Consider the following 144,179-nt stretch of genomic DNA (forward strand, 5'->3'; position numbering starts at 1 on the left):
TATATTTTCTTGGGTCTCTGTGGTGTAGTGGGGACAGTTGGTAAATAAGCGCCCTAGTGTATATCTTTAACTGGTGGTATTGAATTAATTTAAATTAATTAAAGGGGTAAGTCATGCCAGGAGAGCCCAGCCCCGTGTTATGCTCCTCTTGCTCTATGTGGGAATTCAGGGACGCTGCCAGTGTCCCTGACGACCACGTGTGCCAGAAATGCATCCAGCTGCAGCTACTAACGGGCCATATTGAGGCGCTGGAGTTGCGGATGGATGGGTTGTGGAGCATTCATGATGCTGAGAGGGTCGTGGATTACACGTTTGATGAGTTGGTCACGCCGCAGGGTAGGGCTGCACAGGCAGAAGGGAAATGGGTGATCACCAGGCGGAGCAATAGAAGCAGGCAGGTAGTGCAGGGGACCCCTGTGGCCATCCCCCTTTCAAACAGGTATACCAATTTGGATACTGTTGAGGGGGATGACTCACCAGGGGAAGGCAGCAGCAGCCAACTTCCTGGCACCAGGGGTACGTCTGCTGCTCAGGAAGGGAGGAAAATGAGTGGGAGCGCAATAGTGGTAGGGGATTCTATCGTAAGGGGAACAGATGGGCGTTTCTGTGGCAATAGACGTGACTCCAGGATGGTTTGTTGCCTCCCTGGTGCCAGGATCAAGGATGTCACTGAATGGCTGCAGGGCATTCTGAAGGGGGAGGGTGAACAGGCAGAGGTCGTGGTTCACATTGGGACCAACGACATAGGTAGGAAGAGGGATGAGGTCCTGCAGCAAGAATTTAGGGAGCTAGGTAGCAGATTAAAGAGTAGGACCTCAAAGGTTGTAATCTCTGGATTACTCCCGGTGCCACGTGCTAGTGAGTATAGGAATAGGAGGATAGAGCAGATGAATGCGTGGCTAAAGAGTTGGTGCAGGAGGGAGGGCTTTAGTTTCCTGGATCACTGGGCCTGCTTCTGGGGAAGGTGGGACTTGTACAAGTCGGACGGGTTGCACCTGAACCAGAGCGGGACAAATATCCTTGCGGGGAGGTTTGCTAGCACTGTTCGGGGGGGTTAAAACTAAAATGGCAGGGGGTTGGGAACCTGAGCAGGGAGACAGAGGAAAGGAAAACAAGGATAAAAGCAAAAGATAGGAAGGAGAAAAACAAAAGTGGCAGTCAGAGAAATCAATGGTTTAAATCAAACGTGGCCACAATAAATAATAATTCTAATAGGTCTAAGAGCGTTAAAAAAACAAGCCTGAAGGCTTTGGCCTAGAAATTCAGTTGCTTACGCCAGCCGGTAGCGCCTTAGGAGGAGGAGATGTTGGGCGCTAGGCGGCTAGCGGCCGGGCGCAGCGTGATCTGCGCCTCTCCCCAATTTCACTAGAGATTTAGCGTCGGCGCAAAGTCTTTGCGCGCACTCAGCTGCGCGCGCAGATCCTGACGTCATTTCATCATGCAACGCCCTTTGTGCGCCCCAAACCGGAACTTCAGTGGCGCCGCCCTTCTTTGCGCCTGGCGCCCCCAGCGACTGGTAGAGGGGAACGGTTCCCAGTCGCTGCGGGGTGCGGGGGGCGCTATTTAAAGGGGACTCCTCCTGCATTATAAGTGACAGCCATTTTGTGCCAATCCTTCTGTGTGAGAGACAAAGGCAGAGAGCTTTCTGCTTTGACTCAGCGCTCGCACAGGTACTTCTGGCTTCAGGCCAGAGCTTTGCACTTGGATTTCACTTTCAGTGCCATAGCCTTGAGTCGCCACATATACTGTAATGGGGGCTGCAGCGGGTAGTCAAAACTGCCCAACGCATTACCGGCACCCGGCTACCGACCATAGAACATATATATCAGAAACGCTGCCTACGGAGGGCACGGACCATCATCAAAGACCCTACCCACCCCAGCCACAGTCTGTTCGCCCTCCTACCATCTGGAAGACGCTACAGATGCATTCGCACCCGTACGACCAGATTTAGGAACAGCTTCTTTCCCAGGGCTGTCATCCTACTGAACTCCACAAATAAACACTAAAGCCTGCACATCTGCCGATGCACTTTATTATGGTCATATTTATGCTAATATATATGTACAAATGTATGTTGAAATGTTTAAGTGTCCTAATCCAAATTGTACACTCTCGGGAGCCGCAAGCCTACATTTCGTTGTACTGCACTTGTGCACTAACAATGACAATAAAAGTTGATTTGATTTGATTGATTTGATTTGATTTGAATGGGTGGAAACGTTGGCTTTCTGCATTGCATTCAAAGGGATCAGAGACGCCGTGAGAGAGTGCCAGTCATGGCCAGACGGAGAAGGGCCAACAGGTGTCGGCACAGGAGGCCTTACCCACCCAGGGTATACCGCCAGCAGTTCTCATATCTGAACATGTCTGAGGAGCAGTGTGTTCGGAGGCTGCGATTCAGAAGGGAGGTGGTCACTGAGATCTGCCACCTGCTTCGCAGAGATCTGCAGCCACAGCTGAGGAGCAGGACGTCTCTGTCGGTGGCAGTGAAGGTGACGGTGGCTCTCAACTTCTATGCCACCGGCTCCTTCCAATCCGCTACTGGGGACATTGCCAACATCTCCCAGTTCGCGGTACATTGCTGCATCCGACAGGTGAACAATGCCCTTTCAGAAGGAGACGTCAGTACATCTCCTTCCCCATGACCCTGGACAAGCAGCAAGAGCGTACAATGGGATTTGGAAGAATAGCGGGCTTCACCATAGTCCAGGGCGTAGAACTGATGAACCAGCATTGGTCAGGCCTTGCTTCAGGGCTGCAGTGCGCAGGGCATGGCAGCCAGACAAGTCCACCCTCCCCCTTTAAGAGCTGACCGGCGCCAGAGTGTCTGCCGTCAATCAGCAACTCGCCGCACCTGCGCTGCGCCCGCCCTCGGGGGTATCGCCCTGGACCGCCGGCTTAGCGCCTAATGATAGTTGTGCATCACCTGTTTTAGCGCAGCAGCAACCTCTTGGGGCGATGCGACTGAATATCGGCGAAGGTGGCGCGAACTTGCGCCAGGCGCAAACTTTAGCGGCCGCCCGACTTTAGCGCCCCGATCGTGGCTATACTGAATTTCTAGGCCTTTGTGTCTTAATGCGAGGAGCATTTGTAATAAGGTGGATGAATTGGCTGCGCAAATAGAGGTAAACGAATATGATTTGGTTGGGATTACGGAAACGTGGCTCAAGGATGGCCAAGACTGGGAACTCAACATCCAGGGGTATTCGATATTCAGGAAAGATAGGCAAAAAGGAAAGGGAGGTGGGGTAGCATTACTGGTTAAAGAAGGGATTAATACAATTGTAATGAAGGATATTAGCTCTGATGATGTGGAATCTGTATGGGTAGAATTGAGAAATACTAAGGGGAAAAAAACATTAGTAGGAGTGGTATATAGACCTCCAAACAGTAAGGTTGGGGATGGCATTAAAAGGGAAATTAAAGAAGCGTGCAATAAGGGCACAGCAGTCATCATGGGTGACTTTAATCTACATATAGATTGGGCCAACCAAATTAGTAGCAATGCTGTGGAGGAGGAATTCCTGGAGTGTTTATGGGATGGTTTCCTGGACCAATATGTCGAGGAACCAACCAGAGATCATAAGAACATAAGAAATAGGAGCAGGAGTAGGCCATACGGCCCCTCGGGCCTGCTCCGCCATTCAATAGGATCATGGCTGATCTGAACCTAGACTCACGTCCACTTCCCTGCCCTCTCCCCGTAACCCCTAATTCCCTTATCTGCTAGGAAAATGTCTATCTCCATTTTAAATTTATTTAATGTTGCAGCTTCCACAGCTCTCTGGGGTAGCAAATTCCATAGATTTACTACCCTCTGAGTGAAGACGTTTCTCCTCATCTCAGTTTTGAAAGGGCAGCCCCTTATTCTAAGATTTTGCCCCCTAGTTCTAATCTCACCCATCAGTGGAAACATCCTCACCGCATCCACTCGATCAAGCCCCCTCACAATCTTATATGTTTCGATAAGATTGCCTCTCATTCTTCTGACCTCCAATGAGTAGAGTCCCAACCTACTCAACCTTTCCTCATACGTCAACCCCCTCATCTCTGGAATCAACCGAGTGAACCTTCTCTGAACCGCCTCGAGAGCAAGTATATCTTTCCTTAAATATGGAAACCAAAACTGCACGCAGTATTCCAGGTGTGGCCTCACCAATACCCTGTATAACTGCAGCAAGACTTCCCTGTTTTTATACTCCATCCCCCTTGCAATAAAAGCCAAGATTCCATTGGCCTTCCTGATCACCTGCTGCACCTGCATACTAACTTTTTGTGTTTCATGCACCAGGACCCCCAGATCCCTTTGTACTGTAGCACTTTGCAGTTTCTCTCCATTTAGATAATAACTTGCTCTTTGATTTTTTCTGCCAAAGTGCATAACATCACACTTTCCAACATTATATTGCATCTGCCAAATCTCTGCCCACTCACTTAGCCTGTCTATGTCCTTTTGCAGGTTTTTTATGTCCTCCTCACTCACTGCTTTCCCTCCCATCTTTGTATCGTCGGCAAACTTGGATATGTTGCACTCGGTCCTTTCCTCCAAATCGTTAATATAGATTGTAAAGAGTTGGGGTCCCAGCACTGACCCCTGCAGAACACCACTAGTTACTGATTGCCAGCCCGAGAACGAACCATTTATCCCAACTCTTTGTTTTCTGTTAGATAGCCAATCTTCCACCCATGCCAGTATATTACCCCCAATCCCGTGATTTTTTACCTTGATCAGTAATCTTTTGTGTGGAACCTTGTCAAATGCCTTTTGGAAGTCCAAATACACTACATCCACTGGTTCCCCTTTATCCACCCTGTATGTTACATCCTCAAAGAATTCGAGCAAATTTGTCAAACATGACTTCCCCTTCGTAAAACCATGCTGACTCTGTCCTATTAAATTATGTTTATCCAAATGCTCTGTTACTGTATCCTTAATAATGGACTCCAACATTTTGCCAACCACAGATGTTAGGCTAACTGGTCTATAGTTTCCAGCTTTTTGTCTACTTCCCTTCTTAAATAAGGGTGTTACATTAGCAGTTTTCCAATCTGCCGGGACCTTTCCTGAGTCCAGGGAGTTCTGGAAAATGATCACCAATGCATCCACAATCCCTACCGCCACTTCTCTCAAGACCCTAGGATGTAGGCCATCAGGTCCAGGGGATTTATCCGCCTTAAGTCCCATTATTTTACTGAGTACCATCTCCTTCGTGATTTTAATCGTGTTTAGCTCCTCCCCCCCCCCATTGCCCCCTGTTTGTCCACTGTTGGGATATTTTTAGTGTCCTAATTAGGAATAGCATAAGATCCAAGGAGAGGCCATCTTAGACTGGGTATTATGTAACGAGAAAGGATTAATTAGCAATCTTGTTGTACGAGGCCCCTTGGGTCGGAGCGATCATAATATGATCGAATTCTTCATTAAGATGGAGAATGAAGTAGTTGACTCAGAGACAAGGGTCCTCAATTTATATAAAGGAAACTACGATGGTCTGAGGAGCGAGTTGGGTAGGATTGATTGGGGAATGTCACTCAAAGGGTTGACGGTGGATAGGCAATGGCAAACATTCAAAGACCGAACGGATGAACTACAGAATTTGTTCATCCCAGTTTGGCATAAAAATAAAACAAAAAAGGTGACTCAACCGTGGCTAACAAGGGAAATTAGGGATAGCATAAGATCCAAGGAGAGGAAATATAAATTGGCTAGAAAAAGCAATAATCCTGAGGATTGGGAGCAGTTTAGGAGTCAACAAAGGAGGACAAAGGGATTAATTAAGAAAGGGAAAACAGAATATGAGAGTAAGCTATCAGGGAACATAAAAACTGACTGTAAAAGCTTTTATAGATATGTGAAGAGAAAAAGATTGGTGAAGTCAAGCGTAGGTCCCTTACAGTCAGAATCAGGGGAATTTTTAATGGGAAACAAGGAAATGGCAGACCAACTAAATACATACTTTGGTTCTGTCTTCACAAAGGAGGACACAAATAACCTCCCAGAGATGCCAGGGAACATAGGGTCTGATGAAAGGGAGGAACTGAAAGAAATCAGTATTTGTAGGGAAATGGTGTTAGGAAAATTGATGGGACTGAAGGCCGATAAATCCCCAGGGCCTGATGGTCTACATCCCAGGGTACTTAAGGAGGTGGCCCTAGAGATAGTAGGTGCATTGCTGGTCATCTTCCAGAACGCGATAGACTCTGGAACGGTACCCATGGATTGGAGGGTAGCTAATGTTACCCCACTATTCAAAAAAGGTGGTAGAGAAAAAGCATCGGTAGTGGGGAAAATGCTAGAGTCTATGATAAAAGATGTAACAGCAGAGCACTTGGAAAGCAGTAACAGGATCGGACAAAGTCAACATGGATTTACAAAAGGTAAATCATGCTTGACTAATCTACTGGAATTTTTTGAGGATGTAACTGGTAAAATAGATAAAGGAGAACCAGTGGATGTGGTGTATTTGGACTTTCAGAAGGCTTTCGATAAGGTCCCACATAAGAGATTAGCGTGCAAAATTAAGGCACATGGGATTGGGGGCAAGGTATTGACTTGGATAGAGAACTGGTTGGTGGACAGAAAGCAAAGAGTTGGAATAAACGGGTCGTTTTCCGAGTGGCAGGCAGTGACTAGTGGGGTACCGCAAGGATCGGTCCTAGGACCCCAGCTGTTCACAATATATATTAATGATCTGGACGAGGGAATTGGATGTAATATCTCCAAATTTGCAGACGACACAAAGCTGGGTGGGAGGGTATGCTGTGAGGAGGATGTCGTGAAACTCCAGTACGATTTGGACAGGTTGGGTGATTGGGCAGAAACATGGCAAATGCACTATAATGTGGATAAATGTGAGGTTATCCACTTTGGTGGCAAAAACAGGAAGGCAGATTATTATTTGAATGGCAATAGTTTGGGACAAGGGGAAGTGCAAAGAGACCTGGGTGTTATTGTGCACCAGTCGCTGAAGGTAAGCATGCAGGTGCAGCAGGCGGTTAAGAAGGCAAATGGTATGTTGGCCTTCGTAGCAAGAGGGTTCAAGTACAGGAACAAGGATGTCTTGCTACAGTTGTACAGGGCCTTGGTGAGACCGCACCTTGAGTATTGTGTGCAGTTTTGGTCACCTTACCTGAGGAAGGACGTTCTTGCCATGGAGGGAGTGCAGCGAAGATTCACCAGGCTGATACCTGGGATGGCAGGAATGAAGTATGAGGAGAGATTGTGTCGATTGGACTTATACTCACCGGAGTTTAGAAGATTGAGAGGGGATCTCATCGAAACCTATAAAATTCTGTCAGGTCTGGATAGACTGGATGCAGAAAGGATGTTTCTGATGGCCGGGGAGTCCAGAACCAGGGGTCATAGTCTAAGGATAAGGGGTAAGCCATTTAGGACTGAAATGAGGAGGAATTTCTTCACCCAGAGAGTGGTGAACCTGTGGAATTCTCTGCCACAGAGGGCGGTGGAGGCCAGTTCATTAAATATATTCAAGAAAGAATTGGATATATTTCTTGAGGCTAAAGGGATCAAGGGATATGGGGAGAAGGCAGGGACAGGGTACTGAATTTGGATGATCAGCCATGATCTCATTGAATGGCGGAACAGGCTCGAAGGGCCGAATGGCCTACTCCTGCTCCTATCTTCTATGTTTCTATGTTTGCCTCAAGCCGGGAAGATGGTACCGACCAAGTCATGGAGCAGAGGAAGTGGGGTCCACAGGGGTGTCCAATATACAAACTTCCAAGATAAAATGTCATCACCTTTTTCATTTAAATTAACATTATTTAAATTTCTGTGTAATTTCTTGCTAACATTTACTCTATATTACCTTCATTTCTTTATTTTTAACCAACATTCCCTTTATTCCCAACACTCAAAATATACAACAGTAACACAATTATTCATTACACTGTGTAATCCTTATCAAACATATCAATTTCCTGTAGAATTTTTAAAAAGAATCTTTCCTTATAGACACAGGGTTACTCTTCTCTGCACTTCTCCAATGCTTGCACATCCCTGTTGTAACATGCAATTCAAAACTGTGCACAATATTCCCTATGTGGTCTGATCAGTACAGTACACAGCCTCACCATTTTTCTAGCTACATATAGAATCATAGAATTGTACATCACAGAAGGCCATTCAGCCCTTTGGGAAATCAAAGTGAACCTGCACGTTGATCCAAAAGCTAATTAACATAGCCCTCAAACCTAATCATTACCCATTTTAAGAAAGAAAGACTTGCATTTCTATGGCGCTGTTCACGACATCAGGACGTCCCAAAGCGTTTACAGCCAATGAAGTACTTTTGAAGTGTAGTCAGTTTTTCTTCTTCTTAGGCAGTCCCTCGGAACCGAGGATGACTTGCTTCCACATTAAAAATGAGTTTTCAGGTGATTGATGAGTCCAATTCGGGACCTACAGTCTCTGTCACAGGTGGGGCAGACAGTGGTTGAAGGGGCGGGTGGGTGGGGTGCTTGAGTTGATGTGCGTTCCTTGCGCTGCTTGCACTTGGCTTCCGCTTCCTCCCGGTGAAGAGACTCGAGGTGTTCGGCGCCTTCCCGGATGATTCTCCTCCACTTTGTGCGGTCTTGGGCCAGGGATTCCCAGGTGTCAGTGGGGATTTTGCACTTTTTTAAGGAGGCTTTGAGGGTGTCCTTGAAGCGTTTCCTCGGCCCACCTGGGGCTCTCTTGCCGTGTCGGAGCTCCGAGTAGAGTGCTTGTTTTGGGAGTCTCGTATCGGGCATGTGGACGATGTGACCCATCCATTGGAGCTGATCGAGCATGGTCAAAGCTTCGATGCTGGGGATGTTGGCCTGAGTGAGAACACTGACGTTGGTGCGCCTATCCTGCCAATGGATTTGCAGGATCTTGTGGAGGCAACATTGATGGTACCTCTCCAGTGCTTTGAGGTGACTGCTGTACATGGTCCATGTCTCTGAGGCATACAGCAGGGCGAGTATCACTGCTGCTCTGTAGACCATGAGCTTAGTGCCGGGCTTGAGGTCCTGGTCTTCAAACACTCTCTTCCTCAGGCGACCGAAGGCTGCACTGGCACACTGAAGACAGTGTTGGACTTCGTCATCGACGTCTGCCCTTGTTGACAGTAGGCTCCCGAGGTATGGAAAGTGGTCCACATTGTCCAAGGCTTTGTCATAGATTTTGATAATTGGGGGGCAGTACTGTGTGGCGGGGGCAGGTTGGTAGAGGACCTTTGTCTTATGGATGTTTTGTGTAAGGCCCATGCTCTCGTACGCTTCGGTGAAGGTGTTGACGATGGTTTGGAGTTCGACCTCCGAGTGAGCGCAGACGCAAGCATCGTCTGCATACTGTAATTCGACGCCAGAGGATGGAACAACCTTGGATCTGGACTGGAGGCGACGGAGATTGAACAGTTTCCCGTTTGTTCTGTAAATTAGCTCCACTCCAGCGGGGAGCTTACTGAGGGTGAGATGGAGCATTGCAGCAAGGAAGATCGAGAAGAGCGTTGGTGCGATGACACAGCCTTGCTTGACCCCGGTCCATACGTGAATTGGGTCTGTGGTGGAACCGTTGGTCAGGATCACGGCTTGCATGTCGTCGTGAAGCAGGCGGAGGATGGTGACAAACTTTTGAGGGCAGCCGAATTTGAGGAGGACACTCCATAATCCCTCACGAATGACAGTGTCAAAGGCCTTTGTGAGGTCAAAGGCGGCCATGTACAGCGGTTGGTGCTGTTCCCTGCATTTCTTTTGTAATTGACGCGCGGTGAAGATCATGTCCATTGTGTCCCTTAGTGGGCGGAATCCGCATTGCGACTCTGGGAGGAGCTCTTTGGCCACTGGGAGAAGGCGATTGAGGAGGATTCTTGCAATGACTTTCCCTGTGGCAGACAGCAGGGAAACACCTCTGTAATTACCGCAATCGGACTTGTCATCTTTCTTGAAGATGGTCACAATTACGGCATCTCTGAGATCCCCTGGCATGCTCTCCTCCTTCCAGATAAGAGAAATGAGTTCATGAATTCGCACCAGTAGTGCTTCTCCACCATGCGTTAGTGCTCCTGAGGCCTTGTTGTTCTTCAGTTGTCGGATGGCCTTTTCAACCTTATGCTAGGCTGGGGTTGTGCTGAGATGGTGGCGGGTAGCATGCTGCGGAATGGAGTTGAGGACACTCGAGTCGAAGACAGTGTCTCGGTTAAGGAGATCTTCGAAGTGTTCCTTCCAGCGGGCACTGACGCCTCTCTGTCATTGAAGAGTACCTTTCCATTCTTGGCCCGCAATGAGGTAGGACCTTGGGTGCTTGGGCCATAGATGGTCTTGACTGCGCTAAAGAATCGACGCACGTCGTGGTTGTTGGCTAGCTGCTAGATCTCCTGTGCTTTCTCCACCCACCATTTGTTCTTTAGGTCGCGATTTTTTTGTTGGACCTCGGCCTTCAGGCGTCTGTAGAGCTGCTTTCTTGCTCTCGAGTTCTGTTGCTGTTTCCAGATCAGGAATGCCTTGCGCTTACAATAAATGCTGGCCTTGCCAGTGACACCCACATCTTGTTAATGAATAAAGAAAAATTGTGCTTTGTGGTACTACTACCATGCTAAGTGGGATAGATTAAGAAAAATGAGCATTCATGAGGTGCTGTGAGCCATCAGCAACAACAGAATTTTATTCCACCAATCTGTAACCTCATGGCCCAGCATATCTCTCACTTGTGTCAGCTGTGGCTCAGTGGGTAGCACTCTTGCCTCTGAGTCCAAAGGTTGTGGGTTCATAGTCCCACTTCAGGGACTTGAACACAAAAATCTAGGCTGACACTCCAGTGCAGTACTGAGGGAGTGCTGCACTGTCGGAGTGTTGGATGAGACGTTAAACCAAGGCCCCGTCTGCACTCTCAGGTGGACGTAAAAGATTGCATGGGACTATTTCAAAGAAGAGCAGGGGAGTTATCCCCGGTGTCCTGGCCAATGTATTGCCATTCCATCGTTGCTGGGTCAAAATCCTGGAACTCCCTACCTAACAGCACTGTGGGAGTACCTTCACCACACAGACTGCAGCGGTTCAAGAAGGCGGCTCACCACCAGCTTCTCAAGGGCAATTAGGGATGGGCAATAAATGCCGGCCTTGCCAGCGACGCTCACATCCCATGAATGAATAAATTCCCCATAATGGGAAGGCTCGCCTGTTGAGCATAATAATGGCCAGAGGTGGTGAGAGAGACTGGTGAAGGGGGTAATTGCATGTTTCTCAAGAAAACTATTAAACTTATCCATTCAATTGTCTTTTATGCCTTCACTAAAGTTTTTACTTTAAGGCCTCGGCCTCTCCAAAAAGCCTTTGATATTTAAATGTGATATTTTCGCTGTGATGTTAGTTGAATTCAGATGATGTAGTCTGAGTACATGCATGGTACCCAGTTTCTCAGGATACACCAGTGCCCTTCAATAGTTGAACACATTTTTTTTAGCTCCTAGCAGTTTCTGCTTGATTGGTTTTCAAAATTCTTGAAGAAAAACAGAAGGACAAAATTAAAGATTGATTACACACCTGTTGCAACTTTTGGTTTGTATCAAATAAACTTCGTAAAGTGCATTAAGCTGAAACAGAGTGAGTCATTTTTCATCTTAATTTAATTTATTTTTCAAAAAGAAATGATTGAAATTTGAAGAAAACGGCCTCTAGTTATCACCTAATTATCAGGTGTTGACAGGTGGAAAATGTTGACATTCTATTAAGTGATATCTGCGAGAGAGAGGGTTCAGAGACAGTTTTTTCTCATCTTAATGAGGGGTTTTCCCCCTGAACAAAAAGTAATAATTTTGAAAGCTCTAATTATCACCTGTGTTTTATTAATAGTTATTATAATGGTTACATTTTCTTACAGCTGTGTGAGACAAGAGTCACATAAGTCCAGAAACCAATCAAAAACCATTGAGTTCAGTGTTTACCAAGATCCTTCAGAAAATCACAAACCAGTGCTGCGAGACACGGGAATTCTCCTATGCAGTGCAGTCACGTTCATACGCTGCCTCTCCCCTCATTGATGATGGGCACCAGAAATTACCAGTGAACTAAACGTCACATTCCATCCTAGTCAACGTGTTTTTATTGATATCACTATTGTTAAGTGCCTTGGGATGTTTTGTTACGTTAAATGTGCTATATAAATGTAAGTTGTTGTGTCAAACCTCAAGTTCACCTTCCACAGTTTTGCCAATTCCCAAGTTCCCCATAAAAGTGATGGCAGATCAAAGCACCCCCCCCCCCCAACAACTGCCAAACCTCGAGACCATTCCTCAGTGTTAAGGGTATGAAATGGTCCAGCTCTCAGGTGTAATCCTAACTTGAACTCAGAGACGATCAAACCGGATCACAGTATCGCGTAAATACACATTAAAAAAAAATTCATTCTTGCAATATGGGCGTTGCGAGCAAGGCCAACATTTATTGCCCATCCCTAGTTGCCTTTGAGAAGGTGGTGGTGAGCCGCCTTCTTGAACCACTGCAGTCAGTGTGGTGAAGGTACCCCTTGTTGGGCAGGGAGTTCCAGGAATTTGACCCAGTGAAACGGTGATATATTTCCAAGTCAGGATGGTGTGTGACTTGGAGGAGAACTTTAAGGTGATGATGTTCCTATGTGCCTGCTGCCCTTGTTCTTCTCGAGGGTGGAGGTTGTGGGTTTGGAAGGTGACGTCTTGGAAGCCTTGGCGAGGTGTTGCAGTGCATCTTGTAGACGGTACACACTGCATCCACGGTGTGCCAGTGGTGGATGGAGTCAATGTTTAAAGTGGTGGATGGGATGCCCATCAAGCGGGCTGCTTTGTCCTGGATGGTGTCAATATGATACTTACATATCAGTCATAATCACAGTACTTCAGTGCAGCATGGAAAAGAAACTATGTAAAAGTACAAATTATATACTACATGATGACATGAATCTTGTCATTCATGTGGAAATGACTTATGAAATGATACTGGGCGGCCCGCTGGTGGCATTGTCCAGGGAGAGTATAAATACTCGGGCATGGGCCCAGTTTGCTCAGGACATTTAACAGGAACTAGTGAAGGACACAACTAGATCTCCATGTTGAAAAACAGTTGATTTAAGCCTTGTTTAATACTCAGACCAAGTGCCGAGTAGTTTTCTTATGTCACTACATATTACCTTTTTTTACATAAAATGTAATCTTTTTGCCATTAATTTATTTTTAAGGGACATTCTTTTTATCCCCAAGACTCTCAAATTATATAAAATCTTTACATACACATCTGAATCTGTTTTTAAATTAAATTTTTACAATTTCTATATACAATTTAATCAATTTTAAGTTTATTTATTTGTAAGGAAGTCACTTGATTCACAGCAGAAATATACAAGGACAATACAGAAATCCTTCACTTACTGCAAAACAGATGTGAATTGAAATAACAACAGAAAATGCTGGAAATACTCAGCAGGCCAGGCAGCATCCGTGGAGAGAGAAACAGAGTTAACGTTTCAGGTCTGGGACCCTTCATCAGAACTGGAAAAAGCTGGAGATGGAACAGATATTAAGCAGGTGCAGAGACAGGGGAGGGGTTTAGGAGGGGAGGAAGGAATTGAAAGAGCATCCTGTGCTTATGTAAGAGGCAGGAAAGATAAAATGTTGCAAATGGGAATGGCAAAATCATACAGCATGAAAAATGGGGGCAGGGATTATTGTCTGAAATTGTTGAACTCGATGTTAAGTCCAGAAGGCTGTAAAGTGCCTAATCGAAAGATGAGGTGCTGTTCCTCGAGCTTACGTTGAGCTTCATTGGAACAATGTAATAGGCCGAGGACAGAGAGATCAGAGTGGGAGTGAAGCGGTGAATTAAAGTGACAGGCGACCGGAAGCTCAGGGTCACCCTTACGGATTGAACGGAGGTGTTCCGCAAAGCGGTCGCCCAATCTGCATTTGGTCTCCCCAATGTAGAGGAGACCGCATCGTGAGCAGCGAATACAGTATATTAAGTTGCAAGAAGTACAAGTCACTGTTTCACCTGGAAGGAGTGTTTGGGGCCCTGGACAGTGGGAAGGGAGGAGGTAAAAGGGCATGTGTTGCATCTCCTGCACTTGCACGGGAAGGTGCCAGGCGAAGGAGAAGGGCTGTTAGGGGTGATTGAGGAGTGGACCAAGGTGTCGCGGAGGGAGCGGTCCCTTCGGAATACTGAAAGGGGAGGTGAGGGGAAGATGTATTTGGTGGTGGGATCACGTTGGAGGTGGTGGAAATGGCAGAGGATGATCCGTTGACTGTGGAGGCTGGTGGGGTGAAAGGTGAGGACAAGGGGAACCCTATCGTGGTTCTGGGAGGGAGGGGAAGGGGTGAGAGTAGAAGTGCGGGAAATGGAACGGACTCTTACATAAGCACAGTATATTCTTTCAATTCCTTCCTCTGCTCCTAAACCTGTCCCCTGTCTCTGCATCTGCTTAATATGTTACATCTCCAGCTTTTTCCAGTTCTGATGAAGGGTCCCAGACCTGAAACGTTAACTCTGTTTCTCTCTCCACGGATGCTGCCTGGCCTGCTGAGTATTTCCAGCATTTTATGTTATTTTTTCAGATTTCCAGCATCTGCAGTATTTTGCTATTGTTGTAGATGTGAATTGAATGTGTCCAACATTATGAATGTACATATACATGTTGAATTGCAAAAATCCAGATAATGTTTATTTATGGTCCTCAACACCCAGTTATGTGGTTATTGTCATGGCTTCGAGCTAAGTTGTAAACATCACTGGACTTGTTGAGCTGATCACCTTTGTTTGATGGGCCAAATATAAAAAAAATCTTTTGTGTTAGGCAGTTTGGTAATCTTACACGGGGATTTACTAAACTCCACAATCAGATCATAGAACCCTAGTACAGTAATGCATTTTTGGTATCTACTCATATTACTTGCTTCTGTAAAGAACTCCACTCCAATAATATTGTGAAAAGCTTAATGGCTGATACCAGTCTTTTCAATTGGCACAAATTGTATTGAAATCCTACATGCACTCCAGTGTCAAGTTTACAGTAAAATAAAACTAGATTACTTGCCCAGTGGTCTGCTAATTCTCAAACTCTTAATGCAGTAGGGTTAAATTTCGGTTGATAGAAAGCATAGATTTGCCTATGGAATCTGCCTGTTGCAATAAGCATATGGGAAAGAGTCTGAATTGTAACATCCTTCTCTACGGGAGGGATGAGGGACCCCAGTGAAAGGCCATCTATGAATACTTGGTCTGATGGCAGTGGCTATCTTTGTAGTTCTCAATGTCCACCTGTTTATGAGATCACTTCAAATGAACCTGGTCAGCCTACGGTTCACCCAGAGGCCTACCTTTTTGGGTGGTTAAGGATTAACCAGGCATCGTGAGTATGAGTGTCATATAACAGCCTTCTGCTCCAGTTAATGATGGTAAAATATTCCTATCAAAATGACATATAAACTACCTGGGACTGAGAATGGTAAGCTCGGCCCTGGAGCATTTGCAGACCATAGTACCTTGAATTGGTATGCACTGGATGGACAATACTATGGCAGTCAGATATAATAACAAGTGGAAAGGGACACATGATACAATTTAATCTGTCAGGTTGCAATACTCATCCAATGACCCCTACTGTGTGGATGTCAGGTAGGGGTGCATTTGGAATTGCAGTGATGCACTCCACAGTCAAACAGTACAGCAGCACTCACTGACCAGGCTCACATGAAGACTGGGCACCCGGGTACCATTAGAGCTTCTGGGACTTATGGAGTCACACCCTGCATGAAGTTAGCACCTTGAGAGGAAGGGAGAAAACACACAGAGGAGGAGTATAGAAGACCTTTCTAAAGGTCTCCTAGAATAATGAATACCTTGCTTGGATTCAGTTACAACTTAGAATTTAACCAACATTACATGCCTGAACAAATCTCAATAGGCATCACCATAACCTGAACCCAAAGGTACAAGCTCTAAGCCTCTTGTTGGTATTGGTTGTTCTTCATGCTTGAATGATTGTTTTGGGGAGGGAGGGGTGATGGAAAGGCTCAATGGCTGAGAAATTGGATAAGGTCCCGCCTCACCACAACCTGACCCTTGTCCCTTTCTCCTTACAGATAACCAAGAAATCCCACCAGCACAGCCAATCCCCAAAGTCATGGAGTAGGAGAGTGAAGAAGAAGATGCATCGTCACTGCATCTGACACTCACAGGCACCAGGTCAGAAAATGGCAACTTAGAGGGTTGTATAGAGGAGGGATCAGCACATGGTGAGTCACTGGGCACAAGTGGACTTCAGCCAGGCCAGGCGGAAAGGGTAGCTTGGATGCCAGCTCCCCGGGAGAGTTCATGCCGGAGTTCTGCTGCACAGGACTCAGATGGGCATGCAAACAGAAATGCTTGGCACATTGGCAAGCCTGCCAGAGAGCCTCCTGCCAGTGTCAAGGAGCATGGAGGAGTCTGGCTCCAACATTGCACATGGCTTTGCGTGGAGCTTGGAGCCTATGCCTTCTTGGATAGAAATGATGGGCAACTCCACGAGAGACCTTGTAGAGCCAACCATGATGCTGTGTGTGATGGGCGATGTCGCGATCCAGTGTCTCTCTGCTGCAGTGGAAGCTCAGACTGCTGCTATTGTGGCCGGGTTTACGAGTGTGGAAAGGGGCTTGCAGGGTGTCACAGCAGTCCAGCAATCTGTGCTCCAACAGATGGCTAGGATTGCTGAGGCGCCACCCCGGAGGAGTAGCAGTGGAGCAAGAACCCGTTGTCCTCTCAGGGTGACAGCATTCCTACTCCCTCCACTCTCACTCTGCCAGTGCCCTTGCTGCTGCCTGTCAGACAGTCAGCCCAGACTGCTGACGCCCTTGCCAAAGTGGTGCAGTCTACAGTTGGGCCTTCTAGGCCCAGAGCTGCTCGAGGTCGGCCTGCAAGGCTATCAGCAGTCTCCCCCACTGAGAGTCAGCAGCCTTCCACCAGCTATGCAAAAGCCACTGGATTCCAGGTGGGGGCGCTATAGGCTTGCTTTGTGGTAGCTGGATGACTTTCAGGCCACAGGTGCTGGAAGGTAGTTGAGGGAATGACTGCAGATTGGCTTTCAGGTTGTGGATACAGAAAGTGATCTGGCCAGGCAGCAACAGGTTTTAGGTCACGGAAGGGCAAAGCAACATGATGAGGGTGGAGCACGAACTCTCTTGCCCCATGTCTGCTTCCACAGCCCTATATCTATTCCCCTATTGCCCCCTTGAACATATCCTTTAACTAACATTCTCTCTGCACCCTCACTTCCCATCACCCTCTACTGCTTGCTCCCTGATATCTTTGTCCATTAACATTCCCCTTGCCGTCACTCGCTAATGCGTCCTGTTCACCCCACTGACTCTCCTCCCTACATAAGTCAGGGTAATGTGGGGCAAGCAGCAGAGCACCCAATAATGGACTGGGGAGCAACCGATGTTGGTCCGGAGATGGAAGAGGCCCCAAAGTTCTCTGGGCAGGGACAGGCTGTGGGCAGGAGAGTGGCCGATAAAGGGCATGGGAAGGCTGATGGCCAAAGTCACTGAACAGCAAGGTGCAGGTTGGGGGCTGGCCAGTGGGCGACAACACATGATGGGAGGCTGCACTAGCAGACTGTGGACATGAGGTGGCCGGTGGCTACAGGGGGAGGGGATGGAGGCCAAAGATGATGGAAACAAACCACCATGGCAGCCTTAGCAGCAGTGGGAAGGGTGGGAAGCCAATATGTGGAAAAAAACTGGGGGAGCAAAGTTGAAATTGAAGTGGGCTTAGCAGTCTCAATTAAAACATTAAAAATTGTACTTTATTTTACTTACAAGTTTGACCAGCCAGGACAAAGGGTGGAGCCTCTACAGCCCCACCAGTGGCAGCAGAGCCAGGAGACTGAGATGCTACAGCACTACCAGTGGGAGAGCTACAACTGCATCATTACAGGTAACAAAATGTTTACATCCTTAGACAGTGCTTCCCATTATAAATGTTTAAATAGGGATTTTCAATGTTAAACAGTGACATAAAACGTATTTTTTCATTATTCGTTCATGGGATGTGGGCATCGCTGGCAAGGCCAGCATTTATTATCCATCCCTAATTGCCCTGGAGAAGGTGGTGGTGAGCTGCCTTCTTGAACTACTGCAGTCCGTGTGGTGAAGGTACTCCCACAGTGCTTTTAGGGAGTGCCAGGATTTTGACCCAGCGATGATGAAGGAACGGCAATATACTTCCAAGTCAGGATGGTGTGACTTGGAGGGGAACTTGGAGGTGGTGATGTTCCCATGCACCTGCTGCCCTTGTCTTTCTAGGTGGAAGAGGTCGCGGGTTTGGGAGGTGCTGCCAAAGAAGCCTTGGTGAGTTGCTGCAGTGCATCTTGTAGATGGTACACACTGCAATCACGGTACGCCGGTGGCGGAGGGTGTGAAGGTTTAAGGTGGCGGATGGGGTGCCCATCAAGAGGACTGCTTTGTCCTGGATGGTGTCAAGCTTCTTGAGTGTTGTTGGAGCTGCACTCATCCAGGCAAGTGGAGAGTATTCCATCACACTCCTTACTTATGCCGTGTAGATGGTGGAAAGGCTTTGGGAGTCAGGTGAGATACTCGCTGCAGAATACCTAGCCTCTTACCTGCTCTTGTAGCCACAGTATTTATGTGGTTGGTCCAATTAAGTTTCTGGTCAATGGTGACCCCCAGGATGTTGATGGTGGGGGATTTGGGGATGGTAATGCCAAAGGGCGGTGATTAGACTCTCACTTGTTGGAGATGGTCATTGCCTGGCACGAATGTTACCTGACACTAATCAGCCCAAGCCTGAACGTCGTCCAGGTCTTGTTGCATGCGGGCATGGACTGCTTCATTATCTGAGGCGTTGTGAATGGCGCTGAACACCGTGCCGTCATCAGCGAACATCCCCCTTATGATGGAGGGAAGGTCATTGATGAAGCAGCTGAAGATGGTTGGGCCTATGACACTGCCCTGAGGAACTCCTGCAGCGATATCCTGGGGCTGTGATGATTGGCCTCCATCATCACAGCCCCATTGGCCTACCACAACCATCTTCCTTTGTGCTAGGTATGACTCCAGCCAGTGGAGAGTTTTCCCCTTGATTCCCATTGACTTCAGTTTTACTAGGGCTCCTTGATGTCACACTCGGTCAAATGCTGCCTTGATGTCAAGGGCAGTCACTCTCACCTCACCTCTGGAATTCAGCTCCTTTGTCCATGTTTGGACCAAGGCTGTAATGAGGTCGTGAGCAGAGTGATCTTGGCAGAACCCAAACTGGGCATCTGTGAGCAGGTTATTGGTAAGTGCCGCTTGATAGCACTGTCGATGACACCTTTCATCACTTTGCTGATGATTGAGAGTAGACTGATGAGGTGTTAATTGGCCGGATTGGATTTGTCCTGCTTTTTGTGGACAGGACATACCTGGGCAGTTTTCCATATTGTTGGATAGATGCCAGTGTTGTAGCTGTACTGGAACAGCTTGGCTAGAGGCGTGGCTAGTTCTGGAGCACAAGTCTTCAGCACGACAGCCAGGATGTTGTCGGGGCCCATAGCCTTTGCTGTATCCAGTGCGCTTAGCCATTTCTTGATATTACGTGGTGAATTGGCTGAAGACTGGCTTCTGTGATGGTGGGGACCTCAAGAGGAGGCCGATATGGATCATCCACTCGGCACTTATGGCTGAAGGTGGTTGCAAATGCTTCAGCCTTGTCTTTTGCACTCACGTGCTGGGCTCCACCATCATTGAGGATGGGGATATTCATGGAGCCTCCTCCTCCTGTCAGTTGTTTAATGATCCACCACCATTCACGACTGGATGTGGCAGGACTGCAGAGGTTTTGTGTGATCTGTTGATTGTGGGATCTCTTAGCCCAGTCTATAACATGCAGCTTCTGCTTTTTAGCATGCATATAGTCCTGTGTTGCAGCTTCCCCAGGTTGGCACCTCATTTTTAGGTACACCTGGCATACTCTTCTACACTTGTTCTTGAACAAGGATTGGTCCCCTGGCTTGATGGTAATGGCAGAGGGATATGCCAGGCCATGAGGTTACAGATTGTGGTGGAATATAATTCTGCTGCTGCTGATGGCCCACAACGCCTCATAGCTGCCCAGTTTTGAGCTGCTAGATCTGTTCTGAATCTATCCCATTTAGCACGGTGGTAGTGCTAAACGATGGAGGGTGTCTTCCGTGTGAAGATGGGACTTCGTCTCCACAATGACTGTGCGGTGGTCATGGTTACCAATACTGTCATGGACAGATGCACCTGTGACAGGTAGATTGGCGAGGACGAGGTTAAGTAGGTTTTTCCCCTCATATTGGTTCTCTCACCACCTGTCGTAGGCCCAGACTGGCAGCTGTGTCCTTCAGGACTCGGCCAGTAGTGGTGCTACTGAGACACTCTTGGTAATGGACATTGAAGTCTCCCACCCAGAGTACATTCTGTGCCCTTGCTACTCTCAGTGCTTCTTCCAAGTGGTGTTCAACATGGCGGAGTACTGATTCATCAGCTGAGGGAGGGCAGTAGGTGGTAATCAGCAGGAAGTTTCCTTGCCTATGCTTGACCTGAAGCCATGAGACTTCATGGGGTCTGAAGTCAATGTTGAGGAATCCCAGGGCCACTCCTTCCCAACTGTATACCACTGTGCCACCACCCCTGGTGGGACAGGACATACCCAGGGATGGTGATGGAGGAGGAGTTTGGGACATTGGCTGAAAGGTATGATTCTGAGAGTATGACTATGTCAGTGGGACAGCTCTCCCAATTTTGGCACAAGTCCCCAGATGTTGGTGAGGACTTTGCAGGGTCGATTTGGCTGGGTGTGCCTTTGTCGTGTCCGTAGCTGGTGCCGAGTGGTCCGTCCAGTTTTATTCTTCTTGTGTTTTGTAGCAGTTTGTTACAATGGCTTGCTAGGCCATTTCAGAGGGCAGTTAAGAGTCAACCACACTGCTGTGGGTCTGGGGTCACATATAGGCCAGATCAGGTAATTTCCTTTCCTAAAGGACATTAGTGAACCAGATGGGTTTTTACGATAATCCGATAGTTGCATGGTTACTATTACTAGCTTTTTATTCCAGATTTATTTAATTAACTGAATTTAAATGCCCCAGCTGCCGTGGTGGGATTTAAACTCGTGTCTCTGAATCTTTAGTCCAGGCCTCTGGATTACTAGCCCAGCAACATTACCACTATGCTACCGTTCCGTCAACATTGTGACACAAGAAAGGTTTGGTGAACGGCGCTGTATGCCATACTCAAGATTTTAAATTCAACATATATTTACTGCAAGTGTTCCTAACATGCCGAGAACAGCTGCAATAATTATGAACTCTGCCAACCCAGCTTGTAGAAAATCTAAACCTGTGTATAAACCTATCTGTAGCTAAAATCTAGACAGTAGTCCCGGCCTCGACCAGCATGTTTAGTTTTCAGTCTTCTGTGGCAACATGAGAATATGAAAACTGGAGCTAGTTTTTAAAGAGTGGAGCTATACTGACCCCGTTCTTGGCACAAAGAGCCAAGTTTTGGTTCTAAAGAGACTCCTGTCTGCTTCTCTAGTCCGGCCAGGAACACGAGAAAAGTGATTGGGAAAAGCCCCAACAGAAACAGTTGTCGTCACCATCCAATTCGAAATAAGGCTAGTTTTCATACAATGACTATTTCTGGGATTATCAGCGGGAGCCACAGTAGCCTGTCACACGGTGAACTGGTGTTGGGGCCCATTCTGCCAGTAAACTGTCACGCTCTTTTTGTTGCACCGGCATTGCTTCCCCTTTTCTTCTCCCTGCTTTATGCACATGTCCATGCCACAGCTCGTTTCCATGGTTAGCAACTGCTCCTGTAAGTGGACCTTGGTGCCAATGTGATCTGGCAGCTTTTCCCCCTTGCTACGTTCTGCCCTGGCAGCACCATGTACTCCAGAGCTAACAATTACCCACTGGCAGTAATCTGCTTTCTGAACTTAATGTGGTGTCTGTAACACGACCAGGTTTCCTCAGAAACAGTAGATATTACCATGCAGGCTACAGCTTTATAGACTAAAGCAACCAAGAACTTTATTTGTCAATAAACAGCAATGTGAAGCACAATAATCAGCAGAAACTAAAAGTACAACATAGATCTAGATAGATATTTATAATAATACACACACAAAAACTCAGTTATGGTCATTTATCCTTAGTAAGAACAGATTTCAATTTAGTTCAAGAGTCCGATAACCAAAAGAAATTTTGTGTAACTGTGTTGAATTCAGCCTCTCATCATTCTGCTTCTTCGCCCTCAAGTAGGGTCTATTGATGAGAACTCCATAGCTGTTCAGATAACTGGCTTTGAAAGAATCCCTTGCTGTTTTAAAAGCTCCTACTTTTAGCTTCTATCTTCCAAACGCATATGGTAGTTCATGGGTGCAACTTACATTTAAATAAGTTCTCCCCCACCCCCCCAAAAAACACTATTTACATATTTCCAAACAAAAGAGAAGGGATTTCCCAAATTAAAATGATGAATATATGGGATGTCTATCTATCATGAGATATAACCTGTCTGCACATTCCTGAGCATACAGGTTTAGACAGGATTTTGTTAACTGGCTCTGGGCTTTCATAAAGGAACATATGAAATCTTGTTGATCAAAGGAACGATGGTAATTAAATCTATGAACCAATCTGATCTTGAAAACAAGACAACAAATTGATCTTTAGATCAAAAAACCCCACAAATATTTCACTGTTACAGTAGCTGCCTAGCAGTCAGTAAGATTTCAACTTATTTACATGGTAAACCCAAAACTTACGCTGCCAAAATGGCATATCAACCACATAATACAATTTCCTTTGTCCGCCACAGTACAGGAAACTTTGGTTTATCCGGAGGTTAGCTGTCCGGAATGCTCGATCCACCGGCAAAATTCAGGAGTCGGTTCAGTAAGTTTTTTTCTCTTTTCGTTGCTTTTTATTCCACCAGTCAGGCTCTGCAAGGTCTAGCTAAAGCTGTTGCTTAGCTACAGAGACGCTTGCAAGCTACGGCCGGCTGTTTAGAAGCTGTTGCTAAGCAACAGGGTTTGTTGCTAGATACGGAGCTCAAAAGCTCCGTATGTTTTAACATTACCGCTGGTTTGTCTGGCAGTTTTGATGGGACGGCAACAGCTCGGTCCCGTCGGTGCCGGATATCACAAAGTTTCCTGTACATGGAACTTCTGAGTGGACCTGTAACCATTGTTGCTTCGTCGGCAGTAGCACTAGCACTCCGCCTTATCGGGTACTCTTGTGTACAAGCATTGTGATAGTACCAGAATTTCTGCCTTTTGTTTGTATTACTTAGACATTGCTGGGTTACTTCTGCTAATGTAATCAAATCATCTCTAACTTTAATCACACGCTCTGCCACATTTCTTTCCTTGCCAAGGCATTTCCCTGACCAAGCCTCTTTGATCAACAGTAACGGCCCACGTACTCGGCGCCCATATAGTAGCTCAAAGGGCAACTAGCCCATTGATTTCTGTGCCATCTCTCTATATGCAAACATGACCTATGGCAACAGTTCATCCTGGTCAGTGAAGTTCTGCTCTGCGTACGTGTGTAGTACGCGCTTCACTCTCCCATTATACCTTTCCACCAGCCCATTTGTCCGAGGATGGTATGGGGTAGCAGGAGCCATTCGACTTGATTGCTCCCTCAGTTGTGCAACCAACGGGTCACAAAATCTGTACCCTAGTCGAATAGAATTTCTTCTGGAAACTCAACCCGGATAAACATTACTAGCAGGGCACAAGCAACTCTATCTGCTTCAATTGATGGAGTGCTACTACATCTGGAAATCCGGAGGCAGAATCCCTCATAATCAGGACGTACCTTTTCCCAGAGTTAACAGACAGGGGTCCCACTATATCAATGCCCACCCTTTTAAATGGTACATTACTAGTGGGCAGAGATTGTAACCACACTTTGGCCAGATCTCCTGCTTTACCAACTGGTCACAAGTCTTAAAATATTGTGCTACATCCACGAAAACCGACGGCCAGTTAAAATGCTGCAGCACACGACGCTTCGTATGCTCCACTCCTTGGTGTCCTGTGAATGGAATGTGAGCAATTCATAATAGTTCACTACGATATGGTTGGGGGACCACTATCTGCTCAAACATTTCAAGGTTACTTGAAAAAGGTTCGATTTGGACTCTATTGTCGAACCAATATCCCTTCCTTGTACCGGAAAATAGCTGTTATCTCACTCTGTGCAACCCACATGGCCTGACATTGCACAGCCTCTAATGAAGGGTCAGCTTGTTGAACTTCTGCCTGTTCCACTCAGTCCAAACCTCCCAGACAGCCCTGGATGCCTCTACCAAGTGTGACTTGGTGCGAGGCTCCTACTCCTCGATTTCTTTCCAATATTCATCCACCTATGTTGCTTTGCCAAAGACAAAGAAAAAATGCTTCCACCTTCTGCCCAGGGTCATTGTTCCAATCTTGGTGGTGCCTGCAGAGGCCAAAAAAAATTATCCAATAAATAAAGGAGATGTTTAAACTGGAATCTCACACACCTAAAAGGCTGATATTGTTTAAAATTGGTATGCTAATGAAAGTTCAGGTTTATTATGATGATTATGATACAGTAACCTTTTTATTCAGATGTTTCTAAAGTGGTTTACGAAAACAGTAGTTGCTTATTGTCCTGTTCAACCTATTTAAGAACATTTGCTCCTTTTGCCATTGAGTATTTGGCAAGAATATCTACTGCCAAAACGATGTGTTTTTACGGTGGTCAGAACAATTTGGAGTAATTCTTCTGTGGACATCAATATAAAGACAAACGCTAGGGAATGAAAGGTTTCTTTGGACAGTATCTAGGACATCCAAGACAAGTACAGAATAACTCAGAACTGAGAACAATTCCCTCTACTCTGCCCTAATATGCCTGAATCCTAACTTCAGAAGAGCATTCTGTACTGCATTAACGAGGCATTTCCATTTCACCCGGGAGCTGTCCTTAGTGCTGAATTATTGGCAGATGCAACACCACACGGTGCACTTAACCACGAGGCGGTGGTGGTTACATGGTTACCAGCAGGATTAACCAGTTAATTATATAGAAACAAATCCCACTCATGTACATACATTTAACACCAAGTTTCACATGTGGTATGAGCAAATATCCCCTAGTAACTGAGCCGGGACGCTCTAAACTCATGCAGGACGAGACTACTTCCATACCTGGGCTGGATTTGAATCCAGGTCCTAGAAGTATATGGACAGTAAGCTAACTTATTCCACCATGCTGATCCTAGCCATAATAACTCAAATTATGCGATTATTTTTATTCACCTGCTAGCCTTTTACAGCTTAAAATTATCCACAGACATTCTCCCAAAAGTTGTTGGACAAAAGACTATCTGATTTCTGGGTCAAAACCAGTCATTTGGCCACCAGCAACATTTTCCCCAATGTTCTAAAGACTATCCCTTGAGCCAGGAAACCAAGAATACAAATCTCTGGTTTAAGGACTGCAATTGCCACTATTAAAATCACCGAAGATCTCAGTGCCCCACTCAAGAAAAAAATATTGCACAGTGCTACAAGAGGTGAATTAGTGTACTCCAATCCTCCATGTCACCTTTGGGAGATGGTTTGTTTTCATCGCCTGTTAGATCTAGGACACAAAAACATAAGAAATAGGAGCAGGAGTCGGCCATTCGAGCCTGCTCCGCCATTCAATGAGATCATGGCTGATCTTCTGCCTCAACTCCATTCACCGGCCCTATCGCCATATCCCTTGATGCCCTTACTAGTCAGAAATCTATCGACTTCTGTTTTGAATATACCCAATGACTGAGCCTCCACAGCCCTCTGGGGTAGAGCATTCCAAAGATTCACCACCCTCTGTGAAGAAATTTCTTCTCATCTCAGTCCTGAATGTCCGACCCTTTATCCTGAGGCTGTGGCCCCTGGTTCTAGACTCCCCAGCCAAGGGAAACATTCTCCCAGCATCCACCCCATCAAGCCCTGTAATAATTTTGTATGCTTCAATGAGATCCCCTCTCATTCTTCTGAATTCAAGAGAATACAGGCCTAGTTTACGCAACCTCTTCTCGTACGACAGTCCCGCCATCCCAGGAATCAATCTCGTGAACCTTCGTTGCACTCCCTCGATGGTAAGGAGACCAAAATTGTACACAGTACTCCAGGTGTGGTCTCACCAAGGCCCTATATAATTTGAGTGAGACTTCTTTACTCCTGTACTCAAATCCTCTTGTAATGAAGGCCAGCATACCATTTGCCTTCCTAATGGCTTGCTGCACTTGCACATTCACTTTCAGTGACTCATGTACGAGGACACCCAGGTCCCTTTGAGCATCTGCATTCCCCAATCTTTCACCATTTAGGAAATACTCTGCCTTTGTTTTTTCTACCAAAGTGGATAACTTCACATTTATCCACATTATATTCCATCTGCCATGCTCTCGCCCACTCGGAGCCTGTCGCGATCCCCCTGAGGCCTCTTCACAACTGACACTGCCACCTAGCTTTGTATCAGCAGCAAATTTGGAAATGTTACGCCGTGTGTGTGATCTTAATCTGAATAAGATATAATCATTCTTTTAACAGAGGGAAATTTCAGGTCCAGGAGCTCGTTTGGTCCCGAGTGTATTTTTGTTTTGTAGCACGATGATCAGAATTGAACACAATACTCTAAATGTGAGCTGACCAGTGCACAACCTTGTCCTCTATTTCTCTTCCCACCTATTCCAGCATGGTTTGTTTTTTTTAGTTGCCCCACAACATTGAAATTGATAAATCATGCATCACCTCTAGCTTCCTTTTTAAATCTTCCTTTCCATTTATACTTAGGATGTGCATTCTTTTAACCAAAATGCAATTTTGATTAGTGCAACATTTTTGATAAATCCTTAGGTTTCAAGACTGGAATCGCAAGCCCCTGTGACTCCTCCCTCTCTATACCATGTCCAAATAATATGAAAAGATTTGTCATCCCAAATAAAATTTGGGAGCCATTTTCCATAAAATGTCATAAACCACTGTGAAAGGATCAAAGGTATTAGTGAGTATGGCACTGCTACCGGTCCTCATACTTTTGTAGAAGACTGAATTGTTTTTTGTGATCAAGGCTTGTTCACAAAAAATAGGAGCATATGGTTTCTCTCTCACCTCACGTCATCTTTGTGTTTTTGCTTCTCTCTCTTCCACTTCTCTTTGCCTTTCTCGTCTCGCTCTTCTATTTTTCTCTCTTTCGTTTCAGGTGAGAGATAGTGGTGTGGCATGGCTTGGTGACGATAGAGCTGCTGACAGCATTTTCCAGAGGCAGGAGAGGGGCAGGGAAGGAAAATGCAGATGGCCATGGAAAGCCTTTCAGGTGGCGGGTTTGGGCAGCAGTGAGGGCCATATGCCAACAGCTCACAGGAAGAGCCTGGCTATTTGCTTTGGGGTGGTGAATCACAAAGTGATCTTTGGGTCAAAAGCAGAAGGCAAATGAGAGAGATATAACTAGGGTGCTGACAGCTCACAGCTGGTGAATTCCACCAGGGGGGAGGGGGGCGCGAGGAAGGAAAGAGATCGGATTACTGCATACGAGGAAGAAAGGATGGGGTCATGGGAGCCAGAGGGTGAAGAGTGGGAGCCCTGGGAGTCACAGGGAGGAGAATGAGGGTGAACAGCAGTGGTTGCAGGAGGAGAGAGTTAGGGTTGTGGCTAAGGGCATGAGTGGGTTGATCTGATTGGTGAACAGCAGTGGTTGCAGGAGGAGAGTTAGGGTTGTGGCTAAGGGCATGAGTGGGTTGATCTGATTGGTTGGGGGGAGGGGGGGAGATAAGAACAAAGAAAAAGAATGTGGCTGGAGAAAGAGTGCACCAGAATGCAATGTAAATAGAGCTCGAACTCCATTGCTCCACATCTAACCCTATCCTTTCCCACTGTCCGGCACCCATGTTGCACTCTCTTCTGCCCCATCTCCACCTTCGCTTACCCACTTTCATCAACCCCTCACTCCAATTGCCTTCTCTACCTTTCACGCTTTCCCAACACCTTCCCCTCCAATTCCCTACTGCCTCCCCTCACCATTCCCTTCCCTCCCCTCATCTCCTTCACTCTGCATTGCCTCCTGCCTCATCCCCATTCCTTTGCCCCCCCCACCAGCATGACTAGAAAGCCAGTGTCACATATCCATTTGTTGCTTTTAAATCATTTATTACTCTATAAAATTATTTTACCCTTGTAACCCCCTCCCATTACTTTCCCACCCCCTTTCCCCATCCTGCTTATACTGCTATAAATAGACTAAATACTGCTGGGAACCCCCCGAAGAGGATGCATTGGGACGGGGAGGGGAGTACGGGGCCATGGAGTTGGTGGGACGGGAGCTGCCGCGACGAGGCCCAAGAAAAAAATTTCTGGGAGTGGCCAACAAACCAGTTGAGACCCGAGCCCCGAGCCCGGAGGTGGCTGGAAGCAGGCTGGGAAGCGTCCGAGAAGGCGTGGGGAGAGGCAGATGGCGAGCGAGATGGGGCTGTGGAATGCCAATGGTGGCTGAGTGAGAACGGGGGGAGGCCGATGACGGCAGGAACGGAGGGGGGATGTGCTGATGGTGGCGGGAGCGGGACATTGTGGAAGGATCGGGAGAGCTGCAAAACAAAATTTATATTTAATTACATTTTTTAATTAAATAAAGTTAAAATAAGCTTACCTCAAAGGCTTGAAAGGTCTGCAGCAATGTCACCCGAGCTGAAGACTGGGAGGTCACATAGGCAAGTAGGCAATGGTGCTACCTATTTTGGAGACCAAGTAATGCAGAACTTAAGAGGCAAGGGTAAACATCCAGTTGACAATTCACTTAAAAAAAAAGTGAATTTGCAACTTTAAAATGTAAATTTGTGTTTTGTTCACTGGTACTGCTGCTTTCCTGGGAGCGCTTTGTTTAATGTTTGTCAACTTCCCTTAATTTAAATCCATTTAATTTGACCAAAATGATGCTGGCAGGGGTTGGCTGCCTGTGTTCTTTCTGATTAGCTAAAGTCCGTGCAAGATCCTCCCTCAGCATAGGATACAGTTTAATTTATTTTCTTTTATTTTCCCCCAACCATTTCGAGCTACATATAGTGACACCACTATTCCCAGCCAGAATGGAGACAACTGGGTAATTCCTCCATCAGTGACTGGGATTGATTTTACGCACACATGTACGTAACTATCCTCCACTCACTGCATTTTGCTGGAGAAATCACTATTGTTAATAATCAGGAGAAGTTGCTGCAGTTTTGGTCACGAGTTCCATTTGCTGTAGACTCTTTTTAAATAGATTCTGTAAATAGACTTTGTTAGCTGTAAAATACATTGTTTGCCGTAAGTCCCGCCCCGCCTCCAACTCCTTAGCTGACAGTGATGTCAATAGACACTGACAATTTCCAGTCTCAAAGTTCAACCAGGGAGGCATTCCCATGTGACCCTGCACCAAATCCCTCCCATTTCTCATGTTTTAGTGGCCGCGTTCATACTTGTCCCTCCGTTACACTCCTTCAGCAGTTTGTTCTCACTGACTTTCTGCGGTGGCCCTGTACTGCCATTCTACTGGTTCATGATCCTGTCGGGTTTCTGACTTTGTTTCAGCTGCCTGCTTTATTCATACCGCAGTCTCCACGCAGAGTGGAGAGAGAGGGCATGCGAGAGAGACAGAGTGAGCGAGAGAGACAGAGTGAGTGAGAGGGAGGGAGGGGGGCCAGAGTGAGCGGGGAGGGAGGGAGGGGGGCCAGAGTGAGCGGAGAGGGAGGGAGGGGGGCAGAGTGAGCGGGGAGGGAGGGAGGGGGGCCAGAGTGAGCAGGAGGGAGGGGGGCCAGAGTGAGCGGGGAGGGAGGGAGGGGGGCCAGAGTGAGCGGGAGGGAATGTGGAAGTACAGTTTCTCACTTAGACACAAAATGGCTTCCTGGGCATAGAATACAGAACTAAAATGGCCGACAGCAGGATTCACTAATTAATTAGTTTCAAAAGGATGAGGCAATTTAGGGATGCAACATATGTACTCCTTATCTATGATAAGCTTAGCAAGGAGCCTCATTTACCAAATTTATAGCCAAGGACATGATAAAGTAAACATCGGCCCACAGGCTCAGTTGGTACAGTGGGAGAACAAAGGGATCCCATAATAAAGGATTAGTTAATCTTATCCCAAGGTAGTTCCGTTCGTTATTTTTAACGAAGCCTGGAATACGTTGTTTCAATAATTTGCAAGGTCTGTGCCTTTGTAATCAGGTATGATTTAATACTATGTAATGTGGCATAGAAAGCCAGTTTTGTTTCTGTACTGTATAAATATGTTACAAATTCTGTTTTACTTCGAAGAGGTCTGATGTAGCCTTTGACTACACAACCCTTCCCTTGCAAGCAAATAAAGCCTGTCTTTGACGATACTTTGTGTTTAAAGAGTCTTACTCGGGAGTCGAGACTTCGACAGGAGGGAGGGAGGGAGGGGGGCCAGAGTGAGCGGGAGGGAGGGAGGCGGGCCAGAGTGAGGCCAGAGTGAGCGGGAGGGGGGCCCAGAGTGAGCGGGAGGGAGGGGCCAGAGTGAGCGGGAGGGAGGGGGGGGGGCCCCCAGAGTGAGCGGGAGGGAGGGAGGGGGGCCAGAGTGAGCGGGAGGGAGGCCAGAGTGAACGGGAGGGAGGGAGGGGGGCAGAGTGAACGGGAGGGAGGGAGGGGGGCAGAGTGAGCGGGGGGGGGGGGGGGGGGTGAGTGAGAGGTGAGAGGTGAGTGAGAGTGAGATACATGATGCATTTACCCACTGCAGAGCTGCAAAATTATAATTCTGATTGGTAATGGGGAATTTATGACACCTATTAGGCGTGCGTGCATAACTCTGAACAGAGTGAAAACAATTTTTCTTTACCCAGCATCAGAGGGTCCTTTCGGAGCTTGTTCATAGTGCACGTCACAGAATAGCCCTTACCTCTCTCGGTAAAACCGTTCCGATTCTCGTCTTGCCTCCTGTGTGGAAAAAATACAACTGAATAAACAAACATAACCCACAGACCCTGCCGCAGCCTAAACACAATAGGAGTTCCCACTCCTGGAAAATTTCATCAATTTTGCTTCCAATTTCCACCCCTCCCTCACCTTCACATGGACCATCTCGGAGTCTTCCCTACCCCTCCTTGACTTCTCTATCTCCATTCTGGGGATAGGCTGTTTACCACCTACTTCCACAGCTACCCACCCCACTTCCTGTAAGGACTATATTCCATTCTCCCAGTTTCTCCGTCACGTCTGTTCTGGCAATGCCACCTTCCACGCCAGTGCTTCAGATATGTTTTCCTTTTTCCTCAACCAAGTATTCCCCTCCACTGCGGTTGACAGGGCCCTCAATTGTGTCAGTCCCATTTCCCACATTTCTGACCTCACCCCTCCCCAGGACCACGATAGTGCCCCCCCTTATCCTCACCTTCCACCCCACCAGCCTTCACATTCAACAGATCATCCTCCACGATTTCTACCACCTCCAGCGCGATACCACCACCAAACACCACATCTCCGCCCGTCAGCATTCCAAAGGGATTGTTCATTCCGTGACACTCTGGTCCAGTCTTCCATCATCCACTCCCCTTACCCCGGTACCTTCCCATGCAAGCGCAGGAGATGCAACACCTGCCCTTTCATCTCCTTCCTTCCCACTGTCCAGGGCCCCGTACGCACTTTCCAGGTGAAACAGCGATTTACTTGTACTTCTTTCAACTTAGTATACTGTATTCGCTGTTCACGATGCGGTCTCCTCTACATTTGGGAGACCAAATGCAGATTGGGCGACTGCTTTTCTGAACACCTTCATTCAGTCCGCAAGCGTGACCTCAAGCTTCCGGCCGCTTGCAATTTTAATTCTCTATCCCAAACGGGCTCTCTGTCCTCGGCTTCCTACACTGTTCCAATGAAACTCAATGCAAGCTTGAGGTACAGTACCTCATCTTTCGATTAGATACTTTACAACCTTCTGGCCTCAACAATATAAAGGGAGGAAGTTTTTCTACACCTATACAAAGCCCTGGTCATACCACATCTGGAGTACTGTGTACAGTTCTGGGCACCGCACCCTAGAAAGGATATAATGGCCTTGGAAGGAGTGCAGCGCAGATTCACCAGAATATTACCAGGCCGCCAAGGATTAGATTATGAGAGAGATTACATTAACTAGGCTTGTATTCCCTGGAATATAGAAGGTTAAGGGGTGATATGATGGAGGTTTTTAGGATGTTGAAAGGAACTGATAGGGTAGAGAGAATTTTTTCCCGCTAGTGGAGGAGTCTAGGTTAATGGGACATAACCTTAAAATCAGAGCCAGGCCATTCAGGAGAGAAGTTAGGAAACACTTTTTCACACAAAGGGTGGTAGAAGTGTGGAACTCTCCCACAAAACGCAGTAGATGCTAGCTCAATTAATAATTCTAAACCTGAGATCGATAGTTTTTTGCTAGCCAAGGATATGGAGCCAAGGCAGGTGGATGGAGTTAAGATACAGATCAACCATGGTCCCAATGAATGCACAATAGGCTCGAGGGCTGAATGGACTCCTCCTGTTCCAATGTACAGTAGCAACTTCACATCATAAGCACTGCTCCCATTTTCTTGGACAGCAGGTGCTGGTAATGATTCTGCTGTTGCCATTTAGACATCCTCTGGACCCATCTTTTGTTTCTTTATTTTTCCAGTATCACCCCCGTTTTGCCTTGCACCATCGTCCCTTTTGTCATTTAATCTCTCCTGCCCTCCACCCTATCACAGACCTTCCCTTTTGTTCTCTACCCTACCCCCCCACCCCAAATTTTTCCCTGGCTTTGTACTTGCGTAAACTGTTAAATATCTAACTGCTTCCAGTTCTGATGAAAGGTCATCGACCTGAAATGTTAACTGTTTCTCTCTCCACAATGCTACCTGGCCCTCTTTCAGCAGCGTTAAGTACATGAATGAGGGAGAAAGGAATAGAAGGTTATGTTGATAGGATGAGATGAAGTAGGGTGGGTGGAGTTGTGACGAAGGGTCATCGACCTGAAACGCTAACTCTATTTCTCTCTCCACAGATGCTGCCTGACCGGCTGAGTATTTCCAGCATTTTCTGTTTTTATTTCGGATTTCCAGCATCCGCAGTATTTTGCTTTTGTGTAGGGTGGGAGGAGGCTTGGACACGTTGGGCTGAATGGCCAGTTTCTGCGCTGTAAATTTAACGTAATTACTCATAACAGGCGAATTATTCCAGCACCCACGGCTCTGTGAAATTTCCAACTGAAGCCATGGAGAGAAAGCACAGGGGAATATCCTGAGCCATTTCTAACAAATAATTAACTTGTGATTTAGATTTTTAAGCAATTCATAGCTGTATATGCTGACCGGAGTACAACAGACTATGGCAGAGTAAAGAAATATGTGCAATTTGATGAAGTGGCTTTATAACACTTGCTGCTTCGGAATTGATTATGTGGTTTTCTGGTTAGTCATTCTTCAGTGGTACTTTTGCTGCTTTTGATCAGCTCTCATATTTAATTGGCCGAAATAAGAACTTACCTTGTTACTAAGCAGGACTCTTTGCCCCACAGAAATGCACTGGCAGGAACGTGCATTTAAAGCAAGACAAGTTTTCATAGCCAATGTCATAAATGTGGAAATAGACATTTATAATGGAAAAACTTGACAGGAAGTGTGTGTAGACAAAAGATTTTAAACTATATTATGTAGATTTATTTATCTTACTAAACTTTTTTGCTTCTGTCTCAACTAACCAGCATTAACTATTGGAGAAAATCAGGAAATAGTGATTTAACTAGGTTCTGTCATATCTGTAATGTTTCAAACTTTTTACATGACTTTTGGCTGATTCCATAAAGCAGCAAAAGGTAGCTTATTGGCAGCCCAGTCGTTATCACCCCCATCATCTGGTTAGCTGGTCAGCAGTGCTCAGGGTGTCAGCATGAGCTGACCAGGTGAATCTAATGTGTTGCTCCATGGAGCAATAAGATGCGATTTTATCACGATTCATTATTTTTAGTTATTGAGAAAGCCAGCTGAAGACACCACCAAGGCAGAGAAGACAAGACCAAGTAAATCAAGTAGTGGCTATGTAGACATGACAGAATGCTGCACACGATGGTATACCCTTCTCTATAGGAAAGAAGAAAATGTCACACTGCCAAGTGTTTGGATTAAGAGTGTAATTGGCATATGCCTCAAAGCAGGTTAGCTGTATAGCCAGCCAAAATATGAGGCCCAGGATCTGAAGAGAAAAAGGTAACACAAAATATCAAAACACATTAACAGCACTGGGACAACACCATGTGACATCATCACCCCCACAATGACCATGACCGTGCATCCACCTGGGATGGAGAAGAGCTGTCCAGGACCCTTGTCTAACAAGTCAGTATCAGCAAACATCAGAATAAAGACAGTTAAGTCAATTAAACTGGAAACTAGTTCTCACAATCAGCAGGAACACACAGTGACAGTCGCACTGCTGCAGCAAGAAGTTACAACATGACATCATAGGAACTGAACTTTTTTACAGCTCCAGAATCAACACACACTATAAACAAAAAAGTGTCTCCACTCTCTAGTTTTATCAGCAAGTCTTTCCTATGTCCAGAAGGGCACAAATACAGAACAAAAATAAATCTACAAATGAATTCAGATGGTTTCAGACCACCACACACAGGGATAAGGTGACATTTACAGATACATACTTCTGCAGACTTGGCAGCATTTCGAAGAGTAATGAAAAGTCAGCCTGTTCAGGCTGAGAACACGGCAATGGCCGTGGAGCTGGGTACATCAACAAGTATTTATACAGCATAATAAAACGTCCCAGGGCGTTGCACAGGAGTATTAGAAAACACAACATTTCACACTGAGCCACATAAGGAGAAACTAGGGCTAGTGACCAAAAGCTAGGTTTTAAGGAGTGTCTTAAAAGGAGGAAAGAGAAGTGGAGAGGCAGAAAGGTTTAGGCAGGGAATTCCAGAGATTAGGGCCTAGGCAACAGAAGGCACGGCCACCAATGGTGGAGCGATAATAATCAGAGATGCGCAAGAAGGCAGAATTAGAGGAGCGCAGATATCTCGGGGGGGTGGGGTGGGGGGCTGGAGGAGATTACAGAGATAGGGAGGGGCGGGGACTGGAGGAGATTACAGAGATAGGGAGGGGCGGGGGCTGGAGGAGATTACAGAGATAGGGAGGGGCGGGGACTGGAGGAGATTACAGAGATAGGGAGGGGCGGGGGCTGGAGGAGATTACAGAGATAGGGAGGGGCTGGAGGAGATTACAGAGATAGGGAGGGGGCGAGGGGCTGGAGGAGATTACAGAGATAGGGAGGGGGCGAGGAGCTGGAGGAGATTACAGAGATAGGGAGGAGCGGGGGCTGGAGGAGATTACAGAGATAGGGAGGGGCGGGGGGCTGGAGGAGATTACAGAGATAGGGAGGGGCGGGGGGCTGGAGGAGATTACAGAGATAGGGAGGGGCGGGGGCTGGAGGAGATTACAGAGATAGGGAGGGGCGGGGGCTGGAGGAGATTACAGAGATAGGGAGGGGCGGGGGCTGGAGGAGATTACAGAGATAGGGAGGGGGCGAGGGGCTGGAGGAGATTACAGAGATAGGGAGGGGGCGAGGAGCTGGAGGAGATTACAGAGATAGGGAGGGGCGGGGGCTGGAGGAGATTACAGAGATAGGGAGAGGGCGAGGCCATGGAGGGATTTGAAAACAAGGAATGAAAAGGTTTGAAAACATCACCATCATAAGCCAGCAGAGCTGTCAGTTCTGTGGCCCAATAACTGCGCTACAGTTTTTTAATAACAATTGCAACTGTTCTTTCAGATGATAATGATTGTATAAAAGCCAATAATGAACAAGATTTTAATTTGCCACGGAGGTTGGGAAAAATTAATATAAAAGACGAGTCTGATATTCAACAAAAGGCAGAGTTTGGAGTAGATTGTCAGCCTTAAAAGTGGAGACATTTGTATCACATTACAAGGCTGAACAAGGTATTTTCTATTTCTAAATGCTTATGGTAAAGTTTCAGCCAAACCAAGGCCAACACAACCTAAACATGGGGATTCCTCAACACAAAAGGCAAAGTTACAAAATGTGTCTCAGGGCATAAACATTTTACGCCAATCTGCTCTGCAGTTCCCTCTCCTTACCCCTCCGCCGAATAATCTTTTCCTGTCCATTGCATTTCGTTCCAGCCTGTCTTTCTCGTGGTGCAGCCTCTCGAACTCCAGTCGCTCCAGCTCCTTTTTCAATATTTCTCTAACCTCCCGCTCCTCTCGGATTTCTCGTTCATATGCCTCACGATGCCTGTTTTATATCAGGACAATCACTCACAACAGTTCTGCAGACACAGTGCCCCAATCAAACCTTTTTGATTACATCAGGATTAGCAAACTGTTCAGGTTAATCTAAAATTAGCAGATTAAAACCGAGTCACAATATACTTTTCATACTCAGGGGAGGAAGGAGTTTCCACTTTGAAAGATCGCCTCATATAATCTCCCATGATGACTCAACAAATTCATCCAATAGTTGTTGAGCCATACAGGCCCAAAAAGCACCAATTTAATCCACAGTCTATGCTGAGTTATCTGATCTCACCTGGAGCAGCAGCAGGAAAGAGCAATTGGTCCTCAGCATCTGTGGATTAGGCATAGGAAAACCAGCCAGGCTTCCCACTGCTGATCGCTGCGAGAAGCAAGTGAGTGTATCAGGCTCAGTTGTGACACTGTTGAAAAGCCTACCAACACTCACCATCAAGGCTCACAGATAAATCATAGACACCGAGTAAGGTACCAGATATCTCTTGGTGCTTCTGGAGGGAGTCAAACTTGCAGCAGAGGAAGAAGAAAGTTAATTGGAGGGGGAAACAGGCAAGAAAAAAAAGGTTCACTTCCCACACTCCCCTTCCCGCTCACTCCTGGAAGTGGTTAACAAAATTATTTAATCTATCTCCTTCCCCAGGAGCAAAGCTCTTCTTTAACAAATGATATTTTTCTCATTGTTCCTTGGATAACTTTTGGCCTGCAGTAAAAGGGAAAGAAGTCTTGCATGTGCCTGCTCTCTGGTCTTACACTTTTTCTTTTGTAGGCAAAGTATTTCCCATTTTTAGTGCAGTGTGCCAGATTCCTATGACCTAGATTAAGCTGCAAAGCTTAATCCAAGTTTAAAGAAATTTGCCACAGTAAATTGCACAACTCTATTTCAGCACTGACTAAGGATCAAAACCAGGAACCTTTGCAAGGGTCTATACCACAACAGATGACACAGTCATCCATGGAGCTATTAGGGAAACTGCATGATTTCTATTATTATTTAATATTTAATAGATGTTTCTCCATGACTTGGAAAGTAGGGTGAAAACAATTTTCTCTTTACCCAAGATCAGCAAAGGGTCTTGTAGTATCTTCATGCATCTTACGGAGTAGTTTCTGCTCTCGCCTTGTCTCCTGTGTAGAAAAGGACACAATGTCACACGCTGTTGTAAACATGCATGAAAATACACTCCCAAATTAAGGAGATTATATTCCACTCTTATTAAAATCACTACTGGTTCTCAATAATTTTGTATTTGCCTGAAACAATACACGTGGAGCAGCATTTACAGAAGAGCAGCAAATAGATAATCTTTACATCTTAATTCTTACCATACTAACACCTGCATAGAATTCAATATCCTTGCTTTTTTCCCCCCCCCACTTCCTTCCCCTTCTTTCCTGAAGGTGCCACCTCATTCTGGGGCATGGTTCCACAGATACTAGCAGCTAATATGGCTGTTGTTCACATGTAAGCCAAATATACTTTCCAGCAAAGGTCATAGCAGTGCCATCTGGTTTATCTCCCCTACTGCCGAGAACTTAGGCTAATTACATGGCCCTTACTGCTACCCTCGCTGAGATTACTCAACTCAGCAGAGATCAGGGAATGGAACACTCCCTGCAGCATCAAGGTATAACATAACCTGGGCCCATACAAGGAGCTCAATTTTTTATATTGACCCTGTATCAACATGTACTAGTTCCCATCATGGTTAATTTTGCACCAGACCTGTTATATATTCAGAGCGGATACCAATACCAGCCCACAACAATAAAATCTTGTATTTATATAGTGCCTTTAACTTAGAAAAATGTCCCACGGTGCTTCATATCAGACATTATTCTATACAAATGTCACCATGAAAATAAGATTGAACTATATACACAAACTTTTAATGAGAGATATATGTTCCTGCAATGCCACTCAACCTCTCTAGCCCAGAAAGGGAACAATTGAAACTGTGCAGTCTCATTCCTGCAGGTAGTAAATTGTTCTTAGAAATTTTACATTTTAAAATATTTTTCTTACTTTCCCTTTCTGTCTCTTAATCCAACCTTTTATCCCCTCTCTATTTCTCTTTCTATATCTGATTTGACTCTAATTCATCCTCATTTACTTCTCCGTCGTTCCTGTTTCTTTATCATTAAATCTCATTGGTTAAGCAGATAGATTGTTGGCCCCGTCGTTCACTAAGGTCCCAGATGCCTGTTATCAGCTTACACTTATAGCAATTTGCGTGCAAAAATTTTGAGCTGAAGGAAGAGGATAAAAGTCTAACTAATGGGGCACACCGTGAAATACACTGCTCTAGCAAATTCTGGGGCACCATGTGGACATTACAGAGCAAAATACAATGCAAGGGAAAGGAAACATGGGCAAATTTGGCAATCACAAAAGGGCAAAGTTCTAAATTTATCTCAGTCTACAAGTGCTCTACTCCAATCTGTAATAGGGTTTCCTCTCCTTACCCCTTCCATTAGAAATTTCTGCGTCTCCAGTGCCTCTCGTTGCAGCCTCTCTTTCTCGAGGCGCATCCTCTCGAGCTGTAGTTGTTTCAGCTCCCTCTCCAGCATTCTTCTAGCTTCCCGCTCCTGTCGGGTTTCTCGCTCCCACGCCTCACGTTCTCTAGTGGGGAAAAAAATAAAGAAAACTCTTCAGGTTACACATCAGGGCCAGACCCAAGGTAAAAATCAGCAAGCAACACAGGAAAATTCAGCCAGCCCTTGCTGTTTACATCAGAATGAAGGGAGGCTTCAGCTTAACCCTACAATGATCTAGAAATTCAGGTGGTTTGAGTCACCCGTTACCGCCATGAAATGGTGAGAAAACACCGGCCCGCGCTCTTCCGCCAGTTGGTAGCGGGTCCCGAGGCGGCCGCCATTTTTGGCACATTAAAAGAACTCTCGCCAACAGCAGTGCTGCCAATCAGTTGGAGCGGGCAAAACATCCATTTTGAAGTTCTCCGCTTGCATTGCTGCCCGTGCTAAATCTCGCCAGTGAGTGCTGCCACTAAAAGGTCTTTCAGCAGTGTTAACAGCCATGAGGAGTTTGGCAGGACTTATGAGGATGGACGCCGGAACTTCAAACGCCTCCTTTGCCAAGGTTCTTCTTTTAAACTTTAATTTTTTGCCCATCAATGGCGGGGGATCGGGGGAGGGCGGGTGCATTTTCTGGCAGCTTTCCAGGAGGCTTACAGTGTTTGAAGGTCAGTAAATCAATGGGTGAACTCCATTGCAACGATTGAAGATGATCTGTCATAAGATCTCTTATCTGCATTCAGGCTGTTGGAAGAAAATTTTAAATGGCACCGTAGTGCCTGCTGAAATACTTGGCATTTATTGACATTTTGCAGACACTGGCATAACAGACAGCTGACTTGATCTGCTTGCACCAACTTGTGATATCACTTGTACAGACGTAAGACAGGAACGGCTAGTCAACTGTTGGGGTAAAACTAAGAGCGAAAAATTATGTTTAGGAAGAACAAGGGAGGTAAAGGGTGTTTAAGGGCGGGGTTACGCAACTGGCAGGACATAGGTATCACTGTGAGAATAGGGTTGCGAAATACCAACATGTCACATGAAAGAAGCTAGCCAACAGTTGTTTGTGAAAGAAGCTAGCTAACGGTATAATAATATAATTAACTTGTTTTTGACAGAATGTGATTAAGGGTTGCTAAGGTATCGGATTGGCCAAAGTTGAAGGATGCTAAAGTACCAGATTGGCCAAGGAATTAATGCAATAACTGCTGATATGGTACCTTTCCTGTTTTTAAACTGTATAAAAGAAGCTCGGCTACTATTGTAAAACCGAGAAGCTGGCAGCCGAGACCGCGGGGTCTACTGTTCTTCTTCTCCCAGAGCGCTCTGTACATTAAACTGTGCATTTTTACTTCTCTCAAACTATTTGGTTGTGTGAGTTTATTCACATAAGTCTAAGTTGGGTAACGCGTCAACCTCGTATATCACTTGGCCCGCTCAGGCTCCAATTAAACCCTAACAAATTGGCGTAGTCAGGTAGGATCAGCTCGGAGGGCGCTGGAGCACTCAGAGGTGATCTCGGGCGAGTAGTCAAATTTTTGACCGTCCATCAATTAGCGACGCTAGACGGGTGACACCGGAGCACCGACTGATCAAAAGAACAAGAAAGGGGTTTGACGAGAGGTGAGAATTCACAGTTAACCGAAAGTTTGTGGTATTCTTTGTTTGTTTGTATCTTGTAGGGCATTTATAAGGATCATAAGGTAAAACTCGTAGACGTCGCTTACTACCTTCGGGGTTGGACCGGCAGAAGGTCCCGGGGAACCACCGATACATAGGTTGCACGTACGCTCGCTTCTCTTCGTGAGGAGGACGTACCTCTGACAACACAGGGTAAGGAGAGGATTTACAAGATGACAGGTAAGGGTCAAACATGGGGGCCTTCGGGCTCCCTTAGTAATCAGTATATGGCTGATAGGAGAACCCTAATAAAAAAAAATGTGGAGAGATGGATGGGATACGAGTCAGACATTGGTAGCACAAAGAGAATGGTGGGAAAAGGGGGAAAAGGAGAAAAAGGACAAGACTAAAAAGGCAGGAATACGCTTGGTCCACCAATTGGTTGGCTTACAAGAAGCCGTTGAAAAATGTAAGATTGGAATAAAAGAAAGAGATAGTAAGTTAGAAGCCAAAGACGTCAAAATTAGGGAACTAGAGAAGAAACTCGAGTATTTAGAATCAAGTAAAAATACATATGGAATGATGCCAGTATTGGGAGATATGGGAGAACCCTTCCCACCCTATGAAGAAAAAACAACCGCCACGGCCCCAAGTACAGGGGAAGAGGCAGGAATTGAAACATTTGCCATGGCCCCTGTGGCACGGGGAGGCACGATAGCCGCCCCCTCTGCAAAATGGACACCATTCACGCCAGGTGATAGACAACAGATAATGCAATTTTTGGGATCATTAAAACCCCGTAGCAATAATAGAGTTCTGGAAAAACTTAGAACGAACATGGCAAAGTCACCAATTACATACTAGAGATGTACATCAATTAGTGAGAGCAGCCTGTCCCGCGGACAGATGGAGACTTATGGGCAGGGAGCCGCACCACCTACCCAATTTAGGGATGGCCAGTGGGCACTTCAATTGCCTCACACTACTGAAGTAAATGCATTGCAGGCAATTTTTATACCATTTAAGGCAGAAGTACAAAGGGTGTTGGGGGCAGCACAGACAAACTGGAATAAAATCACAGCTTGTAGACAACAAAAAGGAGAAGGGTCTTCTGAATTTGGTGAACGATTGTTTACGATATATGAAGAGAGTTCGGGCCAAATTAACCCCAAATGGAAGACCCTGCCTTTGTACAATTATTTAAAGATGGGTTGACAACCGAACACCAAAGGATCCTAAAAATGGGAGTTGTGGCTGCTAATACCTATGATCCAGTTGTCCAATGGGCATGCTCTGTAGATGCCCTGGAGGCCCAACAATCCCATGCGGTCCGTATCAAGCAAGAAAAGGTAGCAGCCGTACAAGGAAACGGCCAGGAAGCACGACCCAAAATGAAGGGAAATTGTCACAATTGTGGGAAACAAGGACACTTTGCTGAAGAATGTAGAGCCCCGCGACAGGAATGCTCATTTTGTAAGAGAGGTCACACATGGGAAAAATGTTATAGTAGATTAAATCAAGAACAGGGAAAAATGACCAGTGATGAATACCGAGAACTCCAAGCCTTTAGGGATGCTCGGGACGGAGGGCACTGACATGCAGCGGCCCCCGTAATTAAAGATAAGGAAGATAGTAGAATTTGTGTGTCCGCACTAGTAGGGGGCTGACAGTGTAACATGCTAGTGGACACTGGCGCATCTATGTCTATAACCGATTTACCTTTACCCATCACAAAAACTAAAATTTATTTGACCGGATTAGGGGGAACAAAGACCCCCGCCTTTTTAAGTACAGTACAAGTGGTCGAATTAGATGGCCATTTGATCCCGATGAGATTTTGTGTGTGTAAAAATAATGAAGGAACTATAATGGGAAATGACCTTATGAGGGAATATAAAATCCTGATTGACTGTCATAAAGGAAATTTGATCTGGCCTAGACAGGATGGAAGTAAAACGGAAGTAAACCAATATGCTGCAAATTGCACTAAAATAGCAACTGCTAAACCTCTTTTCCGGGATTGGAAATTAGAAACTGGTAATTTTGGAACAATATGTAATGCCGGAGAAGGCGTATGGGCAGAGGATAAATTAGATACCAGAAAAGTAAGAATGGAACCAATTAAAATCCCTGGACCAGAGCATAAACCGCATAGACAATACCCAATAAAACCCGAAGCTAAGAAAGCAATTACGGAAATAATTAAAACATTGGAAGAACAGGGAGTAGTGCGTAAAACGGAAAGCACAACCAATTCCCCTACCTGGCCGGTAGGAAAACCCGACGGAACTTGGAGATTAACTATTGACTATACCGCTTTAAATAAAAGTAATACCAAAGATACATCCTATTGTAGCAAGTCCAGCGACAATATTAAATGGGTTAAGCGCAGAACATAAAGTTTTCACGGTATTAGATATTGCAAATGGATTCTGGTCATTACCTTTGGACCCAGAATCCCAGGAGAAATTTGCGTTCACTATAGGAGATACGCAATACACATGGACCCGCTTGCCACAAGGGTTCCATAACAGTCCGGCTATATTCCATAGAGTCATGCAGTCTCTACTGGAGACAGTTGACCTCCTGAAGGGAAGTACTATTCTACAATATGTGGATGACCTCCTCATTGCTTCAGAGAAGGAGGAAGACCACAATTGTGCACTCTATTTGGTGTTACGAGCACTAAATAGTAAAGGGTTTAAAGTGAACCCCAAAAAAGCGCAAGTTGGGAAATCAGAAGTAACCTATTTGGGCCATAAAATTTCGCAAGGAACTAAAACAATGCCAGAAGATAGAAAAGCGGCTATACGGGCTATGCCCAGACCCAGTACAGTTAGGAGAGTTAGGAAAGTATTAGGACTCTTTAACTATAGTAGGAACTTCATCCCCAACTTTGCTAAAATAGCGGAGCCAATACAAAGATTAGTAAAAGGAGGGAAAGCGGCCCTCGATCAGATAGAATGGGGATCGGAACAAGAAAATGTGTATACCGAACTAAAAACTGCCTTAACATTAGCTCCAGGATTAGGATTACCCAATATAGGTAAGCCATTTCACATCTATTGTGAAAATGAAGGAGGCTTCTATGCTGCGGTAGTCACTCAAGACCACGGGGGTGATAATAGACCGGTAGCCTATTATTCCACACGACGATGTCCGGCAGCAGCCGGACTTTCTCGGTGTGTAGCTGCCCTGGATTGTGCAGCATGGGCGGTAAAGGTTAGTGAGCCCATCGTAATGACAGGAAAAATTATCCTCCATACCAAACACACCTTGGTAGAAATGTTAAATACCGGAAGATTAAGGTCAGTTTCAAATATGAGGAGGGCAAGATGGGAAGCCGTATTAGTACCAGCTGATAAATCAGTACAAATAATTCGGGACACCGGAGTTAACCCAGCCGCAGGAATGTTAAACGAAGGAGAACCACATGTGTGGGGATATAGATGAGGAAGCTGAGGAAAGTTGGATTAAGGAAGAAGCTTTGGAACAGACAGAAGAGGTCTTCTATGTAGATGGATCCCGCAAATATATTAAACGGCTTACCTAGAACAGGCTGGGCAATAGTGGACAATACTCTTAAAACAGTAAAATCCGGGCGATTAGGAGGAGGACTATCCGCACAGGTTGCGGAGATAGTCGCCCTAACCAAAGCCCTTGAATTAGCAGAAGGAAAAACTGTCAATATTTATACAGATAGCCGGTATGCCTTTGGGGTAGTACATGACTATATGACAGCCTGGGGAAGACGTGGATTTGTAACCACTACTGGGGAACCTATTAAACATCAACAACGAATAAGAGCCTTATTAGATGCGGCGGCAAAACCAAGTACGGTAGCCGTTATAAAAATAAAGGCACACCAGAAGGCCCCAGAACAGGGTAACCCTGACTGGCTAAAATCAACAGGGTAATCAGGCGGCCGATTTGGCGGCCAAGGCAGCTCTAGAATTAGAGGAAGACAGTTATCCCGTAGGGAGCGTACAAATAAAAGAAATTGAAATACAGAAATTGCAGAAAGATACCCCGCCAGTAGAAAAGGATGAATGGAAACAGAAAGGGGCAGTACAAGGATCAGATGGAATCTGGAGGAAGGATACTAAAGTATTAGCACCAGAGTGTGTAAGGTTAACGTTACTGGATCTGCATCATGGCCTGACGCATTCAGGACGAGATGCCATGCAGGAAGCTCTCTCAAGAGATTGGTGGTGGCCTGGAATGGGAAGAGATATAGCAAAACACTGTCACCGGTGTGTGACGTGTGCACAATATAATCCAGGCAGGCCTGTAAAAATTAGAATGGCACATCAGCCTCGACCTAGGGGACCTTGGGAACACTTACAAATTGACATTACTGGCCCCCTGCCATCATCACACGGAAAAATATATTGTTTAGTAATAATTGATCAGTTTACAAGGTGGGTAGAGGCTTTTCCTACCCGAAATTGTATCGCATTAACAGTTGCGCGTCTTTTGGCAGAAGAAGTTATCCCAAGGTGGGGAGTACCATTGCAAATAGATTCTGATCAAGGAACGCACTTTACTGGAACAGTGGTAAAAACCATTTGCAAATTGATGGGAATCAAACAGAAATTCCACATACCCTACCACCCCGAAAGCTCCGGGATGGTAGAGAGAATGAACAGAACTTTGAAATTAGCTCTGGCCAAAGCTATAGCCGAAACTGGAAAAACATGGGTGGAGGTGTTACCCATAATATTAATGAAGTTGAGAGCAACTTCCAATCGTACCACTGGACTAACCCCTTATGAACGAATGACAGGACGAGCAATGCAATTACCAGAAGGCATTATAACAGGTGGAGCAGATGTGGGGCCCTTAAAAGACAGGCTAAAACGATATGTGTTGGAACTAAGTAACCAACTAAAAGAAATGAGGGCGGGGGTTAGGAACCGTCAACAGGAAAGGGATGAGAAGCTGAAATTACAAATGCTCCCCGAGGTTCCACCCGCTGGATCTAAGGTAATGTTAAAAAACTTACCTGGAAAACCGGGATTTGCCCCAAAATGGTCTGGACCCTATGAGGTTATAATCAGTGAAGACACCTGTGCCTGTCTGGACATAAGGGGTGTAGGAAAGTGGAAACATTGGACCCAATTAAAAGTCTATAACCCATAAATTGTTCCCGAGAGAAAAAAACCATGTAATTTAAACCTACAGATTGAATACTGCAAGCAAAAGGTGACAGCCCCAAAACAACGAGGCTGTTAAGTGTTTTATGTATAGTTGCGTTAATTGGTATTGTCACGGAAGGTATACTTAACTCTCGCAAGAAAAGGGAGCTGCATGTAAATACGTTTTTATATATGTCATATAAGTATGCCAAACTGAGTGGGATAGATGCCTGTTGGGTATGTAGCCATACTCCCACTCATGCGAAAGGAGGGATACCCTTGCGACCAATACCCTTGAACCTCACAGATAAAATTGACCCTTAGTGCTAGGGGGATTAAATACGTGGGGTTACAGGGATAGGGTGGAATATGTGTTGGTGTAGGGATTACGGGGATCGGGTGGGATATGTGTCGGTGCAGGCTCGATGGGCCGAAATGGCCTCTATCTGCACTGTGGGGTTTCTGTGAATTCTGTGAATATGGCAGAATGGATAATTAATAAAAATCATACGAAACAGAAAAATACCACCTTATCCACCTTCGGAAAAACATGGGAACAGAAATGGACTAGCCTAAGGAATGAGTTCCGGGGGGGAGGATATTTGTTAGAACATGCCACCGTGCTGCACTGTGGGGTTTCTGTGATTCTGTGATTTTAAAGAATGGTATAAGCCAACATATGATTATACGGAAGAACCCCCCTTTTTAGTCCTTACCAATAAGTCAGGAAAGGGCCAGCCGATCGGGGAGATATGTTGGGAGCGCGGTACTGAAGGGATCAGAATTGATGTGGGAAAAAGTCATTGTATACAAAATTTTACCACATATAATGCAGGAAATTCCATGGAAAGCTGGTGGTTCAATACTACCAATTTGATGAATTTGACCAATAATAAACCATGGAATGGGACCAGGCGAACAGATACTGACAATCAGATGGGTTTTACCGTCTTCCGCACAAACATAAACCCCGAACAACCGGGACAGATAATGACAGCCTATAATGGGACATACTTCATATGCGGTCATAGAGCATACCCCTAGCTACCAGAGAATTGGGCAGGATCGTGCTATTTGGGGTATGTAGTACCATACGTACACCACATAAAGGAATTGAAAGACCACCACAAGCATAGTCATACTAAAAGAGAACTTCCCACCTGGCAGGTGGTACTAGGAGCTATGTTCCCCACGGCTGGAATAGTGTTTACTTCTCAAGAAATATGGTTATTGGCAACCATAATTGAGGGAGTAGCCAATGACACGGCTGAATCCCTGAGAGATGAGTGCCGAAATGGTAGCCCTAAGAACTGTTGCCCTACAAAATAGAATGGCACTAGATTACCTACTAGCTGCACAGGGAGGTACATGTGCCATGATCGGAGCAGAATGCTGTACATATATCCCAGACAGTTCTGAAAATATTACCAACCTAGCGGACCATATTCAAAAACAAGTAGCTTTGCTCCATCAATCCAATATTGGAGGCAGATGGTTTGATTGGTTACTGGGAGGATCAGGCTGGGGTGCTTGGCTAATGCAAATGTTATTGATCATAGTTGTGATATGTATACTGCTGTGCTGTGCATTGAGTATCATTAAAATGTGCTGTCAAACTGCTGTGAAAGCTGTGCTGCCAGTAGCTTCTGTCGAAGAATACACCGACCTCCTGCCCAGAAATACGGGTGAAGAAGAAGAAATGTATGATGACGTGGCCGGAACGGCCGGTTCTCACGAGATGAGTCAGTGGTTGTAAACCAACCCTGTGAAGAAACGAAGAACGATGGTCATCTGGGAGCAAGAGGATCGTGCTCCAGGATCAAAAGGAGGGGCTGTTGGAGGAAAATTTAAAATGGCACCGTAGTGCCTGCTGAAATACTTGGCATTTATTGACATTTTGCAGACACTGGCATAACAGACAGCTGACTTGATCTGCTTGCACCAACTTGTGATATCACTTGTACAGACGTAAGACAGGAACGGCTAGTCAACTGTTGGGGTAAAACTAAGAGCGAAAAATTATGTTTAGGAAGAACAAGGGAGGTAAAGGGTGTTTAAGGGCAGGGTTACGCAACTGGCAGGACATAGGTATCACTGTGAGAATAGGGTTGTGAAATACCAACATGTCACATGAAAGAAGCTAGCTAACAGTAATATAATTAAGTTGTTTGTGAAAGAAGCTAGCTAACGGTATAATAATATAATTAACTTGTTTTTGACAGAATGTGATTAAGGGTTGCTAAGGTATCGGATTGGCCAAAGTTGAAGGATGCTAAAGTACCAGATTGGCCAAGGAATTAATGCAATAACTGCTGATATGGTACCTTTCCTGTTTTTAAACTGTATAAAAGAAGCTCGGCTACTATTGTAAAACCGAGAAGCTGGCAGCCGAGACCGCGGGGTCTACTGTTCTTCTTCTCCCAGAGCGCTCTGTACATTAAACTGTGCATTTTTACTTCTCTCAAACTATTTGGTTGTGTGAGTTTATTCACATAAGTCTAAGTTGGGTAACGCGTCAACCTCGTATATCACTTGGCCCGCTCAGGCTCCAATTAAACCCTAACAAGGTCGTAAACAAATTTTAAAAATTGCCATCGGGTGGCCGTAATATTTTTCGAGCACGTACGGCAACTGTTCGGGTTGCTCCTTTTTTACCCGTTCCTCTACACTGCAAATGGGTGACAGAGGCAATCTTTGGCCTCCTTCTGATATTAGCACTGTAAAGAAAATCACCGCCACGCTGATGATAATGAGCAGGCAGTACCAACATGCCGGTACTGCGGCGTAAATACTGTGGCAACAAGGGCAGGTCAAAGGCTGGATATTCTGCGGCGAATGTCTCACCTCCTGACTCCCCAAAGCCTTTTTACCATCTACAAGGCACAAGTCAGAACTGTGATGGAAAACTCTCCACTTGCCTGGATGAGCGCAGCTCCAACAACACTCAAGAAGCTCGACACCATCCAAGACAAAGCAGCCCGCTTGATTGGCACCCCATCCACAATGTTAAACATTTACTCCCTCCACCACCGGCGCACCGTGTCTTCAGTGTGTACCACCCACAAGATGCACTGCAGCAACTCGCCAAGGCTTCTTCGGCAGCATCTCCCAAATCCGCGACCTCTACCACCTAGAAGGACAAGGGCAGCAGGTGCATGGGAACACCATCACCTCCAACTTCCCCTCCAAGTCACACACCATCCTGACTTGGAAATACATCGCTGTTCCTTCATCGTCATTGGGTCAAAATCCTGGAACTCCCTCCCTAACACAGTATGGGAGTACCGTCACCATACGGACTGCAGCGGTTCAAGAAGGTGGCTCACCACCACCACCTTCTCAAGGGCAATAAATGCTGGCCTTGCCAGCAATGCCCACATGCCATTAATGAATAAAAAAATATAGGGGAACAGTTAATTACAATAAAATATTCACTGTTTTCCTATAATAACTGCTTGCTGATCTCCCAGGTGGAGAAAGAATTGTTTGGGTTACATACCTAGAGGGTATGGAAAGCTCGGCTGATAACCAAACCTGAAAGTTGCACTGGGGCATCAGGATTAAATACCATGATCGGAAAGATGCCAATTTCTTTTAATATTTAGCTAGCTGAAGTCACATCTGCCAAACACCTCACCGAAGCCAATCTTATCTTATGACTTCTCTCCCTCAACCCCTTAAGAGTCAAATTTCAAATGCTTGCACCGCTCTCAATGATCAACATGTTGCAAAGAAGCAGTGGAAAGCAAGACAACTGGAGGGTGAATTTATCGTCTTCTGCTAAAGCTGCAGCATCATATTACTACAACACAGGGTGTAATGGCAAATCACACCTTGAAGTTGTAATAGTTTAGAGATTGGGAAGTACTCACAACAGCAGTGTTTAGTGAATGACCCCTGGACAATTGCCCATGTAGAGCGGAGAAGTCTTAAGACATTGATTTTTCCTTTGTGTTAACATTGGTGAGCATTCCTGGTTGAACAAATTATTTGCATGAACTTCCAATATTTTACAGGTTCACCGAAACCTACTTACTTTAGGACCTGTAGATTCTCTCCTCAGCCCTTCTTCAAGCTTATTGTCCATGAGTCCCAAGCCTTAGTCTCTATTGCCACTAAACTGCTCACTACCAAACTTCCCTTCCTGATGCCATGCTAGCTAATATTGTAAATGGTTCTCTCTTCTCAGGTACTGTTCCCCTCCCTTTCAAAACCACCATCACCCTCTCCTCAAAAAATCCACCCTCGACCTATCTCCTTACAAACAACCACCCTTTCTCCAACCTTCCTTTCCTCTCCAAAGTCCCTGAACACGTTGTCGCTTCCCAAATCCGTGCCTGTTTTTCCTGCAACTTCATGTGTGAATCTCTCCAATTAGGTTTCCGCCGTGCCACAGCACTGAAACAGCCTTAACCAAAAATCACAAATGACATCCTGTGTGACTGTGACCATGGTGCATTGTCCCTCTTCGACCTCTCTGCAGCCTTTGACAGTCGTCCACACCATCCTCCTCCAATGTCCAGCTCAGTGGGACCTGCTTGCTTGGTTCCACTCTTACACACCCAATCGTAGCCACTGCTTCTCCATCAACTACTTCTCTTCCTGCCCCTGCACCATTAACTCTGGAGCACCCCCGAGGATTCATTCTTGGCACCCTACTCTTACTCATCTACACGTTGCCATTAGTGACATCATCCGAAGACATGGGGTCAGTTTCCACATGTATGCCGACGACACCCAACTCTACCTTCAACCGTCTCTCGACTCCGCCACTGCCTCTGTTTCATCAGACTGCTTGTCTGACATCCAGTCCTGGATGAGCCACAATGTCCTCCAGTTAAATATTGGGAAGACTGAAGCCATCGTCTTTGGCCCCCACTACAAACTCTACCGTCACAACTGATTCGACCCCCCCTCCTCGGTCAATGTCTCAGCCTGAAACAGGTGGTTTGCAACATCAGTTTTCTATTTGACCCTGAGCTGAGCTTCCGACCTCATATCCTCTTCATCACAAATACTACCCACTTTCACCTTCATAACATCGCCCGTCTCAGTCTATCGGTTGCCGTTGTCACCTTCAGATTCGACTATTCCAACGCTCTCCTGGCTGACTTCCACACTCCATAAACTTCAGCTCATCCAAAACTCTGCTGCCCGTATCCTATTGCACATCAAGTCTCACTCAACGATCACCACTGTGCTCACTGACCTACATTGCCTTCCAGTTCCCCAATGCCTCAAATTTACAATTTGCATCCGTGTGTTTAAACACCCTTCCCTAGCTCTGTAAACTTCTCCAGCCCTACAACTCTGACCTCTTGTTCAGCCCCCATTTCAAATCACTGGTGGCCTGCCTTCAGCCATCTGGTCTGGAAATTCCTCCCTAAACCTCAGCCTCCTTCTCCACCTTTAAGACCCTCCTTAAGACCCTCCTCCTTGACCAAGCTCTTAGTCACACCCCCTAAAGCCTCTTTTTCTGGCTGGTGTCTATTTTTGTCTGATTACGCTTCTGTGAAATGCCGTGGAACTTTTTCTACATTAACGGCATTATATAAATGCGAGTATGCAAGTTGTTTGATTTGTCACCACAGCACATATCTCAGTTTCTCTGTGGTTGGTACAATATTCTCCCTTTCCCACCCTGTATCGAAGTTTAATTGATGTTGAAGGAATCTGGCAGAGAGAATTGCACAACTCTTAACAGCTGATATTACTGGACAAAACAAACCACTGCACATTGCCTTGTCAAAATGTTTGCTTCTGAATTCCCCTCCCCCTCCTCAAAACCAAGGCTAAACTAGTAAATGCAGGACTGAAGTGAGTTAACTTTCATCCCAGGTAGGCAAACCTAACGCACAGTGCAAATCTACACCATTCTCCGAAGTTCCAAACTCACATTTAACAAGAAGCAGGTTAGACTTTCAGTGAAATGTAACCAGGTGCACTGACCTGCGTCTTTCCATTTCCCACATCTCCTTCTTGCGGTCCCAATGTCGCTCTAACTCTCTCAGTTCCATGAACTTCTCAATGGATCTCTCTCTTCTTCTATCTCGGCTGCTGGACCTTCTGCGGCAGCTGCTGGACCTCCTGTGTCGGCTCCTGGATCTTCTGTGTCGGCTCCTGGACCTTGAAGTCTATTTTTAACACAAAAAAATACAATGTTAATAATGCCGTTGCAACAATACAGATTCAACAGAGCAGCACACAAAAGCTCCAATTGTACTGGGTATTTTGTGTCGTTGCAACAAGAACTTTTGCACTGTAGCGATTCAAAATGTGCAATATAATTGTGCCGAACTGATGCCTTTGTATAAGCGGACATTGGTTGGCGCATCGCTTAGATAAGGCTGTTCGGTATAGTTACTGATCCATAGCACAATGATGTGTATGTGTGAATGCTTTTAAAAAAAATATAGACAGCCCACTACACCACCACCTAGTTCTAATGAGACAGAATCCACTGACCATCCAGTTAGCTACTTGCCATTAAAAATATCAGAGGCTGATGAGCAGTACTTTGTATAAACCTTACCCCTTCTCACAATTGGTAACACAAGCAGATGGTATTATTGAATCTGACCACTGCTGCTGAAAGTGTGTTGTTCAGTTCAATGTAACCAGGGCGTTTGAAGCCATTTACAAACAAACAGTCACCCACTAACTCAATAATGCATAATTTTTCAAAAAAGTTAGCATTTCTACCCCTTCCAGAATATATCAAAACAGAAGCATTAACCCCTTTCCATCAAGCCTAAATGGTTGTGCTGCCCATTTCACACTTCTGCTAATTCTCACCTGTTACTTAGACATTTCAGGTGCATACAATCCTCGCGTTAGCTGACAGGCCATTTGACTACAAATGGGCGGAATGCATGGAAAGTTAGGGAAAAGAATTCAGAAATGTTCTATACAACTGAAAGGAGTATCAAGAGAGAACTATAAGGTAACACATTGGGAGGGTTTTAGAAATCAGCAAAGGATAACCAAGAAATTGATAGAGGGAGAAAATTGAAAGAGTAAACTAGTAAGAAATGTAAAAACAGATTGTAAGAGCTTCTATAAGTTTGTGAAAAGGAAGAGAGAGTAGCAAAATTAAACGTGGGTCCCTTAGAGACAGGAGAAATTATAATGGGGAATAAGGAAATGGCAGAGGCGTTAAACAATTATTTTGTACCTGTCTTCACAGCAGAAGACACAAAAACATATTAGAAATAGTGGGGAAACTAAGGGTCTAATGAGTGAGGGGAACTTAAAGTAATTAATATTAAAGAAAAAGTACTGGAGAAATTAACCGGATTAAAAGCTGACAAATCCCCTGGCCTACATCTTAGGGTTTTAAAAGAGGTGTCTGCAGAGACAGAGGATGCATTGATTTTGATCTTCCAGAATTCCCTAGATTTGAGAACGGTCCCCGTAGATTGGAAGGTAGCAAATGTAACCTCGCTATTCAAGAAAGGAGGGAGAAAGCAGGGAACTATAGACCAGTTAGCCTGACATCAGTAACAGGGAAAATTCACTTGGAAAATCATATGATTAGGCAGAGTCAATATGGTTTTATGAAAGGGAAACAGTGTTTGACAAATCTATGAGAGTTTTTGAGGATGTAACTAGCAGGGTAGATAAAGAGGAACCAGTGGATGCAGTATACAGTATTTGGATTTTCAAAAGGCACTCGATAAGGTGCCACACAAGAGGTTGCTGCATAAGATAAGGGCTCATGGGGTTGGGGGTAATATATTAACATGGATCGAGGATTGGCTAAAATGACAGAAGACAGCTTAGGATAAACGGGTCATTTTATGGCTGGCAGGTTATAATTAGTGGGGTGCTGCAAGGATCAGTGCTTGGGCCTCAAATATTTACAATCTATATTAGTGACTTAGATTAGGGGTCTGAGTGGAATGTATCAAGTCTGCTGACAATACAAAGCTAGGCGGGAAAGTAAGCTGTAAAGAGGTCGCAAAGGGATATAAACAGGTTAAGTGATTGGGCAAGAAGGTGGCAGATGGAGTATAATGTGGGGAAATGTGAAATTATACACTTTGGTAGGAAGAATAGAAAAGTAGAATTTTTTTTTTTTTTTAAAAAGGTCTGGTAAATGTTGGTAGAGGGGGATTTGGGCAGCCTTGTACACAAATCACAGAAAGTTAACATGCAGGTCCATCGAGCAATTAGGAAAGCAAATGGTATGTTAGCCTTTATTGCAAGAGGGTTGGAGTATAAGAATAATAAGGAAGTTCTCCTGCAATTATATAGGGCTTTGGTGAGACTACACCTGGAGTACAGTGTACAGTTTTGGTCTCCTTACCTAAGGAAGGATATACCTGCCTTAAAGGGGGTGAAACAAAGGTTCTCATGAGAGTTGCTCTATGAGGAGAGATTGAACAGAATGGGCCTATATTTTCTGGAGTTTCTTAGAGGGCTTGACAGGGTAGATGCTTAGAGGCGGTTTCACCTGGCAAATGTTCAGGATGTGGGCGTCGCTGGCAAGGCCAGCATTTATTGCCCATCCCTAATCGCCCTGGAGAAGGTGGTGGTGAGCCGCTTTCCTGAACCGCTGCAGTCCGTGTGGTGAAGGTACTCCCACAGTGCTGTTACGGAGGGAGTTCCGGGATTTTGACCCAGCGATGATGCAGGAAGGGTGATATACCTCCAAGTCAGGATGGTGTGTAACTTGGAGGGGAACTTGCAAGTGATGGTGTTCCCACGTGCCTGCTGCCCTTGTCCTTCTAGGTGATAGAATTTGCGGGTTTGGGAGGTGCTGCCAAAGAAGCCGTGGAGAGTTGCTGCAGTGCATCTTGTAGATGGTACACACTGCAGCCATGGTGCGCTGGTGGTGGAGGGAGTGCACGTTTAAGGTTGTGGATTGGGTGCCAATCAAGCGGGCGGCTTTGTCCTGGATGGTGTCGAGCTTCGATTGTTGTTGGAGCTGCACTTATCCAGGCAAGTGGAGAGTGTTCCATCACACTCCTGACTTGTGCCTTGTAGATGGTGGAAAGACTTTGGGGAGTCAGGAGGTGAGACACTCGCTGCAGAATACCCAATCTCTGACCTGCTCTTATAACCACAGTATTTATGTGGCTGGTCCAGTTACTGGTCAATGGTGACTCCCAGGATGTTGATGGTGGGGGATTTGGCAATGGTAATGCCGTTGAATGTCAAGGGGCAGTGTTTAGACGCTCTCTTGTTGGAGAACTCATCCTTAAAAGGGAAACTTCGTGTAATATAGATAAAAAAGTGACACAGCAAAGTAGTGTAAAATCTGGTGCTGTCATTTTTTATATCCTCAATGTACCCTTATACTCCAATGCAACTTACAGAATTGATACCAATATGGCAACATTTACCAGTTGTAAAATCTGACCACCATACAGGCTTGTTTGAAAAAGAATGCGCCTACTAATCATGAATAATTTCAATGAGTTCCTCAATGGCTAGGATGATGAATACATCAGCTTGTATGAATTTGTACCATACAGACCAGGAACATAGGAAACTGAATCCCTAGTCTAGTTTCAGTTAACTCATTTCAGTGATTCTGGGTTAAGGAGAAGGAAAAATGGAGTATTCTTACCATAGTCACTATTCAGTGACCCCTGGTACAGTTAGCTCATTCAGATGTCAGACTTGTATAGGTTGAATTCAGCTACGATACATCGGTCAATACAAAGTCTCTAAGGACTAGCCATTGGGTGCAGTACCTGAGGAGTGCTGATGCCAATGGAACTGTATCCCAGCATGAGTCACTATCTTTAGGAGAGGAGAAAAAAACTGCAAAAGCAACTGGTACACTTCCAAAAGGAATAGATGCTTAATTCAGGCTGTTTAAACGCATGCAGAAGAGCTCAGAGTATCCTCATTAAAATACTGACTTCATTCAAAGACCACATATGGGAAATGAAAAGGTCACAGGTGTGGCAATAGACACTCTACTGAGGTTGGGGTATGGCATATTGATGGAGCAGTGGGAGCTAGCTTTATTGTCCCTCAAACCTTGTGAACCTAGGAATGCTTCATATCAACAATGGGCACCTGAAAAATGAAAACGTGTTCCATCTTCCAGTGACAACATCCATCACTTCCACATGAAACTTATTAAAATAAAAATGTTCCCTTTTTTTTGGTAAGTACGAGCTCATGCACTATATTTGGGGTCAGGAGAGGAACAGGACCAACTCTCTAAAGCGATGGGCACACGGAATGGAATTATTCCAGCAGTCAACAGACCCAAGGGAAAACAAGCTTTAAAAAGCAGTCAGCCATCCTATGGCTCTAGCCCCAGAAACATGGTTATAAAATGACACCATATCATGACTAACTTCCAAAGCTGAAATATTCTCAACACCCTTGGAAATGGTAGTAGGGATAAAAATCATCAAAATTCAGCACCATTTATTTCATGCTGGTTTTTTTGCAAACTGGCTCAGCCATCAGTAAGCTGGGAGCTCTTTCAGTGAGCCTCAGTAAACAAGCAACCCTTCCAGCACCCACTAGAAAAACTTACCCTCCTGACACTCACAGGATTGATTCAGTCAACATTTCCAATTCCAGGGAATTGATTTTACTGTAGAAGGTCGTGGGGGGCGCGTGTAAGGAGGTGTTAAATACTTACTGACAAATAATCTTCATTTAGTTATCAGTATCAAATGGCATCATAGCCTCCTTCACTACTAGAACTGCATTCATAGAAACTTGCAGCACAGAAGGAGGCCATTTGACACCATTGTGCTTGTGCCAGCTCTTTGAAAGAGCTATCCAATTAGTCTCACTCCCCCACTCTTTCCCTAGAACCCAAACATTTTCTTCAAGTAGCAAATTATGGAATTTTTCTCATTTCTTAGGACGTGGGCAACACTGGTAAGGCCACATTTACTGCCCAGCCTTAGATGCTCTGACTGGCTTCCTGGGCCGCCTCAGAGGGCATTAGCAATTACACACATGGTGTGGGACTGGAGTTACGTGTAGACCAGACTGAGTAAATCGGCAGGTTGCCTTTCCTGGAGGAAATGAATCAGTTGAGTTTTTACAACAATCCAGCAGCTTTCATGGCCATCTTTCTAGTGCTAGGCCATCATTTACCAGATTAATTGAATTAATTTTCACAACTCGCCAGTGTGGGATTCAAACTCTCAACCTCTGTACCATAACCACTAGACTACATTTCTAAGCTTCACAGTTATTCCCTCTCCAATATGGTTTGGTTCAGACATTACATAAATTAGTTATGCCTATGGAAATGATAAACATCTTCCATCTTGATGTGTGCAAGTCCTTCAGACTTGAGCCTATCCTGTTCTTCAGGACACAGGAATGCTAAACACAGGTCAACATTATGACGACATGTGCCCCTCTCCTCTTTCAGCGTGGGGTCAGGAATTCCAATAGCACGCTCTAAAACAGGAAAACACCACCCACATCCTGTTAAATTCAGCTGCAATAATGGTAACGCCATAATGCTTTCAGACTTAAGAACCTACCCTCTTCCTTTCTCTACTTCTCCTCCTCTCTGAACTTCGACTTCCTGGAAGAATACAGCATAAAAAGAGCAACCGTTAAACAATACTTAACCACTGCTGTGCTTTTTATTCTACACAAAACACAGTAAGAGACTCTTTGTTGTGCAATTTGTAAGCTCTTTTTTCTTTCTTTTAGCAGTGCAAGGTTAAAAGTATTAGCATGAAGAGGCTTTTGTTACTTGTGCTAAACTGTGCATATAGGATAAATCACAGGTTGCAGTGTGTTACGTAGAGTAGGTTCACGTTATAAGCAATGTACATATCAAGAGAAGTTCACATGGTTTCTCAGTATTGTCTGAGTCCCAAAATATGCAGTACCCCTGAAATATAGTCCAGCCCATGGTATAATATACAATACTGTACAGGAAACTCTTTTTTATCCGACACCGACGGGACCGGCGTGGTGCCGGTTTATCAAAAAGTCCGGATTACAGAGAGGTATAGTAAAAGGCACGAGAGCCCCGTACACAACAACAGATCCAGGCTTCCCTGTTGCTTAGCAACAGGTGCAGGAACACCGGCCACAAGATCCAGGCATCCCTGTTGCTTAGCAACAGGTGCAGGAACCCCGTTATACAGCCACAGATCCAGGAACTGCCACTGATATGAAGTAAAACTTACCTGAACCTACTCCTGAATTTTGCTGGTTAACAGAGATTTCCGGTTATTTAGGTGCCGGTAAATCGAGAGCTTCCTGTATATAGTAGATGTTTGGTTTGAAGAGGGAATGTGCTACTCCAGTCAACCGTACACCCACTTCTCATACATGCTTTCCTTACTTGAACGTGATGATTTGTGCCTGCGGTCATCCCTTCCTCTCCTATCACTTCTGGCATGGTCCTGTTTCTTGGAGTCTTCTTGGCTTTTCCCATTGGAAGATGACCTGAAGTAGAGTCAAAATAAACGCAATTAAGATACAGTAGCTGAGATTTTATAGATATATTACTGCAGACTTGGTGTAGTATGTGAAAATAGAGTATTTCGCATGAAACACAGAGCTTATTAAAGAGATATCAATTTATTTTGTTGATCCCCAGTGGTACACAATGTTGGTGGACCTGTAAAGGAAATAGCTATATTCCAAGAGATACACCATCCTATGAACAGAATTCTGATATTAATACATGACATACTGGGTTTAAAAGTCTGGAAAGCCTCAGCGACACAGGCTGTGTCAATACAGGCTTCTGAGATAAAATGAAGTGTTAACACAAGCTGTAAACACCATACAAGCTTTTGAAATGGGAATTGGTTTGTTGATAGAGACAATAGCCCTATTGAAACAGCAAGCTGCAGCTTCCAGAATGTCTGCAGTTTGGAACCAACACAATAGCAATGCCCAAGTAAAGTGTTAAAAACTGACACTTCGAACAGAAACACAGAATATTAAAAAAACATGTGCCTTTGATAAAAGTAACATCAAATGAAAGATAGGAAACATAAGTCAGTAATATAATCAACTAAGATGGCTAGGAAAACAAACACCCTAGTTGAAATAACAACAGAAAATGCTGGAAAAACTCAGCAGGCCAGGCAGCACCCTAGTTGAAGTGTTTTTGATTTACATGTTGTAAAAGGTACAAACAGAACATGACTTCAATAGATGACACCAAGCAATCACATGGTTTTTGTATTGAAAATGGAATAGTTAGTAGACACGACGTCTGCTTTCAAACAGCAGAGGTGATTTAGAAATTGAATGGAAGACCTTCGATAAAAATGACATCAAACAGATAAATCTGTTGTAGCCATTTTGAGATAAGTTTTGAAACACCTAAACAAGACAGAAGTCTGCAAGCTAACAGTTGAATTGACAGTAAGAATAGAAAGAATTCAACAGAAGATGACTAGAAATAATTAGCTTACATCAGTAGAAAACTTCAAAGGATAAACCACTAAAAAAAGGTATAAAAATAGAGCTTTTCAGATGGAAAGTCAGAAGTCGCTGGAAAGGTCAAGTGATTCTCAACTTCAGAGGCATGCTCTAAGTTTTTAATTCTTAGAGTCTCGGGGATCAAAAAAGGTACTTATTATTTCTAATCCAGAATATCCACCAAAATCAAATAAGAAATGTAAAAATGTACGAAGTTAAGATTTGAGAATAAGGATCTCTGAGAATAAGAAATGTAAGCTATTTATATTTTGAACTGTTAAAGTTGTGATTGACTCAACAGCTGTTAACGACATTTCGGTTCTTTAATAAATCTATATTTTTTTTAGAATTGTCTCAGAGTACTTCTGTATCAAACTCGCGAACTCAATTTCTGTACACTTTGCAGATTCTGGGGGAGTATTCCGGACCCTCATAATATCCAGAAGGTTACAGTCTAGTTAAACTTATTAAAAGTGCTATCTGGAGGACGGTAACATCTTTACGTCGTTCCTTTCCTTTAGAGAGAGAGATAGCCTGGACCGTTAGACCCAATTAAGCGTCTTATAGAATTCGGCCATCTCTAACTTTAGTTGAAGGTGAACATCTGGGGAATACGCCTGATCTGGGGTAGCCCGAAAAGGGTTAGGACTAGTAATTATCCCTTCAGGCCAATGTGCTACGCATATTGCAAATTCCTGATCGCCTTCATTCTGTCAGGGATAAGTGCAGAAAGGCAGCAACATTATTCCCCAAGCAAGGATGATTAAAAAAAAGATAGGAGGCAGGAGCATTAAAGCATGCTGCTGTGCCCAGTTGGTATTTACAGGGCTCCAGTGAAATTCCCAATCCTGTGTACCTATAGACCCAGCAAAGGGAGGGTTGGTACCACTGGACCTGCTCACCAATGTTCCCCCTAAAGGGGAATCGCGAGGTCCCGCACAGGCCACTCACCAGCTGCTGCCGCTGGAAGAGATACTGCGCATGCGCAGCAAATTTAAAGGGCTCGCACAGAAAATAAAAATTAGAGGGAACATTGCTCCTCACCCAACAACCTGAATTCACTCCTGTGTTTAATGCATTTCTCAGAATCCTACCTTGCACTTATCATCCTTGCATTGAAGCCCAGACAACTTTGGCAGGTCTTCATGTCATGTCTGTAGGACAGGCACCGACTAGCCCATCACAGATGGGAACATTCTTGGAGCATAAAACCCTGGATCATGGGACAAGACCCAGAGGATTTCTCATCTCCAAAGGAAACTCAATTGGCAAGAGAATTTTCAGTAGATATTTCACATTTTGATGGATTATTGTACAACAATTTTCCAATGGAAGAGTGGAAGAAGCAAAATATGTTTTACTAAACACAAAATCCATGCCAAATCTTCCAAAGTGCCTTTATTTAACCCTTCCAATTCTGGATAGTCCAATCTTTCATTTAAAATGCTAATAGATCAGGTCACTTGAAATATTTAAGGAGCATTTAATTTTCACAGGTGTAATTTTTAATGTAAAGCCCCTGCAGCAAATACAGCTAAGGAGGAAAAAAAAAAGTTTTGAAATTACTTGCCCTGTAGGAGATATTTTACATTTAAGGTCATTTGTTCTTCTGTGTGAAGGCAAATCATTTCAACTTTCCAGAAACAGCAGGGAGAAATTCAGCTCATGACAGTTCCCTGCTCTATCAGCTGGCAGCTCCATAGATCAGCATCCTATCTAGTCCTGAATGCGACTCTGTAGGAACCCTCGCACAAAAAATCTCAATACCGGTCTGGTTCAGCTTTCTACCCAAGTGCACAGCAGTGTGTAGCCAACTGTTGTCCATTGGGAACTGCACCAGTCGCTTACTTGCAACTTTGCAACATCGTCCACCTCCACCCCTGCCGAAACTCATCGAAGTCTTCCTCAGTCTTCAAAGCCATATGTAGAAGGAAGGCAAAGACACTGTTGGTCAATGCCAGTTGCTGGATAAGCCTAATGGGATGAACAGAACTTGAAACTTAGCGTGGCCAAATACTGCAGGATCTTTTGCTTGTTCATTGGAACACTTTTTTAGATCGCAAAATCAATAGTAATTCCAATGTTGAGATGCTGATGTCATTATCTTTCTGTGGTCAAATCAAGTAGATAGCTAATAAAATATGAATACAACTTGAATTGACAACAAATCGAAGTCTTTCTAGTTGGACAGCTAGACACTGCTGCTGGGTGAGAAAGCTGCACAGAAATCAGAATATGCTGAATTTGTACAGCATGGGTCTGGAAAACAATCACATCACTCTTGCACAGCTACATCAAGCAAAAATCTTGTTCATGTTGAACAATGAGACTATCCTAATGTGCTTGGAGGATAAAAGGAGTGAGGAATAATTAGTGATTTATTATAACACTCAGCTTTGCCACCTACTTGTCTCTCGAACTTCGGCTGTCATTCGCAGTATTCCGGCTGGAATGTGATGTTGGGTCCTTTACACTTCCTCCCTTCACCTCTGTACGCTTTTTAATGGTACCTTTCGCCTTAAGGAGACAAACGTATACTTGTTCAACCTTGCACATTTCCAGTTATGTCCATCATCTGGAGAAATGAACAATCTAGTTGAAACACACCAATTCATTTTTCTCCCCATTTGGGCTCAATGTACTGAAGAAGCCAGCTGAGGTGGTAGACGGTGAACCTGCTCACAGGCCTCTGCCCATGTCTGTTCACGGAGGTGCCGTAAACCCCCAAGTGACTCTGTGAATCAATCAATCAGTCTCCATGGGGTAGCACATCAACTGCTGCGAGTACTTTCTCACATGACCACAACCAGTAAAATACCTTGTTGGGAATTACTGGCCTAAACCTAAACATATTTTCAAGTTTACAAATGGTGCCAAGCAGCCACATTTGGGGATGAAACACCAAAAGTACTAGTGTAGAAGAGGCTGGAAAAGGTTGGTGAAAAGATGCCCATTTTTGGAAGAATTCAATCTCTCATGACATCAATCAAACAAAAGAAAAATGCTATCTTTCTTCCTCTAACTGCCTTGTTCACTTTCCCCTCTCCAATTCTCTTCTTCCCCAGCCTGATTTTGTTTTTCACTCCCTCATCTTTGTACAAGTCTCCTTCCCTTTGTCTCCCCTCCTTCTGTGTGCCTCCGATCATTTCTGAACACCTCGCTTTCCTCTTGTATGCCTGCTATTCTACATCTTTCCCTTTGTATGCCCTTCCCTCGTCCCAGTGTGTGTCTCACTCGCTACTGTTTCCTTCTTCTGCCATAGAAACCTTGAGGCACACAAAGGGGCTCTAACCCTCTGTGTTAGCCATAAAGAGAATCTTGTCTTACCCTAGAATTAGGTGGGGGTAAAGAGGGGTGAGGGTACAAGATCATCATCTTGTATTTTTGCAAAATGCCTGGGTGGTCTGTGATTTTAAGCATTTTTGAGTCCAGGCAAAAAAAATTGAACACTGATGGATCAATAAACTGGCTAATGGTCAATGTTAACAAATCCTTTATTTCTCCAAAGCATTAGCTCACTCAACCACATTCTGTTCTATACATAAACACAAACAAACACATTTAACCGTGAGACTTTAGAAATGTGCATAGAACATTCCTGATTGTAAAGTTGATTTAGGAAAATAAAATACGCAACCACAATTTTTTTAAAGTCATATTAATAGTCTACTCTTGATAACTCAAAGCTGCCTTGTGTTCAAACATTTTTAATTATCCTGCAATTTGATTTAAGCAACTGCAAATTAGCAGAATTAAACTCCATAAATAACAGAAATAACAACAGAAAATGCTGGAAAAACTCAGCAAGTCAGGCAACATCCGTGGAGAGAAATTTGAGTTGACGTTTCGGGTTTGACCCTTCTTCAAAACTGGAGAGAAAAGGAACTAGATCGGAGGCAGGGCTGCGATCGGACAAAAGAATAAAAGAACCAAAAGAAGTAAAAGAGATTAGAAGCTAGACGAGATGGTAATAGGCTGTGATTGGGTGTAAAGTGTACTGGCAGGGCAAAAGATAGCTGCCAGGTGTGAGAGAGAAACAAAAGGAAAGGGGGGGGGGGGAAAGGAAAGGAGTGGAAAAATATAAGTGAAAATGAAATAGGGGCCGAGGTTATGATCTGAAATTGTTGAACTCGATATTGAGACCGGAAGGCTGCAGACTGCCTAATCGGAAGATGAGGTGCTGTTCCTCGAGTTTACGTTGAGCTTCCGTGGAACAGTACAAGAGGCCAAGGACGGGGAGGTCCGAGTGGGAATGGAGCGGTGAATTGAAATGACAGGCGACCGGAAGCTCGGGGTCACCCTTACGGACTGAATGGAGGTGTTCCGCAAAGCGGTCACCCAATCTGCGTTTGGTCTCCCCAATGTAGAGGAGACCGCATCGTGAGCAGCGAATACAGTATACTAGATTGCGAGAAGTACAAGTAAATCGCTGTTTCACCTGGAAGGGGTGTTTGGGGCCCTGGACAGTGGGGAGGGGGGAGGTATGGGGCAGGTGTTACATCTCCTCCGCTTGCACGGGAAGGTGCCAGGCGAAGGGGAAGGGCTGTTTGGGGTGATAGAGGAGTGGACTAGGGTGTCTCGGAGAGAGCGGTCCCTGCGGAATGCTGAAAGGGGAGGGGAGGGGAAGATACGTTTGGTGGTGGGATCACTTTGGAGGTAGCGGAAATGCCGGAGGATGATCCGTTGAATGTGGAGGCTGGTGGGGTGAAAGGTGAGGACAAGGGGAACCCTATCGTGGTTCCGGGAGGGAGGGGCAGGGGTGAGGGCAGAGGTGCGGGAGATAGAACTGACACGGTCGAGGGCAGTGTCAACCACGGTAGAGGTAGAGGTAAATAACAGCTTCAGTAAAAGAAAAATGTATCTTGCTCTGTTTGAATGCTGAAATATTCATTCCAACGTCAAATGATATTTCTAAACCAGCCTTTCCAGGAATCTGGTAAACAAGAGGCAATTCCTTTGGGGTATGTAGACAATTACCAACATTTTCAAAAGTCCCCATTCTCCATGCAATTGTATTCAGTACTGAATACTTAACTGAATTTAGCAATAAATTCTGTTGCTCATACCGTACATTCAACACATCAATAACAGGTGCATTTTTCTCCAATATGCCAATAAGTACAGTAAATTAAACTTAACAGCAACTTGCAACAGTTACAATGCAAACAGGCCCCCATCTTTGGTTTTCAGGACAGTCACTCCACAACCTTGTCATCGGAAACTCTTCTCATGTTTAATTAAAATATGGTTGACATGCAAACTTTTAATAACTTTTATTGTAATTGAACATGCCTCAACAACTGGCACCAGCGACTCTCAGCTAATCTAGTCTCATTAAGGGGAACAATTATATGGGGCTGCCCATCAATTAATTCAGCTGTGGAGTCATAAAGACTGCCTTAGAACACAAGAAATAGGAGCAGGAGTGGGCCATATGGTCCCTCAAGCCTGCTCCGCCATTCAATAAGATCATGGCTGATCTTAGACCTCAACTCCACTTTCCCATCTGATCCCCATATCCCTTGACTCCCCTAGAGTCCAAAAATCTGTCGATCTCAGCCTGGTATATACTCAACGACTGAGCATCCACAGCCCTCTGGGGCAGAAAATTCCAAAGATTCCCAACCCTCTGAGTGAAGAAATTTCTCACTTAACCTGTCTATATCACTTTCCAGCATCTGTGTCCTCCTCAGTTTAGTCCCACCTAGCTTTGTATCGTTTGCAAAATTGGATACATTACACTCGGTCCCTTCATCCAAGTCATTAATATAGATTGTAAATAGCTGAGGCCCCAGCACTGATCCCTGCGGCACCCCATTAGTTACAGCCTGCCAACCCGAAAATGCCCCGTTTATTCCTATTCTCTGTTTTCTGTCTTTTAACCAATCCTCTATCCCTGCTAATATATTACCCCCAACTCCATGAGCCCTTATCTTGAACAACAAACTTGCGTGTGGCATTTTATTGAATGTCTTTTGAAAATCCAAATATACTACATTCACTGGTTCCCCTTCATCCACCCTGCCAGTTATATCCTCAAAAAACTCTAATAGATTTGTCAAATACAATTTCCCTCATAATACCATGTTGATTCTACCTAATCATATGATTTTCTAAGTGCCCTGTTACCACTTCCTTATTACAGGAAACTTTGGTTTATCCGGAGGTTGTATGTCCGGAAACCTCGATCTACCGGCAGAAATCAGAAGCTGTTTTGTTAGGTTTTTTTTCTTCTCGTGGCTTTGTTTTCAACAGTCGGGCTCTGGAAAGTCTCTCTGAAGCTGTTGCTGAGCTAGAGACACTTCCAAGGTACGGGCCGACTGTTTACAAGCTGTTGCTAAGCAACAGTGTTTGTTGTCAGATACGGAGATGAAAACCTCCGTATGCTTCAACATTAACTTTGTATGTCCGGCAGTTTTGATGGGACCGAGCTGCTGCCGATCTGTCGGTGCCGGATATAACAAAGTTTCCTGTAATGGATTCCAGCATTTTCCAAATGACTGATGTCAGGCTAACTGGTCTGTAGATCCCCGTTTTCTCTCTCCCTCCTTTCTTGAATAGCGGTGTTACATTTTCTACCATCCATTCCACTGGGACCGTTCCAGAATCCAGGGAATTTTGGAAGATCACATCCACTATCTCTGCAGGCACCTCTTTTAGTACCCTAGGATGTAGACCATCAGGTCCAGGGGATTTGTTGGCTTTTAGTCCCGTTAATTTCTCCAGTACCTTTTCTTTATTACTAACAATAATTACTTTCAAGTTCCTCACTTTCAGACCTTTGGCCCACCACAGTATGTTTTTATGTCTTCTACTGTGATACAAAATATTTGTTTAAAGTCTCTGCCATTTCCTTATTCCCCATTATAATTTCTCCTGTCTCAGCTTCTAAGGGACCCACGTTTACTTTCGCGACTCTCTTCCGTTTTAGATACTTGTAGACGCTCTTACAATCTGTGTTTATATTTCTTGCTAGTTTTCTCTCATATTCTATTTTCTCCCTCATCAATTTTTTGGTCATCCTTTGCTAGTTTCTAAAATTCGCTCAATCCTCAGGCTTACTACTCTGCTTGGCAGTATTACAAGCCTCTTCTTTTAATCTAATACTATCCTTAACCTCTTTTTAGTTAGTCATGGATGGATCACTTTTCCTGTGAAGTTTTTATTTCTCAATGGAATATATATTCATTGAGAATTATGAAATATTTCTTTAAATGTTTGCCATTGCTTATCTACCATCACACCTATTAATCTAATTTCCCAATCTACCTTAGCCAACTTGCCCCTCATACCTATGCAATTGGCTTTATTTAAGTCTAATACTCTAGTTTTGGACTTAAGTATGTTAGCCTCAAACTCAATCTGAAATTCGATCATGTTATGATCACTGTTCCCTCTAAGGTGCGCACGCACTGATCCCCAAACTCTCTCTCAGTTGATTGAAATGCCGCGCAGAGAACTGGACAGTAGCTGGGGCGGGGGAGGGGCCCAATACACAAAGGCCCCAGGAATCCAGACAGACTCGTTTGCGAGTCTTGCGACCTCAGAGCCGATCGCAATTGCAGCTCTTTCCTGTTAACAGGCAGTTAATTGGCACTAATCCCCTTCCCGCCTCCTGGGAAGATGGCACGGAAGCGGGATGGGTACCCGCTCCCAGATTCTGCCATTATCCCAGCAGTCCCGCCTCCCCAGGGCTAGGAAAATTCCCCCCCACTGCTTTTAAGTGGTTGCTGTTGCTGTCGTTGTAAAAGTTGCTGTTTTAAAATTTGCTCAGATGAAAAGGTTGCACTCAAAAGAGTTCATGGCCCGCTCAGTACAAAAAAATTAGCGGGAACATTGATTATGATCACTCTTCCCCAGAGGATCCCTTACCATGAGATTACTAATTAACCCTGTCTCATTACACAAGACAAGATCTAAAATAGACTCTTCCCTGGTTGGTTCCACAGTGTATTATTCTAGGAAACTGTCCTCCAAACTACTTTTGCCAATTTAATTTGTCCAGTCTATATGAAGATTAAAGTCCCCCACGATTATTGCATTACCTTTGTTACAAGCTCATTTCTTGATTAATACTCTGTCCAACAGTATATTCTATGTTTTATCCAGATCCTGATGTAGTTAGGAAGGGCCAACTACATGACAATACCACATGCTTAGCATGTACCAATCGGAAAGCCAGAGGGAACATTGCTTTCTTAATCTTCTGGGCAATTTTTCTTATCTAGGTACCATCTTGTTTAGTCGTATCCAGTGATATTTTCTTTGTACTCACCAGTTCGACAGTGATGGTTTGTCCACTTAGGTCAGTTTGATTCAGAGTACGGATGCATTCTGTTGCCTCCTTGACCGTCGACATTGTTATAAATCCATAGTAATGTTTACCAGGATTGCGAGCATCAGTTACCACTTTTGCACAAATCACCTAAAGAGAAAGGATCAATTAATAGTGCAATGATGACGGTACTGGACTAGCAACCCAGAGGTTATGAGTTGAACTCCTGCCATGGCAAAGTTCTGAAAATGAATTCAATAAATCTGTTCACTTGTGGGTTGTAACCAGGAAAGCTGCTGGTTTCTTGTAAAACCAGAATGGTCCATTGCTGTCCTTCTAGGAAGGAAACTTTTCTCCCCATCCTATCTGACCTACACGTGACTCCAATGCCGTCTAAAGTGGGCACTTGGTTGCAAAAACAATCAAGTGGGCCCACCACCTTCTCAGGGATGGGCAATAACTGTAGCCTTGCCAGCATTGCCCATTCCGAGAATAAAAAGTCCAAGGCAAAGCCTTCAATGGATCTGCACATAAATTGCCAGAGTTTCTCCTGTTAAGTTATTCAAACAGTAGGTTTGGGTCTGTAACTGTAAACAGGTACCGTTTCCTGCTCACCTCATATCATGAAGATTCAATAACTTGGCATAACTATAACTACTGCAGTGCCAGTGCGCTGAAGGTTACTTAGGTTTCTCTCCTCCACCCCCCCCCCCCCACAAAACTATCTTTTTCCAGAGATTTTTGTGGCTGCCCAAAGCCAGAGACACATGTGCATGTTTTGTCCTCACGGTAAAGCAGTTCAGTGTTGAGAAATGGAACATTTATCTACTTTTTCCATCCAGTGTCATATTTCCCATTTTAAAAAAAACAAGCAGATAAAAGAAACACACCTGTCAAGTTTATCGATAGCCTGAAATGGCTTTCAAAGTTACCAAGAAACTCAGCTCTGGATAGTACTCACTTGTTCTGCACCTCTAGAGAATCAGTTCAGGGTTAGACATTGCTACAATATGGTAAGCAGTGCACTCTACTGTTTTTCTCGCCTTATATATCCCAAATATTCTTAGCTATGTATATTCTACTACGCTGTTAGGGCCCGTCAATCCCTTGTACAGCAAAAAGAGGAGCATCTGGGTTACAGTAGAACCTTTCTAAAAACAATACCTTATTCTCAGAGCATCAAGGATCAACACAGCAAGTGCAAAAATGCAACTACAGACCATCAACTCTAATTAATTGAATTATTATGCCAATCTTAAGTAGGTATGATAACAACGCAAGTATTCTGTGATACTGTACAGGCAATGGACAAAAATCAAGCATGTAGCAACAAAATGTAATTAACATTTTCAGCTACAACATAATGTTAACTCGTCAAGTTCAAAGCCTATGAAGAGTTGGGCACCATACACTCTTAAACAAATTACCACTGTAGATCTTCCAAAGTTATATCCATTGCTGTCTAGCTTACTTTCAAGTTCATCTGTGCTGCTGATAATGATTTGTCCATCCACTCAATACACTGTTCTCTTGGAATTTGCTCCTCTTGCACACCAATAATGCCCTTCATGCATCATATAGCCAAATCCACTCTTTTGCTGACAACTTTTCACACAATCTTCATTCTTCTTGATGCATAATGATTAAATCTTAATCTCCTGCACATTCTTTGATGGAGCAACGCAAATCTTGTTTCTTTCTTCACCGTCAATATATTCATCTCTTGCCAACAGTTACCAACTACTGACGTTCTTGGACTCACCATCACCTCCAATTTCAAATGGAACTCCCATATCTCCTTCATTGCTAAATCTGCCTCAAAGAAACTCTGTTTTCTTTCAGAACCAGATGTGACATGAGGAACAGTGAGTTGTTGCGATCTGGAATGTACTGCCTGAAAGGGTGATTCAATAGTAACATTGAAAAGAGAATTGGATAAATATTTGAAAGGAAAAAAAATGGGGAAGAGCAGGGGAGTGAGTTTAATTGGATTAGCTTTATCAAAGATCCACCACAGGCACGATGGGCCAAATGGCCTCCTTCTGTGCTGACATATGATTCTATTTCAAACATTTATCATTTCCCCTGAACTCTCTGTGAGAAGCCAAGTCTGTCCAAAACTTGGATATTGCTCCCATATATGCAGTAGTATATTCCAGCAGCACTCACACACTCTGGCCAGAAGATAAGAAAAGGCTCATGTAATATAGGGAAACCTTCTCTCACTTCTTGTCTCTTGATATTATCTACTTATCAATACTCCTTTGATTATTGATCCTACGAGCTCTCCTTTCTTGTCCATCCTGAGCTCCAAATATGCCGTCTTAACATTGTTGCTCCTCTCTGCACCCAAACTTTATTGAAATCAAGACTCATTGCATCATCTCTTACTCTAACTCATTCTTTCTCAGGACCTCAAAACAATAGAACTCTTTCCCCCTCTGCTATAATCTACAGTCCTTTAAAACTCAAGCTTGGTGTCAAGTAACTACTTCTCATTGACTTACTATGTCTGGTCTCCTATTCTTTTCAGTCTCGGTTATGCCCCATAAAAGGCATTCACCTACACTTCTCAATAAACTTTCTTTTTAAAAAAAGGTACAACTGCGTATCCCACCTCTTCAGGGGATAGAGCAAACTTGATTTACTCAAAAAACACTATAAAAATCCCAAATTGTATGAAAAGTAAATGTTTTTGATAAAGTTCTGTCCACTACAATTAATCATTAAAACTATTAATAATTTAATATCCAGGCTTGGTCCAAACAATTTGTACGCTGGTATTAACTTTATTTCTGCACATAAAGCAGCATTGCCTTAGACTGCATAGGGCAAGACATTTAATGTATTCCTTAAACACAGAAGTGCTGCTTTGCATTGCATGAAGTAATACAACACATCGGGTAATGTAGCATAATACACCCACTGTGCTCCTGTGGATATAAATTTCACTTCATGCTGTTATAGCATACTGTAGGATAGAGAGTTTTGCTTTCAAAAATAAGCACATTGATCTCTTCTGAATATTGAAATGTGTTCAATCAGGGCAGAGCTGTGATACTCAGATAGGCAGCATTCCACTGCCCCATCTACCCTCTTGAATGCAAAGTGCCACCACTGAACAAGGCCCACAAAGAATTCAAGTCTGACAGTGGTGCAAAGCATTACTTTGGATTTAGCATGGAGCACATAATGGGAGGACCATGGGATGCCCATATTCAAAAACCTACAACAACGCAGATATAATTCAATCACATCAAGATTTCAAATGCAAACTATTTCTGCATGGACTGTGACACACCACCCTTCTTCATTACATGTTATTTTGTTGTTCACCCTCAGGTACATCGTCGACAGTAACAACCAGGAAATGACAGGACTTTCTCACAATTCTCACCTTGCCATATTTACGGAAGAGGTCCTTCAACTCATTAGCTTTGGTATCAGCAGACAGGCCACTCACCAGAAGGTTCTTGCCGGTGTTAATATTTCCAGATTGTCCTGTATCCAAGGGTATTCTCATTAATTAGCAGCATGAAAACATTGTGTAATTGGCTCACATCAATCCAGAAAAGCAGAAAATAAACCACTGTGGACCATGAATTAAAGATCTGTATTGAAGAGAACTACACATCAACAGTAAAGTCGCTCATTTCTATACTATCTCCTTACATTTTATTGGAACTGACCTGGGCTGTTCAAAGGAATTTTAAATATGATGTAGTCAAAATATCTGGAGTATTTTTGTTTCACAAATCTTATCTCTGCCAATTGGTTGAGATACACAAGAACGTTGCAGTATTTCATCTCGACAGGGGCACCCTAGGCCACCACCTAGCAGACTGGTCAACAGATTAAAAATATACCAATTTCAGTCATCTATGTACCACACACAATTAAATGTCAACAAGGCAGAAAACCTGCTGCCAAGTTTCCACCAATGCTGCTATTTCTGTGCTATAACTACCCAAACAACGCTCAGTGGCCACTCGGGTGTATGCTTGAACAGTACAAGAATTATATCTAGCAGTATATATGAGCTCTGGAACTCAGTGGCATTATTTGCATATAACCATGTTTATACGCTTTTAGATCCATGAAACATGCCTGATGATCTTAGAGTTAAAAGATATCTTAGGTACCTCATTAATTATGACAAAACACTGACTTCATTCCAATCTCTAGCAGGACCGCCAATCTTGGCAAATTAAAATCAACCAACAAGATGTTCCAAAAATTACTCCAGTTCCACAATGTGGTCGCCTGGTAGAAGCACAGATTCTGAGATCAACATTCAACTCCTCGCTCTCTTCCTGGACTTGTGTATACAGGACATAATTTTAAAATTGGAGAATACAAGGGGGAAAATATTTTAAAATCATTTCCTTTACCCATCCACCCTACTACTGCCGCACCAGCATGTATCCCCTTGCTCAACCAGAACACCGGTAGTTGAGGTGCGGAATATGTCACTGTAAATCCATGGGAGATAACAGGAAGCATGCTTATGCTTCAATGCAGGATACGTTCTTTCTACTTAAAAGACCTATCCAAAAACCTGATTTAAATCTCGAAGGACCACCATCTTTTGAAAAAAGATGAACACTTAAAATAGTGAACTGTTATACACATCAGCAAATACTAACAAACCTCAAAACAAGTTAAAAATCTATTTTCTCCTATAGCAGGTGCTAGTAATACTCTTACGAAAGCTTACTGAATTGAAATAGTCAATAAAGATGGTATAGTCAGAAGAGCATTAGCATCTGATTGTCATTTTGGGATCTTTAATTTCTTTAGTTGCATTCCTTTTATATACACATCCAACACAAGAGTCTATAAATGGCTTTAAGTAACCGGTAGGACAAGGCTCTCGGATTATCCTTGTACTATGATTTCTATGACCTACCTTTCTCCAGATTAGCTTCATTATTAGTATCGTTTTCATCCTCAACAGTGCTGAAGATACAAAATTGTATTGAAACCATTAGGAACTCACAAATGTCAACACTTCCATCAAGTCTTTCAAGCAACGTCTCCAATATCCAGCAAAGTATACAGCTCCCAGCAGTTATAGGTCATTGTGAATGAAATACTTTTAAACACCTTGAATGGCATTTCATGTCCCAGCTACAAACAGAAAATTGCCTCAATTTATTTTGATACCATCAGTAAACAGTGCACATGGAAGCAAAATACATCCAACTTTGTGAACTACCTGTGCCGCTTGCAGGTGAGCAGAAAGTGTAAAAGGAAGCCATCTTTGGCAGTATGGGGAGAGCTACTGGGGAAGGGTGTTTTAAACACTACAGGAAAGGTCAAAATTACAGCCATTGTGTAGGCCAATTCAGGAGATAAGTTTAGTGGAATCATCTTAGTATTATTTGAATTCTGGTCTAGAACTGAGAAATAACAAACCTCTTATTCTGATCACTGCCCTCTACAATCAAGGGATATTTCTTAGCTGCTTCGTCAGAACCTTCATCTTCTGGTTTTATGACTTCATCTTTGTTTTCCTCAGTTCTTGGCTGCAGCTCTTGCTCTGCAATTTCAATGCTTGCCTCTTCAACTTCATGCTCTTGCTGGCTACCTTCTATCTTGCTTGCATTTTCTGTTGCAAGTGTTCTGGTATCTATCTTCTCAGTGCCCACCTTTTCCTCGGTAGGTGTCTTAGAGTCTATTTCCATTTTGGTTGTAGCCAAATCTATGTCATTGTCCACGCCCAACGCAAGGGCGCCCTCCACTTCTTTTTGGTAGATATCTGTATCAACCATACATTGTGTTAATAGCAATAGCTGTGCATCTTCAGAGGATTCCTCCTCTGTAGGAACAGAACTATAAGCTTTCCCCAAACTCTCAGCCACATTCTCCTTTTCTATGGGATTAATGGAATAGAATAGCACAAGGTTTAATTACAACAGATATAGCAAGTATACACGTGGAGCTAGTATTTCTCCATCCTCTTAAATTCAGAGAGATTGGAAAACTGAGGGAGTTTAAAAGACACAGGTATTTTTTTTTTTTATAAAACGTTTATCAGCAAAGCCACACAGCTTCAGAATAATGGCTCTAGAGGTCAACAGGAGCATTTCAATTGATGAGACCTAAAAAGGTTCATCCAATTCCTACAGGTTCAAAGTGCGTGAACTGAAGTTAAGGTTGACTATTTGGTACACTTTTAAACTGCAACTGTAAATGTTCACAAATAATTAGTATAAAATCCAGATTATATATCACATCTAAGTGTATGCTACACCCTTACATTGCAGCTGATATTTTGGATTATGAAACACTACAAGTCTTTACTATAGAGGGCACGAAGGTGCTACTTATACACCATGGTAACTTGTCATCCGAAATCTTCAGATTCTCTTCATTTCTTCAATGTGAAAGTTACGTTAACATGCACATCACTTGCGTACGTACATACAGCAGATTCAATAGTCTGCTGGATTTAAACTGGACTCTGGGTGGTGAACAGTCTTATTATGCCCGAGACAGTGTCTGGGGAGGTAGATGGAGATGCAGCTGAGCCTGTGGTGGGGGCTGAAGACAGTAAATTCAGTCTCCCCATTGTTTAGATGGTGCATGTTAAGGTTCATCTAAGACGATGTCAGACAAGCAATCTGACAGCGCAGAAGCAATGAGCGGTGGTGCCGGGTTTGAACTGGGTACCATCGGTGTACATATAGCTGTCCCAACGCCTTCGTATATCACCGAGGGGCACCATACAGATGGATAGGGTCAAGAATAGGCTCTTGGGAGCCTTCAAATGGTGACAATACAAATAGGAATACAAGCCACTGCTAGAAATGCTTTGGGTACGATTGGATAATTAAGATTGTAACCAAGCTAGGAGAGTCCCACCAAGATGCAGAACAGAGGAAAGGTTTGTCCAACCAGGCCAACGTCTAGAGGTGTCAAGGAAGATCTGGAGGAATAACACACCATAGTCATAGTCACAGAGGATGTCATGCATGACTTTGTTAAGGGCCATTCCTTTGCTAATGGGAAGCACAGAAACAAAATTGCAGGGATTCAATGGAATTGTGGAAGAGATAGGCACAGAGCTAGGAGGCAATAAGTTCAAGGACTCTGAATAGGAAGGGAAGGTTGGAGATGTGGTGGCAGTTATCAAAGACAAAGGAGTCGAGGATGGGTTTCTGGAGAAGGGGCATCACGACTGCAGATTTAAAACGGGATTGGGACAGCGCCAATGGGAGAGGGAATCATTTACAAATGATAGCTGGTTAGAATAACACCCATCAGTTTGATATTCACAAAGATCATAAACATAAATACAGATAAGACAGACTATTTGGCCCATCCAGCTCAGTCTTTTATACAAACTACAATGTCCTCATCACAGCATCCATTTCTCTTGAATGTCTCAAGTTTTTTTGCCCCCACTAACTTATTCAGAAATTATGAGCTACCAATTCCTTTTGTGTAAAGAACTGGTCTTTTACCAGTTTGTACCTATGTTCCCCTCTCCTGCAGTCACGGTTTAACTTGGAACTGCCCAGAATTGGACATGTCGAGTGCAGAGTCTGTCATCAATCTCAGACCTCTTTCAGCCTTTCCCCATGCTAGTTCAAAAGCATTAATTATGTTCCCTGTTTTTTTCTTCCCATGTGTAACTAATTGCACTGATCTGTTTTGATCATCATCTGTAATTTCTAGCTATTTCATCACACTCCACGCACCCCCCTCCCCCCTGACCCCCGTCCTCACATTTAGATTGTCTGTGATTTGACCAACTTACATTGAGTTTCTGAATCCAGGTCACTTATGCAAATTGGATAGTCAAGGGCCCCAGCACCAAACCCTGGGGAAATCTACTCATTACATCTCTCCAGCCTGACATCATTCCCTTAATTAATATGCAGTTCTTCCCCCTTTTCAGCCGATTTCTCATCCTCATCAAATGTCTCACACACTTCCCCCATCCCAAATGGTGAACTGCACCACCCAATTTTCTGGCTCCCTTTGGTAGTAACTCCCTTTACCCCACATCACTCTTCAAGGAACCAACTTGGTTCCAATGCCCTCAACTGTGGTCTCTCCAGATATTACAACCTTTAGTACAGATCTTTAACTGTTCACTCACTGCTTACCCGAGGTGAAAGTCCAGGTGCTGGAAATAGACAAACCTGCAAATCAAAGTTGGTGTAACCCTGCAATTAACTTGCACTTATACCCGGACAAGATTATATTCATATAGCACCATCAAACGTTCAAGTTTGTCCAGAGCAACAAAAAGTGTCAAATAGTAATTAAAGTAACAACTCAGGATGGGAAATATTAGGAATAGCCGATCACCTTTTTTCTGGCATGGCACAATACATCAGGTCTGCATAACTGATCTATCACCATCAAAAATGCTGAACAGGTTCCTCCTCCCTCTCCCCAGTCACACATTTTCACAAACATTACACTGCTATGTGTTGACAGTAAAAGTTGAAAAACGGTTCAGTATTAAATTGCCTAAAACACAAGTAGGGATAACATGTCTTAATAGCTTAACAGCAGAATTACACATTTTAGCAGTGCCTCAGTTTTCCATTCTTCCTGTGGCAGTGCTATTCTCCAAATGATCACTGCTACTAAACAAAGTCACACTTGTAAACGTGTCTGATGAGGGTAAAGAAGGGCTAAAATAAGCTGTTCAGCCAGAAAGATACAAGATTACCTTCAATGACACTTGCTTCTTCTGGTATCACTTTAGTTTCCTAAAGGGAGCAGAAATACAAATGCATTAGAAATGTATTGATGTGCAGTATATGTTATTTCTATCATGCTGTGAAACTCTGGCAAAGCACCTGTAGTAAGGTTGTAGTGTCAAATTACTGGTTATGGGATTGTCAGTGCTACTGCATTTGGTAGGAGTCATTTGAGTTGATTAAATTTCTCACAAAAGGTATATTCCAAAACATTCAAGTGCATCAGTTTAATGATTTTTCCTACAACATATTCTTACCAATATGCAAAATAAGCCAAGTTGTGGCACCAAACACAACAATGCTACTTTTAAGGCTGACCAAACAGATATTGTTATTCAGCACACCAAAACTTGTTAACATAGAAACATAGAAGATTGGAGCAGGAGTAGGCTATTCGGCCCCTCGAGCCTGCTCCGCCATTCAATGCGATCATGGCTGATCATCCAAATTCAGTACCCGGTCCCTGCTTTCTCCCCCATACCCCTTGATCCCTTTTAAGTAACCCTCCAGCCCAAATAATTGCTCACCCCTGCTCAAGATAAAACAAATAAGCCTTCTTTTCTCCCTAAATAGGATACAGTCCAGAGATAGATCCTTTGGGTAGGTGTGTTACACATGGAATCCTGAATGCTCAGAGTTCTATGTATCTAAGCTGCTGCCGAGATTGTCGTGCCTTACACTCTTCCTCATTGGAGGACAAGGCTGTCAATCAATTATGATTAAACAGTCTACTCCTGTCAATCTGAAGTTGTTTGTTGCTTGAAGAAAATTCAAAATGTTCAGTAATTCAAAGTCAAGCAATTTAAATAAGAACAGCACAAGTGCCGTTTTCTGCATAATTTCAATTCAAATTAAGCGAATGCATCACAATATCATGAGACCCCCCCCACAATGGAATACTAATGATACATATATTGGCCCAGAAATTCTGGTCGGGGGCTTCCCGCAGGTGTAAGCCCCCGACCTGCACTTGCCTTGCGCACCGGCAGTTGAGCTGTAGGGCCCCGTGGAATTCCGCTCCGGGGCCTGGCCCAGCTGCCGGTGCGCTGTGCTTGCGTGTCCCAGGGGCGTAGTTAGTGCGATGCGTCCCCTGGGATCACGTGGGCCATGGGCAGCCAATCGGAGGAGGGAAAAGCCCATTCATAAGATTGACAGGAAGACCTGTCAAAACTTATAAATACTACGGGCCCCAAAATAGAGATAAACCTTCAAATAATTTTTTTTTTTTTTTTTTAAAAAGACACTTTTTAAATAAACTATAAATTACATTAAATAACTATTTTAAACAGTAATTTAAATTTTTGAAAAAATAATTTTATATTCTAACGGGGCTAAAAATAAACTTACCTTGCTTTAAAGTATTTAAAAATAATAAACCTGTGGAAAAAATGTTTTCATTTTAATTAATTGACCACTTACCTTGCAAAAAGCAGGCCTTATGCCTGCTTTTTAAATGTGTAAATCCTGCAGGCTTACCCTCCCGGGAAAACCTGTAAAAAAAAAACCTAAGTTCAAAGCGCACGCGCAGCCTCTCCTGCGCGCGCGTTCGACCTCTGAACCCCTTCGTTCAGAGGATCAGAAGTGCCGGTTTCCCGCGCATGCGCAGTGCATGCAGAAAACCGGCACTTCCATTCGGCCCACGGGTGAGTACCCTGTGCGTACTCACCCATGGAGACCCGAATTTCTGGGCCAGTATATGGAATCTTAGCTATTATCACTCTTGCTCATCACTTTTCCACCTGTTCTATTTCACACATGTTCCAGCCTTTACTGTTCTAGAAATATCTGCAAACATAAGAACCAGGAGTGGGTCATTTGGCCCCTCGAGCCTGCTCCACCATTCAATAAGACCATGGCTGATCCAATCTTGGCCTCAACACCACTTTCCTGCTCTCTCCCCATAACTCTTGACTCCCTTGTAGTTCAAATGTCTGTCAATCTCCGCCTTGAATAAATTTAATGACTCCGCCTCCACAGCTCTCTGGGGTAAAGAATTCCAAAGATTCACGACCCTCAGAGAAGAAATTCCTCCTCATCTCCGTCTTAAATGGGCAACCCCTTATTCTGAAACTATGCCCCCTAGTTCTAGATTCCCCCACTAGGGGAAACATCCTCTCAGCATCCACCCTGTCAAGCCCCCTCAGAATCTTATGTTTCAATATCATCTCTCATTCTTCTAAACTCCAATGAGTATAGGCCCAACCTACTCAACCTTTCGTCATGTCAACCCCTTCATCCCAGGATTCAACCTAGTGAACCTTCTCTGCACTGCCTCCAATGCAAGTACATCCCTCCTTAAATATGGAGACCAAAACTGTACGCAGTACTCCAGTGCCCTGTAAAGTTGCATCAAAACTTCCTTACTTTTATACTCCATACCCCTTGCAATAAAGGCCAACATTCCATTAGCTTTCCTAATTACTTGCTGTACCTGCATGCTAACTTTTTGTATTTCATGTACTGTGCTAGGACCCCCAGGTCCCTTTGTACCGCAGCATTTTAGTCTCACTCCACTTAAATAATAATTTGCCTTTTTATTCTTCCTCACATTTTCCCACATTATACTCCATCTGTCAAATTTTTGCCCACTCACTTAACCTATCTATATCCCTTTCCAGACTCTTTGGCTTCGATTTTAACTGAGCCGCGAGGCGGGCGGGGGGTAAAAAAAACAAATCGCAAAAAATGGCGGGCAGGACCCTCCCCGCCTGGTTCCCGACTCCGAGCAATTTTAACTCAGGCGTGTCTGATGGTCCCGACTCCGTCCCGCATCCAACAGGCGGGACTGGTCTTTAAGCCCCTTAATTACCACTAAATGGCCTCTATAATCCTATTTTAACAGTCCCTTGCAACTTTAACCCCTTTCCCACGTAAAACACGCCTGGTGGGAATCGCAAATGTGAAACCTGGCGGGAGCAGTATTGCATTGGTGACTATCAACTGCAGGTAAGCCATTAAAAAGGAGATTTGAACAGCCATGATTTGCAGGTGGCAGGACTTAGTGGTCTCAGGTCTGGGGCAACATTTAGAAGGCTTAACCACACCTGTGGAAGGTTGGAGCCTCGCACCCATCTCCAGTGTGACCTCCTGGGAAACCCCTCTCCCCACCTTCACTCAGCGCTTCCTCAACAGAGGCATATACCAGAAGCATTGGGAGCCATTTATTTCCTTCCTTTCTGGGCATTAGATGAGCTCGAACACCAGCCGCGGCACCAGCAGAACCGGGAGTGCCAGGCTGCTGCTCACCCACCTGAAGCTGCACAGGCCAGACGGGGCCAGCGCTTGGAAGTGGCTTGAGAGCACCTTGCTGCACATCAGGGGGCCATGGGGACCCGTTTCTGCACTGGCAGTCCAACTCAAAAGGACTTCCATGAAGGTCTGGTTTCTCTGTTCAATAGATGACCATCGCTCCTCCAGAGATGTCATTCTATTATGAACACTCACCATGTTTTCTGCACTCTGGCGACTTATCTCCTCCATGGAAGTTGCCATCCTTTCCATGGTGATGCATTGATGCGCCAATGACTCCACAAAGGCTCTGCTCATGTTCGCTATGGACTCCTCCATTCACTGCACACTCGCATCGACCCTGGAGACAAAACCTGCCAGAGACGCCTGCATCTATTCCTGGAGTTCCAGCACCGCTGATCTTATGGATGGACCCAGAGGCAGAGGGTCGACATGCAGATGAGCCGAGCTGGCAGAGTCCTGCGCCTTCTGAGTAGCACTCTCCACTGTAGTCCGTCTCCACAATCTGCTGATGCTCACTTGTGAGCTGTGATACACCAGGTGACAACACTACTCTATGTCCTGAAGGTCCCTCCGAGGTGTGAGTGCCTGCGCTGGTGCTGGGTGCGCTGCATTCTGCTGATGCTGCGTCCTCAGGAGGTTGCAGCTTCCTCCGAGAAGTCTGGATGCTCAGGCTGTTCCTCCTGGCTAGTGGGGACGGCTGCTTGCGATGGTCCTGTGGGAGAGTAAAGGAAAGTCAGAAATGTGATGCCAAGGTTACATGCACATTGCATATGATCATAAGTCCATCTGTTAGAACTTCAGAATCATTATCAGCGACTCATGCAATGTCAATGAGAGAGATGGAAAACTTCTTGTCACCAGCTTGCTGTGATGCACCCGTCTGTCCATCCCCCAATTGCGCATCTTCCTCCACTCCTATGATCTCCAGGACCGCCTCCTCCCAGGGGGTGAGGTGGGCTAGTGAGGGTGGCCCTCCTCCTGTTCTTGCTCTTTCTCGCTTATTGTGAGCTCTCTTTTCCTGCAATGAGGGAGACAAGTGGAGGTTGAGTGAGAATGAAGGAGTGAATGTAGATATTCCATAGCACAGATACTTAGAAGGAGACAAAGATGGAGTGAGGTGGCAAGACCAAGGGCCCTCCCTGTGTGTTGTCAGTTGTGCTCAAAGCATCAGAGTGATAGGGAGTGTGAGGGCTGCATAGCCGAATAGTGATGCGAATGTGACCATAGAGAGAAAGGGAATGGATAAGGGTGCATGGATGTGAGTGTCAAGTGGGATGTGGAGGAAGAGATTGCTAAAGCTGAGTGCTGGTGAGGAAAGGCAACGGGGATCAGATTGAGGGTGATGGGAAATCCACTCTCACTTTTCCAGTGCACAGGTGGTCATGAAACCTATTCCTGCACTGAAGCCAGGTTCTGCGGGGTACTGATAATGAGTTGACCTCCTCTGCCACCTGGATCCACACAGCCTCGGTCTGCTGGGGAGGCTTCTTCCTCCCTGAAGAAGGGAAGTGCACCTCTTTATGAGCTCCTGCTCCCTCAACTAAAGCTTGCAGGGCCACATCATCAAACCTGGGAGCAGACCTAGGTCTCTTGATGGTCATTCTGCCTCCAGGTCCCTCTAGCATGAAAGGGCAAAAGGTTGGCAATCTGCAGAAGAAGCAAGGCTTGTTGCAGACCTTAAATGCAGCAGCAATAATGATGTCATCGGAGGGGACTTTCAGTCATGAAAAATCCCTTTGCAAAGGCTTCCCACACAGAATCACAGAAACCCCAGTGCAGATAGAGGCCATTTCGGCCCATCGAGCCTGCACCGACACATATCCCACCCGATCCCCGTAACCCCTACATCAACACATATCCCACCCTATCCCCACGTATTTAATCCCCCTAACACTAAGGGTCAATTTATCATAGCCAATCAACCTAACCCGCACATCTTTGGACTGTGGGAGGAAACCGGAGCACCCGGAGGAAACCCACGCAAACACGGGGAGAATGTGCAAACTCCACACAGACAGTCACCCGAGGCCGGATTCGAACCCGAGTCCCTGGCGCTGTGAGGCAACAGTGCTAACCACTATGCCACATTGGAAATCAATTGGCCAATTGAGTTAAAATTGCATCAATCTCCCACATCCATTTAGATTCGTGTGGGAAACACGAAATTCGGATAACACGACGCCATCCCGCACCCGAGCTAAAATCAACCCCTTTGTGTCCTCCTCACAACTTGCTAACCCACCTATCTTTGTATCATCAGCAAATTTGGCTACAGTACACTCGGTCCTTTCATCCAAGTCATTAATATAGATTGTAAATTGTTGAGGCCCCAGCACTGATCCCTGTGGCACCCCACTAGTTACTGGTTGCCAACTGGAAAATGACCCATTTATCCCGACTCTCTGCTTTCTGTTAGTTAGCCACTCCCCTATCCATGCTAATATATTACCCCCAACCCCGTGCGCTCTTATCTTGTACAGTAACCTTTTATGTGGCACCTTATCGAATGCCTTCTGGAAATCCAAATACATGACATCTACAGGTTCCCCTTTACCCATCCCGTTTGTTACATCCTCAAAGAACTCTTAACAAATTTGTCAAACAAGATTTCCCTTTCATAAAACTATGTTGACTCTGCTTGATTGTCTTATGTTTTTCTAAATGTCCTGCTATTACCTCCTTAATAATGGATTCCAGCGTTTTCCCAATGACAGATGTTAGGCTATTGTTTCCTGCTTTCTGTCTCCCTCCTTTCTTGAATGGTGGCGTTACATTTGCGATTTTCCAATCCGCTGGGACCTCTCCAGAATCCAGCATCCCTATCTCTGCAACCACTTCTTTTAAGACCCTAGGATGCAGGCCATCATGTCCAGGGTACATGTCTGCCTTTAGCCCAATTAGTTTGCCTAGTACTTTTTCTCTAGTGATAGAGATTGTTTTAAGTTCCACCCTCCCTATAGCCCCTTGATTATCTATTATTATTGGGAATTTTCAGTGTCTTCTACCATGAAGACCGATCCAAAATAATTGTTTAGAGTCTCTGCCATTTCTCTATTTTCCATTATTAGTTCCCCAGTCTCATCCTCTAAGGGACCAACGTTTACTTTAACTACTCTCTTCCTTTTTATATACCTGTAGATGCTCTTACGGGGCAAAATTCGGTTGGTTAACACCTCCAGTGCACTAGGAACGCAGTGCCCGAGCGCGGCGATTTTAGCGCTGCTCGCAAAATTGACCAGTTGTTTTCCAGCGGCGCTAAACACTACCATGATCTCCTGCGCCCGCAGATTGTGACGTCAGTCAAGTGTGCAACGCCCTGGTAGCGCCCCAGACTGGATATTGAGTTGCGCCTCCTGCAAGGAACGACAGGTAGAGGGGAACGTTTTCAAGTCGGGAAGGGGCCGGGGGAGCGCTATTTAAAAGACGGGCGCTTCCTGCCTTTTCTTGTCGGCAAAATTTTTGTTTTAACGCTGTCCGAGAGTTTTGGCCCTCAGCACCACTTTAAAGGTTCCTAAGCGCCGAGCTGTTTCCCTGGGCCTATCCATTAGCTTCCAACACAATTGCTTTTGAGGTCTCTTCAGGCCGAGATTCAAGGCTACAATGAGCAGGGAGTGGCTGGCCAGCAAGATGGGCCCTCCCCTTTAAGAACTGGACGGCGCCAGTCTATCTGGCATCCATGGTAATCGGCATCGCCTGCGTTCTGAGGTAGCGCCTCGCGAGGTGTGTAGCGCCTGATTTGGCGCTCAAATCACCTCCGGGGGCGAGAGAGGCGAATTCTGCAGTCAGAGGCGATAATTAGCGCCCGATGCTAAACTTTGCCCGGCCGATGTTGCGCCCCAAAATGGGCGATACTGAATTTCCCTCCCCCCCACCCCCCGACTCTGTTTTCATATTATTTGCTAGTTTACTCTCATACCCGATCTTCTCCCTCTTTATAATTTTTTTAGTCATCCTTTGCTGGTTTCTAACAATTTCCCAATCCTCTGGCCTACCACTAATCTTTGCAACATTGTATGCCTTTTCTTTCAATTTGATACCATCCTTAACTTCCTTAGTTAGCCACGGATGGTGCATCCTTCTCGTAGAGCCTTTCTTTCTCACTGGAATATACCTTTGCTGAGGTTTATGAAATATCTCCTTAAATGTCTGCCACTGCTGATCTAGCATCTTACCTTTTAATCTATTTTCCAAGTCCATTTAGCCAACTCTGTCCTCATACCTTTGTAATTGTCTTTATTTAAGTTTAGGACACTAGTTTCAGACCCAAGTTTCTCACCCTCAAACTGAATTTGAAATTCTACCATGCTATGATCACACTTTCCTAGGAGATCCTTTACTATGAGACCATTCATTAATCCGGTCTCATTACACATTACCAGATCTAAAATAGCCTGCTCCCTGGTTGGTTCCTCAACGTATTGCTCTAAGAAACCATCCCGAATACACTATGAACTCGTCCTCAAGGCTACCCTTGCCAATTTGATTTGTCCAATCTATATGATGATTAAAAAACATTTGACAAAGTACAAGAAACTGGCAAAAGATCCAAGAATAAACAATAACTCCGTTGTGGGAGACCTCTACTTCCAAGCCCCTCAGAGCAGAATGATGTAGCAGTACAGAGCAAGTATTCTAAATTAAAGGGGAGCACTCGGCTGAGGAAAATTAAGAGGTACACAGAGAAAGTAAAAGTTAATGGGGAGCATGGAGAAAGAGAGAGAGAGACTTGCATTTATGTAGCGTCTTTCACGACCACAGGACGTCTCAAAGCACTTTACAGCCAATGAATTACTTTTGGAGTGGAGTCACTGTTGTAATGTGGGAAATGCGGCAGCCAATTTGCGCACAGCAAGCTCCCACAAACAGCAATGTGATAACAACCAGATAATGTTTTTGTTATGTTGGTTGAGGAATAAATATTGGCCAGGACACTGGAGATAACTCCCCTGCTCTTCTTCAAAATAGTGCCATGGGATCTTTTATTACGTCCACCTGAGAGCGCAGACGGGGCCTCGGTTTAATGTCTCATCCGAAAGACGGTACCTCTGACAGTGCAGCACTCCGTCAGCGCTGCACTGGAGTGTCAGCCTAGCTTTATGTGCTCAAGTCCCTGGAGTGGGACTTGAACCCACAACCTTCTGACTTGAAATGAAATGAAATAAAATAAAATTAAAATGGGGCAGCAGAGTGAAGCTAATTTAAAAATATGCAAGAGAATAATTCCGAAAAGGAAGAAAAGTTAAAGGAGTGCCCAAGAGAAGTGAAATTTAAAGGAAAGCATGCAAGATAATCGTAACTAGGAAGGAGGCTTGAAGGTGCGTTTGCTATGGGTATATTGGAGGGAATATTATGACCTTGGAAAGGAGGGTGCAGGAACTTACAGAGACACATGAGATTAGTGCAAGCCAGAGGTAAGCAAGTGATCACATGTGAAATGGATAGATAATACAGGATCTCGAGAGTGAGTCACTTGGGACCAGAGCTGGGGACTGGTACAACCACGCACAAGGCTGTCAAGATGAAAAGGAGACAAGTGCTGATGGAAACAAAGGAAATGACGATGCTGAATGAATAAAGGATGGAAAAAGTACCAAGAAAAATAAGAAAGTCTGTGAAGTTACTCAGGAGATCACAAAAACCAAGAGATACCATGCACTGCCCAATAGTCAAGAAGAAACTAGATCATAGAATAAGCAGCTGCTAGAAAATCAAAGATAACTGGGTTAACAATGCAGATTGTAATACACTTGGAGCTTGAAATCAGAGGACTCTTTTTGGGGGTGGGTGCAAGAAGGTGGAGCCAGTGTGCTGCAAGGATAATACCTGTATGCCAATGAGTTGTGTACTGGAGCTAGATAGGCACACTGAGAAAAGGTTATAAGAGCCATAAGGACGGAGCTATGGGGAAAGGTCGGAGAAACCGGGGGGGGCGATTTCGGTTGATTTGCGTCTCCCGTTAGCGCTAGGGTGCAAATCAACTAGCGCCTGGGCGCGGCGCTGCTAACGCCTCCCGCAAAATTCAGCGGCAGCGCTAACTGTTAGCGTGCGCGACGCCATCGCCGTGCCCCGGCTGTAATATTGGGTGGCGCCCCCCAACTTACCGCTGGACGCTATGTCCGCCGGGGTCAGGGGGGCCTACCTGCGGCCGGGGTGGCCCCCCCTGACCCCGGCACTCCTCCTCTCGGGCCCCCCATACCCCGGCACGCCTCCTCTCGGGCCCCCGAGCCCGGCACTCCTCCTCTCGGGCCCCCCTGAGCCCGGCACTCCTCCTCTCGGGCCGGGCTCTTTTGCCAGTACTCTGATCCCTGGTGGCCCGGCTGGGCGCTGGACGCACTGCGCCAGGTCCCCCCCTTTAATAAGGGAAGGCCTGCAGTACCGCGGCACGTAGCGTCGCGATATTGGTTCGCACCGCCCCAAGAGGTACGCGGTGCGCTTCCAGTAGCACCCCATCTCCCTCCCGGGGCGCTTACATGGGAAAATCGGCCGTGGGGGTGCTAACTTTTTCAGGGCGCTAAAGTGCCCTACCCAATTTTTACCCACTGGGGTTTTCAGCTCGAAAGGAGGTGACCTTATAGAGATATGAAAGATAGTAAACAGTAAATCTGAAAAAAAAATCACTTCAAACTACAGTAAATGGAACAAAGGTTCAAATTGATTAATGACCAATTTAGGACTAATGTCAGGAACTTTGTTCTTTACACAAAGAATTCTCAATACATGGAATGGACTTCCAGGCAGAGTAGTGGAAATGAAACACTGGAATTATTTAACAGTTGGATGCTGCAGAGCAGAGACTGATGGGTCTTTCTGGATGAACTAAAATGGGTCTTCATCTGTAGCTATCTTGTGAGTCAAAACTATGCAAAAAACATTTTTGCCTGACATACATCTATTAATAAAGCTTCTACAAACAAAGCTGCAGACACAATAAATTGTTAGCTGTGGCAAGATACAACATCAGAGGCCGGTATCGGGAGCAGCAGGAGAGCTGCATTACAGTTAAGTATTTAAACTCACTTTTGCGGGCTTTTTTCAGAGGCTTACCAATCTCGCAGCAGGCGTTCCAGAGCCACGTCATGATTCAAAAAGTGACGCGGGCAAGAGGGAGCAGCTGATTGGGTGAGTATTTATACTACCCTATAGTTTGGCAGTTAAGGTTAATAGTTTATAAAGTTTAGAAGGTCTTAATTTTTGTGGTTTATAGTTTCTACGGTCTCTGTTGTGTAGCGGGGAGTGCTAGTAAACAAGGGCCCTTGAGTATATCATTTAATTGTAGTGTAATTAGTGTTAATGATTTAATTTAATTTGAATTAATTGAAGGGTAAGGCATGGCAGCACAGCTCGGCCCCGTGGTATGCTCCTCCTGCACTACGTGGGAAATCAGGGACACTTCCTGTGTCCCTGACGACCATGTGTGCGGGAAGTGTATCCAGCTGCAGCTACTGGCAGACCGCATTGCAGCGCTGGAGCTGCGAATGGATACATACTGGCGCATTCGCGATGCTGAGGACGTCGTGGATAGCACGTTTAGGGAGTTGGTCACACCGCAGGTAAAGGCTGCACAGGCAGGAAGGGAATGGGTGACCACCAGGCAGAGTAGTAGGCGCAGGCAGGTAGTGCAGGGGTCCCCTGTGGCCATCCCCCTCTCAAACAGATATACCGCTTTGGATATTGTTGAGGGAGATGGCTCAGCGGGGGAAGGTAGCAGCAGCCAACTTCCTGGCACCATGGGTGGTTCTGCTGCACAGGATGGGAGGAAAAAGAGCGGGAGATATAGTGATAGGGGATTCTATTGTAAGGGGGATAGGCGTTTCTGCGGCCACAAACGAGACTCCAGGATGGTATGTTGCCTCCCTGGTATAAGGGTCAAGGATGTCTTGGGGTGTATGCAGGGCATTCTGGAGGGGGAGGGTGAACAACCAGTTGTTGTGGTGCATATAGGTAACAACGATATAGGTAAAAAACAGGATGAGATCCTAAAAGCTGAATATAGGGAGTTAGGAGGTAAATTAAAAAATAGGACCTCAAAAGGTAGTAATCTCAGGGTTGCTACCAGTGCCACGTGCTAGTCAGAGTAGAAATAGAAGGATATATCAGATGAATACGTAGCTAGAGGAATGGTGCAAGGGGGAGGGATTCAAATTCCTGGGACATTGGAACTGGTTCTGGGGGAGGTGGGACCAATACAAACTGGACGGTTTGCACCTGGGCAGGACAGGGACCGATGTCCTAGGACGAGTGTTTGCTTGTGCTGTTGGGGAGGGTTTAAACTAAAATGGCAGGGGGTTGAGAACCTGTGAAGGGAGACAGAGGAAAGGGAGGCAAGGATAGAAGCAAAAGACAGGAAGGAGAAAAACAAAATTGGAAGGCAGAGAAATCAAGGATGTAAATCAAACAGGGCCAAGTAAATAATAATTCTAACAGGACTAAGAGTGTTAAAAACTCAAGCCTGAAGGCTTTGTGTCTTAATGTGAGGGGCATTCGTAATAAGGTGGATGAATTAGCTGCGCAAATAGATGTAAATGGTGGATATGATATAATTGGGATTACGGAGACATGGCTCCAGGGTGACCAAGGCTGGGAATTCAACATCCAGGGGTATTCAATATTCAGGAAGGACAGGCTAAAAGGAAAAGGATATGGGGTAGCATTGCTGGTTAAAGAGATTAACACAATAGTAAGGAAGGATATTAGCTCTGATGATGTGGAATCCGTATGGGTAGAGCTGAGAAATACCACGGGGCAGAAAACGTTAGTGGGAGTTGTATACAGATCCCCAAACAGTAATGCTGAGGTTGGGGATGGCATTAAATGGGAAATTAGAGACGCGTGCAATAAGGGCACAACAGTTATCATGGGTGACTTTAATCTACATATAGATTGGGCTAACCAAATTAGTAACAATACCGTGGAGGAGGAATTCCTAGAGTGTATACGGGATGGTTTCCTGGACCAATATGTCGAGGAACCAACTAGAGATCAGGCCATCTTAGACTGGGTATTATGTAATGAGAAAGGAGTAATTAGCAATCTTGTTGCGTGAGGCCCCTTGGGTCGGAGTGATAATATAATGGAATTCTTTATTAAGATGGAGAGTGAAGTAGCTGACTCAGAGACTAGGGTCCTGAATTTAAATAAAGGAAACTACGATAGTTTAGGATTCAGCAAAGGAGGACAAAGGGATTAATTAAGAGGGGTAAAATAGAATCTATAATAGAATAGTAAGCTTGCAGGTAACATAAAAACTGACTGTAAAAGCTTCTATAGATATGTGAAGAGAAAAAGATTGGTGGAGTCAAGCATAGGTCCCTTGCAGTCAGAATCAGGGGAATTTATAATGGGGAACAAAGAAATAGCAGACCAATTAAATACATACTTTGGTTCTGTCTTCACAAAGGAGGACACAAATAACCTCCCAGAGATGTCTGGGAACATTAGGGTCTAATGAGAGGGAGGAATTGAATGAAATTAGTATTTGTGAGGAAATGGTGTTAGGGAAATTGACGGGATTGAAGGCCGATAAATCCCCAGGGCCTGATAATCTACATCCTAGGGTACTTAAGGAAGTGGTCCTAGAAATAGTAAATGCATTGCTGGTCATCTTCCAAAATTCTATAGACTCTGGAACAGTTCCCATGGATTGGAGGGTAGCTAATGTTACCCCACTATTTAAAAAAGGTGGTACAGAGAAAACGGGGAAATATAGGTATGCCTGACATCGGTAGTGGGGAAAATGCTGGAGTCCATTATAAAACAGAGCACTTGGAAAACAGAGACAGGATCGGACAAAGTCAACATGGATTTACAAAAGGTAAATCATGCTCAACTAATCTACTGGAATTTTTTGAGGATGTGACTGGTAGAATAGATAAGGGAGAACCAGTGGATGTGGTCTATTTGGACTTTCAGAAGGCTTTCAATAAGGTCCCACATAAAAGATTAGCATGCAAAGTTAAAGCACATGGGATTGGGGTTAAGGTACTGACTTGGATAGAGAACTGGTTGGCAGACAGGAAGCAAAGAGTTGGAATAAACAGATCTTTTTTCGAGTGGCAGGCAGTGACTAGTGGGGTACTGCAGGGATCGGTGCTAGAAGCCCAGCTATTCACAATATACATTAATGATCTAGACAAGGGAACTAGATGTAATATCTCCAAGTTTGCAGACGACACAAAGCTGGGTGGACGTGTGTGCTGTGAGGAGGATGCAGAGAAACTCCAGTATGATTTGGACAGGTTGGGTGATTGGTCAGATGCAGTATAATGTGGATAAATGCAAGGTTATCCACTTTGGTGGCAAAAACAGGAAGGCAGATTATTATCTGAACAGCAACAGATTGGGAAAAGGGTAAGTGCAACGAGACCTGGGTGTCCTTGTGGACCAGTCGCTGAAGGTAAGCATGCAGGTGCAGCAGGCAGTTAAGGCGGCAAATGGTATGTTGGCCTTCATAGCGAGAGGATTCGAGTACAGGAGCAAGGATGTCTTGCTGCAGTTGTACAGGGCCTTGGCGAGACCTTTGTGTGCCGTTTTGGTCGCCTTAGCTGAGGCAGGATGTTCTTACCATGGAGGGAGTGCAGCGAAGATTCACCAGACTGATACCTGGGATGGCAGGAATGACATATGAAGAGAGATTGGGTCGATTAGGCTTATATTCGCTAGAGTTTAGAAGAATGAGAGGGGATCTCATTGAAACTTATAAAATTCTAACAGGATTAGACAGACTAGATGCAGGAAGGATGTTCCCGATGGCGGGAGAGTCCAGAACCAGGGGACACAGGCTAAGGATAAGGGGTAAGCCATTTAGGACTGAGATGAGGAGGAATTTCTTCATCCAGAGAGTGGTGAACCTGTGGAATTGTCTACCACAGAAGGCAGTTGAGGCCAATTCATTAAATATATTCAAGGAGTTAGATATATTTCTTAAGGCTAAAGGGATCAAGGGATATGGGGAGAAAGCAGGGACAGAGTACTGAATTTGGATGATCAGCATTAAATATGCATTAAATGGCGGAGCAGGCTCGAGGGGCCGAATGGCCTACTCCTGCTCCTATCTTCTATGTTTCTATATACCACACTGCTGAGGACAAATAGTTACCAAGGAGTTAACTAATTATTGCTAATTCAGGATGAGGCAGTTGAAGCCCCTTTGAAATATAGACTGTAGGCTGAAAACCTAGAACGTTTAACCCAATCAACTCTTGAGGGACCATTCGAGTGAAAATTCTAGTAATTCTCTTCAAAACATAAACCAGCATAAATTTCATGATTCGCAACACCCTGATTAAGCCAAGTTCCCCTCCAAATCACACACTAGCCTGACTTGAAAATATATCACCGTTTCTTCATCATCGCTGGGTCAAAATTCTGGAACTCCCTCCCTAACAACACTGCGGGAGTACCAAAACCACACGGACTGCAGCGGTTCAAGGCGGCAGCTCATCACCACCTTCTCAAGGGCAATTAAAATGGGCAATAAATGTTGGCCTTGCCAGCAACGCCCACAGCCCGTGAACGAATAATTTAAATTTTTTTAATGAAGTTTCATCTTACTTCAATAATGTCAGGGACTTGCATAGGTTCAAACTCCGCAGCACAAAGCATCTCTGCTTCTTCTGTGGTCCCTTCTGGCTCCTGAATCAAAAAACATTCAGAACATTAGCCCAAATATCAGCAACTGCAAGAGAAGAGAATATCAACTAATGCGCAAGGAAAAGACATGTCTTACAATTGAAGATAATTTTATCAGGTTCTGCAAATCTGGGCTGCAATGTAAAAAATGACTTATTTGCTTCCCTTCTGCCTTCCCCCTCCCAGTCCAAGACCCTATGACATAACAGCAAAGTTGAGAGAAACTGCCATTCTACCCATCCAGAGCCCATGTATAATTATTCTATCATGGACTTCCACTCATTCCCACCACTATCAGTAGATCCCTTACTTTAAAGAACACAAAATGCCTTCCCTTAAGTGCCAGGAATTTAAAATTCTTCAACTCCCTCTTCTCCAAGGCCATCAATCCAGCATTTTTATAGGGTGTCAAGTGACCCGGAATATCTCTCATATATCCCTGAATTGAAAATGTATGTTCCAATCTTTGGCCTTGTTTGAGGTCCACTGTGCGCTTCAGCCCTATTCTCATTATCCAAGTTAAAAAAGCTTACTTACTTCAACCTTACTGGTTACATTGCTTAATTTGAAGACCTATATCATGCTTCTACTCAGCCTTTTCTCTAGTGAAAAGATTAACTTAGTCCCATGCAGCCTAAAATCATCATGGTCACTCTTCTTTGAACCCTTTCTGAATTATGCATGCTCTTTTTACAATACAGTGACCAAAAGTGCATGCCACACTCCAGAATTGACCTCATCAATGGTCTATGATTGGCATAAGACAGAACCACAGTCTCACTCTTTGCAACAACAGAGCATGAGTTTCCATTTTAAAGTTGTTACAATGCACTGAAAATGCTTCCACTATACAGGAGTAGAAGAATCTATCTCCATCCATGTATATATGGTAATGTTTAATCAAATGCACTGCACCCAATATCAAATTTAAATGATTTTGTCAGTGTCTTTTTCCCCTCCTGGTAGCTCCACTACCAATAGTCTCAAAGTACACACAGTATACAATAGCAAAATACTGCGGATGCTGGAAATCTGAAACAACAACAGAAAGTGCTGGAAATACTCAGCAAGTCAGGCAGCATTGAGGAGAGGAGAGGAGAAACAGAGTCAACATTTCGGTTCGAACCCTTCAGTATAGTTGTTTAAAGCCATTATACTTTTTCAGCTGAAGTCGAGTCTTGACGCAGCACAATGAGCTCGGTGCTATTTTCCTCTTGATATTCTGCGACTGCACTCTCAGCATTTCCCTCATCTGAAATGTTCATCACTTCAACATCCTGTGCCCGGTCAATAACCTCCTGTGAAGAAAAAAAACATCAAGGCAAGAAACCTGTGGCATTGTTAAATTACGCTTACTACACAGCATCCCAAGCCCTGCACCACACAGTGGTAAAATGAGAGAGTGTGCACAATCCCCCCACCCACCCCCCAAATTCTCAATCTCAGCTATGTAGATATACCAAGCAATGGCCACTACTACCTCACAGGAACTAATTGGGTGGGCGAGATCAGGTAAAATAAAACAAAGTAAAAACTACTTCCAAGACTGCACCCATACACCTCCAGGTCAATGCACGCCTTTCATTGGAACAGTTCACCCAATGATCCTTCAGTCAGCAAAACAGATGCAGTCTTTCACTAAACTACACCTCCTAAATTAGTGTAACTTGGCCATCAATACTACAGGCCAGTAAAACATACATGTTGGGAACCCAATCTTCTATAGAAAACCTAACAACTTGCATTTATATAGCACCTGTAATGTAGGAAAACATACCATGGTGCTTCACAGGAGTGCAATCAGATAAAAATTGACACTGTGCCAAAGGAGATATTAGGATGGATGACTAAAGGCTTGGTCAAAGATGCATGTTACAGGAAACTCTCGTTTAAACAGCACCTAAATATCCAGAATTCTCGCTCCGAAAACGACACCTCAATAACCAGCAATGTTGCGGAGTCCGAGTCTCCCGCGGTGGCGCTGTCGGAAGTCGGAACACCTCAAAACCCCTGTAACAGGAGCCGGACTCTCCCGCGCTGCCGGTAGTCTCTTCTGATCCGCCATTTTACAGGGGTACTGTGTGTCTCCCACGCTGCTGGTAGTCATTGCATTGCATTACCCTCAACTGGCAGTACTGTAATCAAGCATCTTCCACCATCCATTTAACACAACATTCTGTAGGTGAGTACCCAATTACTGTATACTGCACATTTCTTGATTTTTTAATTTTTGTTAAAAATAGCCTCGGTAGATAACCCTCTCCATCATCCAGAATTTTTGATCAACCGGCACCACGCCGATCCCGTTGGTGCTAGATACCAAAGAGTTTCCTGTATAAGGAAGAGATGTGGAAAGGCATCGAGGAAATTCCAGAGCTTGCAACCTAGATGGTGGGCGGGGATCCAATACAAGTCAGCGAGTACAGTGGTGATGTGCGAGTAATTGCCAGTTTATTCTCATTTTTGGGCGGGAAAGTGGAGTGGAGGTCGAAGATCAGCCATGATCTTATTGAATGGCAGCGTAGGCTCAAGGGGCCGAATGGCCTACTCCTGCTCCTAATTCTTATAAAAACAGATTGGAAGAGCTTCTACAAGTATGTAAAAAGGAAGAGATTAGTGAAATAATGAGTCCCTTAGAGGCAGAGACAGGAGAAATTATAATGGGGAATAAGGCAGAGGCGTAATGTGTCAGCCATGGCTCAGTGGGAAGCACTCTCACCGGAGTCAGATGGTTGTGGGTTCAAGTCCCACTCCAGAGACTTCAGCACAAAAATCTAGGCTGCTGCTCCAGTGCAGTGCTGCACTGTCAAAGGTGCCATCTTTCGGATGAGACGTTAAACCTGTATGCTCTCAGGTGAACGTAAAAAATCCCATGGCACTATTTCGAAGAGCAGGTGAGTTCTCCCCAGTGTCCTGGCCATTATTTATCCCTCAATCAACATCACAAAAACAGATTCTCTGGTCATTATCACATTGCTGTTTGTGAGAGCTTGCTATGTACAAATTTGCTGTCGCGTTTCATGCATTACAATAGTGACTACACTTCAAAATTACTTCACTGGCTGTGAAGCGCGTTGAGACATCCTAAGGTTATGAAAGGCACTATATAAATACAAGTCTTCCTTTTTTTTCCCCCAAACAAATATTTTGTATCTGTCTTCACAGTAGAAGGCACAAAAAAAGTGAGGAAACCAAGGGTCTAATGAGAGTGAGGAATTTAAACTAATTAATATTAAAGAAAATTTACTGGGGAAATTAATGGGACTAAAAGCAGATAAATCCCCTGGCCTTGATGGTCTACATCCTAGGGTTCTAAAAGAAGTGGCTGCAGAGGTAGTGGATGCATTGGTTTTGATTCTATTCAAAAAAGGTGGTAGAGAAAACGGGAATTACAGGCCGGTAAGCCTGACATCGGTAGTGGGGAAAATGCTAGAGTCCATTATTATAAAAGATGTAATAGCAGAGCACTTGGAAAACAGTGACAGGATCGGACAAAGTCAACATGGATTTACAAAAGGTAAATCGTGCTTGACTAATCTACTGGAATTTTTTTTGAGGGTGTAACTAGTGAAATAGATAAGGGAGAACTAGTGGATGTGGTGTATTTGGACTTTCAGAAGGCTTTCGATAAGGTCCCACATAAGAGATTAGCATGTAAAGTTAAGGCACATGGGATTGGGGGCAAGATATTGACTTGGATAGAGAACTGGTTGGCAGACAGGAAGCAAAGAATTGGAATAAACGGGTCTTTTTCCGAGTGGCAGGCAGTGACTAGTGCGGTACCGCAGGGATCGGTCCTTGGACCCCAGCTATTCACAATATATATTAATGATCTAGACAAGGGAACTAGATGTAATATCTCCAAATTTGCAGATGACACAAAGCTGGGTGGACGTGTGTGCTGTGAGGAGGATGCCAAAAAACTACAGGATGATTTGGACAGGTTGGGTGATTGGGCAGAAGCATGGCAGATGCAATATAACGTGGATAAATGTGAGGTTACCCACTTTGGTGTCAAAAACAGGAAGGCAGATTATTATCTGAATGGCAATAAATTGGGAGAAGGGGAAGTGCAACGAGACCTGGGTGTCCTTGTGCACCAGTCGCAGAAGGTAAGCATGCAGGTGCAGCAGGCAGTTAAGAAGGCAAATGGTATGTTGGCCTTCATAGCGAGAGGGTTTGAGTACAGGAACAAGGATGTCTTGCTACAGTTGTACAGGGCCTTGGTGAGACCACATCTTGAGTATTGTGTGCAGTTTTGGTCGCCTTATCTGAGGAAGGATATTCGTGCCATGGAAGGAGTTCAGCGAAGATTCACCAGGCTGATACCTGGGATGGCAGGAATGACATATGAGGAGTGATTGGGCTTGTACTCGCTGGAGTTTAGAAGAGAGGGGATCTCATTGAAACTTATAAAATTCTGGCAGGACTGGACAGACTAGATGCAGGGAGGGTGTTCCCGATGGTCAGGGAATCCAGAACCAGGGGTCACAGTCTAAGGATAAGGGGTAGACCTTTTAGGACAGAAATGAGGAGGAATTTCTTCACCCAGAGAGTGGTGAACCTGTAGAATTGTCTACCACAGAAGGCAGTAGAGGCTAATTCATTAAATATATTCAAGAAGGAGTTGGATATATTTCTTAAGGCTAAAGGGATCAAGGGGTATGGGGAGAAAGCAGGGACAGGGTACTGAACTTGGATGATCAGCCATGATCGCATGGAATGGCGGAGCAGGCTCGAGGGGCCGAATGGCCTACTCCTGCTCCTATCTTCTATGTTTCTATGATCTTCCAGAACAGTCCGCGTGGGTCTGAAGGTAGCAAATGTAACCCCGCTATTCAAGGAAGGAGAGAGAAAACAGAACTATAGACCAGGTAACCTGACATCAGTTGTCGGGAAAATGCTGGAATCCATTATTAGGGACGTGTTAACAGGGCACTTAGAAAATCATAATATGATTACGCAGAGTCAGCATGGTTTTATGAAAGGGAAATGGTGTTTGACATATCAATTAGAGTTTATTGAGGATGTAACGAGCAGGGTAGATAAAGGGGAACCAGTGGATGTAGTATATTTGGATTTTCCAAGAAGGTGCCACACAAGAGGTTGTTACACAAGATTAGGGCTAATGGCATTGGGGGTAATATATTAGCTTGAATTAAGGATTGGTTAACAGGCAGAAAACAGAGAGTAGGAATAAACGGGCCATTTTCAGGTTGTAACTAGTGGGGTGCCGCAAGGATCAGTGCTCGGGCCTCAGCTCTTTACAATCTCTATCAATGACTTAGATGAGGGGACCGAGTGTAATGTATCCAATTTTGCTGACGATACAAAGCTAGGTGGGAAAGTAAGCTGCGAGGACGACGCAAAGAGGCTGCAAGAACGTGGCAGATGGAGTATAATGTGGGGACATGTGATATTATCCACTTTGGTAGGAAGAATAGAATAGTAGAATAATGTTTAAAAGGTGAGAGACTGGTAAAAGTTGGTAGGCAGGGGGATTTGGGTGTCCTTGTACATGATTCACAGAAAGTTAACATGCAGGTACAGCAAGCAAATAGGAAAGCAAATGGTATGTTAGCCTTTATTGCAAGGGGTTGCAGTATAAAAGTAAGGAAATTTTGCTGCAATTATATAGAGCTTTGGTGTGTAAGAATATGGGCCTTTGAGGGTATTTTGAGGGATTCGGCCTTGCAAGAGTTAAATGACCCTAAGCTTTTCTCTAAAAGCTAGTGTTCTGCAAAAACACACTGCCTTGGACTTTCTGCTGACTTCAGAGTTCCACTACCAACTGTCTCAAACTACACACAGTATAGTTGTTTAAAGTCTTTATACTTTTTCAGCTGAAGTTGAGTCATGACGCAACACAATGAGCTCGGTGCTATTTTCCCCTTCATACTCTGCGACTGCACTCTCAGCATTTCCCTCATCTGAAATGTTCTTCACTTTGACATCCTGTACCTGTTCAATATCCTCCTGTGAAGAAAAAAATAATCAAGCCAAGAAACCGGTGGTATTGTTAAACTACTCTTACTACAAAATGACACAGCTTCCCAAAGCCCTGCATCACACAGTGGTAAATTGAGAGATTGTACACAATCCCGCACCCCCCCACCCCATCAGCACCAAATTTTCAATCAGCTACAAAGGTACATCATTATACCAAGCAATGGCTAGTACTATCTCACGGGAATGGAAAAATAAAAGCTTTTCTCTAAAAGCTAGTGCTCTGCAAAAAGACACTGCCTTGGACTTTCTGCTGACTTCAGAGCAAGTGCAGAGTCACAAGTGGCCTGGTTATTGAAAAAAACTGATTATTGCTAGAATAGCGAGGAAAAGAACAAGGGAGACTCGGAGCTGACTACAGCTCACCTCTTTTTATTGCTGTGGGAACATGCAAACTTTTGTGAGTTGTTGAAATATAACCAAATATAAATCCGTCTATCAGAATCAAATAATAGATGAAGAAAGCTCATTTGCCTAAACAAAGGCCTGAGCTTCATCCCCTTACACCCCCATCTGAATGAATTTCGAGCTCGGCACGATGCTGAGCTCTTCTTCCGTCGCCTTCGTCTCCGTGCCCACTTCTTTGGCCAGGAGTCTTCCCCCCGCACGGCTGATCCTTTCTCCCGCTTTCTAAATTCTCGTTCTACTTGGACCCCTCCCTCTGGCCTTCTACCCTCTCTAGATCTTTTCATTGCTAACTGCCGACGTGACATCGGCCGTCTCCATTTCTCTGCTCCCCTCACTCACTGCAACCTAACTCCCTCTGAACTTGCAGCACTCCATTCTCTCCGATCCAACCCTAACATTATCATTAAACCTGCTGATAAGGGTGGCGCTGTTGTTGTTTGGCGAACCGACCTCTACCGTGCAGAAGCTGAACGCCAACTCTCCAACACCTCCTCCTACCTCCGCCTGGACCATGACCCCACTAGCAAACATCAAGCCATTGTTTCCAAGTGTGTCACTGACCTCATCTCCTCCGGAGATCTTCCCTCCATGGCCGCCAACCTCAGTCCCCCAACCCCGCTTCTACCTCCTTCCCAAGATCCACAAACAGGACTGCCCCGGTAGACCCATCGTTTCAGCCTGTTCTTGCCCCACGGAACTTATCTCTTCCAATCTCGACTCTATTTTTTCCCCTTGTCCAGTCTCTTCCCACCTACATTCGCGACTCTTCCGACGCCCTCCGTCACTTTAACAGTTTCCAGTTTCCTGGCCCCAACCGTCTCCTTTTCACCATGGACGTACAATCCCTCTACACCTCCATCCCCCACCAGGACGGCCTTCGGGCTCTCCGTTTCTTCCTTGAACAGAGGCCCAACCAGTCCCCATCCACCACCATCCTCCTCCGCCTGGCTGAACTTGTTCTCACATTGAACAACTTCTCCTTTGACTCCACTCACTTCCTCCAAATTAAAGGTGTTGCTATGGGAACCCGCATGGGCCCTAGCTATGCTTGCTTGTTCATGGGATATGTGGAACATTCTTTGTTCCAGTCCTACTCAGGTCCCCTCCCTCACCTCTTTTTCCGGTACATCGATGACTGTATTGGTGCCGTTTCCTGCACTCGCCCTGAACTGGATAAGTTCATTCACTTTACTTCCAATTTCCACCCTGCCCTCACCTTCACATGGTCCATCTCCGACTCTTCCCTTCCCTTCCTTGACTTCTCCATCTCCATTTCTGGCAATCGGCTTTCAACAAACATCCACCACAAGCCCACCGACTCCCACAGCTACCTGGACTACACTTCCTCCCACCCCGCTTCCTGTAAGGACTCTATTCCATTCTCCCAGTTTCTCCGTCTCCGCCGCGTCTGTTCTGACGATGCCACCTTCCATACTAGTGCTTCTGACATGTCTTCCTTTTTCCTCAACCGAGGATTCCCCTCTACCGTGGTTGACACGGCCCTTGACCGTGTCCGTTCTATTTCCCGCACTTCTGCTCTCACCCCTGCCCCTCCCTCCCAGAACCACGATAGGGTTCCCCTTGTCCTCACCTTTCACCCCACCAGCCTCCACATTCAACGGATCATCCTCCGCCATTTCCGCCACCTCCAACGTGATCCCACCACCAAACACATCTTCCCCTCACCTCCCCTTTCAGCATGCCGAAGGGACCGCTCCCTCCGCGACACCCTGGTCCACTCCTCAATCACCCCCAACAGCCCTGCTCCTTCACCTGGCACCTTCCCGTGCAAGCGCAGGAGATGCAACACATGCCCTTTTACCTCCTCCCTTCCCACTGTCCAGGGCCCCAAACACCCCCCTTCCAGGTGAAACAGCGTTTTACTTGCACTTCTTGCAATTTAATATACTGTATTCGCTGCTCACGATGCGGTCTCCTCTACACTGGGGAGACCAAACGCAGATTGGGCAACCGCTTTGCGGAACACCTCCGTTCAGTCCATACGGGTGACCCTGAGCTTCCGGTCGCCTGTCACTTTAATTCACCGCTTCACTCCCACTCTGATCTCTCTGTCCTCGGGCTATTGCATTGTTCCTCGAGTTTACTTTGAGCTTCATTGGAACAGCACCTCATCTTTCGATTGGGCACTTTGCAGCCTGCCGGACTCAACATTGAGTTCAACAATTTCAGATAATTATCCCTGCCCCCATTTTTCATGCAGTATGATTTTTGCCATTCCCATTTGCAACATTTTATCTTTCCTGCCTCTTACAAAAGTACAGGATGTTCTTTCTACTCCTTCCTCCCCTCCCCGCCCCGTCTCTGCACCTGCTTAATATCGGTTACATCTCCAGCTTTTTCCAGTTCTGATGAAGGGTCCCAGACCTGAAACGTTAACTCTGTTTCTCTCTCTCCACGGATGCTGCCTGGCCTGCTGAGTATTTCCAGCATTTTCTGTTGTTATTTCATTTGCCTAAATATTGGTATGAAACAATTATGATGGGTATCAATCCTGTGAAAGCACTCACCTGCTTATTAAGAAAATCTCCTTCTTTATTGTCTTCTGTTTCACTATCAACGATGTACCCTAAAGAACAAAACACACATATAAACCACATGCCAGCTCATTTTTGAGATACATTAGAAACTACTGCTACTCAATGAATGAGTGGAGCAATGGGTTAGACCATTCTCCTTATAATTCTGCCCATAGTGATCTGATGAACTTCAGGGATCCCATCTCTACCTAGTTACTTGTGGATAAATCTACAGCACAAAACTGTCTACCATTTGGCAACTACACTTGAGAGAGGACACAAGTGCTTGGCTCAAGTCAGCAAAATTTCACACAAGTCAGAAGGATTCAGGCCACAGCCCAGGACTTAACCTAGGTTGATACTTCAGTGCATATTGAGAGTGTGTTGTATTATATTTGTTTGGATAAGTTGCTAAACCAAAGCCCAATCTGTCTGTTCCAGACGGTCAGGTGAACATTAAAGATCCCTTGGCATTGTTCAAATAACAAGGTATTCTCCTGGTGTTCAGCCCAACATTACTCCTAAATGCACCACTACCAAAAACAGATTCATTGGTCATTCAACGTGATGCTGTTCTTTGCATCCTGCTTCCTCTCCTTCAACCACTGCTGGTACAAAAGGCAGTAATTAAACACCAGCCTTACTCGGACATGGGAAACAGAAATATTACACCAAGTACACTGCTCCGAGCTTTCATTTACAGGTAACCCACATTACTCCAGAACTAGTGTCCCAAAACAAGGTTCCATTTTCCAGCACTTATCTTCTGCACTTCAGCAAACACACACAGAAAAGTAAGTATCTGCATCTTGAAAATGTATTTATTTCTCTACCTTTCCCCGTACTCTTTGATGTTCTATTGCTTGGGGTCTCTGGGCTGGTTGAAATGTCATCAGGATTTCCTCCTTCCTCTTGTATTACCTGAAGACAGGAATCCAGTCATTAGCATAGGGTAAAGTCAGAATTGTTGTACAGTACAAACATTTGGAAACTTATAGGTAAGCTAGTGGCTCCATGAGATTAACTGCTCAGATTTCAATAATGACAAACCGGTGGGAAAACTTTACAACATTACAAGTGTACAGGACATACAGGAAACTTTGTGATATCCGGCACCGACGGGACCAAACTGTTGCCGTCCCATCAAAACTGCCGGACAAACCAGCGGTAATGTTAAAACATACGGAGCAGCTCCGTATCTAGCAACAAACCCTCAACAGCTTCTAAACAGTCGGCCGTAGCTTGCAGCATCTCTGTAGCTAAGCAACAGCTTTAGCTAGACCTTGCAGAGCCTGACTGGTGGAAAAAAAAGCAACGAAAAGAAAAAAAAAACTTACTGAACCGACTCCTGAATTTTGCCGGTGGATCGAGCATTCCGGACAGTTAACCTCCGGATAAACCAAAGTTTCCTGTAATTACAATCCTACTGTATTTGGAGAACCCCCGGCTTTTCTTCTCCACTACAAACCGTCGTCTTAAACCCCTCTCCCCTCCACCACGTGCGAGGAGCTCATGGACTTCTTTGTCACAAAGATTGAGACCATCCGTTCAGCTGCCTCCCTCCCTTCCCCTAACCACCAAGCCAAACTTCCCCCAAGGTTCCTCTCTGCCCTAGCCTCGAACTTGCATCTTTCTCTAGTTTCTCTCCTATACATAGATATGGGGGGGCGAGTTGGCTGAGGCAGATTGGAAAAATAGATTAAAAGGTATGGCGGTAGATAAGCAGTGGCTAGCATTTTTAAAAATTTCATAATTCTCAACAAAAATACATTCCATTGAGAAACAAAAACTCCACGGGAAAAGTGATCCATCCGTGGCTAACTAAAGAAGTTAAGGATAGCACTAGATTGAAAGAAGAAGCTTGTAATGTTGCGAAGACCGGTAATAAGCCTGAGGATTGGGAGAGTTTCAGAAACCAGCAAAGGATGACCAAAACATTGATACAAAGGGAAAAAATAAAATGAGAGAAAACTAGCAAAAAATATAAAAACAGATTGTAAGAGCTTCTACAAGTATGTAAAAAGGAAGAAAGTAGCAAAAGTAAACGTTGGTCCCTTAGAGGCTGAGACAGGAGAAATTATTATGCGGAATAAGGAAATGGCAGAAACATTAAACAAATATTTTGTTTCTGTCTTAACAGTAGAAAACATAAAAAACATACCAAAAATGGTGCGGAACCAAGGGTCTAATGAGGGTGAGGAACTTAACGTAATTAATACAAGTAGAGAAAAAGTACTAGAGAAACTAATGGGACTAAAAGCTGACAAATCCCCTGGACCTGACAGCCTACATCCTAGGGTTCTAAAAGTGATGTGTCTAAAGGGATAGTGGATGCATTGGTTTTGATCTTTCAAAATTTCCTAGATTCTAGAACAGTTCCAGCGGATTGGAAGGGCGCAAATATAACACCGCTATTCAAAAAAGGAGGAATCCATTGTTAAGGAAGGGGCATCAGGGCACTTAGAAAATCATAACATGATTAAGCTGTCAACATGGTTTTATGAAAGGGAAATCATGTTTGACAAATGCATTAGAGTTCTTTGAGGATGTAACTAGCAGGGTAGATAAAGGGGAACCAGTGGATGTAGTATATTTGGATTTCCAAAAGACATTCGATAAGGTGCCACATAAAAGGTTATTACACAAGTTAAGGGCTAATGGGGTTGGGGGTAATATAGTTGCATGGATAGAGGATTGGTTAATGGACAGAAAACAGGGAGTAGGGATAAATGGGTCTTTTTCAGGTTGGCAGGCTGTAACTAGTGGGGTGCCGCAAGGATCAGTGTTGGGGCCTCAGCTATTTACATTAATGACTTAGATAAAGGAACCGAGTGTAATGTATCCAAGTTTGCTGATGATACAAAGCTAGGTAGGACAGTAAGCTGTGAGGAGAACACAAAGAGTCTGCAAAGGGATATAGATAGACCAAGTGAGTGGGCAGTAAGGTGGCAGATGGAGTATAATGTGGGGAAATATGAGGTTATTCACTTTGGTAGGAAGAATAGAAAAACAGAATATTTTTAAAATGGTGAGAAACTTTCAAATGTTGGTGTTGAGAGATTTGGGTGACCTCGTGCAAGAAACACTGAAAGCTAGCATGCAGGTACAGCAAGCAATAAGGAAGGCAAGTGGCATATTGGCCTTTATTGCAAGGGGTTTGGAGTACAAGAGTAAGGAAGTTTTGCTACAATTGTTCAGAGCCTTGGTGAGACCACACCTGACGTACAGTAGTGCACAGTTTTGGTCTCCTTATCTAAGGAAGGATATACTTGCCTTGGAGGCGGTGCAACAAAGGTTCACTAGATTGATTCCTGGGATGAGAGGGTTGTCTTATGATGAGAGATTGTGTAGAATGGGCCTATACTCTCTGGATTTAGGAGAGGGGATTTCATTGAAACATACAAGATTCTGAAGAAGATTGACAGGGTAGATGCTGAGAGGTTGTTTCCCTGGCTGGTGTATCTAGAACTAGGGGGCAGTCTCAGGATAAGGGGTAGGCCATTTTAGACCGAGATGAGGAGTAATTTCTTTACTCAGAGGGTTGTGAATCTTTGGAATGCTCTGCCCCAGAGGGCTGTGGATGCTGAGTCGTTGCGTATATTCAAGGCTGAGATCGATAGATTTTTGGACTCTAGGGGAATCAAAGGATATGGAGATTGGGCAGGAAAGTGGAGTTGAGGTCGATGATCAGCCATAATCTTATTGAATGGCGGAGCAGGCTCAAGGGGCTGTATGGCCTACTCCTGCTCCTATTTCTTATGCCCTCTCTGAGCTCATCTTCTTCACGAGACCCACCTCCTTCTTCCTCAATCCTATTCCCACCAAACTGCTGGCCACCCAACTTCCTTTCCTGGCCCCATGTTAGCTGATATTAACAGTTTTCTCTCCTCAGGTACTGTCCCCCTCCGCTTTAGATTTGCCATCATCGCCCCCTACGCAAAAACCCCACCCTTGATCCCCTGCTCTTGTAAACTAACTCTCCCATCTCCAACCATGGTAAACTATGCCTCCTCGTCCTTCTCGACCCGTCTGCAGCCTTTGAGACTGTTGACCACACCATCCTCCTCCAAAGCCCTGTCTCCATCATCCAGCTGACTGGGACTGCCCTCGCCTGGTTCCATTCTTATCTATCCAGTCATAGCTAGAGAATCACCTGCAATGGCTTCTCTTCTCACAGTGTTACCTCCGGTGCCCCCCAAGGATCTATCCTTGGACCCCTCATTTTTCTCATCTACATGCTGCCCCTTGACGACATCATCCAAAAACATGTCAGGTTCCACATGTAGGCTGACGACACTCAGTTCTACTTCACCACCACCTCTCTTGACCCCTCCACTGTCTCTAATTTGTCAGACTGCTTGTCCAACATCCAGTCCTGGAGGCGCAGAAATTTCCTCTAACTAAATATTGGGAAGTGTCCCTGCCACAAACTCCATTCCCTACCCACCGACCCCATCCCTCTGCTTGGCAAATGTCTGAAGCTGAACCAGATCTTGTCGTATTCAACTCCAAGTTGAGCTTCCGACCGCATATTTGCTCCACCTCCATAACACTGCCCGACTCTGCCACTGCCTCAGCTGCTGAAACAAGAATCGATGCCTTTGTTACCTTTAGACTTGACTATTCTAATGCTCTCCTGGCCAGTCTCCCACCCTCCATAAATTTGAGCTGATCCAAATGTCTGCTGCCCGTATTCTAACTCGCACCAAGTCCCATTCACCCATCACCTGTGTTCGCTGACCAACACTGGCTCCAGGACTTGCAATGTCTTTATTTTAAAATTCTCATTGTTTTCAAATCCCTGTTTCCAAATCCCTCTGTGGCCTCGCCTCTCCCTATCTCTGTACCTCCTCCAGCCCTACAACCCTTCGATGCGTTCCTCCAATTCTGGCTTCTTGCGCATCCCCAATTTTAATCACTCCATCACTGGCAGTCGTGCCTTCAGCTGCCTAGGCCCTAAGCTCTGAAATTCCCTCCCTAGAACTCTCCATCTCTCTCTTCTCCTTTAAGACTCTCCTTAAAACCATCTTCTTTGACCAAGCTTTTGGTCATCTGTCCTCATATCCCCTTATGTGGCTCAGTGTCAAATTTTGTTTGATAACACTCTTGTGGACGTTTTACTAGGTTTTAAAGGCACTGTATAAATGCAAGCTTTTGTTGTTATTACTGTGAGACCCCTGTAATCTACCCAAGAATCTTGAACACCTAAAATGATCCAACTTATTCCATTACTCTAAGGCATTGACATGCAAGAGATGTTGGCCCATAATTTGCTGTCAAAATAACAGCGAGGCGAATTGCGCTTACCATTATTTATGTGCAAATGGTAACGCAACTTTAGGCGAGGGCAGATGCGTGGCACTACGCAGAAATACAAAAGTTGATGTCCGAGATGAGCCACTCCGCCATTAGCTTCGCAAAAATGGCATCTTGCTGTCAGACTCACCATTGAACAGCGTGAAATTACTGTACTTGCATGGTAGATACAAACTAAACTCGCCACAGAAAGTTACAGCTGGTCTGAAGGGAGTTATATAAATGCAAGTTGTTGTTGTTGCAACAAGGAGCCTGTTACGGAGCCATTTAAGGTCGGTGCATATTTAATTAAGCATGGAATAGCTGTCAGAAATTCTTTGACTGCTGTGGCAATTACTGTCAGTGAACCTCTGGCACCAATAATTAACTATTACAGGTATGGAGTCTCATTCCTTCAGGTTTTAATTGGGGGAATATTTGTTGGATATTTTAAAAATGTGAAATTTAAAACTAAAACTTTATTTCCATCTTTATTTCTTTTTCTGTACCTGATTCGGCATTGAATTCACCCATTCTAATTTACACTTCCTTCTCGGTCCTTGCGCTGTTTATTTCACAATCCTTCAATTCGATTGGTTAAGGAGATACACAGTTGCTTACCCAGTTCACTCAGTTCCCAGATGCCCAGTTTCCCTTGCTGTGAGTTTTTCAACTTGCACTTCCAGCAACTTGCGATGCAAAATATCATTGAGATTAAAAGGGGCACGGGCACATTTTGATGTATATTAATGATCTGGACTTGGGTATACAGAGCATAATTTCAAAGTTTGCAGAAGATACGAAACTCGTAAATGTAGTAAACAACGAGGAGGATAGCAACAGACTTCAGGAGGACATAGACAGACTGGTTAAAATGGGCAGATACATGACATTTAATGCAGAAGTGTGAAGTGATCACATTCTGGTAAGAATGTGGAGAGGCAAATAAACAAAATGGTACAATTTTAAAGGGGTACAGGAACAGAGAGACCTGGAGGTGCACGTACACAAACCCTTGAAGATTGCAGGACAAGTTAAGAAGGACGTTAAAAAAGCATATGAGATCCTTGGCTTTATTAATAGAGGCAAAAGCAAGGAAGTTATGCTAAATCTTTATAAAATACTGGTTAGGCCTCAGCAGGAACATTGTGTTCAATTCTGGGCACCACGCTTTAGGAAGGATGTCAACGCCTTAGAGAGGGTGCAGAAGAAATTTACTAGGATGGTACAAGGATGAGGGGATTCAGTTATGTGGAGAGACTGGAGAAGCTAGGGTTGTTCTCCTTTGGGCATAGAAGGTTAAGAGATTGATAGAGGTGTTCAGAATCATGAATGGGTTTGATAAAGTAAATAAGGTGGAACTGTTTCCAGTGGCAGCAAGGTCTGTAACCAGAGGACACAGATTAAGGTGATTGGCAAAAGAACCAGAGGTGACATGAGGAAACATTTTCTTTTTACACAGCGAGTTGTTGTGATCTGGAATGCACTTCCTTAAAGGGTGGCAGAAGCAGATTCAATAGTAGCATTCAAAAGAAAATTGGATAAATACTTGAAGGGAAAAAATTTACAGGGCTAAGGGGAAGAGCAGGGGAGCAGGATTAATTGGATAGCGCTACTAAAAAGCAACACAGGCACAATGGGCTGAATGGCCTCCTTCTGTGCTGCATCATTCTATGAAGACTAACTAACAGCAGAAACTGTCAGATTCACTCCTACGGCAAACTATGGCCAGTTCACTTCAGTCCAGCTCTAAACAACCTTTGGATCAGGCACAAAAGACAAATATTCCAACATAACATTCTTAGTGGGTATACCTAGCGAGTTCATAAACACTATTACGAACTGTATTGTTCCACAACAACTTGCATTTATACAGCACCATTAACATAGAAAACATTCCAAGGTACTTTACGTAGGAAGAAGAGAATAGGTACACATCAAAGGAATAAAAAGGTGGACACCAAGCCAAGATGTGAGAGTTAGGAGAGGTGGCCAAAAGCTGGATTTTGAAAGATTTTTAAAAGGTGAAGAGAGAAGTGGAAAGGTTCAAGCAAGGAGTTCCAAAGAGCATGTCCAAGGCAAATGAAGCCTCTGCCACCTCTGGTGGGACAAAGAGAGGACCAAATAATGCAAGGCTGGAGGAAATTGAGAGATGGGATGGGGTGATTATATGAATCGATTTTAAAATAAGGACTTACATTTAATGTGTTTGGAACAGGAAATGACAACAGCCCCGAGACCGGAGAGGCAGCGGACCTACAAGGGAGCACCAGAGGCGACAGAGCTACTTAAAGAGCAGCCCGAGGCAGCGAGGCCCAGAGCCCGGAGAGGCAGCGGACCTGCGAGGGAGCACCAGAGGCGGCGGAGCTACTTAAAGAGCAGCCTGAGGCAGCGAGGCCCACAGCCCCGAGAGTCAGCGGATCAGCGAGGGAGCACCAGAGGCATACCAATCCAGGTTCTGGGTAAAAAGTAATCCAAGTGTGACGTCAGCAGGAAGCAGGTAAGTGATTGGTTGGTGAGTATTTCTCTTTTTTTTTTAAACTAACTCTGTTTTATAGTTTCTAAGGTCTCTCTGGTGTAGCGGGGACTGTTGGTAAACTATTTAATTGTAGTGTAATTAGTGGGATTGATTGATTTAATTTAAACTCAATTAATTAAAGGGTAAGTCATGGCAGGACAGCCCGGCCCTGTGATCTGCTCCTCCTGCGAAATGTGGGAACTCAGGGACACTTCCTGTGTCCCTGACAACTACGTGTGCAGGAAGTGCACCCAGCTGCAGCTACTGACAGACCGCATTGCGGCACTGGAGCGGAGATTGGATGCATACTGGAGCGTTCACGGTGCTCGGGACATCGTGAATAGCACGTTTAGGGAGTTGGACACACCACAGGTAGAGGTTGGACAGGAAGAAAGGGAACGGGTGACCAACAGGCAGAGTACTAGGCGCAGGCAGGTAGTGCAGGGGTCCCCTGTGGCCATTCCCCTCTCCAACAGATACACCACTTTGAGTACTGTTGGGGGGGGATGGCTTATCAGAGGAAGGCAGCAGCAGCCAACTTCCTGGCACCAGGGGTGGCTCTGCTGCACAGAATGGGAACATAAGAACATAAGAAATAGGAGCAGGAGTAGGCCAATCGGCCCCTCGAGCCTGCTCCGCCATTCAATAAGATCATGGCTGATCTGATCCTAACCACCAATCCACTATCACAGAACCAAGAAGAAAAAGAGTGGTAGAGCTATAGTAATAGGGGATTCAATTGTAAGGGGAATAGATAGGCGTTTCTGCGGCCGCAAACGAGGCTCCAGGATGGTGTGTTGCTTCCCTGGTGCAAGGGTCAAGGATGTCTCCGAGCGGCTGCAGAACATCTTGGAAGGGGAGGGTGAACAGCCAGTTGTCGTGGTGCATATAGGCACCAATGATATAGGTAAAAAGCGGGATGAGGTCCTAAAAGCGGAATATAGGGAGTTAGGATGCAAATTAAAAAACAGGACCTCAAAAAGGTAGTAATCTCAGGATTGCTACCAGTGCCACGAGCTAGTCAGAGTAGAAAAAGGATACTTCAGGTGAATACGTGGCTAGAGGAATGGTGCCAGGGGGAGGGATTCAAGTTCCTGGGACATTGGAACCGGTTCTGGGGGAGGTGGGACCAGTTCAAACCGGACGGTCTGCACCTGGGCAGGGCTGGAACCGATGTCCTAGGGGCAGTGTTTGCTAGTGTTGTGGGGGAGAGTTTAAACTAAAATGGAAGGGGGTTGGGAACCTGAGCAGGGAGACAGAGGAAAGGGAAACAAGGATAAAAGCAAAAGATAGGAAGGAGAAAAACAAAAGTGGCAGTCAGAGAAATCAACGGTTTAAATCAAACGTGGCCACAGTAAATAATAATTCTAATAGGTCTAAGAGCGTTAAAAAAACAAGCCTGAAGGCTTTGTGTCTTAATGCAAGGAGCATTTGTAATAAGGTGGATGAATTGGCTGCGCAAATAGAGGTAAACAAATATGATTTGGTTGGGATTACGGAAACGTGGCTCAAGGATGGCCAAGACTGGAAACTCAACATCCAGGGGTATTCGATATTCCGGAAAGATAGGCAAAAAGGAAAGGGAGGAGGGGTAGCATTACTGGTTAAAGAAGGGATTAACACAATTGTAATGACGGATATTAGCTCTGATGATGTGGCATCTGTATGGGTAGAATTGAGAAGTACTAAGGGGGAAAAAACATTAGTGGGAGTGCTATATAGACCTCCAAACATTAAGGCGGAGGTTGGGGATGGCATTAAAAGGGAAATTAAAGAAGCGTGCAATAAGGGCACAGCAGTCATCATGGGTGACTTTACTCTACATATAGATTGGGCTAACCAAATTAGTAACAATACTGTGGAGGAGGAATTCCTGGAGTGTTTACGGGATGGTTTCCTGGACCAATATGTCGAGGAGCCAACCAGAGATCAGGCCATCTTAGACTGGGTATTATGTAACGAGAAAGGATTAATTAGCAATCTTGTTGTACAAGGCCCCTTGGGTCGGAGCGATCATAATATGATCGAATTCTTCATTAAGATGAAGAATGAAGTAGTTGACTCAGAAACTAGGGTCCTCAATTTAAATAAAGGAAACTACGATGGTCTGAGGAGCGAGTTGGGTAGGACTGATTGGGGAATGGCACTCAAAGGGTTGACGGTGGATAGGCAATGGCAAACATTCAAAGACTGAATGGATGAACTACAGAAGTTGTTCATCCCAGTTTGGCATAAAAATAAAAAAAAGGTGACTCAACCATGGCTAACAAGGGAAATTAGGGATAGCATAAGATCCAAGGAGAGGATATACAAATTGGCCAGAAAAAGCAATAATCCTGAGGATTGGGAGCAGTTTAGGATTCAACAAAGGAGGACACAGGGATTAATTAAGAAAGGGAAAAAAGAATGAGAGTAAGCTTGCAGGGAACATAAAAACTGACTGTAAAAGCTTTTATAGATATGTAAAGAGAAAAAGATTGGTGAAGTCAAGCGTAGGTCCCTTGCAGTCAGAATCGGGGGAATTTATAATGGGGAGCAAAGAAATGGCAGACCAACTAAATACATATTTTGGTTCTGTCTTCACAGAGGACACAAATAACCTCCCAGAAATACCGTGGAACATAGGGTCTGATGAAAGGGTGGAACTGAAAGAAATCAGTATTTGTAGGGAAATGGTGTTAGGAAAATTGATGGGACTGAAGGCCGATAAATCCCCAGGGCCTGATAATCTACATCCCAGGGTACTTAAGGAAGTGGCCCTAGAAATAGTAGATGCATTGCTGGTCATCTTCCAGAACTCGATAGACTCTGGAACAGTACCCATGGATTGGAGGGTAGCTAATGTTACCCCACTATTCAAAAAAGGTGGCAGAGAAAAAGCGGGGAATTATAGCCTGACATCGGTAGTGGGGAAAATGCTAGAGTCCATTATTATAAAAGATATAATAGCAGAGCACTTGGAAAGCAGTGACAGGATCGGACAAAGTCAACATGGATTTACAAAAGGTAAATCATGCTTGACTAATCTACTGGAATTTTTTGAGGATGTAACTGGTAAAATAGATAAGGGAGAACCAGTGGATGTGGTGTATTTGGACTTTCAGAAGGCTTTCGATAGGGTCCCGCATAAGAGGTTAGCGTGCAAAATTAAGGCACATGGGATTGGGGGCAAGATATTGACTTGGATAGAGAACTGGTTGGCGGACAGAAAGCAAAGAGTTGGAATAAACGGGTCGTTTTCCGAGTGGCAGGCAGTGACTAGTGGGGTACCGCAAGGATCGGTCCTAGGACCCCAGCTGTTCACAATATATATTAATGATCTGGACGAGGGAATTGGATGTAATATCTCCAAATTTGCAGACGACACAAAGCTGGGTGGGAGGGTATGCTGTGAGGAGGATGTCATGAAACTCCAGTACGATTTGGACAGGTTGGGTGATTGGGCAGAAACATGGCAAATGCACTATAATGTGGATAAATGTGAGGTTATCCACTTTGGTGGCAAAAACAGGAAGGCAGATTATTATTTGAATGGCAATAGATTGGGAGAAGGGGAAGTGCAAAGAGACCTGGGTGTTCTTGTGCACCAGTCGCTGAAGGTAAGCATGCAGGTGCAGCAGGCGGTTAAGAAGGCAAATGGTATGTTGGCCTTCGTAGCAAGAGGGTTCGAGTACAAGAACAAGGATGTCTGCTGCAGTTGTACAGGGCCTTGGTGAGACCGCACCTTGAGTATTGTGCAGTTTTGGTCACCTTACCTGAGGAAGGACGTTCTTGCCCTGGAGGGAGTGCAGCAAAGATTCACCAGGCTGATACCTGGGATGGCAGGAATGACGTACGAGGAGAGATTGTGTCGATTGGGCTTATACTCACTGGAGTTTAGAAGATTGAGAGGGGATCTCATCGAAACCTATAAAATTCTGTCAGGTCTGGACGGGGAGTCCAGAACCAGGGGTCATAGTCTAAGGATAAGGGGTAAGCCATTTAGGACTGAAATGAGGAGGAATTTCTTCACCCAGAGAGTGGTGAACCTGTGGAATTCTCTGCCAGAGGGCAGTGGAGGCCAGTTCATTAAATATATTCAAGAAAAAAAGAGTTAGATATATTTCTTAAGGCTAAAGGGATCAAGGGATATGGGGAGAAGGCAGGGACAGGGTACTGAATTTGGATGATCAGCCATGATCTCATTGAGCCTGCTCCGCCATTCAAAGGGCCGAATGGCCTACTCCTGCTCCTATCTTCTATGTTTCTATGCATCAAAGCAACAGAAGAGACTAGGCTAAACTAAAAAAAAAAAAAATTATTCCCCTCATTTTTTATCAGTTGCTGGAAATCTAAAAACAAAGAAAATGTTGGAAACATTCAGCAGGTGAGGCAGCAAGTTTGCAGAGAGCAGACAATTTAACTTTTCAGGTGCAGACCCTTTGTCAAAACTGTTTTGAAGAACGGTTTGCATCCAAAGCGTTAAACGTTGTCTGTTTTCTCCACAGATGTTGCCTGACCAGCATTTTCTGTTTTTGTTTGTTATAAAATTGCTGTATTGTTGGTGATGCTGTCATTCATAAAAGCAAAACCTTCCGGTAACCTATCCCATGGCACTACTGCAAGAGCATTGGAGATCTCCCAATGTCTCAGCAAACGTTCTCCCATCAATCAATACTAAAACGGATTAATCTGGTTATTTATCTCATTGCTGTTTGTGGGATTTTGCTGCCAACAAATTGCCTGCCGCGTTTCCCTATATCACAACACGTCACAAGTATTTCATTGGCTGAGATGCGCTGTCGGGAGGTCCCGAGGTGGCGATTTATTTATATTTTCCTTGCAGCTTTCTGTAATAACTTTCCCACACGATGAGCACCCACAATGACTGACAGCTGCCTGAACACGAACACAGCCGCCTTCCCGGGCTCGGCCCATCCCCCACTCCCGGCCTATCCCCCCACTCCCGGCCTCCCTTCACCTGCCGCAGTCGCTCCAGCAGGACGCTTTTGTTGCCGTTGGTGTCGAGATTTCTCTTTTTCAGCTCCGCTTTCAAGTCCACCACCCTAAGTTCGGCCAACCTGCGCAAGCCTCCCTCAGCAACAGGCAACATCACCCTGTTATCCTCCGCCGTTGCAGCCATTCCGTCCTCACAAAAATAGCCGGGAGCAAAGGCTCCACAAAATGGCGGCCTCCCGCATGCGCATGCGTTGGAACTGGCGCCACGCACCGCGCATGCGTGCCTTGAAGCGGCGCGAACTCCCGCCGCTAGCTCTGTCGCGTGGCTGGCAGCTCGGCGCAGCTTTCCCGCAGGCTGCGGCGGGCCGAGCTCGGCGCCTCAGGCAAGTGGCCCCAGTTATTAGTGTCCAGCAGCAGACGATCTGTACGCGAATAGAGATCCTTAAAATAAAACGCAATCTTAGCATGCGCATAAAACAGGTCCGGTAAGGAAAACTGGAAGCCCTCATTTCAGCTGGCCAGCGCTGTGACAGCACACAGGAGGAGGCTATTCTTTGACAGAGCTGTCCAAATAGGCCCACTCCTGCCCATTCCCCACGAACCTGCACATTTTTTTTCCTTTTCAAGTATTTATCCAATTGCTTTTTGAAAGTTACTGTTGAATCTCCTTCCACCAGCCATTCCAGATCACAACAACTCACTGCCTAAAAAAATGTCCTCTCCAACCGTGTCCTCTGGTGACGACCCTCCTACTAGTGATGTAGGGTCCCACCTGAAACCATAACCTGTGTTCTGGTCCCTGATGCTGACCCGCATGTTTTGTTTTTGTTTCCAATATTTGCAGTTACTTTTTTATTAGCTTATATCCTGTGCTAGTGAGACCCAACTGTTTGAGACTTTCACGCTCACCATCAAGTAACTAGATTCTTAAATTGTCTGGAACTATTTGCATAACTCTGTCTCTTAGCATTAACTAAGCGTGTACCTACCAGCCAGGTAACATGAATTTGAGGCCATTGGAATTTGAAACAACACAAGAACGAGACTGATAAGGACGGCCATGTCTTCCAGCTGGGTAACCATTTCTCTAAGGATTAGTTTCTGGAATTTCTGCCTGTACTTTTCAGGTGTCAGCTTTGGCTTAGTTGGTAGCACTCTCCTCTGAGTGACAAAGTTGTGGGATCAAGCCCTACTCCAGAGACTTCAGCATAAAGTCTAGGCTGATCTACCAGTGCAGTACTGAGGGGGTGTTGCACTGTCGGAGGTGCCGTCTTTCGGGTGAAACGTTAAACTGAGGCCCCGTTTGCCCTCAGGTGGATGTAAAAGATCCCATGGCACTATTCGAAGAAGATAGGAGAGTTCTCCCTGGTGTCCAGTCCAATATTTATCCCTCAACCAACATCACTAAAACAGATTATCTGGTCATTATCTCATTGCTGATTGTGGGACCTTGCTGTGAGAAACAGTGGTTTCCTACTTAGTGGACTCACTGCTAATGCATGTTTCTCAGCCTTTTCAAGACACAGTGATACTCTTTTGTCTTCTCATTGGCCTTATACTGGCACAGTCACTCATGGTATCGTACAGAACAGAAGGAGGCCATTAGGCCCATCATGCCTGTGCTGGCTCTTTAAAAGAGCTATCCATTTAGTTGCACTTCCCTGCTCTTTCCCTATAGCCCTGGAAAAGATTCCCTTTCGCATATATATCCAATCCCCTTTTGAAAGTTATATTGAATCTACTTCTACCACCCTTTCAGGCAGAGCATTCCTTTTTTTTATTCATTCATGGGATACAGCGTCGCTGGCAAGGCCAGTGTTTATTGCCCATCCCTAATTGCCCTTGAGAAGGTGGTGGTGAGCCGCCTTCTTGAACCACTGCAGTCTGTGTGGTGAAGGTACTCCCACAATGCTGTTAGGGAGGGAGTTCCAGGATTTTGACCCAGCGACAATGAAGGAATGGCGATATGCTTCCAAGTCAGGACGGTGTGTGACTTGGAGGTGGTGCTTTTCCCATGCGTCTGCTACCCTTGTCCTTCTAGGTGGTAGAGAAAGAAAGAAAGACTTGCATTTATATAGTGCCTTTCCGAACCACCGGACGACTCCGCTTTACAGCCAATTAAATACTTTTGGAGTGGAGTCACTGTTGTAATGTGGAAAACGCAGCAGCCAATTTGCGCACAGCAAACTCCCACAAACAGCAATGTGATAATGACCAGATAATCTTTTTTGTTATGTTGATTGAGGAAGAAATATTGGCTAGTACACCGGGGATAACTCCCCTGCTCGTCTTCGAAATAGTGCCATGGGATCTTTTACGTCCACCTGAGAGAGCAGACGGGGCCTCGGTTTAATGTCTCATCCGAAAGACGGCACCTCCAACAGTGCAGCACTCCCTCAGCACAGCACTGGAGTGTCAGCCTAGCTTCCTCTACTCCCTCCTCTACTCCCTCTTCACCCACGACTGTGTGGCTGTTCATGGTTCCAACACCATCATCAAGTTTGCGGATGATACCACGGTAGTAGGCCAGATCACCAACAACGATGAGTCAGCCTACAGGGAGGAGGTCCAGCATCTCGTGAGGTGGTGCGCCGATAACAACCTGGCCCTTAACATCAAGAAAACCAAAGAAATCATTGTGGACTTCAGGAAGTCTAAAGGCGGAAGTCACACCCCCATCCACATCAATGGGGCTGTGGTGGAAAGGGTGGACAGCTTTAAGTTCCTCGGAGTCCACATCACGGAAGACCTCTCCTGGTCCCTCAATACCTCCTCTCTGGTGAAGAAGGCCCAGCAGCGCCTATATTTCCTAAGGAGGCTGAAGGGATGTAACCTGTCACCCCTGATCCTCTCTAACTTTTACCGCTGCACAATAGAGAGCATCCTGACAAACTGTATCACAGTATGGTATGGCAGCTGTAGCTACTATGACCGGAAAGCCCTGCAGCGGGTAGTCAAAACTGCCCAACGCATTACCGGCACCCGGCTACCGACCATAGAGCACATATACCAGAAACGCTGTCTACGGAGGTCACGGTCCATCCTCAAAGACCCTACCCACCCCAGCCACAGTCTGTTCGCCCTCCTGCCATCTGGGAGACGCTACAGATGCATTCGCACCCGAACGACCAGATTTAGGAACAGCTTCTTTCCCAGGGCTGTCATCCTACTGAACTCCACAAATAAACTCTAAAGCCTGCACATCTGCCAATGCACTTTATTATGGTTATGTTTATGTTAATGTATTACAAGCCAAATGTATGTTGAATGTTTAATTATCTTAATCTAAATGTACACTCTCGGGAGCCGCAAGCCTACATTTCATTGTACTGCACTTGTGCACTAACAATGACAATAAAAGTTGATTTGATTTGATTATGTACTCAAGTCTCTGGAGTGGGACTTGAACCCACAACCTTCTGACTCAGAGGCGAGCGTGCTACCCACTGAGCCACGGCTGACACTCGCGGGTCGTGGGTTTGGGAGGTTGCGGATTTGGGAGGTGCTGCCGAAGAATCAGTCTCATTCTGGTGTTTCAAATTCCAATGTCCTCAGATTCACATTACGCTGCTTGAGTGAACAGAAAGCAAACTTGGGCTTTATACAAAACTTTCTGAGGGATTGTGCCCCTAAACAGTGCGATTTGGACAGGTTGGGGGAATGGGCGGATACGTGGCAGATGCACTATAATGTGGATAAATGCGAGGTTATCCACTTTGGGGGTAAAAACAGGAGGGTAGATTATTATCTAAATGGCAATAGATTGGGAGATGGGGAAGTGCAGAGGGACCTGGGTGTTCTTGTGCACCAGTCACTGAAGGAGAGCATGCAGGTGCAACAGGCGATTAAGAAGGCAAATGGTATGTTGGCCTTCATATCAAGGGGGTTCGAGTATAGGAATAGGGATAGCTTACTACAGCTGTACAAGGTGCTGGTGAGACCGCATCTGGAGTATTGTGTACAGTTTTGGTCGCCCCATCTGCGGAAGGATGTTCTTGCCATGGAAAGAGTGCAACGGCGATTCACCAGGCTGATACCTGGAATGGCGGGAATGACCTACGAAGAGAGATTAAATAGTTTGGGCTTGTACTCACTGGAGTTTAGAAGATTGAGAGGGGATCTCATCGAAACATATAAAATTATGGCAGGCCTGGACAGGCTGAATTCAGAGAGAATGTTTCCAATGGCCGGGGAGCACAGAACCAGGGGCCACAGTCTAAAAATAGCGGGCAAATCATTTAAAACAGAGATGAGGAAGAATTTCTTCACTCAAAGAGTGGTGAGCCTGTGGAATTCCCTGCCACAGAGGGCTGTGAAGGCTAATTCAATAAATATTTTCAAGAGAGAATTGGATATATTTCTGAAGGCTAAGGGGATTAAGGGTTACGGAGAAAAGGCGGGGACGGGGTACTGAACTGGTAAGATCAGCTATGATCTCAGACGAAGATCAGCCATGATCTCATTGAATGGCGGAGCAGGCTCGAAGGGCCGAATGGCCTACTCCTGTTCCTATCTCTATGTTTCTATGTTTCTAAACCGCTCCTGCCAGCATGATGGGGTGAGGTTGTTTTATTTGGAAAAATTATAAATGTGCTGCACACATTGCTGTAGTTACGTGGGTTGGGCACAAGAGTACTTGGTGCAATGTGTGAACACTCAGGCAGTTAGAGGATTGAAAGATTTTGGAAGGCTGGGGCTGTAAGAGAATTGGGAATATACTGCTGTGTGCATGAAATTAGGGAGATGCTTAGGGACGCAGGAAGCTAGAAACATGGAGCAACAAGAAGTTGGGTTCAGTCAAGGTAGCTGGGGTGTAGATGTGTGTCGGGAAAGGTACGCTGGAGGAAGATTGAGTTGTGAGATGTTTGAGGGGGAGCAGGAAACACCAACTGAGAGATGGAGACTAGAGACATGGAGTGAAAGTAGGCCCTGGGACCACTGAACAGGAAGCTGGGTCTGGAAGCAATGTCGGGCATACTACTGGGCCCCAAGTGTAGGCCCGGGCTCGAAATGGGAGTGCGGAGTGTGAATTTACCCTTGAATCCATAATCCCAGAAACTGGGCCAATTAATGGGATGGATACCCTATCACTGAGCCACGGCTAACAATAAACATGGGGACAGAAGTGGAGGATTAAGGTAGTTGGGTGAGGGTGACATGGAAACGAGGCCTGATGCTGCTTAAGCCTTTTAGACACTGTTTAAGCCTTTTAGGCCTTGCTCCCCACTCTGGCCTGCTCACTACAGGTTTTGCCATGCTCACCCCACCCTCCCATTCAAAACTTGAAATAAAACCTGGGCCATGTAGACCTGTTTCCAGCTCGCTCCCATCTCTGCCTCGTCACTCTAAAATGATAAAAATACGCTTGAAGCTCAAGGAGCAGAGTGTGCGGAAACAGCGCAGGCATGAGCCTCAGGACACAGCGGTTTGTATTTTTTAATGATGCTCCTGACATTTGTCATTTAGTTGGTCCTGGTGTTTGGTGCATTATTTTTAGTTCTACTTCTGGTGTTCGTGTTTTTTTTGAAGTCTTGCTCTCGGTGTTTCATTTTCTAAGTATAGTTGTACTGTTTTCTAACTCCAGATTCCAGTATTTCTTTTTTAAAGTATGGCTCTGCTGTTCATTTTTATCTCACTCTCAGTGTTGTAGCATTTTCTTAATGCTGTGCCATTTTCGGTACGATTCTGCTGCTTCCTTTTAGTCTCTCTCCCACACTTTTTTTAATCCCACTCCCGTTGTTTGTATTTTTCAATCCCACTCCCAATGTTCCTATTTTTTAGTCCCACACCACCTCTTTTCCATTCACTACCACCTCCCAGTCCATTGAATTGTTTCCTCCCCTAATTCTGTACCTGCCTACAATTCGAGTCTAACTCCCCAACCTTTCCCCTCTGATGATCACTTAGCTAACTTCACATGTACATTCACATCAGAAAAGAAACTGACAGTTGAACAAATATAAAACCCTCTAATATTTTTATCGTATGCATTATATACAAACTATAACACTCGAGTTATTTTCAATAATTTACACACATTAAAAAGTAAATATTTTTACAATAACTCTATATACATTATTTATAAATACATTTTACTATACAATTTTATATATTGCACATTAAATACTCATTTCCTTTATCTGAAGCATCTACAATTATAAGAAAACTTTCTAATATAAAATCTTATCACAGTTTCCAATTACTTACATTCGTTTCATTATTTTACATTAATTTCCATATATAGCTCTACAACATATTCTCCAATATATCGTATAATTCTCCTGTCCTTACCAAGCACATCTGTCAACCTCTTCTGAACAATGTCACTAACATAAAGATTATATTGTCCAAATTTCCAATATTTAGTCTATTCCAGTTGCAAAGTCACCACAGACAAAAATATGGATTTCTTAAACACTATTTAACAATATCTATGGTAATATCACAAAGTTAAGCATTGAGAATCACAATGAATACTTCATCTTATGCTATTAATTGACAAAGTCTAGATCACCATGGGTACAACTGTAACTCAAGTGTAATACAACATCTCATCCTTAGCTGGGCTACGCTCATAGATAGAATTACTGAGCTGTAATCAGTATCCAAGATTGGAGTAGCAGTAAAGTAAACTCCTGGTGTTTGTATTTTTCACAGAGGCGGTAAAGGATGCAGTCTCTTTGCAGTGGGTCTCTCTACCACCACCTTCTGTTGGAACAGTAGTTGGACCTGCACAGTCATTCTCATTTCAGTGAAAATTCTCAAATGGTACAAAGATACCTGAATTAGTTCTATGAATATATATATGCATCAATCAGTAGATCCTCCTTTTCCGGTGCTAATTCTACTACATTTATTGTGCTGTCTGATCTGCACCATTTGTGCCCAATCACGTCCTAGAATTTGGGTTCAGTGGATCTTAGGAGGATGCCATTACCGGTCATGATGACTTCTTCCTCCCCCACCCCCTTATGTGTAATTACAAGCATCTGAGGTTTTTGTTGCCTTGTCTCCAATTTCCTTAGTCTATTCCATTTCATTCATCCCAGTCTGACTGGGCTGCTTCTTGGTTCTCATTAGTATAAAGTATGTGTCTATACTTAATGCAATAATGACGAGACAGCTTGGAAGATTCAACGTAGGTCTTTACTTAATACCAACAGGTGGGAAACTGAGGGGAGATCAGTACCCACAGTACTATTTATACCCCTATGGCCAGGAGTGGTACTACGGTATCACTACGCCCTACAAAGTAGTGCTGCCCTGGCCATAGGTTTAAAGTAACATACCTATTACATACACAACATTCCTCCCCTTTTAATTAAAACGTACCCGTGCAATTAAGTCAATAGATGCCCCATAACTAGGGCTAATAACATTTGGTAACACAATATACATACCATATTTACATCAAGAGTTGTCTACTTATATATATATATATAAACAGAAACATGTTATAGATTCAGTCTCTGAGGAGGCCTCCTGTCTCGACTAGGATAACGTCTTTCTCTAGTCGGTCTCGGTGTAGGCGGCGGTACTTCCGTCACCCCTTCATCGCTGGACTCGTCGGTGTCTGATGGCACATCCTGTGCCGTGGAGATCACTGGAGTGCTGAACTCCTCGCAATCCTGAGACCTCTGTAACGACGAGCTGGGCCGTGCTTCCGCTGTAACAATGTGCTGAGACGTTTGAGGTAGTGAATCAGTTGGGTTTCTGGACTCCACAAGTTGATCAGCATGTCGTCTGATTATGCCTTCCCCTGTCTCAACTGTGTACATCAAGGGTCCCTGGCTGGCCTTTATCGTACCAGACCGCCACTTTTCATTCCTATAATCACGGGCCAACACTTGCTGCCCCACCTCGAAGCTCCGTGTCTGTCTGTCAGGAGCCCTACGAAATACTCGGTTTTCCACATCTCTCCGAATGTTTGGTCTGAGCAATTCAAGGCGAGACCTTAACCTTCTATTAAAGAACATGACGGCGGGGGCCTGGTTGGTCACCGTATGTGCAGCATTACGGTATGCGAATAGGAAGTTGTCCACCTTGTGTTGTAGTGGCAACCTTTCCTCCCCCATCGCCTTGATGGCCTTTTTAAAAGTCTGTACAAATCGCTCTGCCAGCCCATTTGTAGCCGGATGATATGGTGCGGACGTATAATGTCGCACTCCATTCCTTTTTAGGAATGCTTGAAATTCTTCTGCCACAAATTGTGGCCCATTGTCCGAACAGACTTGCTCGGGCACCCCGTTTCGGGCAAAAATGGTCCTTAAGACTGCGACCGTCTTTTCGGCTGTCGTTGATGACATCTTTATGACCTCCGGCCATTTTGAATGGGCGTCCACTACAATAAGGAACATCGCATCCAGGAAGGGGCCAGCGAAGTCCACGTGGATCCTTTGCCACGGCGTTGAGGGCCACTCCCACGGATGTAGTGGGGCTTGTGGTGGTACGTTCTGTACCATCTGGCACCCTTGGCACGCTTTTGCTACTTCCTCAATGTCCCTGTCAATGCCGGGCCACCAGACGTAGGCTCTGGCGAGGCTTTTCATTTTGACACCCCCCAGATGACCTTCGTGTAAGTCCTGCAACACTTTATGTTGTAATTTTTGAGGGACCACCACCCTGGCTCCGCACATCAATGTGCCTCGGCAAACGGACAACTGGTCCTTCCTTGCCGAAAACGCCAGCAATGATGCGTCACCCTGCGCCGGCCAGCCTTTCACGGTTAATTCGTAAACCCTTGCCAATGTCGGGTCGTTCCGTGTTTCCCGCTCGATACATTGGCTGGTGATGGGCAAGTGTTCCATAACAGCCGTATGATATATTTCCACGGGGTCCTGTACTATCTCTTTGATCTCGGCAGGCAAGGGTAGCCGCGACAGGCCATCCGCATTGCCATGCTGTTTGGTACCCTTATATTCGATAAGGTACTGGTGTGCTCCTAAGAACAGTGACCATCTCTGTAGCCTTTGGGCCATCATCAGGGGCACCCCTTTTGTTGGATTAAATATCGACACCAACGGTTGATGATCCGTCAGTAGTGTGAAACGTTGCCCATGCAGGTAGTGGTGGAATTTTTTTACACCCCACACCAGACTGAGGGCCTCCCTGTCGATTTGCGCATAGTTTCTTTCGGCTGTAGTTAACGACCTTGAGGCAAATGCTATTGGCCTCTCCGTCCCATTGGGAAATTTGTGTGACAACACTGCCCCTATACCGTACGGGGAGGCGTCACATGCCAACCTCATTGGCATTTTTGGGTCTAAGTGTGCGAGCACTTCCTTTGATGTAATGAGTTGTTTACCCTTTTTAAAAGCAGCCTCACACGCTTCGTCCCAATTCCAGGAGACTCCCTTTTGCAGCAATGAATTTAGTGGATGTAAAATGGACGATAAGTTCAGGAGGAACTTATGGTAATAGTTTATAAGGCCTAAGAATGATCGTAACTGAGATACATTCTCAGGGGGCGGGGCCTTCACTACTGCCTCGATCTTTTCCGGGGACTTATGCAGGCCTTCCTTATCTATAATGTGACCACAGTATGAGATACGTTCCTGGAAAAACTCACATTTTTGCTTGTTCGCCCTGAGTCCGTATTGTTGTAACCGCAGAAGTACTCGCTCCAGGTTAGCGAGGTGGTCGTTATCCATTTGTCCTGTCACCAGGATGTCATCCAGGTAGCATTGCGTTCCTGGAATGCCCTGTAGGACCTGTTCCATGGTCCTCTGCCATATTGCCGGGGCAGACGCCACACCAAATACCAGGCGATTGTACTGGTACAATCCCTTGTGTGTGTTAATCGTTAGGAGCTTTTTCGAGTCCTGCTCCACCTCCATCTGTAAATAAGCTTGACAAAGGTCAATCTTCGTAAAGTGTCTACCCCCAGCTAACGATGCGAATATGTCCTCTATCCGCGGCAGCGGATACTGTACCGTGTGCAGGACTGGATTAATAGTTATCTTAAAATCCCCGCAAATGCGAACCTTCTTTGGTTCCCCCGGTGTGTTATTTGCAGATTTCTTTATAACTGGGACGATGGGCGTGGCCCACTCGCTCCACTCAATCTTTGTAAGGACACCTGCACTCTCTAAGGCATCCAGTTCTGCTTCCACCGCTGGCCGAATGGCATAAGGCACCGGTCTGGCCTTACAAAACTTGGGGTTTGCGTCTTGAGCAATAGTTATTTTTGCTCTAATGTCCTTTAAGGTCCCCAGCCCTTGTTGGAACACCTCTGGCGTTTTTGCCAATAGTTTCGACAGCCTGCTTGTAATGGTTGTATCATCCGTGGTGGTCTCTACTTTTAACTCGTGTATCGACTTCCAGTCGAAATGGATTTTTCTTATCCATTCCCTACCCAAAAGTGGTGGTCCACTGTTTGGTAGGATGTATAAATAAAGTCCTGGCACTTTTCTGCCGTTGTATTTAACTGTTACTTGCATTTTTCCCTTCGGGTAAACTTTTTGTCCCGTATATGTTTTAAATTTAATTTCCGTATCCTTTAAGGGAATGCGTTTGAACAGCCTGTTATAATCTTGTTCATTAATTACTGATAGGGCTGAACCCGTGTCCAGCTCCATATTAACTTCGACGCCTGCTACCTTCATTTTAACCCACATTGTGCTGTGGTCCTCCGTTTTGTCTACACCATATAACTTGAGACATCTCAGACCTTTAGGCTCTGCTTTTGTGCCTTCCTGTGACTCGTCTGAGCTACTGTCAGACATCTTATGTATTTTTGTCCTTGCCTTGGTACTGCTCAGATTGCCCCCACGATTGGGTTTTGTACCAGACCGACAAACTTTCGCTATATGCCCCTTTTTCCCACACTGCCGGCATATTTTATCACGAAACCAACAATTACTTTGGTCGTGGGTGGTTTTGCCACAATGGTAGCATTTACCTTTGTGAAATGTCACCTCATGGGTGTCATAGCCGGTTGTGGTTTGTCGTATTTGAGCAGCACCCTGTGCTGCTGCTTCGTGGGAGATGCTATTTCAATCGCCTGATCTAGGCTGAGCTGTTTCTTGGCTAGCAACCGTTTACGTGTATTCTCATTTAACATGCCACAGACAAATCTGTCTCTGATCGCGTCCGCCAATATGGCTCCAAACTGGCAATGTTTGGACAACCTTCTGAGCTCAGCTAAATAGGCTGCCTGCGACTCATCATTCCTTTGGTCGCGTCTGTAGAAGCGGTACCTTTCCGCTATAAATGGTGGCTTAGGGTTTAAATGTTCCCTTAACGTATCAACAATTTGTGCGTACGTTTTGTCTGCTGGCTTTTCTGGAGTAAGAAGATTCCTCAGCAGACCGTATGTTTTTGCCCCCATAAAATTTAATAAGGTTGCTACCTTTTGGTCATCTTCCACCTTGTTTACTATGCAATAAAGTTCATGCCTTTCGATATAGGCATCCCACTCTTCTGTGTCCTCAACAAATGCTGACAAACAACCTTCTTTAGCCATTTTAAACTTTTGAAGAGAAAAAAAAACTTTCCCCGCTTTCTCCACTAGATGGCGTTTTTCCCACCTTTTCTCCCTCTGCTGTCAACGACCTCTCTCCCGCGTCATTATTTTTGGCCCTTGCAGCTCCCGTTATTGCCACCGCTGCTATTAACAACGACCTTCCCCTCTCGTGGCCTGCTAGTCCTTGCGGCTCCGTTTGTTCCCCAGATCGCCTGCCCGTTCTGGCGCTTGCAGCTCCCGTTCCCCGGGAAGGATTTCAGTTTACCTGGCCCTGGGTGGACTTTTGCCCCGTGGCTGGAGCGCCCGTTCAGCCTCTTCTCTCAGCTGCTGCAGCCTCTGCTGGAAACCTCTCTCTCTCGCTCCGTTGCTGCCGCTCCTCCCGAACCCGGAGTGCTGGGCGGCCTCCTTCGGCCGACGCTGGACTCTGCAGGCTGGCTGGTAAGAAGCCTCTCTCCTTCTCTCTCCGTACTGCTACCGTTCCTTTGTTGCACCGTGTACTGGTGAGTTCGAACCTTACTCATCGCCAGTATAAAGTATGTGTCTATACTTAATGCAATAATGACGAGACAGCTTGGAAGATTCAACGTAGGTCTTTACTTAATACCAACAGGCGGGAAACTGAGGGGAGATCAGTACCCACAGTACTATTTATACCCCTATGGCCAGGAGTGGTACTACGGTATCACTACGCCCTACAAAGTAGTGCTGCCCTGGCCATAGGTTTAAAGTAACATACCTATTACATACACAACAATTAGGGTTGTCAATTAAGCGCAGTTAACTTCTGCGATCAATGCATTAATTTTTTGGGCAATTAATTTTTTAACGCACGTTAATCGTGAATGTTATGCAAAGAAATAATATCGGGTGTCGAAAAAAATGCCAAGGAGCTCAGTATTTATTACCTGGTTGTTAGTGGCACCAAGTCCAGCATTGCTTGCATCCTACTCCCTCACTGTGAAGTGTGAATCAATGCCTAAGTGTACAAGAGCTTACTCTGAGACACATGTTAGTCCTACAGAGGATGGGAGTTGTGATGATGAGGTGAGAGGATTTGTTATGGGTAGGGTAGGGGATAAGAGTACACAATACGGAAAGGATGGGGATTGGATATGGGATGGGGTTAGAAGAATGGAATAAGGATTGGGTGAGACTAAATGTGAGGCTCGTCAGTGAATCAGAGGCGATGTAGAGGGTTAGAGGAACCATAGTCGATGAGCGTGAGAGTAGGGGATGACTGCTCAGGGATAAAACAACGAAGTGATTGTAGTGATCAATAACATGTCATTCTGTGGTGGATACTAGGTGGAGCAGTAGAGCTGTATAGAACTGTATGTATAAAACTACACTACCCAGCTGTATAGATATTAAGACTACATTACCCATGAGGCTAGGCTACCCACAAGGCAACAGTCAAGATGGCAGCCTGCACACAGGAGCACAAGGCTGCATCTTTACAGATACTGTACCAAGTCCACATGGCTCAATAAAGTAACTAGCAAAAGCTAGCTGTGTTCATAATAAGAATGTCTATTTATTAATGAACATAACATGGTACCAGGGTGGTGAAGATCTGCTGAAAATTGTGAAAAGCGACATGGAGAATTTGAAGCCACCAGAGCGTTTGAATCTCACAGAAAAAATCGACTACAACTGGCAGACTTTTAAACAGCAATTCGAACTCTACATTGCAGCCATCGGATTCGGTACGAAGCCAGATGCAAGGAAGATAGCGTTGCTGCTTACAGTTGCAGGCCCACAGGCGATAGAGGTATTTAATACATTTGTATTTAATCCAGAGGAGAACAGAGAAAAATTAGAAGATGTGCTAAAAAAATTTGATGCACATTGCTCTCCCAAAAAGAATGAGACCTATGAAAGATACATCTTCTGTTCTCGAACACAGCAACAAAATGAGACTTTTGTTAGCTTTATAACTGATCTGAAACTGAAAGCACAGACATGTAATTTCTCTGAGCTCAAAGCATCCATGATTCGTGACCAGATTGTGTTTGGTATTCATGATAAAAAAGCCAGGGAACGTCTGTTGAGAGAAACCGAACTAAATTTGGAAAATGCAGTGAAAATATGCCAAGCCAGCGAGTTAGCTCGAAATCACGCGAAGACTTTCAGTGAAATCAATAATGATGCGAATGTAATGAGTGATAATGCTGCTGTCGGTGCTGTGTCCTACAAGGGGAAGAAACGTGGGCAGAACAGAAATGAAAAGCAATCGGAGGATGAAATTTTTAATTGTAAACGCTGTGGTTACAAACACCAGTTAAGACAATGCCCAGCGTTTGGAAAAATGTGCACAAAGTGTAATGGAAAGAATCACTTTGCCAAACAATGCTTTTCAAAAGTAAAAACGACGAAAGGGCAACGAGTTAATGTGATTGAGGACACTGATTTAAGTGAGACATTTTTTGTAGGAATGGTGTCATGTGACGATATCAAAAAAGATACAGAAAATGTGCAGCCCTCAGAAATAGACAATGCTGAACATAAAGTTAATGCAGTAACAGAGGACAAATGGATGATCCCACTGCAGATAAATGGAGCATTAGTTACATTGAAACTGGACACTGGGGCAAAAGCAAACTTAATCAGTATGAGTGACATTAACAATATGAAAGAAAAGCCCAAAATACAGAAAAAGTCAGTACTACTGAAGGACTATAATGGACAGAAAATAGATAGCTTAGGTGTATGCAGACTTAAAGTGACAGTCAAAGACAAAGTGCATCATCTCATGTTTTCTGTTGTGGCTGAAAGGCTTGATTCACTACTGGGTGACAAAGCTTGTGAAGACTTAGAACTGGTCAAGAGAGTCTACCGTATAAACTGTGCCACAAGCAGACCAGATGACTCAGGTGATGAAGCAGAGAGCCCATCAAGGATGAAAAGGCCAAAGGGTATCCATGTCTTCAAAAAGCCTAGTTTCTCCAAGAAGAAAGAAAAAGACTTCAAGGTCAAAGAGAAGCCAAAGGAAGAAAAGCACAAAGAGGAAAAACACAAGGAGAAAAAGTCCAAATATATAACCGCAGCAGATGTTGTTAAGCAGTGGAAAGAGAAAAAGAAAAAGAAGAAGCCTGCACCAGAGCAGGAAGCAGTTCCGGTGGATACTCCTTCTTCCCTCAGGCCAATCTTTGGTGTTCCATTAGCCGAGGCTGCTGAGAGGACTATGCTGTATGATGGGATCCAGCTGCCAGCAGTTTTTCGAGAGTGCATTGACTACATTGAGAGTTATGGCATGAAGAGTGAAGGAAACACTGAAACCTTCTCCAAGCAAAGATCGCAAGGAGACCTCGATCTATACAAGAGCAGATCGATGACAATGCCGCAACTGCATCTTGTCATTCACCGCCAGAACAATCTCATGAAGACACATCAGACTTACCCGTGTTGAGAAAATCCACACGTGAAGTAAAAGAGCCTGATAGACTTAATCTTTGAGTACAATGTAAAGCTTTGAAAATGTGTTGACTGTTTTGAAAATGTTTATGTTTATAGAGCACTAACAAAAGTGTTACTGATATTATCTTTATTGTTTTCTTGAAAGTTGATTGATATTGATTTTGTTAAACCTCCAAAGAAAGGGGGATGTAGTGATCAATAACATGTCATTCTGTGGTGGACACTAGGTGGAGCAGTAGAGCTGTATAGAACTGTATGTATAAAACTACACTACCCAGCTGTATAGATATTATTAAGACTACATTACCCATGAGGCTAGGCTACCCACAAGGCAACAGTCAAGATGGCAGCCTGCACACAGGAGCACAAGGCTGCATCTCTACAGATACTGTACCAAGTCCACATGGCTCAATAAAGTAACTAGCAAAAGCTAGCTGTGTTCATAATAAGAATGTCTATTTATTAATGAACATAACAGTGATTAGAAGGTAGAAGGTGACTAGACAGCAACAGGTTATGGAGGATATAGTGTATATAGATATATTACGATGTAGTGTGAAGGAAAAGGGATCAGGAACACAATAGAAGTGAGGGTATAGTTGTCAGCCGTGGCTCACCTCGTAGCACTCTCGCCTCTGAGTCAGAGGTTTGTGGGTTCAAGTCCTACTCCAGAGAATTGAGCACCAAATCTAGGCTGACACTTCAGTGCAATACTGAGGGAGCGCTGTACTGTTGGAGGTGCTGTCTTTCTGATGAGACGTTAAAACTGAAGCCCTGTTAACCTCTATGGCACTATTTCGAAGAACATAAGAATTAGCAGCAGCAGTCGGCCATACGGTCCCTTGAGCCTGCTCCGCCAGTCAATAAGATCGTGGCTGATCTTCGATCTCAACTCCACTTTCCCACCCGATCCCCATATCCCTTGATTCCCCTAGAGTCCAAAAATCTATATCAGCCTTGAATATACTCAACGACTCAACATCCACAGCCCTTTGGGGTAGAGAATTCCAAAGATTCGCAACCCTCTGAGTGAAAAAACCCCTCCTCATCTCAGTCTTAAATGGCCGACCCCTTATCCTGAGACTGTGCCCCCTAGTTCTAGACTCTCCAGCCAGGGGAAACAATCTCTCAGCATCTACCCTGTCAATCCCCTGCAGAATCTTATATGTTTCAAAGAGATCAGCTCCCATTCTTCTAAACTCCAGAGAGCATAGGCCCAATCTACTCAATCTCTCTTCATACGACAACCCTCTCATCCCAGGGATCAATCTAGTAAACCTTTGTTGCACTGTCTCTAAGGCAAGTATGTCCTTTCTCAGATAAGGAGACCAAAACTATACACAGTACTCCAGGTGTGGTCTCACCAAGGCCCTGTATAATTGTAATAAGACTTCCTTACACTTGTACCCCAACCCTCTTGCAATAAAGGCCAACATGTCATTTGCTTTCCTAATTGTTTTCTTTGTTTCCTGTACGAGGACACCTAAATCTCTCTGTACACCAACATTTAATAGTTCCTCACCATTTAAAAAAATATTCTGTTTTTCTATTCTTTCTACCAAAGTGAATAACCTCATTTCCCCACATTATACTCCATCTGCCACCTTTTTACCCACTCACTTAACCTGTCTACATCCCTTTGCAGGCTCTTTGTGGCCTCCTCACAGCTTACTTTCCCATCTAGCATTGTATCATCAGCAAACTTGGATACATTGCACTTGGTCCCTTCGTCTTAGTCACTAATATAGATTGTAAATAGCTGAGGCCCAAGCACTGATCCTTGCAGTACCCCACTAGTTATACAGCCTGCCAACCGGAAAATGACCCGTTTATCCCTACTCTCTGTTTTCTGTCCGATAACCAATCCTCTATCCATGTTACTATATTGCCCCCAACCCCATGAGCCCTTATCTTGCGTAACAACCTTGTATGTGGTATCTTATCGAATGCCTTTTTGGAAATGCAAATATACAACAGTCACTGGTTCCCCTTTATTTATCCTGCTAGTTACATCCTTAATAAACTCTAATACATTTGTTAAACATGAATTCCCTATCATAAAACCATGTTGACTCTGTCTAATCATATTATGATTTTCTAGGTGCCTTGTTACCTACCACTTCTTTAATAATGGATTCCAGCATTTTCCCGACGACTGACGTCAGGCTAACTGACCAGTAGTTCCCTGTTTTCTCTCTCCCTCCTTTCTTGAATAGCAGGGTTACATTTGCTAACTTCCAAACCGCTGGGACCATTCTAGAATCTAGGGAATTTTGGAAGATTACAACTAGGGTTGCGAAGGGGTGGAAAGTTTCCAGTAAATTTCTGGAAATTTTCCACAGGAAGTTTAGCTTGGGAATTTTGGGAATTTTGCCCAAAAAAAGCACATGCTACCATAATATTGTTTTTTTTTCTATTTCTTTCATTTTTTTTCCACAGGTCCTCTCGTAAAATTACTAACAGATATGGAATCTTAATTATTAAGGAATTTCTTAATATATGTTTATCTTCTTACTTGGCTTGTTTTAATAATTACAAGCTTTGTGTGTGACTGTGAACAAATGTGTCCTGATTAGTTGGATGAGTGGATGAGCGATTAGTTCCCTCTATTGGTGATGTAGCGTCGTGCGTGCACAGGTCATGCTTCCATCACATGGAGCATCAGGAAAAATTTACTCACCCTGTTGCAATCGTGCTGATCGACCGCACTTCGACACAGAGATGAATGCCCTTTATTTCTCTGCATAGAACAATGCCACGTTTACCGTCGGATGTGTGGAAGCATTTTACCCCAGGTATTAAAGATGGAAAGACTGTGTACATGTGCAAACACTGTACAAAGCCATATGTAAAGAATGCCACAAAGATGCAGCAGCATTTATCCAAATGCAACAACTTCACTCAAAGCTCACAGCAGTCAGCCCAGAGTTCCTCTGCTTCCATTCAAGAAGATGATGGTTCACATTCAGCATCAGGCTCCTTATCATCAGCAACTCCTGGCCCACTTGGAAGGTTCTTTGATACAATGGATAACCATAGCCAGAAGAATGCAGATGAGTGCCTTGCTCGAGCTGTATATGCGACAGGCTCACCCCTCATGCTCACAGCCAATATGTACTGGAAGAGATTTTTCAATGTTATTCGCCCTGCATACTGTCCTCCCACCAGACATGCTTTGTCTACTTATTTGCTGGAGGCTGAGTATAACAGAGTTCAAGGAAAGCTCAAAGAAACGATAGAGATGGCAGACTGTGTTGCAGTTATCTCAGATGGGTGGTCAAATGTACGAGAGGAGGGCATCATAAACTACATCATCTCCACTCCTCTCACAGTGTTCTTCAAGAGCACAGACACGAAGGACAACAGACACACAGGCACATACATTGCTGATGAGCTGAAAGCGGTCATCAACGATCTTGGATCACAGAAGTAGTTGTAGTTACTGACAATGCTGCGAATATGAAGGCTGCTTGGGCTTAAGTGGAGGAGGCCTACCCTCATATTACGTCTATTGGGTGCGCAGCTCATGGGCTCAACCTGCTCCTCAAGGACATCATGGGTTTGAGAACCATGGAAACACTGTACAAGAGAGCCAAGCAAGTTGTTAAGTATGTCAGGGGAAAACAGGTAGTTGCAGCAACCTACAACTCCAAGCAAACGACAAAGAACAAGAACACCACACTGAAGCTGCCCAGCAACACTAGATGGGGTGGCGTTGTCATAATGTACAACAGCCTTCTGGAGGGCAAGGAGTCGCTGCAAGAAATGGCAATATCCCAGTCTGGGGATATGGAAACCACCATCAAGAAAATACTGCTGGATGATGTGTTTTGGGAGAGAGTGGTTAGCAGCCTTAAACTACTCTCACCAGTAGCATCTGCAATTGCTCAGATTGAAGGAGATGACGCTGTCTTGTCAGATGTTCAGGCTTTTTGCTGATTTAAAAGAATAAATCAGCATTGCCCTACCCACATCCCTGCTGTTCAAAGCAGAGGAGAAGGCAATTGTTCAATTCATACAGACGCGTCAAGAATTTTGTGTCAAGCCGATTCATGCTGCAGCATACATGCTGGACCCAAAGCATGTTGGGAGACCAATACTTTCTGGAGAACAGATCAACAGTACTTACAGTGTGATTTCTACCCTCTCACGCCACCTCAATCTGGACGTGGGCAAAGTTCTGGGAAGTCTGGCAAAGTTCTCTACCAAGTAAGGTCTTTGGAATGGGGACGGGATATGGGAATCATGCAAGCATATCAGTGCACATACCTGGTGGAAGGGACTTTGTGCATCTGAGGCCCTGTCACCCATTGCATCGGTGATACTCCAAATCTCACCTTCATCAGCGGCCTCTGAACGAAACTGGTCACTTTTTGGGAATACGCATACAAAGGTGTGCAACAGGCTGACTAACAAGAGAGTGGAGAAACTGGTGGCTATCCGGGCGAACCTACAACTTACTGAGCCAGATACAGAAGTGTCCACCACACAGCTAGACAGTGACACAGAGGAGGAAATGGACACGTCAGAGCCAGAGTCAGAGAATCAGGAGGAGCAATGATGAGTAGAAGACTCAGAAGACTCATGAGTAGAAGACTCAAAGGGACAAAATAAGGACAAAATACAGGCTAAATAAGCTGACACTCTTTTTATTTTATTTTAGATGGGTCTTTTTTGTGGGGGTTCAATAAAGTTCAAAATTATAACCTAAATAAAGTTTTGAAAGCCTGTTTTTTTTTGTATGGAACAGTATGTCTATTTTGATGTCAAAGATAATATAAGGGTCAGAAACAAAAACTCCAAATTCCAATAAATTCCCAAAAATTCCCATGGAACGTTTCCTCTTTTAAAAGTTCACGGAATTTTGCGACCCTAATTACAACCAATGTCTCTGCAGCCACCTCTTAGAACCCTAGGATGTTGGCCGTCAGGTCCAGGGGATTTGTCGGCTTTTAGTCCCATTAGTTTCTCAAGTACTTTCCCTCTACTTATATTAATTACGTTAAGTTCCTCATTCTTATTAGCCCCTTGTTTCCAAACTATTTTTGGTATGCTTTTTGTGTTTTCTACTGTGAAGACAGATATAAAGGCCTGAATTTTCCCGTTGCCAAGTGTGGGTTTGGGGGTGGGTCGGCAGTAAAAATTCCATAAATTGCCAGTGCTTTGGGAACCCATCGTCTTCCCATCACCTTGCGCATTTAACTCGGGCGGCTTTGAAGGCACGACACAGACCCGATCGGCAGAGGTGGGTGACCTCATTCAAGCCATTAACTGCTTGTTGAGAGAACCTTAAGAGGGTTTTTAACACCAGCTTTTGACTTTACTGCAGGAGCATCGGATTCTTGCAGCTCAGGAACCCACGTGTGAAGGGGAGGTGGGAGCTCAGTGGCCATTGGCGAGTCCATTCATTAAGAGCTGATAGAAGCACACAAATACTCCCACATTACACCTCATTACTTACCTCATGGAAAGGCTCCATTTTATCCACAGATTTAGGTGTCAGCAGGTTGCAGGTCATTTCTGAAACCTCGGAAGCCACTCTCACCACATTATTACTCAGTATCAAAACATTAAGGGATTGGCCCTCTGATCTCCACTTTACCTGCCGTCTACTACATCAGCATGGGTGCCACTTATACTGTCTCACCTTGGTCCTCAGAATCGGACCAGGATGAGCCCCACCACCAGCAGCAGCAACCACAACAGCAGCCTTCTCCTCAATGACCTGATGCTCCACAGGAGAGAGGAGGGCACTACAGGGCTGCAGCACGCCGGAGGCAATACCCCAGACACAGGATATACAGTTAGAGGATGAGCTTCCTTAACATGACTGAGCAGCAGTGCTTCAGGAGGCTCAGGCTATCGCGCCAGGTCGTCGCAGACATTTGTAGCTCGCTGGAACAAGACCTGCTGCCCAGAGGTCCTGGTGGACGCTCCTTACCATTGGCTGTCAAAGTCACCACCGCCCTCAACTTCTTCGCTTCAGGCTCCTTCCCGGGATCTGCAGCAGACACTTGCGGGATCTCACAGTCAGCCGTCCACAGATGCGTCACCCAGGTGACCGATGCCATATTTCACAATTATTTCAGCTTTGCCACTGATGAAGCCAGTGTTACTGAGTGGGCGCTTGGCTTTGCGGCTCTGGCTGACTTCCCACAGATGCAGGGTATCATCGACTGCACACGTGGCCATGAAGGCACCCCCTCATCACCCAGGAGTGTTTGTGAACCGCAAGGGCTTCCACTCCCTCAATGTGCAGCACATCTGCAACCATAAAAAAATCAGCATGCATGTGTGCGCCAGATTCCCTGGCAGCTGTCATGACTCTTTCATTCTGCGCCAGTCCACCCTCCCTCAGCTCTTCACACCTCCAAACAGACTTACTGGCTGGCTGCTTGCAGACAAGGGCTATCCACTGAAGACGAGGCTCAGGACACCCTCGAGGACACCAAGTACTGAGACCAATGAGCGTTATACTGAGAGCCACATGTTCACCAAATGTGTCATGGAGCAAGCATTAGGCATGCTGAAAATGTGCTTCAGATGCCTTGACAGATCTGGAGGAGTTCTTCACTACACACCAGCCAGGATCTCCAGAATCATCGTTGTTTGCTGCGCGCTGCACAACATAGCACAGCAGTGATGATTGGAGCTCCAGGAGGAGCAAGGCGCAGAATGCACAGCCACTTTGGAGGAGGAGCAGGTGGAAGACGGGGAGGAGGAACCTGAGGTGGAGATGGCACCGACAGCGGCGCACATTGCTGCCCAGGATGCCCTCATCATGGCCAGATTTACTTAACTTGCTCCAATGCACCCATATGGCTGCCACCTGCTGTACTAAGTCCCCTCCCCCCCAACACCATAAAGCATCCCTACAATAACCAAGCCATTCCTCGCACCCAAACCCCCAGTGCTCGAGGTTAAGTAATGTCTCACCATTCACTCCAAGTGACAAAGCCACTTTCAAGGTGGCAGGCAAGACCGGAAAGTGGTCCAAAGAAATACATTTATCTGTGTTATAAAAATAACTGAAACTTAACACTAAAATGTTTTCATACACCCATGTGCATACGCTTGTGCATCTACTTTTGTGTCTTTTTTCTTTTCTGAGTGCTTCTATGAGTTGCAACTCCTGTGGCTTCAGCAGAGGTACAGGCAGGCTGCTCACTTTCCTGCTGTGACTTTAGACACTTTTGGTGGACGTCCTCTGGATTTTGGAGCCTGTGAGGGCCCTGCCAAAGTCTGCTCCTCCTGCAACTGTGCAGGGGCTAGCCTTGGCCATCGGGATCCAAGGAAGCATGTGGGGCTCTGACTGAGGGGGAGGCAATGGGTGAGAAGTTGGAGCGCTTTGAGAAGAGTCCGACCTCCATGTACCCTCTCAGCATCATCCCTCTCATGGTCCACTCGCATTTTCCTGCTAACAAGGAGCTGGAGAGCACCTTGCTGCACAGCAGTGGGGCGATGAAGTCCCAAGTCTCCGTTTATATCCCTCCAAGAGATGAGGTCTATGAGCATCTGCCATCTGATGTCCACAGCAACCATGTGCTCATGTGACTGGCACATTTGCTGCCCCATGCAGGTGGCCATCCTTTCCATGGAACAGCACATTGTCGGCGTCGCCTGCGACATGGTGGTGCTAATGTTAGAGATGGACTCCTCCATTCTCTGCACATTTGCAGACATCACGGCTGCAAAAGCTGCCAGAGCATCCTGCAATTGTCACTGCCCCTCCAAGATCACCCTTTTTTTCGATGGCCCCCGAGGCTCAGCAACTGCATGCAACTCAGCAGAACTTGGAGCGTCCTGCGCCCACTGGCAAGGAGTCTCTGCTGTTGTCCCTGTCAACACCATCTGCTCTTGCTCACTTGTGAAGTGTGAGACACCAGGTGACAACACTACTCTATGGCGCACAGGACCCACCGAGGTGTATGTATCTGTGCTGGTGCTGAATGCACTTGGGTCTGCTGACGGTGCACCCTCAGAAGCTGGAGGTTCTTCTGAGGAGTTGTCTTCCTCCTCTGGCTGGACATTTGGAGGCACTTGATGGACCTGTGGGAGAGCAAAGAGATGACTTAGAACTGTTATATTAGGAATGGGTAACGTTACCATTATGCACATGATGAAAATACACTGGCTGCTGACATCAGTCACTATGAGTGACTGTTGTATGCCATGTGGCTGTATGAGATGTAATTCTGTCACCAGGTTGCTGAGATGTCCCCCTCTCTTCGTCATCCACCGCCAGCAGCTCTGCAACTTCCGATATCTCCAGGGCCCCCTCCTCTGCTGGTGTCAGTTGCATGAATACTGGAGAGCCACGTGGTTATCTGCCTCTCCCGTGCGTTCTGGGCTCTTTTCTTCTGCAAGGAGGGAAAGAAGAGAACTTTGAGTGAGAGTGATGGAATGAGTGTAAGGAATGGATGGGTTACATCTGTAGAGGGTGACTATGAGGGAGTGGGGTGACAATGCCAAATGGCCTCCTTGTATTGTGTTACTTGCTATGATTGCATTAGAATGAGGGTATGTGTGAGAGGTGGTTAGTCAGATGGGGATGTGAGTATATACATAGAGAGAGAGAGGGATGGGTGGACCTGGAAGCTATGTTGGTGTGAGGAATGATGTGCAGGAGTAGGCTTGGGAAGTCAGAGTGATGGGGATGTGGTGACAGGCAGATAAGGATGAGGGTGAGTGTGGCTTTGCACTCACCTTTCCTGAACTCATGAGATCATTGAATCGTTTCCTGCACTGGAGCCAGGCCCTCCTGACCACAATCCTGCTGCTGACCTCCTCTGCTATCCCCAGCCAGGCCCTTTTGGTGTCTTTGGGAGGTCTCTCTGCAGAGCACAGGACCCCCCTGCGTGCTCTCACTGCTTCCACCAGAATATGCAAGGATGCATCAGTAAATCTGAATGTGGCCCACTCCCTTTAATTATCCATCATTTAAAGTTTGGAACAGTACTCAGACATTTGTATTTCTCCTTGCACACTCCTCTAGCAACCTTCAATTGAGTTGTGTGCAAGGCTGCTTTAAATATCAGCACTGGAAATGAGTCATCGATGACTTCATTAGACCCGCTCCATTTAATTGGGCCGGGAAATGCGCATGACTGCTTTAAGTGGGGCCATTAAGTTAAAGCCGCACTGAAGAACACACTGAGCAAAACATTGTGTTCCTGACCCGCCATGCACCCAACCCGACTCCAAGGTTAAAATTCCGCTCAAAGTATTTGTTTAATGTCTCTGCCATTTCCTTATTCACCATTATAATTGAACCTATCTCAGCCTCTAAGGGACCAATGCTTAATTTTGCTACTCTCTTCCTTTTTACATGCCCGTAGAAGCTCTTACAATCTGTTTTTATATTTCTTGCTAATTTACTCTCCTATTTTCTCCCTTTTTATCAATTTTTTGGTCATCCTTTGCTGGTTTCTAAAGCTCTCCCAATCCTCAGGCTTACTACTATTCTTTGCAACATTATAAGCCTCTTCTTTTAATCTAATACTATTCTTAACTTCTTTAGTTAGCCATGGATGGATCACTTTTCCCGTGAGTTGTTATTTCTCAAAGGAATGTATATTCGTTGAGAATTTTGGAATATTTCTTTAAATGTTTGCCACTGCTTATCTACCGTCATACCTTTTAATCTAATTTCCCAATCTACCTTAGCTAACTCACTCCTCATACTTATGTAATTGGCTTTATTTAAGTTTAAGACTCTTATTTCAGACTTAAGTATTTCATTCTCAAACACAATATGAAATTCTATCATATTATGATCACTCTTCCCCAGAGAACTTTTTACTATGAGATTACTAATTAACCCTGTCTCATTACACAGTAATAGCCTGTTCCCTGGTTGGTTCCATGACGTATTGTTCTAGACAACAGTCTCAAATGCATTCCATAAACTCGTCCACCAGACTACCTTTGCTAATTTGATTTGCCCTGTCTATATGAAGATTAAAATCCCCCACGATTATTGTATTACCTTTGTTACAAGCTCCTATTATTTGTTGATTAATACTCTGTCCAATGATATAGCTACTGTTTGGAGGCCTATAAACTACTCCCAGCAGTGTTTTCTGCCCCTTGCTATTTCTTATTGACTTTTCTCTTTAGATTTCTAAATTTCCCCTCACCTGACTCCTAACAGGGCACCCCCTCCCTCCCTTTTTAGTTTAAAGCCCTATCTACAGCCCTAGTTATTCGATTCGCCAAGACACTGGTCCCAGCCCGGTTTAAGTGGAGCCCGTCCCAACTGAACAGCTCCCTCTTTCCCCAGTACGGTTGCCAGTTCGCCATGAATCGAAACGCCTTCCTCCCACAACACTCTTTGAGCCACTCATTTAACTCTCTGATCTGCTTGTCCCTTTGCTAATTTGCACGTGGCTCAGGTAACAATCCAGAGATTATTACCTTTGAGGTTGTGCGTTTTAATTTGGACCCTAGCTCCTCAAACTTTCTCAGTAGAATCTCATTCCTATTTCTACCTATGTCGTTGGTTCCTATGTGGACCACAACAACTGGTTCCTCCCCCTCCTAATTCTTCTATAGCCACGAGCAGATATCCTTAACCCTGGCACCAGGGAGCCAACACAGCCTTCGGAACTCCCAGTCGTGGTTGCAGAGAACAGTATCTATCCCCCTGACTATACTGTCCCCTACCATTCTAACATTCCTTTGCACTCTTCCCCCCCCCCCGACTTGAATGGCCTCCTATGCCACACTGGCGTGGTCAGTTTGCTCATCCACGCTGCAGACTTTGCCCTCATCCACACAGGCAGCAAGAACCTCATACCTGTTGGACAAGGGCAAAGGCCGAGGCTCCTCCAGCACTGCGCCTGGGGTACCCTTACCTGCCTGAGTTGCAGCCACACCCTCCTGTCCACAACCACTAACCAGACCTGTACCACTACCTAACCTAAGGAGTGTGACTGCCCCCTGGATCAAAGTGTCCAGGTAACTCTCTTCCTCCCTGATGCTCCGCAATGTCTGCACCTCAGACTCCAGCTCAACAACTCTGAGCTGAAGCTCCTCGAGATGCAGACACTTACCGCAGACGTGGTCGTCCGGCATTGTGATGCTCTCCACAAACTCCCACATGCTGCAGTTGCGACACACCAAATGCACTGCCATCCCTCTATAACCTTGTTTTATTTATTTAATTAATTAAAGTTTATGTATTTAATTAGCTTAGCTTATAGTTTAACTTTTAATTAATTACTAGATCTAGTTTAAGTTATAGGTAGATTAAATTAAATATTTACCTTTAACAGGTACCTTTAACAGCTGATAAGGGAATTAAGGGTTATGGGGAGTGGGCAGGGAAGTGGACGTGAGTCCAGGTTCGGATTAGCCATGATCCTATTGCATGACGGAGCAGGCTCGAGGGGCCGTATGGCCTACTCCTGCTCCTACTTCTTATGTTCTTATGTTCTTATGTAACACAAAGCACTACAAGTATTGGAGGCAAAAAGCAGCACCTCCTTCCCCCTCTGCTCTGAATTCCCACTCTCTCCAAATTCCCAACTTTAACACTGTTTAGAAGCACTCCATTTATGACTACTCTGCGTCAGCAGATACTGTTTACTTTTACAATAGCAAAATACTGCAGATGCTGGAAATCTGAAATAACAACAGAAAATGCTGGAAACACTCAGCAAGCCAGGCAGCATCGAGGAGAGAGAAACAGATTCAACGTTTCGAGTCGGGGACCCTTCGTTAGAACTTTTTACTTTTATATCCTTGGAGCCACACCCAAGTTACAATCTCAGCTGTCTCAGCTCCCTGCTCACAGTAGTTAGCATCTATTCAAGACAAACACTTACAGCTGACTGACAGTTAACTGCCACTGTCGGGCAGTTTCTGTTAACTACAGTTTTTAGCGTTCTAAGTTAAATTCAAAATGTTAAACTAAATTTCACGTTTTTACAGCTAGTACTCACCCAGACTCACCCACTACTTACCAGAGATTTCCACTCTCTCCAAATTCCCAACTTTAATACTCTGTTTAGAAGCACTCCGTTTAAGTCCACTCTGTGCAGACCTCTCTCAAGAAGAAGAGCAAGGGAATTCTCCCTGATATCCTGGCCAATATTTATCCCTCAACCAACACCACTGGATTTGTTTTCATTAGAGCAAAGGAAGTTTAGGGGTGATTTGATAGCGGTGTACAAGATTATGATGGGGAAAGGTTGTTCCCACTAGTTGATGGTACAAGGAATAGGGGACACAGATTTAAGGTTTTGGGCAAGAGATACAGGGGGGACGAGAAGAAAAACTTTCACGCAGCGAGTGGTGAGGACCTAGAATTCGCTGCCAATGGAAGTGGCCGTGCCTTCTGTTGCCTAGGCCCTAAGCTCTGGAATTCTCTGCCTAAACCTGTCTGCCTCGCTACCTCTCTTTCCTCCTTTAAGACGCTCCTTAATACCTACCTCTTTGACCAAGCTTTTGGTCACCTGCCCTAATTTATCTTTATGTGGATTGGTGTCAAATTTTTTGTCTTAAAATACACCTGTGCAGCGCCTTGGGACGTTTTACTATGTTAAAGGCGCTATATAAATACAGTTGTTGTTGTGGAGGCAGAGACACTCAATGTTTTCAAGGGGAGACTGAATAGGCACTTGAGGGAAATAAACTTGCAGGGCTACGGGGATAGAGCGGGGGAATGGGACTGACTGGATTGCTCTACAGAGAGCCGGCACGGACTCGATGGGCTGAATGCCCTCTGTAATGATATTAGCAAATAGAGATGGTATTTGCCTGTTCGATTATGATGCCTTAACAGCATGTTTGCAGGTATTGATTGCTTGTGCCTGACCAGCAGAGGGCATGTGACCGAGACAAGCAAGGCAGTTCAGTTTAGTTTCAGTTTCGTTCTAGATGCATCACTAGCATCGTGTCTCCTGTAAAGCTGTATAAAGAGTTGAACAGACTTTAGATAAAAACTCATTCTCTTTCATAAATGTCTCGTCATTGAACCCACAAAGAAATCAATACATGGTGTCAGAAGTGATTGAAAGAGATGAAGAGGAAAAATCTGAAGTTAAATCAGCTCTCCACATATTAGCAAGCCAAAAGAGAACATCGTTACTTACCATTAGAGAATAGCTAACGAAGTGAAAAATGGAAGGTTTACTCCCACCGGCGACGCTTCAGTTGACAGGTAATGTGGCTGAAAATTGGAGGAGATTCAAACAACGTTTGGAGTTGTATTTATCAGCAATCGGAGCTGACGAGAAAGGTGATAAAATGAAAGCATCACTGTTCTTACATGTCGTGGGTGATGAAGCGCTGGAGGTGTATAATAACTTCACATTCGCTGTTGATGGAGACAAAATGAAGCTAGATAAAATAATGGAACAGTTTGAGGCCTACTGCATACCTAAACGTAACGTGACGTTTGAGAGGCACAGATTTTTCACATGTGTACAGAAAACGGGTGAGACTATTGATCAGTATGTGACTGAACTGAGAAACAGAAGCAAATCGTGTGAATTTGGGGGACTGACAGACTCGCTGATAAAAGACAGACTGGTGTGTGGTATTCCAGATAATGGTCTAAGGGAAAGATTGCTAAGAGAGCAAGATCTAGACCTGGGAAAAGCCATAGCACTGTGTAGGGCTACTGAGACGGTGAAGTTGCAGGCAAAGCAGCTGTTCAGTGACAATGGCTGCAACGTGGATGCAGTGAGAAAGAACGGACACAAACCGTTTAACAAAAAGAGCACCAATGTGAAAAAAGAGGCGTGGCCAGTGAACGAAAATGAAAGGGACAATCAAAAGACATGTAGTCGATGCGGTACACAGCATACACCAAAAAGTGTCCAGCACATGGTAAAACATGCAATAGTTGCAACAAAAACAACCATTATGCCCGTTGCTGTAAGAACCAAGCGCAACAAAGCAAGCTCCATACAGTAGATGAAAGCGAGATAGAGGAGTTCTATGTAGATGTTGTGTCTGAAAACAAAAAAGAAGAAAGAGACTGGATGTTGACACTAAAAGTGAATGACATACATATTCCATTTAAATTGGATACTGGAGCACAAGTTAATGTGATATCAGAGACAGATTTTAAGAAAATTAGACCCAGGCCAAAGATACATGGAATCAAAGTGAAAGTGACAGGATACTCAGGTACTGAAATACCAGTGAAAGGAAGATGCATTGTCAAGGTAACACACAAGGACAGAGAGCACACGCTAGCATTAATCGTGGTGCCAAAGGATGTGCAAGCCATACTAGGTTTAAAAGCCTGTGAGAGACTGAACCTGGTAAAGAGAGTCCTCGTTGTGGAAAGCGAAGGAGAGACAGTCTATGATGAACTCATGAAAGAGTACAAAGACCTATTTAAGGGTCTAGGCTGCATTCCAGGAGAACACACGATCAGAGTAGATAAAAGTATGACACCGGTCATACATCCATGCAGAAAAGTTCTGTTTGCTCTTCAAAAGCAACTGAAAGCAGAGTTGGACAGGATGGAAAGCCTGAACGTGATTCAGAAGATAGATGAGCCAACTGAGTGGGTGAGTTTCCTCGTCGTAGTGGACAAAAAGAATGGAAAGCTCAGAATTTGCCTGGATCCAAGAGATCTAAACAGAGCAATAAAGAGAGAGCACTTCAAGCTTCCTACACGTGAGGAAATCATGGCACAGTTTGCAAATGCAAAGTATTTCAGCAAGTTGGATGCATCATCAGGATTTTGGCAGATGAAATTGGACGAAGCAAGTTCAAGACTGTGCACGTTCAACAGTCCATTTGGCAGATACAGATTCCTAAGGTTACCATTTGGCATTGCCTCAGCTCCTGAAGTGTATCACAAAACTATCCATATGATCTATGAGCACCTGGAGGGAGTTGATACATCAATGGATGACATCATAGTATGGGGAACCACGAGAACTGAGCATGACAAGAGACTGAAAAAAGTGCTGGAAGCAACAAGGAAAACAAACCTGAAGCTGAATAGAGAGAAATGCCAGCTCGGGGTGACAGAACTGACATTCGTGGGAGATATCCTTAGCAGTGAGGGCATCAGACCAGATCCCAGAAAGGTGTCCGCCATTGAGAATATGCCAAAGCCACAATGCAAAAAGGACGTGCAGAGGTTTAATGGAATGATCAACTACATGGGGAAATTCATATCCAACCTCTCAGAAAAGATGGCGCCACTGAGAAGACTAACTGAAAAGAACATAGAGTGGGAATGGAATCATGAGCATGAGAAGTCATGGAGCGATCTAAATAAACTGCTCACAGAGGAACCAGTTCTGAGGTTTTATGACCCAGCGAGACCCATCAAGATATCATCAGATGCATCATAGAGTGGGCTCGGTGCCGTTCGTCTGCAAAAATATGACTACTGGCAACCTATTGCATATGCATCGCGCTCAATGACAGACGTGGAGACGCGATATGCTCAAATAGAAAAGGAGCTGCTCAGCATCACATACGCCTGTGAAAGATTTCACCAGTTTGTGGCAGGACAAGCAATCAGTGTAGAGACTGACCATAAGCCCTTGATTGCATTGTTCCAAAAGCCACTAAATAGCTGTCCGCTTAGAATACAAAGAATGATGATCAGGCTGCAACGCTATACACTGAATGTTGCGTACACACCGGGTAAGCTGATGTATACAGCAGACACGTTGTCCAGAGCTGTAGACCCAAGTGAGCCCGCAAACACCACAATGGATGAAAAAGTGAATGCCTACGTGGACATGATCACAAGTGCACTGCCCATAGCAGATGCAAAAATGGAGCTCATAAAGACTGAGACAAACAAAGATGAAACAATGAGACGACTGAGGAAAAGCATCTTGGATGGATGGCCCAACATGAAGCAAGACTGCTCACCTGACATGGCAGAGTACTGGAACTGCAGGGCAGAACTATCAGTGGTCGAAGACATCATCTACAAAGGAAGTAAAATAGTTATCCCAAAGAGTCTGAGAAAAGAGATGTTAAAAAAGATCCATGGAGGACATCTGGGAATCGAAAAGTGTAAGTAAAGAGAACGAGAGGTGATGTACTGGCCACGAATCAACCAAGATGTGACAAATGAGGTGTCAAACTGCACAATATGCCTGAAATATCGAGCAAGCAATCCGGTAGAACCACTAAAGCCACACCCAGCGCCAGACAGACCTTACCAGAATGTAGGCGCTGACCTATTCGTATGTCAAGGGAAGGACTATCTTGTAGTCACAGGCTATTACTCCCTGTATCCAGAGGTTTGTAGACTGTACAGAACCACTGCAGATGCTGTGATAACATGTATGAAAGCCATATTCTCCAGGCATGGTTTGGCAAGCGAGGTCTTCACAGACAACGGACCCCAGTTTTACAATGCAAGTTTCCGACACTTTGCCAAAGAGTGGGACTTTCTCCACACAACGTCAAGTCCTCACTATCCACAGTCCAATGGACTAGTGGAAAAATCGGTCCAGACAGTGAAAAGACTGATGTACAAGGCAAAAGACAGTGGAACTGACTTCTACCAAAGCATGCTTGTATACCGCACAACGCCGCTCGAGTGTGGTAAGTCACCAGCCCAACTCCTGATGGGACGTCGGCTAAGGTCAAACCTACCCATCCCGGAGAACCTCCTGAAAACAAAAGAGGGGGAGAAAGTGAGGAAGTTCAAAGAACAACAGAAAGAAAAGCAAAAGTACTACTATGACAGAGGAACACAAAACCTACCTG

The 144,179-nt window shown here is 44.9% G+C and overlaps 1 protein-coding gene across 3 annotated transcripts; it reads right to left on the minus strand.

The window, feature by feature from the left end:
- Positions 1-22,013: 22,013 nt before the first annotated feature.
- On the minus strand, positions 22,014-112,835 carry LOC147108419 (scaffold attachment factor B1-like). 3 transcript variants are annotated; one of them, XM_086005037.1, is made up of 21 exons: positions 112,614-112,834; positions 100,674-100,761; positions 99,832-99,890; positions 96,725-96,865; positions 92,047-92,187; positions 90,812-90,892; positions 75,979-76,018; positions 72,705-73,047; positions 72,196-72,245; positions 70,684-70,787; positions 67,287-67,436; positions 61,419-61,528; positions 57,918-58,021; positions 57,100-57,143; positions 51,572-51,756; positions 38,793-38,949; positions 37,384-37,454; positions 36,156-36,312; positions 30,929-30,966; positions 27,148-28,616; positions 22,014-24,460 (listed from the first exon to the last, which is right to left on the minus strand). In XM_086005037.1, exons 1-20 carry the CDS (start codon positions 112,773-112,775, stop codon positions 28,262-28,264), a joined length of 2,580 nt encoding a protein of 859 aa, XP_085861163.1. In that variant the 5' UTR covers positions 112,776-112,834; the 3' UTR covers positions 22,014-24,460; positions 27,148-28,261. The 3 variants fall into 3 exon arrangements, with proteins under 3 accessions (XP_085861163.1, XP_085861164.1, XP_085861165.1); XM_086005038.1 differs by lacking the exon at positions 22,014-24,460 and having other exon boundaries at positions 28,503-28,616; positions 30,869-30,966; positions 112,614-112,835; XM_086005039.1 differs by lacking the exons at positions 22,014-24,460; positions 27,148-28,616; positions 30,929-30,966 and having other exon boundaries at positions 36,219-36,346; positions 112,614-112,835.
- Positions 112,836-144,179: the final 31,344 nt, after the last annotated feature.

The sequence above is a fragment of the Somniosus microcephalus genome, chromosome 13 (genome assembly GCF_052327205.1).
Source record: "Somniosus microcephalus isolate GS21.2 chromosome 13, FLI_Smic_1.0, whole genome shotgun sequence".
NCBI lineage: Eukaryota > Metazoa > Chordata > Chondrichthyes > Squaliformes > Somniosidae > Somniosus > Somniosus microcephalus.

Coding starts and splice junctions, on each gene's coding strand:
- LOC147108419 (XM_086005037.1), bottom strand. CDS start 112,775: ATGGCTGCAACGGCGGAGGATAACAGGGTGATGTTGCCTGTTGCTGAG. Junction 67,437..70,683: donor TCTTCCGTAAATATGGCAAG/GTGAGAATTGTG, acceptor CTTTCTCTTTAG/GTGATTTGTGCAAAAGTGGT. Junction 37,455..38,792: donor AGAAATTTCTAATGGAAGGG/GTAAGGAGAGGA, acceptor TTTTCTACACAG/GAGACAAGGCGAGAGCAGAA.